The 144,179-nt window shown below is 38.2% G+C and overlaps 8 protein-coding genes, 1 long non-coding RNA gene and 1 pseudogene across 9 annotated transcripts in view; 6 read left to right on the top strand and 4 right to left on the bottom strand.

Annotated features, from left to right (window-relative positions):
- The first annotated feature begins 5,221 nt into the window (after positions 1–5,221).
- On the top strand, positions 5,222–6,696 carry LOC126592155 (zinc finger protein ZAT5-like). The gene has a single exon (XM_050257902.1). The coding sequence runs from the start codon at positions 5,560–5,562 to the stop codon at positions 6,547–6,549; it is 990 nt and encodes a 329-aa protein (XP_050113859.1). The 5' UTR covers positions 5,222–5,559; the 3' UTR covers positions 6,550–6,696.
- Positions 6,697–25,203: 18,507 nt separating this feature from the next.
- LOC126594202 (uncharacterized) lies at positions 25,204–25,934 on the bottom strand. The gene is made up of 2 exons (XR_007613166.1): positions 25,736–25,934; positions 25,204–25,630 (listed from the first exon to the last, which is right to left on the bottom strand). It is a non-coding gene; the product is annotated as an uncharacterized LOC126594202 (long non-coding RNA).
- Positions 25,935–34,045: 8,111 nt separating this feature from the next.
- Positions 34,046–40,922, top strand: LOC126593386 (uncharacterized). The gene is made up of 6 exons (XM_050259437.1): positions 34,046–34,287; positions 39,800–39,891; positions 39,975–40,053; positions 40,144–40,238; positions 40,482–40,577; positions 40,655–40,922. The coding sequence occupies exons 1-6, from the start codon at positions 34,113–34,115 to the stop codon at positions 40,733–40,735; spliced, it is 618 nt and encodes a 205-aa protein (XP_050115394.1). The 5' UTR covers positions 34,046–34,112; the 3' UTR covers positions 40,736–40,922.
- Positions 40,923–41,065: 143 nt separating this feature from the next.
- LOC126593383 (pentatricopeptide repeat-containing protein At2g13600-like) lies at positions 41,066–44,672 on the top strand. Its single transcript, XM_050259435.1, has one exon. It carries the CDS (start codon positions 41,472–41,474, stop codon positions 44,058–44,060), a length of 2,589 nt encoding a protein of 862 aa, XP_050115392.1. The 5' UTR covers positions 41,066–41,471; the 3' UTR covers positions 44,061–44,672.
- On the bottom strand, positions 44,620–46,719 carry LOC126593384 (ras-related protein RABC2a-like). The gene is made up of 6 exons (XM_050259436.1): positions 46,288–46,719; positions 45,792–45,860; positions 45,633–45,698; positions 45,435–45,556; positions 45,177–45,305; positions 44,620–44,999 (listed from the first exon to the last, which is right to left on the bottom strand). The coding sequence occupies exons 1-6, from the start codon at positions 46,424–46,426 to the stop codon at positions 44,889–44,891; spliced, it is 636 nt and encodes a 211-aa protein (XP_050115393.1). The 5' UTR covers positions 46,427–46,719; the 3' UTR covers positions 44,620–44,888.
- A 51,796-nt stretch (positions 46,720–98,515) lies between these two features.
- On the top strand, positions 98,516–101,534 carry LOC126592961 (uncharacterized). Its single transcript, XM_050258784.1, has 7 exons — positions 98,516–98,783; positions 98,863–99,032; positions 99,145–99,221; positions 99,348–99,413; positions 99,545–99,619; positions 99,715–99,786; positions 100,758–101,534. The coding sequence occupies exons 1-7, from the start codon at positions 98,632–98,634 to the stop codon at positions 101,181–101,183; spliced, it is 1,038 nt and encodes a 345-aa protein (XP_050114741.1). The 5' UTR covers positions 98,516–98,631; the 3' UTR covers positions 101,184–101,534.
- A 191-nt stretch (positions 101,535–101,725) lies between these two features.
- LOC126592960 (phosphatidylinositol 4-phosphate 5-kinase 9-like) lies at positions 101,726–108,200 on the bottom strand. Its single transcript, XM_050258782.1, has 9 exons — positions 108,035–108,200; positions 105,748–107,076; positions 105,129–105,296; positions 104,559–104,724; positions 103,798–103,908; positions 103,362–103,549; positions 102,862–103,019; positions 102,561–102,726; positions 101,726–102,375 (listed from the first exon to the last, which is right to left on the bottom strand). The coding sequence occupies exons 2-9, from the start codon at positions 106,992–106,994 to the stop codon at positions 102,096–102,098; spliced, it is 2,484 nt and encodes an 827-aa protein (XP_050114739.1). The 5' UTR covers positions 106,995–107,076; positions 108,035–108,200; the 3' UTR covers positions 101,726–102,095.
- A 1,691-nt stretch (positions 108,201–109,891) lies between these two features.
- On the top strand, positions 109,892–111,822 carry LOC126592187 (cysteine-rich receptor-like protein kinase 14; annotated as a pseudogene).
- A 20,085-nt stretch (positions 111,823–131,907) lies between these two features.
- LOC126593687 (uncharacterized) lies at positions 131,908–139,892 on the top strand. Its single transcript, XM_050259792.1, has 13 exons — positions 131,908–132,079; positions 132,342–132,583; positions 133,443–133,658; positions 133,810–134,931; positions 136,064–136,186; positions 136,884–137,065; positions 137,146–137,377; positions 137,545–137,754; positions 137,863–137,991; positions 138,462–138,530; positions 138,821–138,940; positions 139,152–139,202; positions 139,280–139,892. Exons 2-13 carry the CDS (start codon positions 132,350–132,352, stop codon positions 139,460–139,462), a joined length of 2,871 nt encoding a protein of 956 aa, XP_050115749.1. The 5' UTR covers positions 131,908–132,079; positions 132,342–132,349; the 3' UTR covers positions 139,463–139,892.
- A 1,565-nt stretch (positions 139,893–141,457) lies between these two features.
- The window catches only part of LOC126592022 (expansin-A9-like), a 2,743-nt gene continuing 21 nt past the window's right edge, over positions 141,458–144,179 (bottom strand). The window contains exons 1-3 of the mRNA XM_050257772.1: positions 143,444–144,179; positions 142,003–142,391; positions 141,458–141,767 (exon numbers count right to left, since the gene is read on the bottom strand). The exon at positions 143,444–144,179 is cut by the window's right edge and continues 21 nt beyond it. Of these exons, the coding sequence (XP_050113729.1) occupies positions 141,458–141,767; positions 142,003–142,391; positions 143,444–143,578 (834 nt within the window). The 5' untranslated portion in view covers positions 143,579–144,179. The remainder of the gene's footprint in view (positions 141,768–142,002; positions 142,392–143,443) is intronic.

The raw sequence follows: 144,179 nt of genomic DNA, 5'->3' as shown, positions 1-144,179 counted from the left end.
TGCTCCCCATTTTCTAGTAATGAAACTGCAGTTCTAAAACAAATATTCCAAAATTTCTTCATTGGTCCTTTTAGAACGTCAAAATCGTGGGAATGGAAATATACCAGAAACAAAAGGAAAGCAACACCATTTTGGTCCCCTTCTTTCTTCCAATACAAATTCAAAACAAATACGTAGCTATAAAACGTTCAATCAATGCAATTCAACTTGCACAAAAAGCCAAAAGGATTTTGTTCTCCAATGACTAATATTGCCACTGACCAAAAAAGAGAGGCTAATATTGTAATATTAGTCATTGGAGAAAATCTAAATGTATTAAAGGTATATAATTTTCATATGACGAGTGATGTAGACACAATAAGATATATTTGTTTTAAAATAGATTTTCTTACTAAGTATTGATGCTAAAAGTTGGATGAGCGATTGAGATAATTAAAATCAAATCAATCATCATCATTGTGTCGATTAATAAGGAATTTCTCAAAGGCTCGTAACGAGTGTTGTAAACATAATAAGATATGTGTTTTAAAATAGATTTTCCCCTACGTAACTAAATATTGATGCTAAAAGTTGGATGAGCGATGGATCGAGATAATTAAAATCAAATCAATCATGATCATTGTTTCGATTAACCAGGAATTTCACATCATCCTATGAAATTAGGCAAAGAAACATGACCTCTATTCTTCCTATCTCTAATCCACGGTTATGGTCTCTCTTTCTACCCACATGCTTTTGTATTAAGGTTTTCAATTAGGCATATTTGGGCTTTGAGCCTTAGTGTTTATTTATTTATTTTTGCTGGCATTGGGCACAAGTTTGGGTCCTCTATTTTGGGCTTTGGCCTTGTACCATTGAAGTTGCAGAATCTATTTAATTTTAGCTGATGATTCAGTTTAACTTATTTAATATAATGGCTAGAAAAAAAAAAGGGAATGTGTAGTCACTTAGTACTACGGTTTAGTAGTATTTTTTTTCACTTGTAAATGAGAGATCTTAGGTTCGATTCTTGCCAAAGGCGAATTTGAATCACATTGATGCTAGCCTATTGTGTGAGGCTCAATGCATTTCTCCACCTCCTTAGCGTAGATAATATTGTTTGTTTAAAAGGGTGTGAAAATCACTTTCTTAAAAATTATAGCAGCATTTGTGCGTAAGTGAAGTTGTGCTGCATTCGGAGCTAGTGGCCACTAGGCACAACTGCATTCTTAGAAAATACCCTATTGCGTAGGGGGTGAAGACCTTAATATCGAAGATATTAGGGGTTTGAGAAATCACTTCCACAATATTTCTTGGGCACTCCTCTAGACATAAGACTTTACCTATAGCTTGATAGAAAGAAGAAAAAAGAGCCTTTATTTGGCTTCATGTGACCATATAGCCCATCCTATGGCTTGGTGAAGAGGACAGACGTGAGGCATACTTCTCCGGAAGCTGGTGCCTAGCTGCATTGAAAGGAAACGATTACTTCTTAGGCTATACTCCTCCTTTTCACACCTTAATTTCGTAGCTCGAAGGGCTTTCAGATATGCATGTATAATTTCAAGCGCATGCAATACCACTCTCTAAATTTCAAGCTGCATGCAGATATTGGAATCGATAATGGAATACTTTGTCATTTTAAGTTTTTTATTGGGGAGTGATCTTTACACATTATTTTTCTTCCGGTACACCTCTATTATTTTTCGGACATTTGAATTGTAATCAAAGAAAAATTAAGAGGCAAATACACAGGATTGTGCATAAATTTTCATTAAAAATGCGTTGAATTTTTAATAATCCTAGTGCTTCCTTAAAAAAAAAAAAACTTTTAAGTGTTTCTCTAGAAAGTATTTATGTGACCCAAAAGCACTTATAGTCTTTTTTCCAACGAATACCATTAGAAACAAATTTGATTACCAGAAAGCATTTTTTGCCTTTCAGATACTATTCTAAACATTCTCTTAGCTATTAGAAGATGCTTACTATGGCTTATTGAATTAATCGACTCTACGTTATTGTGCCTATCTATAAATTTCTTAACTAAATTAATGTACACAAAAAAACAGCACTAGATTTTGGGCAAGAAGTCACCTACATGTATAGACACTAGATAATTGTTACAAGTCAAGGCATATTGAAGCTCTTAACTAATTATTTTCATTCTTTAATTAATTAATAAAAAAAAGAAAAGAAAAGACTTGTGAGGAAGAACATGACATTATATATGTAATAAGTGAAAGCAATGCCTACATATGTGAAGTGGAGTGAACATATCAATCATCCAAGTTCGAAAGCCAGTACTCTAATATTTTAGATGTATATAAAGCTTTTGAGGATAAGGAGTGGATAAGAAGTAGTAGTATATAATATATGATTGGGGTGTGGGGTGTGCTATTCACATATTGCTTTTTACTTCTTACATACCTTTTTAATTTCCGGTCGTTGGATTGAATGAATTGAAGAAGATCAAAAAACAGAATTAATAAGGGGTATGATTATATATGATCAATATGTTAAATTATCAGAGAGACGAGCCAAATGTCCACTTTCAACAACACTGGTATTGTTTCTAACCTGTTAATTACCACCTGCACAATTCGTAAAGTGTGGAGTTTTTTCACAAAAAGCTTCGGTATTAGTTAAATTGAGGTTAGGATATTTAAATCTTCTCAGAGACACGATCGATGTGGGATACTTTCAACACAATATTCATACAAGGAAGGAGTAGGGCAAAAGAGAATTAATGAAGCAAACCCCATGTTTTGTCACCAACTAAAATCCCTAAAATATAATAAAAAAGAAATGAATTTGATGCTTTACTTTGTGGCACTAACTACAGCTGATGCTGGCTTTGCCATTTACGTGCCCCTCACAACCCCTCTTCCCCCTACAATTCCTTACGCCAAGAATCTCTCCCTGTAATCCCATTCCTCCCTCTGCCCTCTGCTCCACACTACTCTACCTCTATTTTTGGTCACCGTCCAAAGTATTTCTTTAATTTATTTTTGTATATATCTTTGCTTAATCAAGTAACAAAGTTACACGTAATCGCCCATATGATGACACAAAATATATACTCTTTCTTTTCAATGTATATACATATTATAATGTACTGTATGATTTCACTTTTAATTAGTTGTTATATATAGGAAACTTGTCACATCCCGGCCCGGGTGGGACCACTTCCCGGGCTCGACTCTACCGTAGCACGATATTGTCCGCTTTGGGCCCCGACCACGCCTTCATGGTTTTGTTTCTAGGAACTCACGAGCAACTTCCCAGTGGGTCACCCATCATGGGATTTGCTTTCGCACGAACTCGCTTAACTTCGGAGTTCCGATAGAACCCGAAGTCAGTGAGCTCCCAAAATGCCTCGTGCTAGGTAGAGATGAGAATATACATATAAGACTTACAGGATCCACTCCCCTGGGCGATGTGGGATGTTACAATTCACCTCCCTTAGGGGTCCAACGTCCTTGTCGGCACACTTTCGGCCAAGGATAGGTTCTGATACCAAATTGTCACATCTCGGCCCGGACGTGACCACTTTCCAAGCTCAACTCTACCGTAGCACGATATTGTCCACTTTGGGCCCCGACCACGCTCTCACTGTTTTGTTTTTGGAAACTCACGAGCAACTTCCCAATAGGTCATCCATCATGGGATTGCTCTCACACGAACTCACTTAACTTCGGAGTTTTGATGGAACCTGAAGCCAGTGAGCTCCCAAAAAGTCTCGTGCTAGGTAGAGATGAGAATATACATATAAAGCTTACAAAATCCACTCCCCTAGGCGATGTGAAATGTTACAAAACTTCATAATAAGTACCGTATAAAAAAATTAAGACGAGATTATGTCATTTACTAACTTGATAGAGGCGTTATAGTTTGTCAAAAAAAGGAACGGATAAGTGTTAATTGTTAATTAATAGATATAATCGGAACTTAAAACTTTTCTTGCCCCCATTCCGTTTTCCAAAATATAATTAATTTCAGTATTCTCTCTAATATTTGGCTTTGGTTGTAATTGCATCTTGCTGTTATTGTTATGAAGCAATCCTTGGACATAGAATATGCATGCATCACGTTGTTTTTTGAAGTCGCATTAATCCATATTATACAAGTCATCAATATTTAGCAGCTCATCTTATAAGATAATTATCTAATTAGACAATGAACCAGATTAGCTGATAGCTATAACTTTTACATTTTTCTCCCAAATCTTAAAAATAAGTAATTTGCAGCATTAGTTAGTTGGATGTTTCTAATTTTTTTAGCTGCTTTGTAATACAATGTGTGTGTGTGTGTGTGTGTGTGTGTGTGTGTGTGTGTGTGTGTGTGTATAGCGTCTGAGACATGTCCGGCACAAGAAGGTCAGAACATGGGTGGACGGTGGTAGTAACTCTAACTGTCCTAAGGGATTGAAACCTGGGTGTAATTTATGTGATTCTGCAGCTAATTAGTTCTACTAAGAAAGTGTTAATTATTTTTTACCCTAATTATTTTTGGTGAAGCTGCCCTAATGATTGGAGGCCAGCATGAAATGTCAATTGAATAATTGGATTATAGCATAGGGACGGCGTGATTTTTGGGTTATTGTCCATCCAAAAGTGAGATTATTGTATAATATGATCAAGTGGGTGGGTCAACTGCATCATGAACTGTTTAAACTAGTTTGATTAATTAAGTCAGTAATCAATTTCCAATCTATTAATAGTTAAAAATTAAGAAAATCCCATCCTCACAAGTCACAAAGATTTCCAACCAACAAATTAATTTCAAACATTTGGGCGATAACTTATTAAATTAGTTAATTAGTTAAGAGTAAGTAATGCAGCATTGTTGATGGTTACGTCTCTCACCTCTAATGCCGTCAGCAATGTAATTGATAAATATGGTACAGAGAATCAGTGTTGTCGAATTAGTTAAACTACACTGTAAAAACCCAAAAATAGTTCAAACAGGTGATAAATTAACAGACACACACAAGCAAGGAAAGCAACAAAAAGGAGTGAAAAGGGGGTGGGAGGAGAAGCACAAATTCTGTGGCAGTCACAGGCTTGCATACCAATTTTCTTCCTCTCCAGAAAGGAATCGTTGCCAAAAAGTAACGGGTTTGCTTCAAAGCTAACCGAATCTCACTCGTTGCCTCGCTTCCTCGCACTTACATTGCATCTAGCTAATCTCTCACCCTCAATACACACCTGTACTGTTTTTGTATAAATGCTTCAAAGATAGATATATTCAGTCGCGCACACACACATATATATTTATATATTTGCCTTCCTTCTTTTATATATTTCTATATATAACTTCCAAGGTTGGAAATTAAAAACGCCAAGCTTGGCACAAAAACTCACGGTTACTATACTATTCATCACCTGGGCGGCTTTTTTTTAGACTCCTCTACTACTTAAAACTCGCTCTATCTCACCACTATAATTGCACCCTCCCCACTTTCTTAACGTTGGTTCTTCAATTCCATCCATCTTTCTCTCTCTCTCTTCTCTCTCCGGTTTCAAATTTCGAAACGTTTTTATTGGTAGGGTTGCTGGTGTTGTGCTGCTACGGATCGAGATGATGATGATGGAAGCTGCAGATCATCAAGATCAGGAGGAAGCTGTTTTAGGTTATAAGGATCAGGCCCAGATGATGATCATCAAGGGAAAACGCACAAAACGGCAACGTTTGACTTCCCCACTTTCTGCCATAGCCACAACAGCTTCAAGCTCATCAAGTGCAGGCCATGATCATGATCATCTTCAAGACCAAGGCCTTTTGGGTCCCAGACAAAGGATTAGTACTGATGTTGGTCCCACAGCCTCACCAGCCACCTCATCTGATCAATTCACAGAGATCAGTACGGAGGAAGAGGAGGACATGGCAAACTGTTTGATTCTTCTGGCGCAAGGCAATTCTACCCCAAAGCCCCAAAACCCTAATTTGGTTAACAACAATAAGGCGGCTTCAGCAGCAGCTTCGGCCGGGTTATATTTGTATCAGTGCAAGACGTGTGACCGGTGCTTCCCGTCGTTTCAAGCGCTTGGTGGACATAGAGCCAGTCACAGGAAACCGGGTAAGCAGGCTAACATTCACAGCACAATTCAAGACAATAAGAAAGCGTTGTCATTCTTGGAAGAAGTGGAGGAATTTGATCAGTTTAACAACACCAGCACCATGTTGTCATTACAAATTTCGAATAGGGCTTTCAGGGCATTGAACAGTGATACTACTAGTCCTTGTTATTACAAAAACAAAGCCAATAAGGTTCATCAGTGTTCGGTGTGTGGTGCGGAGTTCGCATCTGGTCAAGCTCTAGGGGGTCATATGAGAAGGCATAGAACATTAAGCAGCACAGCAGCAACAACAGCAGCAGCAGAAGCCATGAATAGTCATCCTCAGTCCCAATCGGGATCAAAGAGACCACGAAATGTTTTGCAGTTGGATCTTAATCTTCCTGCGCCGGAAGAAGAGCACCAGCAGGAAACCAATAAGTTTCCCTTTGGAGCCAAGAAGGAACAAGTCATCGTCTTCTCTGCCTCTCCTTTGGTGGGTTGCCAATACTAAAACACAGCTAGCTAGAAACCCACAATATCAATGCTACCCAATTAATTGTTTAACATTATTTGTTGCTCATTCAATATTCATTGTTGATTCTTTTATACATGTCTAAATTTAATCATTTAGTTGAAATTGATCCATTCTTTAAGGGAATTAACTGACTTGTGTATTAATTTTTGGTGACATTGTTCTTTTTTCTTGTGTGTGCCATGTGAGGGGATTTTCTAGTTTATATGTATTCCTACATTCCAAAGAACAATAGAATTTTCGTTATATGAGAGTGAGGGAAAGTTAAGGAGAGCATAGGGCATGGCAATTGGAATGATTTTGACACCACCAAAACCTCAACCGAAAGTATTAGGTTCGCTTGTTTGGTTTGCAAGAAAGCTAAAAGCATTTGTCTCTGTCTGTCTGTTTCACATAACTGACAAAAAGCATAAAAGTTTAAACGGATGTGTCAAGCAAAGCCAGTAGCTCTAAGCTAACTGCCCTTCTTTTATGGATCGATCCACCTTTGCATTTATATAAGAAAGTGATATACCACACGCCCATTTATTCCCTTTGTTACTTTATATCGAATTAAAACTATCTAGCATGATGGAAGTATAATTATTCCTAAACAGCATCACTTAAACGCTAACTAGTTGGTAAGCATCAACGGTTACGACGATTGAAAAACATTAATTTTTCTTTCGAATCATAATGATAAAGTATTTGTACATGCGTATTTCATTTTTTCTACAATGCAATAGAGCAGTGAATGCCACTGACAAATCAACGCTCATATTTTTTGGGTAGGTGATGCGAAAATTAACTTAACACACAAATTTAACCCTCTTTTGGGATCGTTCTGGACCGGGGATTAGGAGGGCTTGCTAATAACCTCTAAACTGACTCAAAAACATAAAACTAAACTTAAAAACACTTAACAAGACTCACCAGACTCAAAGCAAACTTAAAATAATCAAAACAGCTTAAAACAATTAAATAAACTTAAACTAAACACTAGGAATGACTTTGGACGAAAATTGACTTTTACTTAAATCAAAACACTTAAAAACACAAACTAAAACATATTTGAAACACTTTGAAACAAGAAACTAAAAGGGGGGTTTTGATTTGGATGAAGTTGAAACAAACAAACAAGTATGAAAAATTAGACAGATTGTAAAATAAATTTGAGAAATAAGATGATGGATGAGATAGCTAGAGGCTTTTTCTCCACACATGACATGTATGCAAATAACTTGATTTCCAGTTACTACTTCATTGAATTATGAACGACAATACTCCAAATTAACCGTGACATTACTAGTTAACTCTCAGATTTTCCTTGTTTTATTGGATTGGATGACATCATTCGACAACCCAAAACATTCTTCTAAAGTTCCCTACATGACATCATAATAGAGATACAATCAAAGATCATTATGTTTAATGACAATCATAAGCATTGACAAAGCACTTGCAACTATGACATCATGTTACTCATGCTAGAATTAAACTTAACGCGATCGTTTATAAGCGACATTCACTACATGTGAATATAAGTTTGTAACGATTATGTGAAACTTCCTTATATTCTAGCAACGGATTTATGCATGCCAATTAAGTGTCGACCCTTAATTAACAAATACAAATAAGTTATCAATCAAATAGTTAAGCCAATTGCATTCACGATTCAAGAGTTTATAGCTGGAATTTATCAAATCATATTACACACATAATCATGGTTTTGAAATCACCCCTAGCCAAGAGGGTTTAGCCACTCATATTTACAACAAAATGAAAGGAAATGAATTTAAACATTAGAAACAAAAGAAATAAAACACCTAAACGCTCCAACGATCCAAGTTGGACAGCAAGCACATCCAAGCACTTTCCTTCCTTTCCTTTGCTACGGCACAAGGTGTTGGTGAGTGTTTGAAGGTTTGTTTGTATGGAGGAATGTTGAATGTGTTTAGGTTGGATGGAGGTCACGGCAAGGAAAGGGAAATGAAGGTGCATGAAATTGTGTTTTTGTTGTGGGAATGTGTAGAATGGTTAAGAAGAAAAGACTCTGCCTTGCGGCAAAATGTGTCTTCCTCCCTTCTCCCTAAACTGTCTCCCTGAATGTGTCTTTGGATGGATATATTTATAGGCTAAGGAGATGATGTAGTGGGTGGTGGTAATGAGTGGATGTAGTGGTAGGTGAATGTGTTGGGTGGTTGAAATGAGTGGATGTGTTAGGTGAAATGAGTGGATGTAGTGGTAGGTGAATGTGTTGGGTGGTTGTAATGAGTGGATGTGTTGGGTGAAATGAGTGGATGTAGTGGTAGGTGAATGGATGTGTTAGGTGAAATGAGTGAATGTAGTGGTAGGTGAATGTGTTGGGTGGTTGTAATGAGTGGATGTGTTGGGTGAAATGAGTGTGCTAAAATGGTTATTTATAGGGAGAGGATGATGCACAAACTTCAAATTTCGTCCATTCCTTTTGCTCCAAGCATATGTTATCCATTCCATGCCCAAAAATGCTCCAAAATGCACTTCTTTGCCACATTAACCCTTTGGACCTACAAACACACGAAAATAGCTTAAAATACTAAAATAACTACGAACTAACAACATAAATGCCAGGAAACAAGCTAACTAAGTCGCATAAATATGCTCCTATCAAATTCCCCCACACTTAGCTTTTGCTAGTCCTCGAGCAAAACAAAAGAAGCAAAGCAAAACAAAACAAAACACAACCTAGACCTTCCAACAATTGCCTCAGGGATTTTTAATGAAACATGACGTGTTAAAAATCATCATTCCCACAGATTTTGGTCATCATTACACTTGAGCACATACTTAATCACAGTCACCACTTACTAGTTCACAATTAACCAATTAAAACGATGTTTTGAATGTAGTAACATGCCTTAGAGAATTTGCTCAATTCCTTACAAGATACTATCTATTTTCACACACATTTTCTGACTACACACCCTACACTAGTATATGTGAGAAGATTGATGTAAACACGAAAGATTAGGAATCACATATGTTATAACAAAGAAAGCAATTTTCTGGAGTTATTAAGCATGTTTAGATATGATCTCATGAATGGAATGCTATTACTTAGAGTCAAGGTTGAAGTCAAGGGTTGTAATAGGGCTTGGGGGTAATGGCTAACAAAGAAAGGATAGGGATAACAAATGTTCTTAAAGCGATAGCATGCAAAGCAATGAAATAGACACTTGGAAATCACTTTAGAATGCAAAATCAACTTTTAATTACAAAGGGAAGATTTATGCAACACTTAGGGCCGAATTCAATGTTTTGAACCCTTTCTTTAACAAACAACACTTTAGAGCTCTTTTTCATACTTTTTTTTTCAATTCTTTTTTTTTTCCTTTTCTACCCATGCCTTATTAAGGACTTTGGCATACACACACACACAAGAATCACTTCCCCCACACTTGCTTTCTGCAATACATTGATAAAAAAGGAGTTCATTTTAAGTCATGCTTTACTATGCTTCAAGAACAAGGGTATGGATGGTCCTAACACTAGGCTAGGTAAGGATAATGTGGGTTAACAAAGAACATAGGCTTAACAAGGCTCAACGGGGTTAAACTTAAACACATAATGAAATAGGGGCACGGCAATTTGGCTTTGGTGGTCACTACACAACTGCATCTTGAATATGTGTTATGCAAATCAATAACATGCTTTGAATGAAATAGGCATGAGTTCTAGCATTTGAAACTAAATGATGAAACGCCTTCTAAGTAGCAACCAAGCAAAGAATAATGAGATCATGCAACGACTTTAGAAAACAATGATGCACAGATTATTAACTCTCCAAATAAAAGTTTAGGCTCAAGTCTCACAAGGTTGTAGCGTTCATTTGAGTTCCTTCTTTCAAGCATGTTACAAAAACTGATTTTTCCTTTATGATTGCATGTGAATTCATAAATTATAACCACGACCAAGCATACACCAAAGAGTAAATCAAATTTTCATCCATGTTTATAACTCTCTTTAACAATCATGTAATTAAAAACCAAATCCTCATCATTGTGTTAGAAGGTACCCTAAGACACAAACAAACACACAAAAACAACTCTTTTTGGGTTTTTCAAAACAATTTTTCAAATTTTTATGAGATTTTCGAATTTTTATGTCAAAACACACTAACACTCCAAAACAGCATAAAAACACTTAAAAACAACAAGGAACAACACTATAAGTAATGAGTGATAAACTCCCATGAATTTCATGCAAAACAACTTGGTTACCCCCCCCCCCACACTTAAATCGAACATTGTCCTCAATGTTTCAAGCATAAACTCACACAAACACAAGCAAACAATCAAACAAACAACGAATAAACATGACAAGTATGGCAAAGTAAAAACCAGACAGAGTAGAGTTTAAGAACGCAAATCTGGTTCTGGAGATAGATGATCTTGTTGTGTTTCCACAGCTTTGATCTCGAACTGGTTCAGAATTCTGAGCGAGAGTTCCTTGGTTTCAAATCAGACTCCTTCTGTTGGGTTGATTTGATTGTGCAGTTTGCATTCTTTTCTGCTTGTTTCTTCTGCACGGCAGGCAGGCACGAGGTAGAGGTGATGGTCTGCTCCTTTCTTCAATCTTTCCAAATGCCCACCATTTGCTTTCTTTCTCCTTGTCCCTAGCTGAGGATGAATTAGCACATTGTCTCCACATGCTTCGAAGTATCATTTTCACTTCCTTTATATGTTCCCCAAGCAGATGTGGTAGACGAAGATGAAGCATAAGATGTTGAAGATGAGTACTCGAGAGCAAGGCTAGGTAAGCAATCAGGAAGGGGTTCCAGGCAGTCGGTTCCAGATCAGAAGATTAATACCAAGTGCTGGCTGATTGCTCTCTTTCTCCTTGTCCTGCAGATGAAAACAACGACAAGGAGAATGACAGGGAGAAAGCATGATATGAGATACTCTTGCTTTCAACCTTCATGATATGAAATACTTTTGCTTTGGATGAGTTGTTTGCAGAGGTACCCTAAGGAATAAGGAACACTGAGTGACTCGAGAGGCTTCGTTGGGAAGGCATTCTCAGAGATGAAGAAATGTTATGTATGTCTGCCTTGCAATGGATGGTGAAGGTTGACATTTATAGGAATTAATAACCGGTACTATTCTTTCACTTTTGTCGGCAACCGTTGGATGATTTAATAGTAAACTTCACGTGCCTTCTACTTCACAAGAAATCTTCGACAGATTGTCCGTAATTTTCGCAAGGCTGAGTGTGCATGTGACAGGCGCTGACACATCTGGAAAAGCAAGTGCCTCTTCGATATCTGGAATTGGCGTTTTGACAAACTGCCCGTGATTTCCGCAAAGCTGAGTGTGTATGTGACAGGCGCTGACACGTCTGGAAAAGCAAGTGCCTCTTTGATATCTGGAATCGGTGCTTCGACAAACTGCCCGTGATTTCTGCAAAGTTGAGTGTGCATGTGACAGATGCTGACACGTCTGGAAAAGTAGATGCCTCTTCGATTTCTGAGTTTGCCTCTTCGAGTTCTGAGCTTGCCTCTTCGAGTTCTGAGCCCCGTCGAGTGCAGAGGTTGCATGTGACAAGTGCGGACAAATCTGGAAAAGAAGATTGGCCCGTGGTTTCTAAGCAAGCCCAGCTTTTGAGGAAGCTAGCGCCTCTTCGATTTTTGAATTGGCCTTTTTGATTTCTGAGCTCGCCTCTTCGATCTCTGAAATCTAATCGAGTGCTGGTTTTTATAGAAGCGTGCAGTACGTTTCAAAGCACACTTGAATTTCTGCCTGTAGAAACTCCCTTCTTACACTTCTACGATCTTGACTTGTCCGACCTCTTCTTTCTTCAACACCTTTGAAAATGTCTGGCCCTTCCGACCATCGTTTTGACTTGAACCTTGGTGAAGAGGCAGCCATGCCTTCTCCAGACAACTTATGGCGCCCATCCTTCATATTCCCTACTGTTCCTCTTACCGTTGGGGATTCAGTGATGAAGAATGATATGACCGCTGCGGTGGTGGCCCGGAACCTTGTCACTCCCAAAGATAACAGACTGCTTTCCAAACGATCTGATGAGTTGGCTGTTAAGGATTTTCTGGCTCTCAGTGTGCAGTGTGCAGGTTTTGTGTCTAATATGACCCAACACCTATTTTCTCGAACCCGTCAAGTTGAATCATTGGCGGATGAAGTGATGATTCTCAAACAGGAGATTAGAGGGCTCAAGCATGAGAATAAACAGTTGCACAGGCTCGCACATAACTATTCTACAAACATGAAGAGGAAGATTGACCAAATGCAGGAATCTGATGGTCAGATTTTACTTGATCATTAGAGGTTTGTGGGTTTGTTCCAACATCATTTGCCTTCGTCTTCTGGGGCTATACCATGTAATCAAGCTCCAAATGATCAACCTCCGATGCCTCCTCCTTCTGGGGCTCCGCTGACCACTGAGGCTCCGTTGACTACTGAGACTTCTCTTAAGCAGTCTTTGTGAAGGCTTCCTCTTGTATTTTTTGCTTAATGTTCCTTTTTTTTATTTTATGAAAATGAATGTAAAAATACCTTGCATATCTGTCAATGTTTCAAAAATAAACTCACACAAAAAACAATTAAACAAGCAACAAATAAAAATGACAATCATGGCAAAATAAAATGCAGAAAAGGGAAGGTTTTTAGAAACGCAAAACTGATTGTGGAGCGATTCAAAAATCTTCCTCATTTTTTAATACATGGGTTGCCTCCCAAGAAGCGCTTGCTTTAACGTCTTCCAGCCGGACGAAACTTCCTTCTAAGCTTGGATAGGGCCCATAGCATGGAATTGATCCTTGAATGGAAGGTGATACTTGACATGATCTGGCAATGGTTTAAATTCTAGTGTAGGTGCCCGAATCATTAAAATCAGCAAGTTAGTATAAAATAAAATCGAAGTTGGAGAAGATGGCTTACTTGCTTGCTCCGACACAAACTCAATTACGAACACCATATCTTTGAAAGTTGCAGGGATATAGGACTTGGCCAGATTTGATGTTTTGAGAGTTATGACTTGTCCCATGTCATAAAATCCATCTTCTTTGGGATTTTTCATCTCAAGTGTATCTTCTTTGATGAATTCTAGACATTCCCCATCCACTTCTTGCTCTTGATTCTTTGGAAAGGTTTCGAATATGCCTTTCTCACCCTTTTCTTCCTTGGATTGCATGATCCTGCAATGAATAAGGACATTTGGTGAAATGGGGTCAAGACGAATTGAATTTAGGCTTATCTTGGTTGTAGTGGATGGCATATAGGGCATATGAGGTTGCGACAAAGGTGGTTCTTCCCTTGGCGTGGCCTTGTTATTCTCCTCTTCTTTGTGCATCAGCTGTTCATCCATGTTTTGGCTTGGTTTGGATGTCTTGGGTTCACCTCTAACCTCCATAGCACTTCCCAAAGTGATAGCATCATGGATTTCAAAATCTTCCTTCAAATTTTCAATAGTTGAGTTGGAGAGTTCACTTTGCTCTTGAATTTGTGCCGTGAACTCCATAATCTCTCCAAGTTGATTTTTCAATTCGCTCATCTCCTTAGCTTGATTGAGCATTGTTTCATTTTGATTTTGTTGCCCCTGCACCAAAGAGGTTAGTAATTGAAAAATTTGATCACTATCCGTGGACATACTTGAATTTGATTGGAATTGTTGTAGGGGAAGCTGTGGTGGCTGCATAGGTGTTAAATAAAACTCCTCAGATTGCGGCCAATATCCATCTTGTTAAGCCTCCTTGGTTTGATTTTGTGAGCCCTGCACCAAATAATTTATTTCATTAAAAATTCGATCATAATCTATTGGCTGCATAGGTCTTGAATGGAACTTCTCTTCTTGTTGCCAATATCCATCTTGTTGGAATTGTTGAGGTTCTATGTAATCTGAATAATCTCTCCAATCTGAATTGTAAGCGTTGGAAAACATGTTGTCCCATGATTGGCTATGGCCTTGATAACCCCAAGCATCTTCATTCGCAGCGAATTGAAAATATTGCTGAGTTGGATATCCTTGCCCATAGGACACACCACATGTAGGGACACTTTGCATTGTGGTCCTTTCGGCATATTGTGACAATTGAGAAGTAAGTTCTGCCAATTGAGCTTGAATGGTAGCAAAATCCATGTCTTACTTCTCTAGTACCTGAAATCAAGGAAACAAAACTAAATTAAATATCAAAAGTAAAAAAATAAAAATAAAAAACACAAACAGAAACAAAGTCAGTAACTAAAAACAAAAGACACGAAAATAAACAAACAGAAATAACAAGGGATTAGCAAAGTTGCTAATCCCCGGCAACGGAGCCAAAAACTTGATGCGAAAATTAACTTAACATACAAATTTAACCCTCTTTTAACAATTGTAGTATAAGTATAAGTAGGGATCGTTCTGGACCGGGGATTAGGAAGACTTGCTAATAACCTCTAGACTGACTCAAAAACATAAAACTAAACTTAAAAACACTTAACAAGACTCACCAGACTCAAAGCAAACTTAAAATAATCAAAACAGCTTAAAACAATTAAATAAACTTAAACTAGACACTAGGAATGACTTTGGACGAAAATTGACTTTTACTTGAATCAAAACACTTAAAAACACAAACTAAAACATATTTGAAACACTTTGAAACAAGAAACTAAAAGGGGGATTTGATTTGGATGAAGTTGAAACAAACAAACAAGTATGAAAAATTAGACAGATTGTAAAATAAATTTGAGAAATAAGATGATGGATGAGATAGCTAGAGGCTTTTTCTCCACACATGACATGTATGCAAATAACTCGATTTCCAGTTACTACTTCATTGAATTATGAACGACAATGCTCCAAATTAACCGTGACATCACTAGTTAACTCTCATATTTTCCTTGTTTTATTGGATTGGATGACATCATTCGACAACCCAAAACATTCTTTTAAAGTTCCCTACATGACATCATAATAGAGATACAATCAAAGATCATTACGTTTAATGAAAATCATAAGCATTGACAAAGCACTTGCAACTATGACATCATGTTACTCATGCTAGAATTAAACTTAACGCGATCGTTTATCAGCGACATTCACTACATGTGAATATAAGTTTGTAACGATTATGTGAAACTTCCTTATATTCTAGCAATGGATTTATGCATGCCAATTAAGTGTCGACCCTTAATTAACAAATACAAATAAGTTATCAATCAAATAGTTAAGCCAATTGCATTCACGATTCAAGAGTTCATAGCTGGAATTTATCAAATCATATTACACACATAATCATGGTTTTGAAATCACCCCTAGCCAAGAGGGGTTTAGCCACTCATATTTACAACAAAACGAAAGGAAATGAATTTAAACATTAGAAACAAAAGAAAGAAAACAACTAAACGCTCTAACGATCCAAGTTGGACAGCAAGCACGTCCAAGCACTTTCCTTCCCTTCCTTTGCTACGGCACAAGGTGTTGGTGAGTGTTTGAAGGTTTGTTTGTATGGAGGAATGGCTGAATGTGTTTAGGTTGGATGAAGGTCACGGCAAGGAAAGGGAAATGAAGGTGCATGGAATTGTGTTTTTGTTGTGGGAATGTGTAGAATGGTTAAGAAGAAAAGACTCTGCCTTGCGGTAGAATGTGTCTTCCTCCCTTCTCCCTAAACTGTCCCCCTGAATGTGTCTTTGGATGGATATATTTATAGGCTAGGGAGAAGATGTAGTGGGTGGTGGTAATGAGTGGATGTAATGGTAGGTGAATGTGTTGGGTGGTTGAAATGAGTGGATGTGTTGGGTGAAATGAGTGGATGTAGTGGTAGGTGAATGTGTTGGGTGGTTGTAATGAGTGGATGTGTTGGGTGAAATGAGTGGATGTGTTGGATGAAATAAGTGGATGTGTTGGGTGAAATAAGTGGATGTAGTGGTAGGTGAATGGATGTGTTGGGTGAAATGAGTGAATGTAGTGGTAGGTGAATGTGTTGGGTGGTTGTAATGAGTGGATGTGTTGGGTGAAATGAGCGTGCTAAAATGGTTATTTATAGGGAGAGGATGATGTACAAACTTCAAATTTCATTCATTCCTTTTGCTCCAAGCATATGTTATCCATTTCATGCCCAAAAATGCTCCAAAATGCAATTTTTTGCCACATTAACCCTTTGGACCTACAAACACACGAAAATAGCTTAAAATACTAAAATAACTACGAACTAACAACATAAATGCCAAGAAACAAGCTAACTAAGTCGCATAAATATGCTCCTATCAGTAGGGGAGTGTGATAAGCCTCACAATGGATTATAAATAATGTGGTTCAAATTCGCCTTTGGTGAGAATCGATCCTAAGATCTCTCACTTACAAGTGGAGGAATATCACTAAACCGTACTACTAAGAGGCTTAAACATTAATATCTAATTGCTACAAAAAAAAAACAAAAAAAAAAATCATAAAATTGAAATTTGTTTGATAACTACTTTCAGTTTTCAATTTAAAAAAAAATTTAAATTGTAAATTGAATATCAAGTTTTGAAAACTCAAGAAAGTAGTTTTTGTTGCAGTCCTATTAGAATAGGAATGCGATTGTGTAAATCCTAGTAGATATGAGAATGTATCTTATATTCCTATTAGGAGTAGATTACCTATTAAATGTTGTAATCCTAAAGGGTAAGGAATTAACCTTCATATTACTATAAATAAAGGCACAATGAGGTGGAATAACACACACCCACAATTACACATCTCTCTCTCTTCTTCTCTTGATGCCGCACCTTCCCTCTTTCTCTGGCCTCCATAATTGTTCAGTAAATTATGCCTACAACACGTTATCAGCACGCTCTTGACGCTGTGCTAAAGAGAGTTTGATTTTCAATCAGGGGAGTATTACGTTTTAATCATTCTTTTTATGATTAATTCTTATTTTATTTAATTGATCTACATGCTATTGATTCAATTTAATTTTTTCTGTGTTGAATGTGATACAACGCATTAAAGATACAATTCCGGCTTTCCGAGATAGATCTTTTACAAAATCAAAGGCTTTTGTTGTTTTCTGCCAATCAGGTACGCTTAAAATAAAGTAAGATATTTAAAATGACCTTGAAGCATAAAAACATTCCCCATGATGCATGAACCCCCCTATATTTATATTTTCCTTCCGATATATATATATATATATATATATTGTATATGTTCATATATTTGTCAATATATATATTTGTTTCATGCATTGAACAATTACATTGTTATGTGGAATTTGTGAGTCAAATTATATCAAATAAATTAGAAGCATATTTAGGGTTTCCTAAACCCTAAGGGATTTTGAAAAGAAAAAAAGGAATTGGGCATGGTGCAGGACACCCACCGCACCATCACTATGGACACAACACCTAGGCCACGATCTGGATTTCACCTCGGTATGGCCTAAAGCCCCGAGCCCATGCACGTTGACCTTGGCCCGCAATCATTTCACCAACCCAGTTGACTGAGCTTTCCTTCCCTGACCTGCATGCCGTAACCCTTATGGTTGTTGGGCATGTGCAGTAGCCACGGGCCTGCAACCCTGGCCTTCGATCCACTACCAGCAAGCCTAGCTTGCTGGGCCATATGTCACAACCCACTGCTTGCCATGCATGATGCCAGCCCAATGCGGTTGGGGTGTCCCTCGCAACTCGCAAGCTTTTGGGCTTGCTCCCGTGCCATCCCCGTGGTCCAAACTGAAACCCAGTTGCGGCTGGGGTTTCACCTTACCCCCATGACCTGCAATCACTCCCGAGGCTTTTTTTGGGCCCTGCCTTTTCTACTTAAGGCACCTAACCTGTGCCCCTTACCCACGACACCTAGCCCAAATTATTTTGGGGCTATACTTTCGATCTAATAATATTATTTTAATATTATTTTGCTTCTACAATCGACCCCTTATGGCCCGATTTATTGAATTAATTAAAAGTGACCTGCAGTCCATTAATCTAATAATGAATTCAAAATTATTGACCTGAAAATCACTTTTGGACATTAACGATTCAATAATTTATTTTTATACTTTGAACCGTTGACATACTTTCGTAGTCTCGAAGCACTCACACTTGAGTTCCTGAAGTAACCCAAATCCATTACATTTAGTTGTATATTGCATTATGTGTTCTTGCAGGAACCTCTCTTTTATGAACTAAAACATTCATAAACTAAAATTGAACCTGTAGTTTCAAATTTAGTGCCTTTGAAACTCGAAGTTTTTATAAAACATTACACCCATGAAAACCCGACGTTTTTCATGAAAACCATGTCTTAGAACTCGAATGTTCTAACTTTGATGCTTATGGATGATTCCTTCCCATAGAACCAATCATAATCTTGTTCCCTCCAATTCAGTGGATTGTCGAACCGTCAAAAGTTTGATTTTCCTGATTTGGACGTTTTCTATTAGAAACCACTTAATGTGGGGTAGAAAACGTGAATCTCCACTTGACTATCAAGAAGCTGAGAAACCATTGACGCCAACAATGGCAAAGAAGAGCTGAATAAGCCTCCACCATGATCTTCATTCGAAGACTTATGCTCAAAGCATTACAAATGGAAATACCTCCCGATCGAGGATTCCATGGTTCTTTGGCTCACTCCTACGGACTGTCTAATCATGAAAGACATTGCCTGAAGCACACTATGATTACGTCCATGAATGAGTACAATTCTGAAGTTTATAAATCCGATCAAATTTTGACTAGAAAATACTTTTCTCGTCCTTCCTTGTTTCTAACTCGCTCCTGAAGCAACAAGTGTAGAAAGCAGAAGTTTTACCAAATTCTTGGATCTGATTACTAACACAAACATATGGTAGAATCAGGGCTTGCCAAGGTGTGGCATCATGCCCGAAGCATAATCCTTTGTACCTAAAACCTAAAACTTCAAGAATAAGGGAAAATATTCCCGAACCTTAACCCTGCATAATCTATTTATGTCTCAATGGAATAGACCATTGGTTATACACCTGTTCATGCCCCTACCAATGTTGTTAAGGAGTACCATTCTAGTAGTCAATATGTGAAACTAATTTTGCTCCACCAAACACTGTTGGAAGAGCAGAATTATGACATGGATGACCTTGTTGGCAGAATCCCCTTAGTAAACCATTTACCTGGTGAACATTTTCCCATGTTCTTGGATTCAAGTTTGGTGTATGTTTTACTTATGGATAATCTTATTGATATTGTCCTCGAATATGAGTTAATTGAATCATGTTTCTTAATACATGTGACTGATTCAATTAAACACGTGATTAGGTAGGAATGTGGGAAAGTTAGTTGTCTGGATGAATGCATATTATGCACACTAACTTTACACCTAAATCACATCTTTAGCAACGACTTCAGGTCTATCCAACCTGATTAAGAGCATTGGCAAGCTCCTCGTTGTATGAATGGTACTGCATCACCATTTAAGGGACCTTAAATTCTCCTTGACGTTGAGTTTTTAAGGATATTCGAGATAACAATGATCATAAATGAAACCATTGAAGAAAATAGAGTGAAATATCTTTGCACCACCTCCAAAAATGAGCCTAAAGCTTTGATTTGGGGCCAATGGGTTGTCTCCCAATTGGGAACACACCACATGTGGCCGACTTGGAGCTGGGTGATTGAGCAGTTTACTTGTTTTGGTATGACTATTTAGGACACGTAGGTCGAACAATGATGCTACGACGCATCCCCTTAGCCGAAGTAAGGATCTTGTGCCTACAAGCACACTTTGCCAAGCCTGCTCATTAGGGAAATCGATTTTCTATATCATCCCTCGTAAAGATACGAAATCACCACTTTTTCACAGTGGATTCGAGGGAATATACGTGGACTAATCCAACCAAAAAGTGGACCATATAAATACTTATGGTTTTGGTTGATGAATCGACAAACTGGTCACATGTTTGTCCACACACATTGCTGCTAAACCTCTTGATCGATTAAGGGTTCACCACCCTACTTATCCCGTAAAGTCTGGGAGACTGGATAATGCCGAAGAGTTTACATCAACGGTTTTCAATAAAGTATTGCATGTATTTTAGGTTTATAATTGAACATTGAATTCCCATGTTCACCCCAAATAGCCTCGCCTAGCGATCATAAAGCGCAATTTGAATGATCACCCGAATTTTGGTAAACGTACCAAGTCTTCGGTTTCTGCCTAAGGCTATGCAATCTTGTACACAGTTATGTTGGTCCACCTTGAGGCCTATTGCCACCCAACCTATATGACATTGCAGTTGGTTACTGGGTACGAATCTGACGATTTTCGTATTTACGCATTTAGGTGTGCATTCTATGTGCCAAGTTGCACCGCCGCAATGTACCACCATGGGTCCTCAAAGAAGGATGTGTATCTTTTGTCAATCATGATTCTCCTTCACACTAGCTCTCTTCGAGCCTTTGCACGTGATCTCTTTACCGCTCATTTGTGGGTTGTCACTTTAATGAGACAATCTTCCCGCTGTTATGGGGAGATAAGAACGTCAACGTTCTGGAGAACGGCGCGAATGTGCTTGGACGTTGCCCATTATGTCTTATCTTGATCCCTGTACCGCACAAGTATGATAAGCAAGTGCAATGAATTCTAGATTTCAGAATGTTACCCAAGATGCATTCATCTGATCTAGCTAAAGTGACGAGATCATATACTAGCTGCAAACATGCCTGCAAGGATAAACGTACTTAACAGACGTCGAGTCAACATCCCTGGAAGGTCCAGTACAACAATGTTAGATGGTCTGGTACACCGGTGGATAACTAATCAATATGTCCTGGCCTGGAGCATGATAGATCACTCGATTCGTAGGATTCACTTCCCTAGAAGAGGAAGACACGGCACAACAATGAATCTAAACTCGATCGCTATCTCAAATCATTTCCATCTCATGAGATTAATCTGGATTTATCCCGATACTTAAAGTTCTTGGTCCAGTATACTAGTTTGGATGAGCTAAATGGAATTGAAATGAGATTATCATCGATGATGTTTTCACTTATATGGTAGCTACCGACATAAATGAAAAGCGACGATATCGAATCGTGTTCCGTTGATTAAGTGACAACGTAGAATTGATTGGACAACTGAAATTACAATCCAAGTCAAATTCATTACCAAAATGTATTTGGACCTGTCGTTTCTACACTGCCCAAGGTAACCCTGTTATGTTACAAGTGGGAAAGGAAGCGTTATGAGATGAATGAAATAGTGTGATATGATGCACACCTTACGGCGCAAGGTTTCTCTTAAACGTCCTGTGATTTATAGCAGCATTATGAAATGTGGTTAGTGTTTCTCCATGGGGATATAGATACAGAGATTTACATGTAAATTCTCGAAGAATTACATGGACTATTTCAAATAGTTCCAAAACCACGGAACACCCTTTTAACTCATTTTGAGGCGTTCACTTATGGATTGAAAAATCCGACGGATGTTGTATACTCGTCTATGTGATTATTTGATCAGTCAGGGATATGAATTATGCCCTTACATGTTAAACTATGAAGTTTTATTCCAAATTGCTAAAGTTACAGTTTATGTCGTTGACACGAATTTGACTAAGACTCCAGAAGAGCTTGAGAAAACTGCCTCGCACCTGAAGATGGAATTTGAGATGAAAGGTCTTGGGAAAACTCGTTTATGCCTTGACCTGAAGTTGAAGCATTGTTCTGACAGTATTTTGGTCTACCAGTCGAACTACACCCTGAATGTGTCACTTTTGAGTATACCCATGATCGTTCATATGTTATATACAAGTGAGACCCTTGAAGAGGTTATGGAATCCGAAATTTTATATCTAAAGTTCAACTTTGTGCTTCGTTGTACTTAGCTTATTGTATTTAGACATGACATCTCATTCGTTATTGATCTTGGTAAAGATGCAGCACCGCGCTTACACGTAACCCTTGAATTGGTATTAAAGACGTACCTTGAAGGTACCACGAGGACAAATCCCAACGCATCTCAGCGGATCCAACCCCTCTGATCCTCGAAATGATGCTTGCCTTGTTTGTTATGCTGACGCATGTTACTTATCAAACTCGCACAAGGCAAAATCCCCAAATGGTTATGTTTTTACCGTTAGGGATATCGCAATATCTTGGAGGTCCACAATATGACCTTAGTTGCGAAATCTTCGAATCGTTCCAAGACTCACCTCACTTCACTACGCCACAAGTGAGACATGGTTAGGAGTTCTTGTTGAGCATATTCGAAGTACTTGTTGTGTTTTCATCCATCGTTGAGTCCCAACGACGATCCATGAAGATTATGCCGCATGTATCCATCCGACCAAGACATGATACATCAACAAAGTCAATGCCAAGACATATTGCATCTACATTAGCAAAGCATCAGGAGATTGAAGTCATACAAGCTGATCCCAGACAACCTTGCCGACCTCTATACGATGTCACTGCATAATTCAACCTTCCAGAAGCTTGTTCGAGGAATTGGTATGCCTAACTATCATATGCAATGCTTGTAGTTCTCATTTGGAAGTTATGTCAAACTCAGGGGGAGTATCCAGAAGTATACTCACTTGATCTTAATGTACTCTTTTTCCTTACGATTAGGAGCATTTTTTCCACTGGGTTTTTGCTACCTAACTAGGTTTTAACGAGGCACCCATCCTGGGTTGATCATACCCTTGTGAGCTATTCTACTTGCGTCCAAAAGAAGTAGTTTTGACTTAATGCAACTTCTCACTTTTCTCCTTAGACTATGGGTTTTTCTCCCACCTTGGGTTTTACCATAGCGAGGTTTTGTGAGTTTTATTTTTTTATGCATTCTTCCGTTGATATGAGACTCGCATTCGCTCATTGTGTTGACGACTTCAACAACTGTACTTACTTCATCATTGAAGACCTGATGCACCATTTACTTGAGTATTTACAAACTCAAGGGGGAGTGTTGCAGTCCTTTTAGAATAGGAATGTGATTGTGTAAATCCTAAAGGGTAAGGAATTAACCTTCCTACTACTATAAATAAAGGCACAATAAGGTGGAATAACACACACTCACAATTACACATCTCTCTCTCTTCTTCTCTCTATGCCGCACCTTCCCTCTCTCTCTGGCCTCCATAATTGTTCAGTAAATTATGCCTACAACAGTTTTTAGTTTTTATTTTTTTTTTAAATTAAACTAAAAAAAATAAAAGAAGTTACCAAATAAGATTTCTGTTTTCAAAAAAATTATAACAAAAACTCTCAAAACGGCCAGGGGAGCCAAAATGTATTTCATTTATTATTGGTACATCTCATACTAGGTAATTAGGCATAACCTGTTGGGTTACGGCATGCAAAATGCATGACCTGTTTGTGGACTTGAATTGGAAGCAAAGTACTCTAGAAATTCAAAAGATTTCAATTAACTTGATGTACACGTTTGTAACTTCACGAGATGAGTTTTCATGTTAATTTAATAGTGTTTTGACTCACGTTTGAGGCCTTTGCTTGTGACGAAGATCAGTCCACGCTTGACATGGACAAAAGAGTTCATACCTAGGCTGTCTCATCCTTCTTTTGAATTTGTTGTCAATATACAGAGTCATCACATTCTGAAACCTTGGTTGAAAGATAGATGCTTGAAAGTCACAAGATTTTTCTAGCTATTTTTTCTTCGGATTTTTGCTCACCGCCCAATAGGTTGTAATTGTTGTGAATAGTATCTTATAATTAGCGTGATTATATAAATTTAGTAGTAATCCCCATATAATTTGGAGATCAATTCCTTATAGGCTTTGTATTATTTGTAAGAATAAGAAAACACATCATGATTAGTATAAATTAGCCTATTTGCACGCGCTTATGTGCGCACGAGAGACTTTTTTTTAATTATAATTACTCACGCTACTTGCGACCTTAATTTTTTTTTAAACACCAACACATAACATCTGTGGTTTTATTCATGTAAACAATTCTCAATAATGGTACACATGGTGATTTTTACAATGAGAAAAATGTATATATAAAGTTTTTCCAACTACTATTACATAGTAAGTTAATCTTATAATGCGGTTCTTTGCTGTATTGGGAGTCCTCCAATTAAGCAAAGCTCCCATGACACCATATAAAAACTTGGTGATTCATATGGAAGTCAGCTCGACGGAAACGTAATCCTCGCTGGAAAGGAGTCTATTTCATTGCAAAGATTCATTCAAATAGAAGGTTGTATAAGAAGAATTTAACCACTAAATTTGGAAGCACCATTGACAAAGATCAATTCACTCGGTACTGTTGCTCTATGACGTTATTAAGAAGTGGTTGACTTTGAAAGAACAAGTGACATGATTACCAGCTTTCCGCTCTGTCTAGCTATAGACGTTAACGAAAGTGCTAATTGGGAGGCAACCCAATTTTTCTAAACTCTTTTTATTTTTAATTTTCGTTCATTTTATTTCCTTACTTTTATTCTCTTAAAAAAATCAGAAAATTGAAAAAAATACAAAAACAGCAATTTTGTTTAATTAATCAGTTTTATTCTGAGTTTTATTCTAATTAAATTTTGAATGCGTGATCTTTGCAGGTTGCATTTGGAGGCGATTCAGCCCAAATTCTACTGCGTGGAATCAACATTCATTCAACTGAATCGTGCATTCAGTAGCATTCATTCACCCATCTTAGTACATTCATCACATTTCTCAAAGTGCAGAAATTTATAAGGGAATGCAAACTGGAGTCTTCAGACCATTCAACAAATTTCTAAGTACACGGTTCTACAATCGGGGATCCAAATTTGTAGAAGAGTCTACATATCGCAGATCAAGTTTCACGCAAATTTTTGCTCCCAGATTCATCAAATGGAGACATGCAAATTCACAGAACATCTACGTGAGTATGACTTATGCAACAGAAACAAGGTCACTCAGAGAGATAATATCAAAGAGACGAATGCATGTTCACAGACAACATTTTCAGAGACATCACACAATGCTTAATTTTAACGCAGTAAAGGGATTTGATTTACCTTCCATTTCGTAGATCTGAGCAGCCATCTTTGCTGTGTGCGCAGAAGCTCCGTGGGTGCGCCTTTGCTCCTCGCAGTAACTATCTTCCCCTTGGCCTCACTCGGATCCCGAAGTCTACATATAGAACACACACAAGCATGAAGATTTACAAGGATTTTTTTTTCGAGTAACTAATAACTCTGGACAAGAGAATGGAAAGCGGAAATCGGTGTACAGTACCTTTTGGGCTGGATCGAGACTAAGTTTGGGGGTGGTGTCTATTGAGTCTGCATGCTATTGTTCACAGACAAGAAGGCTGAGAGGTTTGGTGGAGTGGCGACAGCTTTTGGGAAGCTAGGATTCGTGTCTGGGAAAGGAAGAAGGAGCACAAAAAAAAAAAAGAGGTAGGATTTGAGAAAATGAGAGGAGGTGCGGCCGCTGGGACTAACAGAAACGAGGAAATGAGCATGTATGCTTAGTTTTTAAACGGAGCTCTTAGGCTTAGCCACACATGTGGGCTTGCCCATGTTTCTCCCATCGCATCCAGAGCCCAAGTTTGATGCCAGGTCCAATCTTTCCTTTTTCTTTGTTCTTGTTCATTTTATTTATTTATGTTACCCTTGTTTTGTTTTGTTTTTGTTATTTGGTTGTGTTTCATTTTATGTTTTTATTTTGTATTTTGTCTAGTTTATTGTGTCTTAGGTCTTTGCTCATCTATGTTTATTTATTTCTTTTATGTTTCCACACTTTGAGGACAATGTGTGATTTAAGTTTGGGGGTGGGAATTAGTATTTTAGGATTTTAATTTTTGGGTCGAGTTAAAAATTTTCGTTTTTAAGTAAATATCCATAGTTAGTTTTAAACGTTAGAACAAATGAACATAGTGAAAATTAATCCCATAGTATAGTTTTTTCTATTTATCGTTGCTTAGACACTAATTCATGAGTTATACTTTGAAAGTTTGCATATTCACACTAACATTGTTTGTGGGGAGTGAGATTGAAACACTTACTTTTAGTTTAAGTGTATTTTAATTTTTGTTCTAAGTAAAGTTATTAGGTGTTATAAAGTAATAATTGTTCCACCCGAGACTTTGCCTAGTAACCGGGCCAGTCTTGTCTGATCAAGAGTGATTCTCGCGTCAAACAGTAGAGTCTTGGCATGGGGCAGGGTGGTTAGTTAGTTTCGTAGCCTTTTCAATTCGAGTTAATAAATCCTTAGTGGTGTTCTACACCTAGTGCCTTAAAGCCTTTGTGGTTTGGGAGTCATTGACCTAAAGCTCGCTACATGGGTTGGATCGAAAGCTTAAGTGAACTAACATTGCACGACTACTACTGTTACTGAAATGAGGAAGAGAAAATTATTGAAATGAAGAAGAGAACAAAAAAGCAAAAATCGGAGAAAGAGAAAGAAAAAAAAAGTGAAGTTAGTATGTGTGAAATAAAAGGAGAAGAGGTAAGTGTTTTAGTTGAGTCTCCTTAATTATGTTGGTTCACTTTACACCAAAGGAAGTTCATAAATTCTTTTCTAATGGATTCTAAATGGTTTAGACTCTGTGGTGAGATTAGTTGGAACTTTTGAAAAGATGTTCTAACTTTTAACATTTTCTATGGATTGCAACTTGAAGGTGAAATTTTGTCTCAGTTGAATTTTAATAAAGTTTTTAAGTTTGCTATTTTTTATTTTTGTTTTTGAGTTTTGTTTTGCTTGAGGACAAGCAAAAAGCTAAGTTTGGGGGTATTTATAAATTTCGTGATAGGGATTTTACCACCTGCAAAAGTAAGGATAAAAACACTTTAAAATACTTGCAAGAGTACAAGGTTATAGTAGTATAGCAGCTCAAGCAAGGTCGATCTCCACAGGGATTGAATGAATAATTTATGTTAAAACCAAATCTTAATTAATTATTTGAAAACAAAGTTTGGAAGAGGGTGGTTTTATGACCTAAAATATTGAAAACGAATTTAATTAAAAACAATTAAATAAATTGGGAAAATAAATAAAACAAAAGAAAATAGTTTTGAAAATAAATTTGAGCCCTAGGGTTCTGCCGTCACCTTAACAATCCTTAAGGGTTATGAATTACACATGCATATTTTGAAGATTAGGTTTTCCTAAAGTATGCCCTACTTGGAACCTCCAACATAGAACGTATATCTAACATGCAACTCGTCCGTGACGTCCAGATCGAATGTGAACATGCAAGACTCATTAAGTTTTGTGAAAACCTTTTGAAAAACCATATAACCCTTAAGACGTGTTATCCATCCTAAGAGGTTACACATATTAACCACAAGAAGCCTTAGTCAATTTCAGGGACAACCCTCCGTCAAAATTGCATCAAATTACTTTTCTAAATACCCTAATGGTGGCCAATCATCAAGACAATTAGATAGTTTAAAACACAGTGATTAATAATTTAAAACTTGCATGCATACTATCATAAGTAAATTGAAAAGAAATTACATATTCTTGCTAAGGCTCGTGGCCTCACCCTAGCAAACAAAACTAGTTACGAACAATCATAAAACAAAATATTATTAAAAACATGGATAGAAAACACCTTGAAAATAAACTTGAATCCTCCAAAGTAGCGTGTGCGTTCTCCTCTTTTTTTCTCCCTTTAACCTAATGGCTAAATATCTTATTTATACTAATACAAAATAAAACCCTAAAAGGTCTTGGAATAAAACTAGGAAACCTAATAAATTGAAATAAAATAGGAAACATAATCATAAATTAACTTGGTAAATTCGCCCAAAAAACTGCACAGCCACGTTTTGGACCCAAATCAGCTCCAAAACTGGCCCAAAATAGCTGGATTAAAAGCTTGGACTATTTTGAACACTTCTCCAAAAGGCCATGAACCCATCTGAGGTCATATTGGGCTCCAAAAATGCAGTTTAAGCCCAGAAACGTCACTTTTTAGCAACATGCACTGCTCTTTCATTTAATCACCAGAAAATAATCGCTTGGTATAAATTGCTAAGATTTTGACATGAACAAGCTAAGGAACACACGAACGTCCTCCAATTTGAATCACTCCGAAATTCATTTGTTTGATCAGGTTTTTCTCCAGAGGAAGTCGAATGTCCAATACTCAAAATATAAAGCAAAGTATCAAAATCCTACCAAAATAACCAATAAATTATAACTAAGATTAGGGTAAAATATATAATTAAATATTGACTCATCAGAAATCTTTCGATAACCTAGAACCGAGAGAATAACTAAGAATCTTGTTGGAATTTCTTGGGGTCTTATCAGATTTGAGTAGTTGCCGTTGATCTCAATGGGGCCGACCTCTAGCATGACCTTTATGCCAGCCATGTGAGCCACCAAGACCTATAAGACGAATTCCAATGTCGAGCATCATCTCTATTATCGAAACCCTAGATCTCATGGCCCCAATTCATTTCACCAACGTCGAGCTTACTCCGTTGTGGGACCATGATTTTCCAAGGCCAAAGTAATACATGTCAAAACACAAATACCTTAAGGGTTTGGTCATGGACTCAACAGCTTCTCAACATAGCTGAATAAACAGAGCAACGATGCCACTATCATTCTTTTCCGGAGCAATGGATGAAGTTGTCAAACTTCGCTGAGATTAACCATGTTTATTATGCAAGATACAAAAACCTAATCTAGAGCAGTGAATCACCAGGTATCCTGTAATCTTGAAGTCCTTACAATCTAAGGATTGGTGTGCGCTACAAGATATCTTAAGGGATTCTCCCAGTTTAATAAAGATTCCCTATCTTGAAAAGTCTTTACCTTGACTGGTAAAAATACACATTTTTCTAAAGTTCATTTCTGAAAACACAATTATCGCACATTGCCTAATACTTGAGTCTTATAATAATGGGCCTGATTCTTGCACGCAGCAAGCTCAAAAGGGTTGAGGAAAACCAAACGCCATACGACATCGTTCCATGATGTAGCCCGACCAATAGCTTGGCTTGGCGCCGCTTAGAGACGACGCGACTCAACGCTTGGGTTTGGCTGCAGACCAACCAACATAGTAGCGCGACTTGGCTCAGCGGCCACTACTTCACGTCGCAACTCTGGCCCAGGTTTCCCTTTTTTTCTCGATTTTCGGGTTTTCAGAACCCTAATTCATACTTTTATTTGCTTTAGGTTTCTTTTATCACAAAATTCTACATGGCAATTTCATCAAGATATATAAATATCAATTGCGTATGCATGAACATCTTTATATATATATATATATATATCAATTGCGTATGCATGAACATCCTTATATATATTGATATATATATATATATTAATTAACAAATATATGCAAATATAATATATATAGTCCTAAAATTATGAAATAATAGATTGGGGGTTCGTGCATCATAGGAATGTTTTTATGCAAACAGGATTGATAAAATATCAAGTTTGTGTTTTAGAAGAATCTAATTGGCAGAAAACCAAAGTTGAGCTTTTGAATTTATAGAAAAACCTTCTCCATGAACCTTCAATTCCTTAGCATTAGCAAGATTGTGTTGAAAATGTGTGGTTGGTATATTTAGCTGAAGAATTATAGAGCGTAAGAGAGAGAGGTGCGCCAAAGGTGTAAAGAGAGAGAGATTTGGTGAATTTTGAAGTGTGTTATCTCAGCCCATTGTGTTTTCATTTATAGTACTACAAATGTAAATTTCTTATCGTTTAGATATTACAATTGAAACGAACACCATATGAAGAATAATAGAATCTTAATAAGATTTATATAATCACATTTCTAACCGACAACAACAAAATATAATTTTTGTATATTTTCAGTAGGCCTGGCAAACGGGTTGTGTCTATCGTGTTCGTGTAACACCCGTTATCTTAACAGGTCATGTCGTGTCGTGTCACACCCGTTAAGAAAAATATATATTTTTTCTTAAATTTGCACATACCACACATTGCACGTAAATATTACTTCAAAACATTAAAACACATTTGTTGTTTAAGTACTACATCTACACTCGAAAATAAGAGCCTAATAAACAAACATCCATACACTACTAGTCTATTACAAAATATTAAATGTGCAAGGATACGCAAAATGAAAGAGTTTTTGTTTTCAAGGTTGTGAAGCTTTTCTCAAAAGTTTAAACCTTGCCAATGGAACTCAAAGCATGCATGTTATTCATTTTACAAAATCCTCAATTTTCAGCGATCATTATGACATAAGATTTTGTGGTATCCACTAGTGTAAACACTTTAAATTGAAGATCGAATTCATTCATTGTATTCATATAGGGTCAAGGAGTGTAGTTGTAAAAAAAAATCATCAAAATCGAAGTTAAAATAACTGTCAAATCATGATTTTTCGTTGATAACCATCGAAAAGTTTTGTCCCGTTACTTGATCTCTGAATATTTGTTTTTTGCGATTTTTGGCGTATGCGATCTTGAAGCATATACAAACAAGTTTGATGGTTGGATCGTTGAAATTAGTTTCGTAGAATGCGTATCCCATCAAAACGATAGATTCACTAACACTTAGAGTTTATTTATACTTTCATTAAGTATAACATAAGATTTTGTGGTATCCACTAGTGTAAATATTTTAAATTGAAGATCGAATTCATTCATTGTATTCATATAGGGTCAAGGAGTGTAACTGTGAAAAATCATCAAAATCGGAGTTAAAATAACCGTTAAATTGTAATTTTTCGTTGAAAACCGTCGAAAAGTTTTGTCTCGTTACTTGATCTATGAATGTTTGTTTTTTTTGCAATTTTTAGTGTATGCGATTTCGAAGTATATACAAACATGTTTGATGGTTGGATCTTTGAAATTAGTTTCGTAGAATGCGTATCTCATCAAAACAATAGATTCACTAATACTTAAGAGTTTATTCATACTTTCATTAAGTATAACATAAGATTTTGTGGTATCTACTAGTGTAAGTATTTTAAATTGAAGATCAAGTTCATTCATTATATTCGTATAGCGTCAATGAATGTAGCTGTAAAAAAATCATCAAAATCAGAGTTAAAATAACTGTTAAATCACGATTTTTGTTGATAACCGTCGAAATGTTTTGTCCCGTTACTTGATATCTGAATGTTTGTTTATTTGCGATTTTTGGCATATGCGATCTTGAAGCATATACAAACAAGTTTGACAATTGGATCTTTGAAATTAGTTTCGTAGAATGCGTATCCCATCAAAACGATAGATTGACTAACACTTAAGAGTTTATTCATACTTTCATTAAGTATAACATAAGATTTTGAGGTATCCCATAGTGTCAATATTTTAAATTGAAGATTGAATTTATTCATTGTATTCATATAGGGTCAAGGAGAGTAGCGGTAAAAAATCATCAAAATCGGAGTTAAAATAACCTTTAAATCCTGATTTTTCATTTATAACTGTCGAAAAGTTTTGTCCTGTTACTTGAACTTTGAATGTTTGTTTTTTTGCAATTTTTGGCGTATGCGATCTTGAAGTATATACAAACATGTTTGACGGTTGGATCTTTGAAACTAGTTTCGTAGAATGTGTATTCCATCAAAACAATAGATTCACTAACACTTAAGAGTTTATTCATACTTTCATTAAATATAACATAAGATTTTGTGGCAGTGTTCTAAAAATCGGCCTAGGCCCTAGGCGATGGTCAGCCGCCGGGATTAACTCTTAATCAGAAGGAAAATCGGCAAAGGGATTAGGCGGGCGTCAAGGTGGCCTGAGCGCTCTTTAGGCGGCCTAGGCGGCCGAATGGTTGGCCTAGGCGGTCTGGAATCTCAATTTTTTTCTATTTTCAAGCTTGAGAAAGGATGAATGCAGTGCTTTCTAAACTTTCTGGGTTGCTGGTTATGTGTTCTTGTGAAGACGAAAGAGGAAGAAGATGAGAAAATAAGTTTCTCTCTCTTCCTTTCATTCACATGACCACTCTCAAACTTTTCTATTTAATTAATTTTTTAATTTTGTCCAATCACATTTGGACAGCTAGCATCAAGATGATTTTTCAAGAAAAAAAATATGAGATGTCAGTACCTAGCTATTGATTGTTCTCATAAAAAAATCATGGGCTGTGAGTCCCTAGGTGTACTTTTGCTATTAAGTATTGGTGTAGCTCGCCATCTCTATGTGTCCGATGTCCCACTTTGCATTCTACGCCCACATATTTGACACCTTTATCTCTTTAAAGTCTATATTACACTCTTGCATTACATTATTTTATTATTTTTCTTTTTATGATCAGAATAAGATCAGCTTATATTATTTAAATAATGTTAGATATGTATATATTTTTTAAATAATGTCTTCCTCAATATTTAATCATCTACTATAAAATAAATTTAACTAATTTATATGGTATATAATATATTTATTCCAAGATATACAAGAATAATTTTTTGTAAGTGTTAATATGCACTTATTTATAAGATATACAAGAAATTTACCTAAATCCGCCTAGGCCGCTTAGGCGCCCGCCTAGACCCAGCCTAGCCGCCTAGGCGCTAGGCGCCAATTGGCCACCCGACTAGTGCCTAACGTTTTTTAGAACCTTGTTTTGTGGTATCTACTAGTGTAAATATTTTAAATTGAAGATCGAGTTCATTCATTGTATTCATATAGGGTTAAGGAGTATAGTTGTAAAAAATCATAAAAATCGGAGTTAAAATAACCGTTAAATCGTGATTTTTTGTTGATAACCATCGAAAATTTTTGTCCCGTTACTTGATATCTGAATGTTTATTTTTTGCAATTTTTTGTTGATGCAATCTCAAAGCATATACAAACAAGTTTGACGGTTGGATCGTTGAAATTAGTTTTGTAGAATTTGTATTCCATCAAGTTAAATGGTGTATATATTTATTAAGTAGGTTTAAATTTATTTATTTTGTACGTGTAATACTTAAGAAATTGAATGATATGTATATATAAGCCGATCCAATGGTCACCAATTTTTAATATTTAATTTAATATATATATATATATATAATTATTATAGTTTTTAGGGTATAAAATTGTTAAATTAATATATACTAGCATATGGGCACACACAAAGTGTGTGAGAAATTTTTTTATTTTTGTTTTTGAAATAGAAGGAGAGAGGAAGAGAGTGATATAGAATGTGGGAATGAGAAGTTTTTTTAATTAGAGATATGTTAGGATTATATGTAGGTGAAGTTTTGAAAAAACAGCAAAATTTGATTGTGTGAAATTACATTTATGCCCCATATGTCTTATTCATGTTCTGTCTTAATTAGAGGGTTAAACTGGTAATTTTATAGGGTTTTGGTTGACAATGAGTGTTTTATTAATTAGTAGAGATAATTATTATAATATTTTTTTAGGGTTTTCTTAACAGGTGCTTATCGGGTTACCCGATAACGATCCGATTCGTTATCATGTCGACCCAAATACCTATTAATTTCATATTATGTTGTGTCGAGTTATCAACTTATTAGTGTCAGGAATTGCCAGCCCTAATTTTCAGTATACAATTTCAATTTTGCAAGAGTATGGTTTTCAAATGCCCAAAACTGTAATTTTAACAAAGGACCTATAAATGGATCAGCCGCACCCTCTCTAAACCCCTAAAATTCGAACACTCTCTGGAGAGCAGCGAAACAAAAACCCCCAAAACTTCTCAAGGCATGGCGGTTCCCGGGCGGAGGAATGGTCTGATGGAGGAGGAGGACAACGAGGACGAAAACGCTCTGTTCGAGGAAGAGGGTTTGGAGGAGCTTGACGCTCACGCGCCTCCCCACCTTCGCGCCATCGCAGACGCCTCTCAGCAGGGCGACCTCGACGCCCTTCGCCTCGCTCTTGGTATAGCCACTTCTCTTTTCCAGCTGATTTCAACTTGATTTCTTAATTGGTTGATTATGATTTGATTTAGTTATTTTGCCTAATTTTTCTATACTTATCGACCCAATTAACTTAAACAACTTCTTCTCAAAAATTAACTTAAACAACTTAATTTCCCGAGTATTTTCAGTGCAGTTTGGTTATACAAGCTTAATTTAGATTGTGTTTGACTGATTAGAGTACCTAGAAGCTTTGGTTTCGTTTGATAACTATTTCGTTATTAGCTTTTAGGTTTTAGTTTTTGTATTTGGATTGAGGAGAGTATATGGGCGAAGAAAAAAAGAAAAAGAATGAATGAACACAAATTCTTGAAAGAGGGAACAACGGGCCTGTTTGATAAGGACTTCGTTCTTAGTTCTTAGTTTGTAGCTTTAACTTATTGTGTTTGGATATGAGGAAAGTATGCGGGGAGAGGAATGAATGAAAACACATTCTTGAAAAAGGGAACAACGGGTCCTTTTGATAAGTACTTCGTTCATAGTTCTTAGTTTGTAGCTTTAACTTATTGTGTTTGGATATGAGGACAGTATGCGGGGAGAGGAATGAATGAAAACAAATTCTTGAAAGAGGGAACAACGGGTCCTTTTGATAAGGACTTTGTTCATAGTTCTTAGTTTGTAGCTTTAACTTTTTGTGTTTGGATATGAGGAAAGTATGCGGGGAGAAGAATGAATGAAAACAAATTCTTGAAAGAGGGAACAACGGGTCCTTTTGATAAGGACTTCGTTCATGGTTCTTAGTTTGTAGCTTTAACTTTTTGTGTTTGGATATGAGGAAAGTATGCGGGGAGAGGAATGAATGAAAACAAATTCTTGAAAGAGGGAACAACGGGTCCTTTTGATAAGGACCTCGTTCATAGTTCTTAGTTTGTAGCTTTAACTTTTTGTGTTTGGATATGGGACAGAGGAAGACCTAGGAAAACTTTGGAAGAGACTCTAAGAAAAGACTTAGAGTACTTGGATCTAACGGAGGACATGACACAGGACCGAGCACAATGGCGTTCAAAGATTCATATAGCCGATCCCACTCAGTGACTTGGATTTTCCAAGTCTCCAACCGAGAAGTTTTCCTCACTCGGGAAATTAAGGGAATACTACCTCAACCTACATGCTCCACTCACAAAGCTTCAACATACAAACTTCAACAAAAGAAAATTCAGAGAACTTAGCGAAGAAGGCTTTGGTGTATTTAACACAATACGTTGAAATGAAGGAAAACTATTTATTGATATCCCCGATAAGTCACAAATATGTACATATACATGAGTCAAAATAAACAAACAAGAGGGAGCATTCACAAAGGTTGCTTAGGAGAAGTCTTAGCAGTCGGTAGAGCTCCAGAAAGAGCAGGCACTGGAGGGGGATCATTTGGAGCCTCAGTACTGGACAGAACCCTAGAAGGAGGAGGCAACGGAGGTTGATCATTTGGAGTTTCATTACGAGGTACAGCTCCAGAAGACGAAGGCAATAAATGCCTTTGGAACAAACCCACAAATCTTTGATGATCAAGTAAAACCTGACCTTCAGATTCCTTCATCTGGTCAAGCTTCCTCTTCATGTTTGTAGCATAGTCATGTGCGAGCCGGTGCAACTGTTTATTCTCATGCTTGAGCCCTCTAATCTCCTGTTTGAGACTCATCACTTCAGCCGCCAACGATTCAACTTGGCGGGTTCAAGCAAATAGGCGTTGGGCCATGTTAGACACAGAACTTGCACACTGAACACTGAGAGCCAGAGAATCCTTAACAGCCAACTCATCAGACCGTTTGGAAAGTAGTCTGTTATCTTTGGGAGTGAGAAGGTTCCTGGCCACTATCGCAGCGGTCATATCATTCTTCATCACGGAATCCCCAACGGTAAGAGGACCAGTAGGGGAGACGAAGGATGGACGCCATATGTTGTCTGGAGAAGGCGTGGTTGCCTCTTCAACAAGGTTCAAGTCAAAACGACGGTCGGAGGGGCAAGACATTTTCAAAGGTGTTGAAGAGAGAAGAGGTCAGACAAATCAAGATCTTAGAAGTGCAAGAATGGAGCTTCTACTGGTGGAGATTCAAGTGTGCTTTGGAACTTAATGCCAGCCTCTATAAAAATCTGCACTCGACGGAGCTTTAGAAATCGAAGAGGCGTTTGCTTTCTCAAAAGCTGGGCTGCTCAGAGACCACGAGACGTTTGCTTTCTCAAAAGTTGGGCTGCTCAAAGACCACGAAGGCCGATCTCAGAAATTGAAGAGGCGCTTGCTTTCTCAAAAGCTGGGCTACTCAGAGACCATGAGGGCCGATCTCAGAAATCGAAGAGGCACCTACTTTTCCAGCCTTGTCAGCACCTGTTAGCTTTGCGGAAATTATGGGCATTATGTCGAAGATTTCTGGTGAAGTAGAAAGCACATGAATCTTACTGTTCAATCACCCACTTCCCACACGCAACATTAGCTCATGGGTACCACAGATAACTTTGCCAAAGTTCTCTAACAAAGTTGAGACACGTGAAGCTTGCAGCTCCCACTACACCGCTCTGACCAAGAAGGGTAAAAGAATAGCAAAGAAACAGCACTAACAAAGTTTAGACACATAAATTTTGAAGGTCTAGCTACCATATTGTTACCCACAAGGGTAAAGGAACAGTACCACTGCTGGATAATTGGAAAGTCCCTGTGTGTCAACCTCTGTGCTTCGTGGCAAGATAGACTAGCAAACATGCCTAACCTTTTCTCACATTCGAGAAAACACTCCCAACAAGATTGCTTGCTCCAAAATCGAAGAGGCACCGCCCCCCGAATCTCGAGAGCCAAACTCCCAACATGATTACTTTCTCAAAAATCGAAGAGACACCGCTCTCCGAATCTCGAGAGCCAGACCCTTAGCAGGATTGCTTTCTCAAAAATCGAAAAGGCATCGTTCTCCGAATCTCGAGAGCCAGATCTCCGACAGGATTGCTTGTTCGAAAACCGAAGAGGCACCACTTTCCCAACTTCAAGAGCCGGATCTCCTTGGATAAAGCTTGTCTGTAATCTTTACACGCAACATCAGCTTTCCAGATACCACAGACCACTTTTTCAAAGTGCTCTGACAGAGTTAAAACATGTGAAGCTTGCAGCTCCCACTACCGTGTTATGACCAAGCAGGGTAAAGGAATAGCATTACTACTTGTTGTTAGGGAGACTCCTATATATGTTGACCTCCATCCCCAACAGACAAGCAGACCTGCAAAAATGTTCAACCCTTCCTCATATCTGAGAGGGCACTCCCAAAGAAGCCTTTCGAAATATTCAGCTTTCTTTCCCCCCGATAATACCTCTGCAAACAAGCTATACTAGAGCAAGAATATCTCATATCATCAGGGTTAAAAGCAAGAGTATCCCATATCATGTTTTTTCTCTGTCTTTTCCTTTGGCCTTGTTCTTACCTGCAAGACAAGGAGAAAGAGAGCAATCAGTCAGCACTTGGAATCAAGCTTCCAGTTAGGAACTGACTGCCTGGAACCCCTTACTTGATTACTTACCTGGCATTGCTCTCGAGCACTCATCTTCAACATCTTATGCTTCCAGGGAAGATACCGCATATGCCTGAGGAACATATAGGGCAAGTGAGAAGGATACAAGGAAGCATGTGGAGACAAGCGTAACAGCACACGTGCCGGTACATCCACTACTCTGTCAAAAGCAAAAGTATCCCATATCAGCAGGGTCGAACGTACTATAGATTTGATGGACTTGTTTTGACCCTCAAATTCTTCAGTCGGCCTTATACTTTGGAGGAAACGAGAAAACCCTCCAGCCCAGTTCAAGAATAAGTCTGTGGAAAGTTACTTCTTCAAAAGCAAAAGTATCCCATATCATCTCTTCTCATTTTTCTTCTCTTTATCCTTCATGCTGCCTGCAAGATAGGGAGAATGTGAATAAATCAACCGGAACTCGAAATCAAAATTCTGATCTGGGACTGATTGCTTGGAGCTCTGATTGCTTACCTTGTCTGTCACCTCTTTCAGCAGATCCCCTAGCTTGGCGACTTGGAGGACTCCTACTACATGGTTTGTATCGCGCTTGACCAAGCCTGAAACTACAAGTAAGCTTCAAGTGAAATTGATACATTACCTTGTGCATCTCCACCAGTTAAAGATACCACCCCTGGATGGAGGAAGAGTACTTCCAGAGAAGATGCCACATCTACCTACGAGACAGATAAGGCAAGTCAAGACGATACCACACTCCGGAACTTAGAAGTTTCGTGATTACGAGATCATTCTCCCACAATATTTCCTAATGTCATTTGTACTAAATCATTCACTAGTACTCACTAAAAGAGAGCTTGAACCTATGTACTTGTGTAAACCCTTCACAATTAAAGAGAACTCCTCTATTTCATGGACGTAGCCAATATGGGTGAATCACGTACATCTGGTGTTTGCTTTCCTATCTCTATATCCATTTATATACTTATCCACACTAATGACCGGAGCAATCTAGCGACGATCACAAAAAGCGACCGTTTTCGCTACCTAGGATCTATCTTGCAAGAGAATGGAGAATTAGATGGAGATCTCAACCATAGAATACAAGCTGGATGGATGAAGTGTAAGAGTGCATCCGGCGTGTTGTGTGACCGTCGTAGGTCACTGAAGCTCAAGGGAAAATTTTATAGGATGGCAATAAGGCCAGCGATGTTGTATGGCACAGAATGTTGGGCGGTGAAGCATCAACACGTACACAAAATGGGTGTAGCGGAGATAAGGATGCTTCGTGGGATGTGTGGGCACACGAGAAAGGATAAGATTGTGAATGAGGATATCCGAGGTAAAGTAGGAGTAGCCGAAGTTGAAGGAAAGATGAGAGAAAATTGGTTACGGTGGTTTGGACATGTGCAAAGAAGGCCTACTGACGCTCCGGTTCGAAGATGTGACTACGGAACAGAGGTTCGGGGCCGAAGGGGTAGAGGAAGACCTAGGAAAACTTTGAAAGAGACCCTAAGAAAAGACTTAGAGTACTTGGATCTAACAGAGGACATGACACAAAACCGAGCGCAATGGTGTTCTAGGATTCATATAGCCGACCCCACTTAGTGGGAAAAGGCTTTGTTGTTGTTGTTGTTGTATATGAGGAAAGTATGCGGGAGAGGAATGAATGAAAACAAAACTTGAAAGTGGTAATTAATGAGCATGGTTTTTTATTTTCAATTTTAGTTTTGTGTACATTTTATTATACATTTCTTCTACATCATTCCGACCATCATTCTTCTACTCATCTATGTACTTCCCCTCTATCTTTATAACAAAAAACTAAAAGCAAAATGATTATCACAAAAGCCGTTTGATTTTATGTGTTTTAATACCTGCCCGTTTTAGTTATTTCATTGTACCGATATGCACGATTCATTAAATTTGTTTTCTTGGGGTATTTAATTTCTCAATTTTGATTTCTGGGTATTATTTAATTTATACTGATGCTTTCCCGATTCCCCTTCTTTCTGATTTGTGTACAGATAACTTAGTAGGCAGCATTGATGATGCAGTGGAAGATGGAGACACAGCTCTCCATCTGGCCTGTCTCTATGGTAATCTTTCTTGTGTCCAGGTCAGTAGTCTGCTTAATTTGTAGTTCTATTTTTATTTCGTTGGAAGTGGTACTTTGAGCTGAAAATAATTGTATCAATATAGTTACTTTTGGAGAGAGGTGCAAATTTGGAGGCTAAGGATGAAGACGGGGCAATTCCTTTGCATGATGCTTGTGCTGGGGGTAGGGCTATAAGAACATTCTAACTATTATGATGTATAAATAATCTTTCTATTTGATTTTTTTATATTTTTCCTCAAATGACTGATGCAGGATACACCGAAGTGGTTCAACTTTTAATTAACAGTGCCAACGATGCTGAGCGTGTAAAGAGAATGCTAGAAACAGTTGATGCCGAAGGTGACACTGTGAGTATATCTCAAATCACATCCTTGTAGTGTTTGACATGGGAATTCAAATAGTGGAAAAAGCTTCGTGCATTTTCCAAAAGAAACTAGTATTGGCACTCCAAAAATCTAATTGTGCACTCTTCATAAGCATCTTTCTATATATAGAAACTATGAAGTGTACAATTAGATTTTTGGAGTAGCGATAACAATTCCCTTTCTAAATGGGGACTTAGTTTTGTATATGTTCATGTTCTTCCGCAGCCTCTCCATCACGCAGCAAGAGGCGAGCATGCTGATATCGTAAGATTGTTGCTGGCTTCCGGAGCTTCACCTACCAAGGCAAACCTATACGGAAAGGTTTGTGTTTGAAATTCTATACTTATTAATCGTTTCTGCAATAGTCTGTTGTGGTGTCTCACTGAAAATTCTGGCAGATCCCAAGTGACTTACCGGAAGCCGACACAGAAGCTAGGAGAATTTTGGAGGCTGCTTCTGCTGCTACGACGTGCCAGTAGGCTTTACTATCAGAATATTTTTTTTAAGGATCGCGATGTCCTCTGCTTTTGTTGATGATCAGTCAGCAACACCAAAATGTTGAGGATTTTCACCTCTTTGTTTATTATTACAGCCTCAGATTTCAGAATATCGAATGTAGAAAAATAGCTCGGTTTCTCCGACTCCATATATGCATTTTTTTTTTTAGTTTTCTCTGCCTTTTCACCGTTTTCGTGGGTTCTTTACGCTTATCGTTAGTCACTGCTCAAATGCACTGGAGTGAGACTCATGAGAAGACAATTTCTCAATATTGTTGTTCACTCGTGCAGATTTATGCTCGAAGTCTGTTCTCGAAAGTAATAGCGTAAAGCCCCGTGTTTCGGGAGTGCTGATTAAAGTCGACCTCAGGAGCAATGGTAAATGCTCTTAACATCAAAAAACCAAACAATGAGAGATTTTTTCTACGTTATTGGATGAGAATGTCACATTGGAGATGTACTGATTTCACGTAATTCTCTCATTGTGAAGATACCAGACAATGAGAGATTTTTTCATGTACTCATTTTTTCCTGTATCGGAATACAAGATGATACATCACATATCATAATATAAGTAGAGAGATATTTTTCATTTTCTTTTTACTTGTGTTCCGGTTATATTGAAAAATCTAGCACAACGTGATAACCTTAAGAAAAACAAACATGACAAATAACGTAATCTCACAATCTCCCGCCAAATGTGAAGGGAGCTCTGCCAATGGATGTACCTGTCAACCTAAGCCTGCAAACACCACCTCCCACACCCAAACAGCTCCAAATCCAAAACCCAAAACCAGAAGACTGGAACTTGATCATAAAGCACCACGCCAGGCTAAAAAATGACAGTGCGATCCTCTCAACATATACCCAGATGGAATCTCTTGGAGTGGCACCGGATAGCGCCTCTCTGCCTCTGGTTCTCAAGGCATGTGCGAGGCTGGGCGCCGTTGAGAGAGGCAAGGGAATACATTCGAGCATTCGGAACACGGGTTTGATGAAAGATGTTAGAATTGGGACTGCCCTTGTCGATTTTTACTTCAAAGGCGGCTTTGTTGATGATGCAGTTGACGTGTTTGATGAAATGAGGGAGAGAGATTTGGTTTTGTGGAATGCTTTGATACATGGGTATGTGGGGTGTTGTTGTTACCGGGAGGCTGTGTTGTTGTTTTTGCAGATGCAGAATGAGGGATTGAGACCAAATTCACGTAGTGTGGTTGCATTGCTTTTGGCGTGTAGGGAGGTTTCGCAGTTGAGATCAGGAAAGGAGATACATGGATTTGGTTTCAGGAATGGACTCCTTGATTTGGATGCTCATGTGGGTACTGCATTGATTGGGTTTTATCTGAGATTTGACATCAAAATGTCGCGCCTAATGTTTGATTCGATGGTTGTGAGGAACATTGTTAGTTGGAATGCAATAATTACCGGTTATGTTGATGTTGGGGAGCACCTGATGGCCTTGAAGCTTTTTTTGCAGATGCTTGTGGATGGTGTTAAGTTCGACTCTACTACACTGCTGGTTGTCATTCAAGCCTGTGCAGGAATTGGATCTATTGAACTGGGCAGACAAATTCATCAAATGGTTATCAAGAATAGTTACAGTGGTGATCTGTTCACAGTAAATGCGATGCTCAATATGTATACCGAGTGTGGATGTTTTGAGTTGTCGCGTGAATTGTTTGAAGCTGTCCCCAACCGCGATGTTGCTTTGTGGAACTCCATGATATCTGCATATGTTGAATATGGCTTTTATGAGGAAGCTTTGAGCTTGTTTTCTAGAATGCGAATAGAAGGAATCAAGGAAGACGAAAGAACTATTGTTGTAATGTTGTCGGTGTGTGAAAATTTAGTTGATGGCCTGAGGAAGGGTAAAAGTTTGCATGCTCTAGCGAGGAAGAGTGGGATGAAAATGGATGTTTCTCTGGGGAATAGATTGTTGAATATGTATGCTGAGTTGAACTGCGTTGAATTTGTTCAGAAGGTTTTTGCTGAGATGAAACATTCAGACGTTATCTCATGGAATACTCTGATCCGGGCAATGGCCTGCAATGGATTACAAGACAAAGCATGGAAAATGTTTGCGGTGATGCGAGATTCTGAAACTAAGCCTAACTCGCACACAATAATTTCTATCCTTGCTACTTGTGAAGATGGAACTTGTTTAAATACAGTGCGAGCACTTCACGGTTTTGTGATAAAACATGGGATTGAAGTTGACCTCCCTTTAAACACTGCACTAACAGATATATATATGAATTGCGGTGAAGAAGCAACAGCTAGAACTTTATTTGAGGGATGTTCCAGCAGAGACGTGATCGCATGGAATTCTTTGATTACCAGTTACATCAAGAACAACGAAATTGACAAAGCTCAGTTACTATTTAGCCGTATGGTTGTAGAAGTGAAACCCAACTCGGTGACGATCATAAATATTCTATCATCATGTACCCAACTTGCCTCTCTGCCTCTAGGTCAATGCTTGCATGCTTATGCAACTAGAAAGCAACTCTCTTTTGGTTTTGATTTACCTCTTGCAAATGCTTTTATATCAATGTATGCAAGAAGTGGGAGTATGCAAAATGCTGAAAATATCTTTAGAATTTTACCGACGAGGGATATTATTTCATGGAATGCCTTGATTACTGGGTACAGCATGCACGGTCAAGGATATGATGCTATTCGTGCGTTTTCACGAGTGATACAAGATGGTATCCGTCCAAACGGGGCAACTTTTGTAGCTGTTCTATCTGCTTGCAGGCATTCTGGTTTGACAGAGATAGGATTGCAGCTTTTTCACACTATGGTACACGATTTTAAGATATCACCTGAGCTTGTTCACTATGGTTGTGTTGTTGACCTTCTTGGTCGCGCAGGCCGATTAGATGAAGCTAAAGAGTTCATCGAATCAATGCCTATTGAACCGGATGCATCAGTGTGGAGAGCCTTGCTCAATGCTTGTCGGATTCATTCTGCCACTGAGTTAGTTGGAACCATCTTTGAAAAACTTGTCGAATTAGAACCCATGAATGCAGGGAATTATGTTTTGGTATCTAATATATACGCTGCAGCAGGGCTGTGGTTAGAGGTCAGGCAGACAAGAACAATGCTCAGGGAAAAGGGTTTAAAACAGCCTCCGGGAATAAGTTGGATTGTTGTAAAAAGTCAGGTTCACTGTTTTGTTGCCTCAGACACATCACACCTTCAATCAGACGAAATTTATTCAAGCTTAAATTCACTTTCAGTCTTGATCAAAGAAAGTGGATATATTCCTGATCTTCACTGGGTTTTCCGAGATGAAGAGGGTTAGGTAGAAAGAGGGGTAATAATCTTCTTGTTCCGCATATTGCTGAGGATTGCAAGGGAAGAACTTCGTCTTCACTGGATTCTTACTTGGCCTTCAAGAATGATTCCCTCGGGTATATTCTTATTGAGATGCTGTGACATGAAAGAAAATCTTCCAGGAATATGAGTTTCTCAAAAGCACGGAAGAACCACCGAGCAATAGCAGCAATTACAAACATGGAGGAGCACTCAATTTTAACAGGTTTGGTTATTTAGTTTCCGACCAAACTGTTTATAGTTAAAAAAGGCAGAAAGCACACTTTCCTGCACCCGTTGCACGAAACGGGTGTCTCACATTGGCTATTTCATTTGAGAGGCACACAACCATAAATGTGAAACACTCGTTTCATTCAACGGGTGCAAGAAAGTTTTCTTCTAGCAATGATCTTGAAGAACTTAACATGTGGGGATGTACAGAAAACTTATGGGCATTGTCCTATCATGTCAGGAAGTGGGGTTTTGCAAGTCGCTATTGCTACAATTTTAGACATCCCAACATGTCCATGTTTATGTATTCAATGTCGTAACACCAAACGTTTCTAGTTTTATATAACATAGTCCATGTACATGTATTAAATGTTGCTCATGAAAACGTTTCTTTTTCCATAACACGGCCGAAAACAAGGAGATTACATTTACACAAGCTAATAAGTATGTTATATGTGTGCGAATTTGTGCATTATATGATTGAAACAAACATTTATGCAGTAAGACGAAAACAAATCAAAATTACATATACGTTATCTCTTCATGTTGTGAGTCAAGCTTCATATGATGTGCGCATGACGTCACTTTACGAGCAACAACTACCGCTAGGTGGTGCTTGATTTTCCCGTTTCTGCTTCAAAATATTTCTCTTTGCCACTGTTGAACCTTCTTCCAAGAGACTAGGAACGTCCATTATCTGTTGCACAATCCCAATTGATTAGAATTGGGAACAGAAAAAATGTACCGTATGTCCATAAAATCGTACGAAAACTGCTTTGAGCTATTAAGTAATTAGCATTTAGCAATATGATTAGAAAGTTATACTGTTAAAATTATATTAACAAGTTTTTAGGGACAACTTTCTCAGAACTACCTTCAATGCTAGCTCTTCGAAGCAGTGCTCCACATTTTCTCGAGTTTTAGCGCTACATTCAAGAAACAAACATCCAAGATCTTTTGCAAGTGAGATCCCCTCTTCTCTACTTACAGCCCTTTCCGATTCCTGAAATTGCAAAGAATCGATTTCGTAACTCGTTCAAGAAACTGAGATAACAAGAAAGGTTTCACCAGAGACCAGACAGCTAAAAACATGGAGTTTCTCAAAGATAGACACGGACAACACGAAACTTACTCTATCAACTTTATTCCCAACAAGCATCTTGACACGGTCATGGTTCGTCGAATACAGTTCCACCTCTTTAGCCCAGACATCCGATAAGTTGGTAAAGGTGTCTCTCCGGATCACATCATACACTAAAACAAAGCAGACGATTCTATGATAAGGAAACAGATGCTACTAAGAGAAGCGGGAGAAGTTTTGATAATGTACCGAGGATGATTCCTTGGGCATTTCTGTAGTAAGAGCTCGTTAACGTTCTGAACCTCTCCTGTCCAGCTACAATATTACATGATGTGACTTGGTATCTTATGAGACAATTTCCCAATTTCATCAAATATAATGATGTGAAAACTTGGTGTAAAGCTTTACCTGTGTCCCAAATTGTCATCTTGATTTTCTTCCCAGCTACAGTGAGAAGCTTGATTTTAAAATCTACACCTACAAACAATGCAACAAAATTCATCAAATGTACCACAATGGTTGTCCCAATCAGTTCAAATTCACTACATCCCCTAACTTTTTCGAGCCCCTTCCTCGGTATTCCCCAAAAAAAATAATTCTCTGTTATTGACGGTACACTATTCTAACTACCTTAATCTACACGAAGATAGATTCGCATTTAACTGCAAGAGTGTAGGTGCACTACCCAATTGACCTAACCCGCGTCTGCAATATTATCTTCTTAATCATAAGGATATTAGTTAGTGGCTAATTGACTTTCAAAAATCCAAACATAGATCCAACTGTAATATACTATTTGGTTGCTTAGTTATCTACATTTCATCTCATTAGACCACTAACACAAGAATTAGCAAAATGACACTTTTATCACCTCCCAAATGAAGGGTTCAAAAGTTGATAATACCAATGGTGGGGGCAAGATCGTCAACAGAGTTGGAGATGAAGCTAACAAGCAGACTACTTTTGCCGACGGCGGAGTCTCCGATCAGCAAGATCTTGAACGACAGATCGTAGTTGCTGCTGCTCTGCCCTGAAGAACCCATTTCAAACCACTCTCTCTCTCTCTCTTTCTGCGGTGATGATGGCTGTTTTTTCTCTCTGAACTGTCAATCTCTCTCTCTCTCTCTCTAAAAAGTAGAGAGAAAGAAACGTATGTAAGTGTGGAGGAGGAGAGACAGCGAAGGAGAGAATGAGGAAAGGTGGTAATGGCAATGGAGAGAATCAATGCAGCTATATCTCCTTTTTTGGAGTGGAAAGAGAAGGAAGGAAAGAGGTTTAGAAACAGAGAAGAAAAAGCTAAAGAAAAAACGGCTATTATACCTGAACTGCATCACCTCCCCTTTTTATCTTTCTTGTTACTTTGGGTTATATAATAAAGTCATACTTTTTTTTTTCAAAATAAAAAGGGTAAATTACATATTATCACACCACAACTTGAAGTCGCATAACAAACTCATACTTCATCTTTTGAATATTGCAATGTCATATATTAACTTAAGAATTCGTTGCATTGTCAGACCTCGTTTCCTTGTCCATCAATTTGTATGTTAACTGCTGACGTGTTAAACGTGAGGCTTACAGGGCCGGCCCAGACATAGTGCTGGGACCGTCCGAGGCCCAAAATAATTGGGGAAACCAAAATTATTAGGACGGTATATTTATATATGTTTTCATAAGAGTATAAATTTATAAAATTTGGTTCAATAACAAAGAAATTGAACTAGAATTGGTGGTTTTGTTGTTTGAAATTAATGAAGAGGTCTTGGGTTCAAAACACCATGTGTGCTTATTTATTTTTCAATATTTACAAATTTCTTTTCATCATAAGAGTATAAATATATAAAATTTGACTAAATGATCAAGAAGTTTAATTAAAATCAATGGTTTTCGTTGTTTAAAATTAACGAGAGGTCCTAAGTTCGAAATACTAAGTGCATGTTTATTATTTTCAACTTTTACGAATTTTTATTTGGTTGTTAATTTATTTTTAATTAGTAGCTAATAGCTATGTAGATTGTTATTTTTAAACATTTGTTCCAATTAAGCTTGGCAAACGGATCGTGTCGTGTCACATCCGTTATCTTAACGGGTCCTTAACAGGTTGGGTCACTTTACCCAATTGGAAAAGTGACCCGACCAGTTAAGAATTTTTTTTTTATTTATTAAATTTGCATATACCACACATTACTACATAAATATTACTTTAAAACATTAAAACACATTTGTCGTTTAAGTACTACATCTACACTTGAAAATAAGAGCCTAATAAACAAACATCCATACACTACTAGTCTATTACAAAATATTAAATGTGCAAGGATATGCAAAATGAAAGAGTTTTTGTTTTCAAGGTTGTGAAGCCTTTCTCAAAAGTTTAAACCTTGCCAATGGAACACAAAGCATGCATGTTATTCATTTTACAAAATCCTCAATTTTCATCGATCATCATGACATAAGATTTTGTGGTATCCACTAGTGTAAATATTTTAAATTGAAGATCGAATTCATTCATTGTATTCACATAGGGTCAAGGAGTGTACCTGTAAAAAATCATCAAAATCAGAGTTAAAATAACCGTTAAATCATGATTTTTCGTTTATAACCGTTGAAAAGTTTTATCCCGTTACTTGATCTCTAAATGTTTGTTTTTTGAAATTTTTGGAGTATGCGATCTCGAAGTATATACGAACATGTTTGACGGTTGGATCATTGAAATTAGTTTCATAGAATGCGTATCCCATCAAAACAATAGATTCACTAGCACTTAAGAGTTTATTCATACTTTCATTAATTATAACATAAGATTTTGTGGTGTCCACTCGTGTAAATATTTTTAATTGAAGATCGAGTTCATTCATCGTATTCATATAGGGTCAAGGAGTGTAGCTGTAAAAAATCATCAAAATTTGAAATAACCGTTAAATCGTAATTTTTCGTTGATAACCGTCGAAAAGTTTTGTCCCGTCACTTGATCTCTGAATGTTTGATTTTTGCAATTTTTTGCTGATGCAATCTCGAAGTATATACAAACAAGTTTGACGATTGGATCGTTGAAATTAGTTTCGTAGAATTCGTATCTCATCAAGTTCAATGGTATATATATATATATAGATATATATATATATATATATATATATATATATATATATAGATATATATAGATATTTATATATATCTATATATATATATTTATTAAGTAGATTTAAATTTATTTATTTTGTACATATAACACTTAAGAAATTGAATGGTATGTATATTTAAGCCGATCCAATGGTCACCAATTTTTAATATTTAATATAATATATTTTTAGGCGTGAAATGTCAAATATGCCCTTGAGCGTTTGTGGTGTTGTGTGGTTTAAATTTTGGATTTGGACCAATTCGTTAAGTCCCTAATATTTTGGGACCAATTAGAAATAGAGGACTTAAGGTTTTGTGCTGGTTGGCGACCCAACTACGACCACACACATACACCACACGTGCATACCACATACTCAGATATCTCTCTCTCTCCTACCTTTCGAATTTTTTGCAAATTCTGTATAGTGTACGGACAAACCTTGGATCAAGCATTTCATGCACGGATTGAAGGTTTGAAGGGTGGTTTTGAACTCCTAGCAAGCCTAGGAATCCAACCATACCTTTGGTTGAACTCAAAACTTTCGAAAACCAAAGAACCAAGAACATCCGATTCGAAGTACTGTTCATGCACACGTAAATGTGGAGTTTTTGGAAGATTCTAAGGTTATAGGAAGCTTTAGATCGTCTTCACGAAGCTCGGAGAAGAAAAATGAAGTGATTTGGACGTCGGGAAGTTGAGTTTCGTCGGTTTTAGGACTTTTGAAACGTAAGGTTTTGTTCTACTCATTGTAAGCTTCATTTTGGTACAAATTTCATGGATTTTGGTTGTGTTTGGACTGAGATATTAAGGTTTGAAAATTCCCCAGTTTTCTGGCAACTACGACGGTCACTGGAGTTCGAAGGAAGAAGACAGAGAATATTCCGTCAAACTTGACGGAATATTCTAACGGCGTCAGGTTAGTTTTAATAGAATATTCTAATTTTTAGCGGAATATTCCCTAATGGCAGTTTAGGATTTCGTCAGGGTTGGCCGCGCGTGGGACGTCGGAAAAATTTTCTAAAAATTTGGGAATGTTCCTGAGGTTAAGTAGATCATGGTGGTATATTCAAATACACCATTTGAGCAATGCATGAGAAGTTATTACCTAGTTTTGGTTATGTGCTTTAAATAACGTTTATTCAGTTATTTCGCATATAGGTGAGACTTATCCTGAGGACGAGCGCCATCAATTGAGGCTTGGGGTTACGACCATTCGACATACCAGTGAGTGGGTTTTTGGTTTTCCGTATATACCTATATACTTGAGATTTTTCCCAGAAAATGAATTTAAATGAATATATGTTTTGGAAATGCCATGCAAGTATCTATCTATTTTAATTATGCATTAGTAGTTGCATATATTCATGATTGGTGCTGCGGACACACATGTAAGTACCAGGTAAGTTCATAAATCAAAGGTACGAGATTGTTTCAGTTATGTGAGATATTTTGTAATGTATTGAGAGCTCATAAACTTGCACCCCGATGTTAGTGCTCCCGCCTAGAGTTAGGGCACAGTCCTTCACGTGATGTTCACCTCCCGCACCATATGCTCACCTTGGATCCAAGTTAGGTGCATAGGCTTGTCGTGCATACCACTTTAGGTGGTTTAAACTCGTAGGTGACTCGCGATCATTCGCACAGCCTTCACGTGATCGTAGCATTATAGCATATTTACTTTACACCTAGTCTTGTCATACAGACCATTGTAGGTGGTTCCGATTCGTGTGTAGGATTTGATTTGATATGATTGAGATTGGTTATGAGTTATATACTCAGCAGTGCAGTTTGAGTTAGAGAGATTTGGCTGATGCGATATTGATATTTATATATTTTGCCCGGTTTACCTATAGCATTGCATTAAGATACTTTGGCATGTCATACTTATGAATATCGTTTTTCTGAGCATGGTTTTGAGATATGTATATATATTCTATTTTTTGGGGGAAATTATACAGGTTTTACGGCGAGGGATTAGAACTTTTGAGAAATGAAATGATTTTGAAAAGCTTTGTTTTTGTCCACTCATACTTTCTGTTTTGCGCCCCTCCAGGTTTTAAGTAGAAGTGCTTTGGTGGATCACGAGGATTTTGACGGGGGTTCTGACAGAACATCACTATGTAGGATCACCCTCAAGTGTTGTATTCTTAGTACTTGTCTTGCTTGACTGCATCTAAGATATTATGCTCTAGTTGTGTATTTCACACTTAATCTCGCACTTGCACCTTATCATATCTAGTACTCTAGTTGATTTGGTTTTTGTTTATTCGTAATTCCTTATATCTCTATTGCTTCCGCATTGTGCACATGGCTACGTCACCTTCACATGACGGCCAACATGCCTCGATCTAGGTCGGGGTGTGTCATATAAAATTATAAAATTAATATTTTGCTTATTGTGTATCGTGTTACCCACATGTATACCCGAACCAACCCGTTATCTTAACAAGTGCTTATCAGGTTACCCGATAACGACCTAATTTGTTATTGTGTCGACCCGAGCACCTGTTAATTTCGTGTCGTGTCATGTCGTGTCGGGTTATCGGGTCGTGTTAGGAATTGCCAGGCCTAGTTCTAATTCAAATATAATCTTCAACAAAAAGTCATGTGTTGACCAAATTTTTAAACCAAATTTGCAAATGATATGACGTGTCATCAAAAAGTTTAATATAGTACCCATTTATTACTTATACATATTAATTAAAGACTCAAAAACATCATTATTTTTTTAGTCCCATATTGACAAGATTAGTAAATAAGAAAAAACACCTCATGATTTATACAAAAACACTTTAAAAGTTTATATAGAAAACAAAACTCATATCTATTTACTTGTAAACCCAAAGTTTTTTTGTTTTCTTCTCACGATACAAAATAAATAAAATTTTCCGTGTTTAAAAATTATTAAGTTTGAAGTTCTTTTCTAAGTATAATTTTATTGATGTCTTACATGTGAAAACAAATAATTTTCTTATATAAAGTAAGGGCACATTTTTTGATGTCGCCTTGGGCCTCAAAAATCTCTAGACCGGCCCTGGGCCTACTCCCTCGCCCACTACAACTCCACGCTGCTGACATGTCCACGATTGGGTGTAACTAATCATATTTACTAAATATATCCAAAGTATGCTAAATATATCCAAAATATCCTCTGTGTCCACCCATCGTCCTTTCTTCTTCTAGTTTTCTGCCACATGGGTCCTTCCCTCATTTCATCCCTAGCTATTTCCCCTTCCTCCTTTTTCTCTTCCTTAAAAAATCTGAACCCATAAAGCCCTAAATATTTTCATAGCAAACCGAAAAAAAAAAAAAGACTTGAAGCATGAATCTTTTTTAATGTTTGAGTTCTGCGAAAATGGTGAAGATTTCTAAAGTGGGATTGGAAAAGGAGGAGATTGAGCTAGATTTGGGGCTATCTATTGACGGCAACTTCCGAAAATTAGAGAAATCAAAACTGCCAATGGGTTCGATGTAACTTTGAGAAAGAACGAGCAACCGAATGCGTTGTCTTTGTCTTTATCGAGTCATCGAAGCCGGAGAGCACACTTCTTAATTTGCCGACATTGAGAAAGTACGAAGCGAATAGGAAGCTGTAGGAGAACAAAAGCCGGGGATGAAATGATTCCTAATGGATGAACAGTCGATGGTGAAGAAAGAGATGACAAAGACGAATGTGAAGTGAATTTGAGCAAAGGACAAACGGAGCTTCCTACTCGGTCCCACAATCGGGCCAGTATTCATACTCGTACTCGCCGATTCAAGAAATGAGATATATTTAGCGAATGGGATTAGCCTCACTTCATCGTGGATAAGTCAGCAACGTTGAGTTTCAGTGGGCGAGGGAGTGGACCTCGTGCCTACCACATTAGTAGTTAATAGAGAAATCGATGGACAAGGAAACATGGTCTAACATTGTAGCGAATTTGTAAATTGATGTATGACATTGCAATGTCAAAAGATGAGGTATGAGTTTGTAATGTGATCCAAAGTTGGGGTGGTAAAATGTAATTTGTGTTTTTATTATAACAAAATTGGACTAGGGAGTGGGCACCCACGCTTGCCATGTCACATTTAACGGCCAAATTGACAGAAAATTTAACGATGTCTGACAGTGCAATGAATTGTAAGTTGATATATGACATTGCAGTGTTTAAAAGGTGAGGTATGAGTTTGTCACATGACCCAAAATGAGGTGGTAAAATGTAATTTGCCCTTATTTTTATGTTCCATATTAAGGAGTAAAAAAAAAAAAATAGAAAAAGAAGAAGACAAATAAACAAAATACAAAAAGAAATAATAGGAATTAAACCAAACAAATAGGAGAGGGTAGTTTATAAAAGGGTAAATTACACAAAACTACCTCAATTATTGGTCTCACGACACTTTCATACCTCATTTTTTTTAAATGACAATGTCATACCTCATCTTACGAATTTATGCCAATGTCATACATCCGTTAGTTTCTCTGTTAATTTCTCAGTTAAGTGTTGACGTGGCTACATGCGAGGCCCACTCACTAATCCAACTGGATTAAAAAATTATTAAATATATTTTTAATAATGAAAAATTAAAAAAATAATTTTTTTATATTAAATATCTCTCTCTCTCTCTCGCCTCTCTCGCCTCTCTCTCTCTTCTCTGCATCCCTAAAACCAAAACCCAGATACCCGTGTCCCCCTTCCCCTAAAACCTAACTCCCATTCTCCCATCGATCTGTGTTCCCCCCACTGCCAACACAAAAACCATCATTCACTACCTTACCGCCACCTCTCTTCCTCCATCTTCACCATCCCACTGCTAGTTAATCTCATATCCTGACCCATCGACACACCGACCTCGAGCGAACCAGAAAGATCCTTATTGGGGCGCGAAGCCACCTTCCGGGTTCGGGTCAACGTCGTCGTTTTGGGTGTCTGGGTGCAGATTGTCGGAGGGAAGGGGGTTGTCAGAGAAGACTGACTTGAAGATTTGGGTGTAGGATTGGAGGAGAGAAGGTTGGGTGGGACGCGATGGAGAAAAGGTAAAAGGGTTCTGGTGGGGAGAATGTGATCTGGGTTTTTGGGGAGGGGGAACACGAGTCGATGGGAGAAGGTGAGCTGGGTTTTGAGGGAGGGGGGACACAGGTATCTGGGTTTTTGGGGAGGGTGGTAGAGGAAGGTTGGGGGGGGGGGGACGGGTGGGAAGGGGTTGGGGGGTCGGGTGTGAAGGGATTTTGGGGATGCACAGAAGAGAGAGAGAGGAGAGAAAGAGATTTAATATAAAAAAAAATTATTTTTAATACTTTTAATTTTTAATTATTAAAAATATATTTAATAAATTTTTAATCCAGTTGGATTAGTGAGTGGGCCTCGCATGTAACCACGTCAGCACTTAACAGAGAAATTAACAGAAAAAATGACGGAGGTATAACATTGACACAAATTCGTAAGATGAGGTATGACATTGTCATTTTAAAAAGATGAGGTATGAAAGTGTCGTGTGACCAATAGTTGAGGTAGTTTTATGTAATTTACCCTTTATAAAACCATTGCAACTAAGAATATTTTCAACAAAGAACCTAAAAAGTCCGTGTGATTATTCTTGACTTTCTCTCCCCATGAGAGCTTTTTCTCTCTCCCTGAGAGTTTTTTCTCACCATTTGTGTGAGGGTTTCCAGCTCAAGTTTTCCGTTCAGCCGCCGGCCTTAGCTATGGCTAGGGTCGGTGGCAGTCTTTTCTTTCTGCGTTTTGCTTCTCTTCCTTACCTTCTGCTATTGTTTTGCCCCTGCTATCATTTCCCTTATGTTTGTTCCACCCCACATGATGTCGATCCTATTAGCCGATGTCCTCATAACCAATCTTTCCTTTTAGGGTAAATTAAATAAAACTACCTCAACTATTGAGTCAGTCACAGTTTCATATCCTATCTTTACAACTTTTTAATGTCATACCTCATCTACGAATTTGTTACAATTTCATACCTTCCTTTAGTTTGTCTGTCAATTCTTTTGTTAAATAGTGATGTGACTTGAGATGGGGCACACTCTTTATTAAAAAAATATTAAAAACTAAAAAAATAAAAAAATTTAATTTTGTTTGCATGGGGACCCACCCTTTATCCCCCTCACCCTTTCTTCCCCCTCCTGTCTTCCCCAAACCAAGATCCCACCCCGCTCCCGTCTTCTCTATGCCGATCACTACCACCACTCTCCCTTCGATCTTCCCCACCGCTTCTCCGGCTTTGCTGACCACCTTCAGCTGTCACTCACCCACCTGGTTAATTCATACAAAAGATAGAGAGATTACGATAGAAACCAATTATCTGCCAAAAGAAAGGATGTAAATCTCCAAATATTGAAATGGGTTTGGTTCCTCCAAAACAGAGCTTGGATTTTAAGCCCACTTTTGTGCCCACAACGATCAGTGATTTCCTCAAAGAGGTTTCAATGATTGGAAATGTGTTCGAAAAGCTGTATGAGTTTGACGACTTTGTCAAGATATTGGAGGACGAGATGAGGAAGATCAATGCCTTCAAGCACGAGCTTCCTATCTGCATGTTCCTATTGAATGATGGTTCGTTTTTGTTTCCCCTGAAAAAAAAAATTCAAGCGTTGATTTCAAGTACATATTTTCCTGGCTTTTCACAGCTTTTTGAAATATTTTGGGATATGGGTTTTGGATTTCTGATGATTTTGATTGATGGGTATCCATAAATTATTTTATTTAATTCGATTTCAGAAATGGGTTTTTGGTTTCGATTGGTTTTGGATGATGGTTTTTGAGTGGCAGTAGTGATTAGTGCAGAGAAGATAGGAGCGGCAGGGGAGGTCGAAGGGAGAGTGGGGGGGGGGAGGTTGAAGAGGAGGGGAAGGTCGAAGGGAAAGTGGCGGTAGTGATCGGCGTAGAGAAGACGGGAGGGGGAAGAAAGGGTGAGGGGGATAAAGGGTGGGTTCCCCATGCAAAAAAAAAAATTTCTTATTTAATTACTTTTTAATAGAGAGTGGTCCCCGTCTCAAACCACATCACTATCTAACTGAAGAATTGACAAACAAACTGACGGAAGGTATGAAATTATAACAAATTCATAGATGAGGTATGGCATTGAATTTTTTTTAAAGATGAGGTATGAAACTATGACTGACCTAATAGTTGAGGTAGTTTTATGTAATTTACCTTTCCTTTTATCTAACCCCTGTTATCCCTCCATCTTCACTGGCCTTCTCCATCATTTGAAATTAGTTTTTTTTTCTTTCTAATTTGGTTCCATCTTTCATTAATATCTTACCTTAGCCGATTTGCAATCACTTTCAACCGCAATCTGTTGCGGTATATCGATAGGGTGTGTAGAGCTCCGGTGTTCCCACTGGCTCAGGTGTTCGCACCACCTCCTTCTCTTGGTCTGCCTTTGTTGGTAATGTCGCGAGTGGGGGATCCCAATGGCTTCTTTATTTTTCTCTACTTAGTGGCTACAATCGGAGAGGTTTTATTTGATGGATGATGGCATCTTCCTTCTTTCAACCTCTGAGGCATTGGTTGATCGAATCTATGGCACTCGTTGGGGTTTATGAAACATGATGATTGAGAGGTGCTGTAGCGGCGGGAGTTGAAGAAGACTAGGGTTTTTTTGTTTCTTTCGGTCTGTTTATGTTTTTGGGCCTAATCTCTTGGTTAGGGCTTAGCCTGTTTTGTCTGGAAGACCCACCTTTTTGTAGCATATTTGTTTGGGGCCTTGGTTGTGTAAGTTCTGGCTTGTAACTTCGTTTTATGTTGGCAATAAATTTGCCTTTCACTCAAAAAAAAAAAAAAAAAACAAATTGGAGAGATGTACTTTCCTACAAGACCAATGAGAGTCGAAACTCCAAAGGGGAAAAAGGGGAGGCCTAGGGTTAGGGTTCCAAATTGGGGCTTTCAAATTTATTTGTTCGACTCTGATTCATCTAATTAGTTTGGGATAGGGATGGCAACGGTTAGGTTTGGGGATAGAAATGCTATATCTATCCCCATAATCACAAAAATTAACTATATCCATAACTGCAAATGAACCATCGGGTATTATCCATAGCCATAGCCATACCCACCAGGTAACGGATTCCCCATTGGTTAATGGTTATATCCATCTTCGTCAATACAAAAAATATATTTGTTCAATTGATGCATTATAATTTAGTAAATATTAATTTCGTCATTAAATATTTGATGTATAAAATGATTCAATAAATGGATCTTGTGAAGTATAAAAATTATAGCTAAACATTGATGATGTTAGTTGATATTTAATATCTCTCATAAGTACTATTGAATTCTCATTGATTTTGATTCAAAACTTTTGAACTTTCCAACGAAATGCAACTCACACAATGCAACTTTTGTATTTTCAAGGTAATGGATTCGGTGAATAATAAATATACATAATATATATATATATATATATATATATATATATATAATTATATTATATATTATTTGGTTTGGATTCAGGGACGGATACGGATTAGGGATCCCTATAACCATAACCGAATACTATTCAGGGTTTTTCCTCATATCCAAAATATACAAGAATTTTCATACCGAAATCTAATCTATTTGGACGGTTATCCACGGTTATTGGGTTTAACGATTAGAATTGCCATCCCTAATTTGGTATAATGAGTTATCGCATTGAGGGGCAATTAGTTGAAGTAACTGGTTGGATGCTGTTAGATATAAATTCAATTGGTTACCTAGTTTTGTCAATTTAATCTGGTTTATATGGGTTTTAAGAATTTGAAGAGAGCTAAAGATTATTGGGATATTTCAAATGGTTCTCCGCATACAATCAAGATGTTGTATCTAAGTACTTGGATTTGGATTTAAAAAGTGCTTTTGCCATTTCGATTCCTTGTGCGGAAGTGTTAACGTGCTGGGAGGGGTAATTGATAATGATGGGGGACCCTTGAATTCTCCAAGGACGACTGCATGCGGATAATTACTCTTGGAAAGCTAGATTTTATCCACTGTTAGTGTATTTCCATAGGGAAGATAAATAGTTTCCCTGTGTTCATTTTCTTGTTTTTCGAAGCCAATTACATTTATTGCCTAACACTGGTTTTGGAGTATTTCTGCTTTTCTGGTTTGTTGCTGTGTATTTATAGATGCAGTTGGGATTCTATTTCTTCACTCCCAACCAGTCTGTACTTAGTTATCCATCTTTCTCATTTTATCAAGGCAATTATCTCTCAACTTGAAGGTTCCTCTTCTAGACAACCCCGAATCACCACTAGCCATAGACTACCATCTAGGCTAATAGATTCCCAACCCCGCAGACTGGTCAGCCCCCAATTGTTGTTGAGGGTGCTTGCAGTAATTTTACCATGGAAATATGTCTCGCTATGGTGACCACCAACCTGTACTCTAGCCTTAATGTTGAGCACATGCAAAGTAGAGTGCTTATAGGGAAGCTTGTGGTGAAACAACTAGATACTAGGGCTATCAAGTGCAAATTAGGCTTTACTTGGGGGTCTGATATCAATAACCCTTTCTATTTAGACCACTTTGAACATTGTTGGTATGTATGCTATTGAGTTCATTGATGAAGAGGAGCTTGAGTTGTCATGGACGATAGGCCATGGTATGTTAAGGGCCAAATATTTCACGTAGAGAGGTGGGGTACTCATATCATGGATATGGACCTGATCTCTAATCCGAGAGTGTTGGTTATGATTCCAAAACTTCTTGTGTAGTATATGTAAGACATATACAAACATATGTATGTCCTAATATCACCAATCATAAGTTAACCAATTGAATTATCAGAAACCAAGAACAAGATATATATGTAGACCAAACATGCTCATGAGAATTAAACATTGAAACTTACATAACAACTGACCTGCAGAACCCGAGATCGAAGACGACGCCATTGCAGCTCTTCGAATAGGTTTAACCTTCTCCTCTTTAACAAAGCACAAGTACTCACCGAACAATAGGTATTCGGAACAAATATAAAATGAGCAGATCTTTGCAAGAGCAGTGGCTAAACATATATATAGCAGTGTTCCAAGTATTCTCCTATTAGAATTCTTATGGAACTCAAACAGCTAAACCATATCACAATATGAACTAACTAGACTCTTGATACTGAGTCATATCCCATATAGAATTGGTATACCACACTCTCTCATAATTCTATAACAAATAGGATTTACCAAAAGCTTATCAACATGACTTTTCCAAACAAAGATTTATACAATCCGGCTCTAAATGTTTGTCTCATACTCATACTCTTACATTCTCCCACTTGAGTATGAAATATGACTAAAAGCCTTATAAATCATGGAAGTGATCACCAAGTCCAAGTTAACCAAAAGCTTATTATCACATACAACCTTACCTAAGCATTTTAAAGCATGGAACTGATGAGTTTCTTCTGTCCATTACAGAATTAACCCAGCAATCACAACATACCCAATCTGCAATTTGTAAAATGTGAACTAAAATTTGCAGTAATGTTAAAACACATTACTCCCACTCATATAAGCCAATCTTGACACAACAAGGCCATGATCACAGTTGATAACTAAAATTTATCAATACCAACAATATAATCAATAGTCCCGAAAGTATGCTTCAACAAAATCACAAAATCATTTTCTAGCAAACCAAACTATCTCATATATAAAATTTGTTTTCTAGCACAAATTAATCCCATATGGAAAAACTAAAAACCCTTTATTGAAAATAGCTAACAATAAACTACCTGAGAAGATTAAACTCAACCAAAATAGAACTAACTCAGCTTGCAGATCCGCAACTTCAATATCAATGCAGAGTAATGAAATATCAAACAACAACCTTTATGATTCACTCCCACTTGTCAAAAGACTCTAACACCCCCATTCGAACAACATGTCCCTTAAAAACATTATTAGGGAGTGCTTTAGTCAGGGGATCCACAATCATCAAGTTGGTTGACAAAAACTGAATTTCGATTTCCCCTTTCTTTACCATTTCTCTAACTTTTAAGAAACTTCACATCCATCAATCTTCAAGCTGAAGTTCTTTTGTTATTCTTTGAGAAAAACACTACTGCAGAATTGTCACAGAACATTCTTAAAGGCCTCTTCACAGAATCAACAATCTTCATTTCAACAACAAAATTTGTAAGCCAAACTGCTTGCTTCATTCCCTCAAAACATGCTACGAACTCAGCTTCCATTGGAGATGTTGATACGATTGTCTATTTGGCACTTTTCCATGAAACAACACCCCCTTTCATCATGAAAATATAACCTCCGGTTGACTTCCTTTCATCCAAATCTCCAACAAGATCTGAATCAGTATAGCCAATGATCTTTAGACAATCCTCTCTACCATACATCAGCATGAATTCTTTTGTTCTCTGCAAATATCTCAGAACTTTCTTTGCAGCTATCTAATGAGATTTACCTGGATTTGATTGAAATCTTCCCAGCAAACCAACTATGAATGCCAAGTCAGGCCTAGTACATATGTTTGCATACATAAGACTTCCAACTAATGAAGCATATGGCCTCATCTTCATCAATTCAATCTCATGCTCAGATTTAGGACATTGATCTCGAGAGAACTTATCACCTTTGTTTATTGGGACATTAGCCTTATTACAGCTTTCCATATTAAACTTACTAAGGACCCTTTCAATGTAACCCTTCTGAGACAAGCCAAGCAATTTCTTCTGTGTATCCCTCACTATTTCGATTCCAAGCACATAATGAGCTTCTCCCAAATCTTTCATCTCAAAATTTGTGCTCAGAATTTTCTTGGTTTCCACAAGTAACTGCAAATCTGAGCTTGCAAGAAAAATGTCATCAACATATAGAATGAGGAAGATAAAGTTCGATCTTTTAAACTTAAGATAGATGCAGTCATCCATTTTATTTTTAGTAAAGCCATGGGATGTGATTACTTGATCAAACTTAAGAAATCATTGTCTTGAAGCCTACTTAAGTCCATAGATTGACTTATTAAGCTTGCAGGCCATCTTTTCTTTCCCCCTTTCAACAAATCCAAGAGGTTGAATCATGTGAATATCTTCTTTGCAAGTCTCCATTCAAGAAAGTAGTTTTTACATCCATCTGGTGTAATTCCAGATCAAAATGTGATGTCAAAGCCATAATTACCCTTATTGAGTCTTTGGAAGAAACTGGTGAGAATGTGTCATTGTAGTCTACACCCTCCCTTTGATTGAACCCCTTTGCTACTAAACGTGCCTTATATCTTTCAACTCTGCCAGCATCATCTCTTTTTGTCTTGTATACCCATTTACACCCAATAGGCTTGATATTGGATGAGAGATTCACCAGTGTCCACACATTATTCTTGGTCATCGATTCCAACTCCTCTTCCATAACGTTTTGCCACAGGGTGACTTGAGAACTTTGAACGGCTTGTTGATAAGTCACAGGATCATCAATATCCCTAATATCAAACTCAAATTCTTGGAGATAGACAAAATCTTCAGAAATGGCCGGTTTTTTAATTCTGGTAGATTTCCTTTAGGGTTGTTGATCAACCAGTGGATCTGTGCTTTGATCTTCGGCAGCAGCTTCAACAGTTTTAGTTCTAGGCATTTCTTTATCTAAATCAATGATTGATGCAGAAGGTCTTGGTAACACAGAGACATAATTATAATCCATGGAAGATGAGCTATCAAACTATTGTTCCATTTCATCAAACTCGAAATTGTCTAGGACCAAATCTGATACATCATCTTCTAGAAAAATTGCATTGTGAGTCTCTTGTATTCTAGTATGTGATTGAGGGCAATAAAATTTAAACCCTTTTGATTTCTCAGGGTATCCAATAAGATAACATGAATTGGTTCTTGGATCGAGTTTTCTTTCATGAGGGTTGTAGAACCTTGCTTCTGCTTTACACCCCCACACATGAAAGTGATTAAAGGTTGGTGTTCTACTAGTCCACAACTCAAATGGTGTCTTTGATACTGACTTTGTAGGTACCCTATTTAAGATGTAATTGGCAGTCTTCAAAGCTTCTCCCCAGAGAAAACCAGGTAGCTTGGATCTTGAAATTAAACTTCTGACCATGCCCATTAATGTCTTGTTTCTTCTCTCTGCAACCTCATTATGTTGAGGTGTTCCTGGAGTGGTGTACTGAGCCACAATCCCTTGTTGCTCAAGATAGTAAGCAAAAGGGCCCTTCTGTTGCCCAGCTTCTGTATACCTGCCAAAATATTCCCCTCCTCTATCTGATCTAACAATTTTAATTCTAAGTTCAACTGTTTTTCCACTTCACTTTTAAAGATTTTGAAACATTCAAGGACTGCAGACTTTTCTTTTATAAGGAAGATGTAACTGTGTCTAGAAAAGTCATCAATAAAGCTCACAAAATATGAATTCCCACAAATAGTTTTAACTGAAAAAGGTCCACAAACATCTGTATGTATGAGTTCAAGTAATGCTTGGCTCCTCTTAGCATCTAATTTTCTTACATTGGTTGTTTTACCCTTCATGCAATCAATACAATCAGATGTATTTTTGAAATCAATGACTGGTATAAAATTTAATTTTGAAAGTTGCAAAACTCTTTCTTTTGAAATATGTCCTAACCTTTTATGCCATAACATGTAAGTGTCGTCAATATGCATTCTTTTGGTCGTGGTTCAAAACATGCAGACTATTATTAACTATTGAACACTGCAATTTCCACAAATTGTCATGCAAAAAATCTTTTCCAATCAAGGACCCTCTTTTGAAAAAATTTGTGCATTCAACATCCCTAATGAAAACGATGCCTTGCAGGACTAATTTTGATGTAGAAAGTAAGCTTCTCCTCATTAAAGGAACATAGAGGACATTTTCTAATTGTAACACAAAACTAGTCTCAAGCTTGAGTTTAACAATGCCAACAACTTCAACTAAAACTTTGGTTCCTTCACCAACAAAGACATTATAAGAATTTGATTGTTTTTGTTGTTTAAAACCTTGTAATGAGTTAGTTATGTGAACAGACGCACTAGTATCAAACCACCAAGAGTTTGCAGGAATTTCAATGAGGTTTGACTCTTCACATAAATAAATATCAATTCTACCTTTTGCTCTAAGCCATTCCTTGAATATTTCACAATCTTTTCTATAGTGACCTTTTGTTTTACAGTGATGGCATCTGATTTTCTCAATATTCTTAGCTTTCTTTTTAAAAATTTTAGATTTAGAGGAATTAGATATTTTAGCAGATAAAGCAGATTTATCATAGTAATTGGATTTAGAAGTTTTACCAGCATTCGAACTCCCAGAATTGGCATTGAACTCCTTCTTCCCTTTGGATGTTTGTACAAAGTTGACAATCTCCACTTCCTTTCCTTTGTCATGTTTTTGTCTATTTTCTTCTTGCACACACTGTGCAATCAATTCATCCACTGTCCAGGTTTTGTCTTGAGTGTTATAAGAAACCTTCAGTTGACTGAACTTCAAAAGCAAGGCTTGCAGAATCATGAAAACAAGTTGCTTTTCACATATATTCATGTCTAATGAATTCAACTTCTCAGCTGCATCAGTCATCTTCATGATATGGTCTCTAATTGAGCCTCATCCCTCAAACTTGTAGGTTGTGAGAAGTGTCATATACTGAGCGATTTCAGCCTTCTGAGACTCTTTAAATTTGTTCTCAATAGCAGTGAGATAGTCTTTTGCCATATCTTACTTCTTTATGCCTCCTTGCACAGTGTCCGGCATACCACTTTCCAATATGGACAGTGCAACCTTATTTGCTATTGTCCATCTTTCAAATTCCACCTTTTCAGATTTAGTACTCTTATCATTAAGAACTGCAGGTTGTGGCATGTCAAGTGCTATGTCATACTCATTTAGTGTTAGGAGCAATTCAATTTCTCTTCTCCACTTTCTATAATTGCTTCCACCAGTGAGTATAGGCACAACAGCCAAATTTATAGTTTGAGTGAAGCTGCAGAATGACAACAATGAAATCAACATTTTGAATCCAATAAGATTCTTGATTTCCATCAATCACTTCACCTTAATCCAAATATGAATCAATTTAATCATATATATATTCTTAATCTCCCAAAAGAGAACACATATAGAATAAACAATTCACAGGGAATTTCAATACATATTCATGTTCAAGAGAGTGAATTTCAAATATCACTCTTCACATGGATTTAGCAATTTCAATGTTGGTAAAGCAACTGCAGTTATTAATTTCTATAGCAACGAAAGCAATTTAAACATACTGCAATATCTACTTATGGAATTACCAACAACATGATGAGAAATTATATCATCTATATTCAAACAAATTCAATTCTTCAGTAAGAACATAGACGAGAAGGATATTAATCATTCATACCTTCCAAGATTCATATATGAATGCACGCATGAACAAAATCAAGATGGCAAAGATGAAAAAGAAAGGTAACAATACTCCTTTGTCATCGCAATCCTTTGAAAGAAAGAAAATCCGAAGACCAGAAAGGATAACCCAGAAAAGAAGATTCTGAAAACCTATGAAACATTACCGCTTTGTTAAAGGGCAATAATATATATATATTTTTTTATAACAGAAAAACGTTGTTGTTTAAGTATCCCCTTAAAAAAAATTCTAGGTTCGTAAAAAAAAAAAAAAAACTTTAAGAATATGGCAGATTAAGCTTTTGTTCTTTAACCAAGATTTCTTAATTCAATGGTACCACATGTAAGACATATATAAACATATGTATGTCCTAATACCACCAATCATAAGTTAACCAATTGAATTATCAGAAACCAAGAACAAGATATATATATATATATATATATCTAGACCAAACATGCTCTATATATATATCTAGACCAAACATGCTCATGAGAATTAAACACTGAAACTTACATAACAACTGACTTGCAGAACCTGAGATCGAAGACGACGCCATTGCAGCTCTTCGAATAGGTTTAACCTTCTGCTCTTTAACAAAGCACAAGTACTCACCGAACAATAGGTATTTGGAACAAATATAAAATGAGCAGATCTTTGCAAGAGCAGTGGCTAAACATATATATAGCAGTGTTCCAAGTATTCTCCTATTAGAATTCGTATGGAACTCAAACAACTAAACCATATCACAATATGAACTAACTAGACTCTTGATACTGAGTCATATCCCATATAGAATTGGTACACCGCACTATCTCATAATTCTATAACAAATAGGATTTACCAAAAGCTTATCAACATGACTTTTCCAAACAAAGATTTATACAATCCGACTCTAAATGTTTGTCTCATACTCATACTCTTACAGTATAAAGCTGCTGAAATCCTTGACTATATAACACAGGCAGTGATTAGTGTTGATGAGAATTCACTCTTTAGCCTTAATGGACTTTCTGTCAGGATTTTAATGGAGGTTAACTGCGATTCCCATTAAAGAGTTTTGGTGATTAAGGATGATGACAATCCAATGTTGTTGAGTTCTGAAAAACTGTTTGAGGTGTGTTTTTATTATGGGAGGATAAGGATGGCCTTGCAGATAAGGATAAGAATGGCTGCTTATTAGGCCATCTCCAACTGATTTGGCCAGAGGGGCATAGGGCAAAAAATAGCCCGAAATGACATGAAAACGGTCTCCAACTAAGGGCTAGGCCAAAGGACTTGTGAGCCTCACCGGGCCAAAACCAGCCAATCAGGCCACTGGCCATCTTTAGCCAGCTAGCCAGCTTACTTTTTTTTTTTTTGCCCAGCCTTTTTAATTTTTTTCCTACACCATTTGTCACGTACTTTTCACTATTCCATACTATTTTACCTCATTTTATTTCAATTCTTCACATTCCATACTATGGCCCTTTGGCCTCTTCGGTTGGAGATGATTTTTTGTCACAGGATTATGTTTGGCCTATGATCCTTTGGCCCCTCAGTTGGAGATGGTATGAAATATGGTCTGACACTGTTGTTGTGATTGGCTCATATTTTGAGCTGGCAACAATGAAGTGACATGTGTTTGCTTTCGGTGGAAATATCACATGGTGTGGATTGCACGAAAGTTGCAGACAAGTGCGGCAAAGTAAAAGCAAAAGTGGGTTTGCCTTTTGACTTTGGGAACATTATGCAAGAAATGTGATGATGGCTTGGCCTTTATTTAATGCAAGGAAATGCTTGCATTATGTGTGCTTGCCGAGGGAGAAGGTTTGCATCAGAAAAGCATCCAAGGTGGAGAGAGCATTCGGCTTTCCCATGGGAAAGGTTGAACATGGGTTGAGCGAAAATCAAGAGAGCTAGAGTGAAAACTATTCTAGTGAAAGAACTCTTGGGGTAGAGTGAGGCTTTTGAGAAAATTCTATGAGTGGGTGTGCAAGGGATTCGGGATTGAGTTATGTTGATTTAACTCATGTGTACTTGTACTGTTATTCATAGTGAAGAGCAATATCTCTTCGGGGACGTAGACATGTTTTTGTTGAACCTCGTAAATTTCTCAGTGTCTTTATTTCTTGTATTTTATTCTGTTTAACTGAGTATGATTTGGTGAGGTTGTAATCTGAATCTCGTTTCCGCACTGACGAACGGGCCAAGGCACAACAATTGGTATCAGAGCATCGTTGGAGGCGTTGGTTTGTTGGAGGTCCAGATTTGTTGTTCACCATGGAATTTTCAATTGAGCAGTTTAAAGGGAGAGGCGATTTTGCTCTTGGTAAAGGAGAGTGATGGAAGCCTGAAGAAATGGAAGTCGTGTTCAGGGATACTTGGATCAACTGCAAAAGTTGATGATGAGGAAGAAGACAAAGGCCTCTTTCTTCTTACCTCACTTTCAGATTCGTACGAGAACGTTGTGAAACTTTACTGCATGGAAAGATACAATAAGTTTGGAGCAGGTGCAAGCTTCTTTGGTGTGGAATGATACACAAAGGAGATCATGGATGATGGTGGGCACGAGACTGCTTAAGTTATTCAAGGTTGGAATCGTGGAAGAAAATTGGAAAGAGGATCTGAGAGAGACAACAGGTTCAGATTTGGTTTCGGAGGCAAGGGTCCACAGTGCTACGGGTGCAAGGTCGGGTTGTAGTAAGTTTGTGGCAGAAGGCTTCGAGTATGCCCTCTAGGTACTTGAAGCAACACTTCTCCTGGTGATGTTTAGTCTCAAGTGTTGCAGGGGTTTTGCAGCAGGTGGAACTATAGGATTCACGGGTGATGAGATGGTCCTGAAGGAGGAAAAGTGTGAGGAATGTTTGTCTGGCTCTACAGGTGTTGTTGGAAATGGGTGCATTGATAGGAGCATATTTATGCGACTTAGTTAGCTTGTTCTTGTGCATTTACGTTGTATTTCCTTAGTTATTTTAGTGTTCAAAGTTATTTTTGTGTGTTTTCAGACTCTAAGTACAAAGTATGCAAGAAGATGCATTTTGGAGGCCTTTGGAGCATGTTTCGGGCTTGGAATGGATAGCAAATGCATGGGCCAAGTGGATGGACGAATTTGAGAACTAAAGAGGCCAAGAATATGAAGAATTATGGTCCAAAAGATGAAGAAAACAGCCCAAAAATCTGTCACCCCAACTTGCATTCCTTGCCATGCAAACCATATAGAATTCCCTTTGGATTCCATGCCATGCTTGATCACTCTTGTCCCCTACATAATTTCTAATTTCATGCTTCAATTCATTTAATTATTACACTTAATTGCTTGATACCTCTTGTTCCCTTCACTCATTAGATTTTAGACAACATTTACATCCATTACATGCACCAATTGATGCTCCATCATTCACATTTGGAATCCAATGCCATGTGCAACACATGTTGTTGCACCTTTGACCCATTTGTTGACACATTTCACCTCCCTTTCCATCTCTATGCAATGTACACAATCATTCATGCTCCCTAGCTACAACACCACTCCATTTTACCCTTCACACTTTGCATCATTACTTCATTTTCACCCTTGGACCATTGCACACCACACACACAAATTGCCATGCATTTCATCCTTAACCTAACCTGATTTTCTAAGGTTTTTGGGGCCTATAAATACATGTTTACACCCCTTGGCCAAAGGACAATCCCCCATATTCATCATTTTATCACAAAAATTCGTCCATACACACCCTAGGAAGCAAAACACCCCAAAAACACCATTCTAGTGCCTAGAAAACATAACAGCCACTCCACCTTCTTCCACCCTCTTTGCCTAGTTCTCCACCACCCTCCAACCATCAAACACTCCTCCACACTCACCCTAAACCCTTCCATACCATTCCCCATCCATTCTACATCATAAAACTACCCAAAATCTGTCCATAACCCAATCTGCCGCAAGCAAGGGAAATGAGGAATCTTGGATGCATTTGCTACCAAGTTGGAGCATTTTAGGTGTTTTCTTTCCTTTGATTTTAATGTCTAATTTTATGTATCTTTGCTTTGTGAGTATGAGGAACTAAACCCCTCTTAGTTAGGGGGTGATTCGAAACTATGTTCATACTTGCAATATGATTTGATTACATCCAGTTGTGATTCATAAGTTGTGAATTCAATTTACTTATCCGTTCATATAAAAACTAATTTGTGTATGTTGGTTAAGAGTGCACGCTTAATTTTCATGCATGAATTTGACGCTAGAATATAAGGGAGTTTCACCTAATCGTTATAAACTTATATTCACAAGTAGTGAAGGTTGCTAGTCACAATCACGTTAAGTAAACTCTTGGCATAAGTTTCATGCAAATCATAGTAACGAGTGCCTCGTCAATGCTTATGTTTTTCATAGAACTTAATGATTCTTGCTTGTATCTCTATTATGCAATTCATGTAGGGAACTTGTAGGGAATGTTTTGGGTTGTCGTATGCAATCATCCAACCTAATAACTTGTGGAAAAAACTGAGGGTTAATTAGTGCAATTCACGGTTAATTTGGGGCGTTGAGTATTCATAGCTTATCGAAAAGCAACTGGAAATCGTTTTGTATGCAAGTGTGACATATGTGGAGAAGAACCTCCTAGCTAATCTTCCATCCATAAGTTTCATTCAAATTCACTTACAATCTGTTTTGTTTTACAAAGTTTGTTTTGTTTTCAAATTCATTAAAACCAAAATCCCCCTTTTACTTTATTGTTTCAAAGTGTTTAATTTCTGTTTTGGTTGTGTGTTAGAGTGTTTTGATTCACCCAAATTTGTCTAAGAATTTGTTTACTTTGTTCTTGTCTTAATTTAATTATTTTCGTCAAAAATCAACCCCATCTTATTTCTTTGAGTCATATTAATTAGAACTTGTCTTAGATTATGTTTTTAAGTGTTTTAGTCCATTAGAAAACCAAAATTTGTCCAAGTTTGTGTGAGAGTCCCAAAATTGCCTAGATTGTGTTTTTAAGGTAGTTTTGAGTGTTTAGGGGCTGTTTTGAGTCTTTTGGTTTGTTTTAGTGTTTTAAAGTATAGTTTTGCATTCTTTGAGTCTAGTTAGTGTTTTAAACTTTGTTTTCACGTTTTCAAGTCAGTTTCCAAGTGATTTAGCAATCCCTCCTAATCCCCGGCCTAGAACGATCCCTACTTACATACTTTACTACAATTGATAAAAAGAGGGTTTAATTTGTGTGCTTATATATTTCGCATCATGCATTGACAAGTTTCCAGGTTGCAGACAATAAAGAGGGTAAAAACCTGCTGAATGAGACGAGGATGTGTCGAGATCCTGTCTGAAGCTAAATGGTGAATTTTAACTTGCAGCCACTGCACATGAATTGGCAGTGACTGAATCGGAATAGGACCAATGAGGTTGATTCAGGGTGTGTATGCTGGTACGTAAGGCCAATGGGCTTTGGTGATGGGTGCAAGGATTTTTGCACTGTATATTCGCCAAGGTGGATATTGTTGTGATTGGCTCATATTTTGAGCTGGCAACAATGAAGTGACCTGTGTTTGCTTTCGGTGGAAATATCACATGGTGTAGGTTGCATGAAAGTTGCAGACAAGTGCTGCAAAGTAAAAGCAAAAATGGGTTTGCCTTTTGACTTTGGGAACATTATGCAAGAAATGTGATGATGGCTTGGCCTTTATTTAATGCAAGGAAATGCTTGCATTATGTGTGCTTGCCGAGGGAGAAGGTTTGCATCAGAAAAGCATCCAAGGTGGAGAGAGCATTCGGCTTTCCCATAGGAAAGGTTGAACATGGGTTGAGAGAAAATCAAGAGAGTTAGAGTGAAAACTATTCTAGTGAAAGAACTCTTGGGGTAGAGTGAGGCTCTTGGGAAAATTCTATGAGTAGGTGTGCAAGGGATTCGGGATTGAGTTATGTTGATTTAACTCATGTGTACTTGTACTGTTATTCATAGTGAAAAGCAATATCTCTCCAGGGACGTAGGCATATTTTTGCCGAACCTCGTAAATTTCTCAGTGTCTTTATTTCTTGTATTTTATTCTGTTCAACTGAGTGTGATTTGGTGAGGTTGTAATCTGAATCTTGTTTCCGCACTGACGAACGGGCCAAGGCACAACAACTGTTCATTAAATTATTAATTTATTGGAAGGTTATAGGTTAAAACGAGCCTTTTGGTCCTCATTCGATTGAAGATGACCTTAGTGGATAGGTTATTTGAGGATAACCTTTGGTTTGTCCAGCTGATATGGTGATAACTGAAGAAACCAGAAGAGAGTTACATGAGGGAGTGATGTTGTACTTCCCTCACTTTCCACACGCACCATCAGCTCATGGGTACCACAGATAACTTTGCCAAAGATCTCTGACAAAGTTTAGACACGTGAAGCTTGCAGCTCCCACTACATCGCTATGACCAAGAAGGGTAAAAGAATAGCAAAGAAACAGCACTAACAAAGTTTAGACACATAAATTTTGAAGGTCTAGCTACCATATTATTACCCACAAGGGTAAAGGAAAAGCACCACTGCTGGATAATTGGAAAGTCCTATGTGTCAACCTTTGTGCTCCGTGGCAAGGTAGACTAGCAAACATGCCCAACCTTTACTCACATTCGAGAAAACATTCCTAACAAGATTGCTTGCTCCAAAATCAAAGAGGCACCGTCCTCCGAATCTCGAGAGCCAGACTCCCAACATGATTACTTTCTCAAAAATCGAAGAGACACCGCTTTCCGAATCTCGAGAGCCAGACTCCCAGCAGGATTGCTCTCTCAAAAATCGAAGAGGCACCGTTTTCCGAATCTCAAGAGCCAGATCTCCCGACAGGATTGCTTGTTCGAAAACCGAAGAGGGACCGCTTTCTCAACTTCGAGAGCTAGATCTCCTTGGATAAAGCTTGTCTGTAATCTTCACACGCAACATCAGCTTTCCAGATACCACAGACCACTTTTTCAAAGTGCTCAGAGGAAAGGAACCCTAATATTCATATGCTAACTTTACAAATTTTCCAAGGGATGGAAAATTGGTGTCTCTAAATGCCTCAGGAGTGCCTTTTACTTGGTGTAATGGACACAAAGATAACTCAATTATTTATGAAAAACTGGATAGGGCATTAACTAACCCTTCCTAGATAAACTATTTCCCAAATAGTTTACTTCATAACAATCTCATAATTGGTTCAGGTCATTGCTCAATGCTTCTGGGTACTATCACAAGCTACCAAAATTTGGGAACTCATGTGTTTAAATTTGAAGCAATGTGGCCTAATCACCCTGATTTAAAGGCGGTAGTTAAAAAAAAGTCTAGATTGAAAATCCTGCTGGAAAACTAAATGATCAATTAAGATCTTGTATTGGAACATTCAGGTTCCTTGTTAAGAGATGGAATAAAGAAATCTTCGTTAATGTGCATTCAAAAGTTAAAAAACTTATTGAACGATCTTGATGATAGTCAAAAGAAAAGTATGAATGAACTAGAATGAAGAGATCCTCTGGGCCCAAATTGGTTGCAGTAGGTGGTAAGAAAACAAAAAAATTTCAAACAGTAGCTAATATAAAGAGGATGAGAAATGAAATAAATAGGCTAAAAGATGACAGTGGTATTTGGTTGGCTGCGAATCAGGCACAGGGTCAACATTTTCATTTACCTTGGTAACATCACAGGTAGCGGGGCTCGGTGTGGCATATGTGCATTCTTCAGCATTGGTCGGGCAAAACCTGGATAATTACAAAACAATTCAAAGTTGTTTTAAATATAACTACTGCTAATATATTGTGAGGCAAAACATAAGCGATAATTAATTTCGTTGCGTACCTTGTATTTAGTAATGGTGTTTGGGATAAAATCTGAACTTTGGGCCAGAGAGAAAGCCGGCCCAAACCCAAGGCCCAGAGGAAAACTTAGGAGGCAGGAAAGAGGCTTTCGGCTGGGCACAAGTTACAAAGGCCACCTGCTTACCTGCTCAAAGACCACAGGGGGTAGGTTATTCAGTCACTGCACAGCCCAATAAAGTACTTTATTGGTGGCATTCATGTAAAAAAGCTAGTGAGTCATCACCAAACCGCATTCGGGCAACCGCTATTGCTACAGGAACCCAAGCTGAAGTCGTCTATAAAAGGAGGAAGAGAAGACAGAATTAAGGACACTCAAACAAACAAACAAAAGCCAAAACTCTGCTCAAGCCAGATTTGCCTTCAACGAAGCTGTAGTCAGCACAAGCCTTCATCCCATTCGGGATAAACCTTCCCAAACCCCTGTAATAGCTCTGCTACCTTGTTCATGGTGGTATCGATTCATTTTGTATCCTCTTCTCCCCCGTCAACCCCTCTAAAAGCTTTCAGACCTCTGACAGAGCCACAAAGATAGATTTTGTAAGAAGTTCAGCCTTGGCCGATAAGGTTCAAACTTACCCGACTATCTTTGCTCTGTCTTTGTCTTTTCTTTCTTTTAAAAGCACAATAACATGTTATAGATTCCCAGTTATATACAAGTTATTTCTAGCAAAGTCATAATGAAAATGAGTCTTCAGCACTTGGATCCGATCTGAATCGTGTCAGAGTTCAAATCAGATCTGAGTCTTAAGCCCGGCGGGCGTGTAATTTAAAGATCAGTTTAAAAGTCCTTGGCCTCAAGGCATAAAAAAGAACTCTATGTGGACTCAACCCATCCACGACAATCTTTGATAAGCGAGAAGTCCGAAGTTACTTGGGGCGCAAGTAATCAATCTATTTCTCCGTTTTGTTGCTATTATATCTTGATTCGTAGAAAAGGCTTAAGCAGGGAGTGAATTCTGATAGAAAGCCTCAAGGCCTACACCTAAGGCCCCACGAAGGCATCTATTTAGCTTCATTTCATGTTGTGGTCTAGTTGGTCCGAGTATAAGGATTAACTCTGATGGGAAGCCTCAAGGCCTATACCTAAGGCCCTACAAAGGCACTCATTTGGGTTCGTCCTACCTCTTGGATTCAGATAATCAAAAGTATAATAGTAATAAGACTCTGGCAACCATAAAAGACCAAATATGATACATCCAAGCGCTGGTTTAGTTTGACAGGAAGCCTCAAGGCCTATACCTAAGGCCTCACAAAGGCACCTGTTATATCTAACTTGGTTTCTCGGGCGTATACATATTCAATCAAAGCTTAACACCCATTCAACATCTGCCATACTGAAGATGGCAGTGGCACGCCTGAGCACGACAAAGTTAATCTTGATTGTGAGCCTTAAGGCCTACATCTAAGGCCCCACAAAGGCACCCTTTCAAATTAACTCTGTCCTTCTCTTTCAGAACTGTCCGACGAGCCTTGCCCGAAGTGTGTCTTGCCCGACCAAGATCTGCCCGACAAAGGCTTGCCCGAGCGAGCCCGAGAAGAAAGCAGAAGTACGACAGATACCCTCAACCGACGCCATTCTCCCAGGGGAGCTGTGTGCTCGTCCGCCAGGAGATTCCTGCGACGAACAAATGGACAATTCTTCTTGGCACCGATGCGTGATATTGACTTTGCTTCTCTTGTGTGCGTGTTTTTATGCCCCTTTTCTTTTAATTTGAATTGGATCTTTAACCACCTTGGTTTGAGAGCTCCTACTTCCCTCTTCACTCTCTTTTGTTTTTCGTCCACAGTTAACAAGAAGCAAAGAGTTCAACTTTGTATTCAAAGATTTCAAAGTGCAGGATAGAAGTTCGCTACCTTCCTTCGACATCACCACTTTGTCAATTAGATCACTAGCTTTTCTTGAAAACTGAGCTATTTTTGACACGGTAGAAGTGTTGGTATCTTTGCCGACTTCTTTTCCTTCAGTGTCCCAAATAATACCGGATTTGGCAGTTTGAAGCCACTTTTTCATTATGTAATGTTAAGGCAGCAACTCTATTTGTTTCATTCTCAAATAGGCTAATATGTGTTAACAAGGAACTTCCCAAACTCTCTCTTCGCAGCTGCATTTAGCGTAATCCGAGATCGCATCAACCACCAACCTCTTCATCTTTGTCACCTATGCAGCCTTCTCAAGTACTTCCCACACTCCTCATTCCATCCCCTGACTTATCCCTCAAGAAACAAGTCACACTCTTCAATTAATCCACTTGAAACTTTTCAAACATAAACTGGGTGTACAGTTTGGTCATTTGAGCTTCCAATGGGGTGCGAAGTTGCATAGGAAGGGCACAGTTTTCATCCTTATAGTCACTAACCACCTATTTCTCAGGTTGCCGTCCAATGGCTCGATTAAATCGAATGATGGACACAATCAAAGAATGCTTCTTATGCACATATTGCTTAAAAAAGGAATGAACTTTCCACACGTTGACTGCTAGATACTCCAAAAGAAAAATCGCGCTTACAAAATGTTAGAACCCAATCTACACACAATTCATAAATGAACTCAAGCCATGATTTACCAACCAACCCATGTTCTTCTACCAAGGCCTTCCACCTTGCCTCAAATTCTTCTTTACTTTTGATATTCCATATGCACTCATGCAAATCCTTGAAAATACCTTCAACAAAACTCTTATCATTGAATTTGTTAAGAATATGCCATATGCAATACCGATGAAAGGTTGTGGGTAATTTGCTGCAAATTGTCTTTGCCATGGCTCCATCTTAATTCGTAATTATGAGTTTGGGTGGCTCACCGGGCATAGCTTTAAGGAATTTTTCAAACAACCACTCAAAGCTCTGTCTTTCATTTTTTAGGAATGCACAACATAATATTGTCATTTGACCATGGTTATTAACTCCTAACAAAAAAAGCAAACATCATCCCATACACATTTTTGTTGAACATGGTGTCAAACACTCACATCACCAAAATGGCCATAACCACGTTGTGACTTAGTATTCACCCAAGAGAAATTGTCAAGTATTCTACCTTCGTCAATCTCCAACTTGAAATAGAATGAATCATTTTTTATTTTGTTTCTCATCTTCAAAATGCTCTTTCAGCATTTCTGCATCATGCCCGATTAGATGAGCTCAATGCTGTTCAACATTATAATATCTTTAGGGTGCAATCAATATTTCCAATTCCTCCACCTTGCACCTCTAATAAACCCACTTGTTTACTTATGGAAATACTTACATTTGCACGTTGTTCAATTATTGCCTTATTTGCCTCCAAAACTCGACGGTGAGATTTAGAAAGAGAGAGGCACTTGACATATGGTGGTTGTGTCCTTCATTGAAAACTGTTATAGCAAACGTTTCACAACTAATTCCCTTATACAACACAAGTATCGCCTAGCAATCAGTTCTAGTTTCTCCCATCTCACCTTTCTGATTGGGTTTGGGATTAGCATCCACCATTTTGTTTTCTTCTTTGCAACAAACAAATTCTTCCCTTTCCAAACAATCACCATCACTGAACTTTTTACTACTATGCTCTTGAATTCAAACTAGCTGTAAGTGGATAATTGTTGTAAAAAGTATACCCTTCATCCAACGAATCAAACTACGTTTTCAATTTGGGTTTCAATCGTCTACCATTAGTACCACAAATTCAACCATCCTTGCACCAAATTGTTCTCATGCATCTACATCCTCTCTTTCCTCCATATTTTCTTCTATTTCTGACTCATCCCGTATCCAATTACAGTTCAATAATTACCTTCTACAAATATACACAACTAGAAGACAACAACACAACACAAGGTTTACACCCATATATCTAAAATCCAATTGCAGGATTTTAACCAAGTCTAGTGGTAACCACCCATTATTATGGATTTAAATCTCAGAATTTTAAATATCTTACACACGTACCTGAAGTTGGTTTGCACAACCAAAATGGAATCGAAATTGATTAACTAACGGCACAAACTTGACCTACACAAGGGTTTCTTCAAAAGTTGTAAACAAACCACCCTAGTTAACTCAAATCCAAGCAGAGTCCATATGAAATCAAGTACTCGCACCCTTCACTGAATCCATATATGCCTCTCTTTCCCTACAAATACAACACTCTGATATCCATCTCTCTTCGAAAAAAACACACCCAATGAACCAAAAAAAATAAAAGGTATAGGATTTACTAGGTCACAATCGAAGCTTCAATTCACTTGAAATCAAGCACTCCCACCCTTTACCAACTCCCTCTCTCTGCCTCTCTTTCCCAGCGAAAACCCTAAGCTCTCATTCTCTCTCCAACAAAAACACACCACTGAACGAAAAAATAATATTAAAGGTGTTGATGCACAAAATCAGTGAGGACTTTGGTACAACAGAAAGTGTTAAGTTTGTGACCTTCGCTAGATTGCTCCGGTCACTAGTATGGATAAGTATGTAAATGGATAGAGATAGGGAAGCAAACACAAGATGTACGTGGTTCACCCAGATTGGCTACGTCCACGGAGTAGAGGAGTTCTCATTAATTGTGAAGGGTTTACACAAGTACATAGGTTCAAGCTCTCCTTTAGTGAGTACAAGTGAATGATTTAATACAAATGACATTCGGAAATATTGTGAGAGAATGATCTCTATTTATAGAAGAGAGTTTCTAGTTTCATTCTGACATTGACACGTGTCGTGTTGTGATTGGCTTCTGATATTAACACGTGTTGTGCTATGATTGGCTTCTGATGTCGACACGTGTCGCGCTGTGATTGGCCTCCTGGTTGGAGGGAAACTCTTATGGGTCCTTGATGGTATAACGTTGACCGGTGCTTAGTAGTTTTGGGATTGGTCAAGTATTGTACAAACAAAAGGTATAAGATTACCAGTCCACAATTGAAACGAAGCTTCAATCCACCTGAAATCGAACTCTTCACACCAGCTCCCTCTCTTTGCCTCTCTTTCCCTTTTGAACACGTGAATAAACCCTCAACTCTCCCTTTATCTCGGACAAAAACATACCTAGGGAATTAAAAAAGTTTTGAATTACACTGGGTCACAAACAACTTGGTTCCACGTGTGAGCTCGTCAGATCACAACCATTGGATTTTGGTCCACATGCAAGGTCCACACCTTAGAAACGCTTGAGATAGGACTTTCCCAACCCCAATACCCGAGTGAAATCCCTAATTACTCTTTGTTTCTTTCGTCCAAAATTAGAGCAAAAAAAAAAAAGCATCCTAGTTTAGAGGTCGCTTCCTTTTAAAATGAGTGGTGAAGTTGTGTACTCTTGTGCTGTAGGAAATAGTAGATATCACACGGTGAATCCTAATAAGAATACCCAAGAGTTCAATGAATTTCAAAATGATGGGTGCTGGCACTACCTCTACCGCAGCATGGATTATTTTGTAGAGAATCTCCTCTTACTTGACCATCCCAATGCTATTTCACACTGGAACAGGTTGGAATAGTTTTCACTAGAATTATCAGTGTTTTATTCCTTCAAACATGTAGAGATGTGGTTATTTATGTGTATTGTTGAGTTGTGTTTGTTTTGATGATTTGGTTGATGTTATGATTTGTTTCAACAAATTTTGATTTGGCTAGTGAATCTAATATCTGGTTTACAAATTACTGCATTGTTTGCCATCTGTGTTGACTTTACAGTATTTGCAAACCACGTTATGCATTTCTCATTTTTCCTAACTTCGGAAAATTTATTTCATGACACATTTACTTCCTTAAACTTGTATAAGGGGAAAGCACCTTCACATTGTCATTTTAGTCTTCCATCTGGTGTAATCTTCAACTCAATAGACAAAATCGTGTTGGTCCTGGCTTAGCATCATCCAAGTCAATAATTGGTGTAAGACACTGGAACCTGATTCTTATCGGAGAGTTCTTTAACGTATTGGTTGCAGTAGCTAGTAGGAGAACACCACGTTTTCCAAAGTACAATTACAGCTTCCTGGAATGTCTTAGAGGATTAAGTAGGTCAAAACGAGATAGAAATTCAGAAACTGCAACAGCATAATACACAGTTCTTGTGATTCATTCTGGTTTGTGACGGAACAGGTGAAAATATGGCTAAAAAAATGGTTTACCACCCAATGTACAAGCCAAGGGACTAGTCAATGGAGTTGTACAACCCAACTCTATTGCTCATCTTCAAGAAACGATCAACCTAGTTGCAACCGCAACTTTACAAGCAAATCAAGAGCCTGGGCAAATGATTGACATCTATATGATGCAATCATTTGTCGGGACACTTATCGAGCAATTTGATAGAGCTTTGGTTGGCAACATAGTTGGCATGAAGTACAAAATTAGTTGAGTAGTCATGCAATATCAATTGAAGGAAAAATATCATGTTTTTTTTTTGTTTGTTTGTTTTTTTTTTTTGGCAGTGTGAAGGAAAAATGTAGAGATTAAAACATTAAGTGTAAAATACAAAAGAGGTCCACTACTACGTTTAACTATTTGTGCGACGAACCAAAGTTAGTCGCGCAAAGTGTATTTTCGTCACACAAACGTCTGTGCGACGAAAACTTCCTCGCTCAAAGATCGTGAAGAAAGACTTTGCACGACAAAGAATAGCATTGGTCGCAAAAACATGGTGTGACGGTTTAGCCTTTGTTGTATAAATTTTTTAGGAATGAATGTGTTCGTCGCACAAAATACCAGGATACAAACATGGGACGACTAATATTCATCTCCCGAAACTTTACATGATGATAATTTATTCTTGCGTGACGCAACCTTGTTAGTCGCAAGAATTTTGTGAGACAAAGGTATTCGTCGGTCAAAAAGAATTTTTTTTAAAAAAAAAATTTGTAATAAAATTGCAATTAAAAAGTGTAAAGAAGGGAAAAATAATTTATTTAAATAAATATAAAATATATGTACAAGGAAAATGTTTAAAAAGTAAGGGAGTTAAAAACTAAGAAAATAATGTGGCGTAATCTACGGGGTCGTCATTCGGAGGCAATTGGAAATCTTAGGGCACGAAGGTCTCGGGGTTGGGGACGGGCTTAGAGGTCAAAGGGGCATGCTCCGGTTGTAGGGGCTCGGATGTCGATGAGGGACGAAGATCCGGAAGATGAATGTCGGACTGACTGAGGACTTGTACAATCAGTGAGATCTGGCTCTTATACGAGGCGAGCTTAGTCCTAAGGTCGGCCACCTCTGCTATCAAAGCTATCACCTCACTCTTTGACCGCGACAATGAAGAGGCTTTAGGTTCCTACCACTGGGCATTCTCCATCACCCTACAATACGTCCCCGGCCTCCACCCAAGAGTTTGATCCAAGGTCTCTGTAATGATTTGAAACCCCGCATCCTCTGGGGGATCCACAGACTCGAGCGGAGTCTCAGAAGGAAGCTGGGAGGTGGATTCCTGAAAAACCAATTGCCTCTTCTCTATCATCGTCGCCTATGTAATATAACATGAAATATTAATAATAAAATTCAAATAATAACCATGATACTTGAATGCGTAAGATAGTAATTACAATTGAAGAATACTTACATGAAGGGACTCGACCAACTCATCCCCGAGTCGAACATATATGTCACGAAAGACATCGATCTCCAGGAACTTTGAACCCCCCTTGAATTGAACAAGAGAAGAAAAATATTAGTACGGAAAAAAAAAGATTATTGACATATTAAAAATTGAATATGAAAAGCTTTATTATTACCTTCTGCCGCTCCTCTATCCTATATGAGAAGGGCCTCGAACCGGAATGGTGGAGAATAGTCTTCTTCTCCCGATTGCTCTTGTTGGCTTTTGCCTTCTTCTGTTATACAAAAAATAAGCATATTAGTTCTAATTTAAATGAAATATAAAAAAATAAAATAAACATTAGTAAGAAACGTATAATACTTTTAAACTTAATATAAAAAAAACGTACCACATAGCCGGACTCCTGAAGAGTGACCTACAAATCATCAAATGTCTCAAAATATTGGTGCAGATCGCTCTTCCATTGCTTGTACTGTTCAGTGAAGAGTCTGTTGATGTACGCCAACATATCGTCGTTGATGTCATCGAAATTATAGTTTGTCTGCAATGTAACAAATTAATTACATACATTAAGTAATAGAAATATATAAAATATAAAGGAAAAACAATTAAAAGGTAGGATGCTTACCGACAATTGTGCGAGCACCTTCGTCCTCACCTCGTCTGGCATCGCCTTCCAAGACTTCCATTGCATAGGGCAATAGGTCCGAATGACATGACCAATGTCATGGGCCAATGAGCTATGCTGCTCCACTGTTGGTGCAGCCCGATGCCGGTCGTCGTATCCGATCGTGATACGTTTGTTGGTCACCCAGGTGACCTTCGTCGTCTTCAACTGGCAACAAGGTCTCCAGGTATTTTTCTTTGCTAAAAAAAAGTCAAATAAACCCAACAAATTAAACCGAAATTTCGGCAGAACCTTCCCTAAACAATCACAACAAATTAAACCCTGGACAATGTAATGAATAATATATGATATCCAACAACAATCACAACAGTTGAATGCTCCAGTAGTGGATGCCAAGTGACATATTACATAGTGTAAATCTAGTTTGTAACCTATCCATAATCAAAAGCCACCTAAATTTTTTAATCACATGAGGAACATTTAACTTCCACATTCTATTTATCAACTTAGTTTTTAAGTTATTTGTTGTTACATATTTTGAATTCAAGTCATAGGTTTGACAGTAAATTGACCATTGACATTCAGTCTCCAACAAATAGAATCATTTATATCAAACACTGATAACAGAATACAGCAAATTTTATTAACAAGATAAATATTGACAAAATTTAGCATAAGAGCTTTATTTGCGTAGTTATTGGAAATAAAATGACAAACTTTCAGGTTGCAAAACTTAATTGTTCTTCCTGTTCAGTTGTCAATGTTTATCACATGTTTACTTTGTTGGGACCCCGAGGCATCAGTAGTGGATGCCGATGTGTCGGGCGTGCGGGGGTGATGGTGACCACGCCTGGTGATAATAGGTTGTGCACTGAAGACGCTGATTACCCCGGCACCTGGGAGACCCCAGGACCAATTGGATCGACCAGATTAACCGGCATGTGGTCCATTTCTGCTGGAGCAATGGCGGGTGAAATAAGAGGTGAGGGAATCGAACGGGGTGCATTCGACACCGTCTTATGACTTCTAATTAGATGCGACATCTGCACAATAAGAAGATAATAAATTGCTCTCTAGACTGTTGGTTGTACAAGCAATCCTTCTAAAACTTCTATAGTATTTATCAGATTAATATAGAAGCTTCTCCCATTTATATTAGAAACTTTAAAAAATAATAAATAAAAAGAATAACATCGAATCAAGGACATAAGAAAAATTCTAGTTCTATTGGAAATTTGTGCAATAAAGTCTTGTGTTAAAGAAGAAAAACAATGAGTGTATCGATTATGAAAGAAAGTAGGCACATAGGATTTAAGCCACAAAAGCCTACTTGTTAGATGCATCCAAGTAAATCAACCATTTATACCTTGAGGAGGTTTTCAGGGGAAATACTTTCACAAGACTTTGAAACCTAGCATCATAGTTGTTTGAATAAAAATCAAGCAATTACAACAGTAAAAACAAGCAGACTAAACCAACAACTCATTAAATTAAAATCAGCATAGTAGTTTGAATCTTAGCATAAGAAAGATGGAATGTCAGATGGCCAACTAAAAGGACTATATTAACTGGAAAATCGCCAACAAGGACCATATTAACTGGAATATCGCCAACAAAAAGTAGCAAGGACTTCCCTTTATTCTCAGTGTAGAGAAGTATGCTTCATGTATAATAATAAGTTTAATAAAGTTGATATAAATGTGATGGATGCTCTTATTACAATTGTAGTTCTGAAGCCTCAATATGAAATTCGTATATAATCAGGAGAGTTCCACTTAAGTAGACATACCTAATAAACACAAGTGAGAAATAAGAAAGATCACTTTATACTTTTTATCTTCTTTTTTTTGTTAGGGCAAAATGTGCATAACACCATTGGGTTTGACAATATAACAATTCATGGATATAACAAATGATGAGGAATAAAGCAACATGAAACTTTATTAAAGAAAGCAACACGAATATGAACATGTATTTCATCCTTGTGTTCAATCAGTTAGTAGTATTCTTTGCACAAGTGTTCAATTAGTTAAACTGAAAATATAACAACGCACATATATGACAGCTCGTAAAACATGTATTTCATCCTTCTTGATAGGATAGCAAACCTTATTAAAGAAAGAAATTGCAATAAGAATTAGCTCGGAATCAAATCAACACAATACAAACATAACATCCTTATCTTTACCCCAATATACCTAAACACTAAAGCAGCCCTCTATAATTATAGTGCATAACGTAGTGGGACTCCACACTTGTTTGTACAATTCATACACAAATGAACAAAATGACTCAATCACTAGTGAAAGAATCATAACCATGGAAAAGCTTGGACCATGCTTAATAGTAATAGCACCTACTATATTGATTTCGCAATTAGTGACAGGCTCAAACTTTAACTCTTCTAATCAACATTTACATTCTCAACAGCCGACATCAAGAATTTTAGCATAACTTATGCTTATTTACAATTTCAAAATCCTTTAGTGAGTTAGATAATGCTTGAACCATAAAAGATCAATGAATTGTACAACAAACATCACCCAATGTCCACCTCAAAACAAACAAGTTGAACTGTAGCTCAAATATAACAATGTTACCAATGTTATCTTCACCCAATCTCTACTCTACTTGACAGACACAAAAATGATTCTATCCCAACCTACTGTCGAGAAGACAAAATTTAAAAGAAGACTGAAATAAACCCATTGAATGCACAGAATTCAAGATGAACCAAGGTGGAAAATAAAAGTGAAGTTAAAATAGATTCAACTGTTTTGCAAAAAACAACTCAACAACAGATTGCAGTCAAAGAAAAATTAGTACCCTTTTCAGACCAACTGCTAATGTTGACATGGCCAGATTGCAGTTAAATATGTTTGTTGAATTGAACTCAAACAACACAAAGGAAACCCTTCTCAAACCAACTGCTAATGTTGACATTTTTAACATGACTAGAAAAGTAATTAAGTATTTCATCATGTTGCTTTCTAGTTAATATTCACATGATAAGAGCTTTTGTCACCCTTCTATACAACCATCTCACTCTTAACTCTATACTGCACCAGATTCCAGAGATGTTCCCTAATTTTCCCTCAACTGCGTGTTCATATATATGTGGTTGGCTAGGCCTTACTAAAGCATGCCGTTGATAACTAATTAAATTGTTGCAGGTATTCAATCCATAAAATTGTCACACCCTCTTTTGATAGTAACATAGCATAACTCTTCAACAACCCCAACCCATTAATTCAAATTTCCAAACAACAGAGTGCAGCTCATCAACAAGCAGATGTTATAAATGGCACTGACTTTGTAATACTACCATCTCTCTCCTACCATGAATTTGCAGTCGATAGAGTATGTGTATAAACATCAATTATAAAAATCAAAGCAATTATCAAAGTAGATTAGCACCCATATTCAAAGCATTAGATTTCGAGCAACCATAAATCAATTAATTATAAAAATTGAAGGACATTAGAACCTTAATTCCTAAATTTACTAGAGTTAAGCAAATTGAAAATTACCTCAAAGAGATAGGGTTGTCGTTAGAGGAAGAGAGAGGGTTGTCGGATGAGGAAGAGAGAGTGCAAGGGAGAGTTGAGGGAGATGGCTGTCAAAGGGAGAGAGTTTATAGAGAGGAAGAGGTGAGGGGAAAGTGTTTACGATTTCAGTTTAATCTCGAGGTTCTTGCGCGATGAACATAATATATTTTTCGTGCAAAAAATTCAAATTTTCACGAAATTATTTTCGTGCCTACCAGAAAGTCAAAATTTTTAGCTCATTGCGTGACGAAACAAAAATGAATCGTCATGTAAATAATATTTGCGCAACGAATAGTTCTTGTTCGTCGCATAAGAAGCTAAAAATTTAATTTACCCGGTTCAAATTTGTTTGAATTTATATTTATTGAAATAAAAACAATTTATTTATAACATAAGATAAATAAATTTCAAAAAAAATTCATTTAATATGTTTTACATAACAAGTCACAAATAAATTGTATTATTCATCATTCGAACTATAATAACTTTTGCTATAGTCGCTATCATCACTTTCGGTCTCCCAATCCTCTTCCTCGATAGGTACGTCACCGTCATCGTTCGGACGCACTACACCATCATATCGCGGAAGATTACCGAGGTCAATTGTAATTGACTGAATCGGTATTTCGATTGAAGCCACTCCTTGTTTTTGAAACAGTTCTTAGATAAGATTTGTATCTCGAAGTGTTTCCGCATCATTTTTCATTGAAGATTCTAAACGTTAGTCAGCGATGTTGTCGACGTACGTCTTCAACGGTAGGGTTTTGTTCTCGTATAGCATACACGTTCCTTTGATCCAACTTCTGAACAACTTTCCAACCTCTCCCAGCTTTAGGGTTAGCTAGATACACAATCTGTTTTGCCATGTTTGCCAAAATGTAAAGGTTGTCATCGTACCAAGTTCTGTTTGTGTTCATAGATAGTAAGCCATGGTCAATTTTAACACTTCCTTGCCTATTTGGGTTTATATCAAACCATCGACACTTAAACATGATCACTTGGTATCGGTCTTTGTAAAGCAATTGCACGACAATTGTTAATTTGCCATAGAAATCAATGTCCGTACTTTTGCCCCCACCTGGGACATGGACACTGCTATTTTGCGTACACAACTTGTCATCTCATGCAGTCCAAAAAAACTTGATGCCATTAACATGGTAACTCGAGAACAATTCAACGCGAATTGGGCCGAACACTAAGTTATATAACTCTTCACTGTAAGTGGGGGAATTCAATGCTTTCAATTTATTCACCTAACAATATATAAAAACATACACTTGTTAGTTTGAGAAAATATATCACAAATACAAAACACTTCTAACTTACATATTCGAGAAACCACTATGGAAACAATTCTCGGTGTTTCTTGGCATACAAATGTGATGGATGTTCTCGCTTTATCATCTCTTCATGCTCATCTAGGTATGCCATTATCTTGTCACAATTGTTCAGTACGAACCAATGCGCTACCTCCATATCATTTTTGGAAAACAACTCGCCTTGTACATGACCTCCAAAGGGTCGTACGTATTGGGCAAAATTAGAAAGTTTCTCCTTTCTCACACCCCCGTCGTTATTACGCTGAGGATGATTGAAAGTCATCTCCACATCTTTTAAATACATTCCACAAAAAGTAAGTGACTCATATTGAACCCAAGCCTCTATAATTGATTATTCGGGCTTCGTCCTGTTGCGCACACTTTTTTTCAGTTCCCCGAGAAGCCTGCCAAAATACAACGATATGATACAAATTAGTAAGTGTGGGTTAATGATGCATAAACAAATGATGAGGATTATATACTTTTCTATTGGATACATCTAGCGATAGTTGACAGGACCATCATGCAATGCCTCTTTAGGCAAGTGAACCATCACGTGGATCATACTTGTGAAGAAAACTGGAGGGAATATCATATCAAACTTGCATAGGACTTGGACAATGTCATGGCGCAACTTATTAAAGTATGTTTTTCGCAACGTTCTTGCCTTCAGTTGGGAAAAAAATCTGGATAACAACATGATTGGCTTCACAACATCTTCCGGCAATAGGTGTCGAATATCCACAAGAAATAGGCATTGAATAAACACATGGTAGTCATGGCTCTTTAGTCCAGCAAATTTACCCTCGTCAACATTCACGCAACGCACAATATTAGAAGCAAACCCATCAAGAAACTTTACAGACGATACAAACTTTAAAAACTCTTTTTTGTCATTTGGTTTCATGGGAAAAAAATGCAAGATCCCTTATGGCTTTATCACTGTCCCTATTGATCCATAAACCCCTCATATGCCCATTCTTTCCAAATCAAGACAAGCTTTGATCGTGTCCTTTGTCTTGCCTCGATATCTAGAATGGTGCCCACCAATGTGTCAAATACATTTTTCTCAACATGCATAACGTCGAGGTTGTGTCTCAATTTTAGTTTCGACCAATACGGGAGCTCAAAAAATATAGGCTTGTGCATCCAGTTCATATGTGTAGAAGGTCTGGTCCTACTCACTGTTTTCCTGAATGGAGAAAAAACTAAACTGTTAAGCTGTTCCAAAATTTGATCATCGGACCGTTCTTTAGGCCTGAGGCGATGCTCTGTTTTTCCGTCGAACTCTTTATCCTTTTCCCGCCACTTGTGGTCCCATGGCAACCATCTCCGATGACCAAGGTAACAAACTTTTCCAGTGTGCCAACCAGATGTTACATTCGTCGTGTAAACAACTATGTTTGTCGCACAAAACGCATCATAAATGCTCAATAAATAGGAAGGTTTGAACGCAATCTGACCGTGCTTTGCACGATGATAGCTGTTGTTCATCGCGCAAAGTTGTCTTGGGCAACAAAAATAGTGTCGCACAATATATGTAGCGACGAATGGAATGATTGTAATTATAAAGTATACGTAAACTTAATAATTACAAACAAATATTCGGTTAAATATTTATTCTAAAAATAATTAATACCTTAATCCATACAATTATTTAAAAAACCAAACAGGAATTAAACCCTAATTAAGTCCAAATACATAACTTATAAAAAAAAAACTTTCAATTTAAATATTGTCCTAAAAAAACATAAATTTAAAACTACTATTTCGATGTTCCTCCATTCCACTAGACCTTATAACACCACCGATTGTAACCTACCTCCAATGCATCCTTCATCAACTTCATCAACTGTTCATTTTTATCATCATCAAGAGTATACTTACACTGTTACACATATATGTAAATAATTAATTCCAACATATAACAAAAAATTTCACAAAATTAATTATTGATCCATCAATAGTATACTTACTAATAATTCATCCATCACAGCCTTCTTCACATTCTCAGGCACATATTTCCAAGAACGCCACTCAGCAGTACGATAATTATTCCCTATGACCACAGCAATCGCATGTGCGAACTCAAATGTTGCCTCAAATGCTCTGATCCTTGTTTTTATCCTCCATCCCAGCATGAACAGAGTTGTGAAGAATAAGGAGAATAGAATTGTGAAGAATAAGGACAGTAGAAGCGCATATTCATAGGAAGGTTAGGGCCTATACGCGACGAAGGGTTTGTCGCGCAAACATTTGTAATAAATGCAGTGTTGATTCCTCTAATTCACATGCACTGAATGATCTGAGTGAAAATTGACAGCAACTTGCGCAACGAGCCCTTTGTCGTGCAAAGATCCCCTTTTCGTTGCTTAAGGTTTTCGTGCCAAAAAAAGTTACCCTGCATTTTTCTTGCTGACTTTGCATGACAACAAAAAGTATTTGTTGTGTGAAGTATTCTTGCAGTACATTTTTTTTTTCTTTCCGATATTTTTAGTGCAACGACACTGTTTATTCCGTTGCATAAGTACCTCTTGTGCGACGAAATGTTGTTCGTCGCGCAAGCTGTTTTTCCTACTAGTGGTCATTTGAATGACATGCAATTACTGTTCCATGCACTACTTCTTGCTATGAGAGTTTATTTTTTTTTGGCTCTGTATAATAAAATTAAGTATTAATTTGGGTTAAACTTTCCATATTGATATTTATTTATTTATTTTATTTATTTTATTTATTTTTTCTTTTTAGAGTTTACAATGAGGAAATGTCGTAGAAGGAAGAGGATCAAATGTTTGATGGAGTTCCCAATGAGGAAATGTCGTAGAAGGAAGAGGATCAAATGTTTGATGGAGAATGTTATCCTCATCCTTTTTCAGCATTTCCCCTAGGAACTTCATCCTCTTCCTCCTCTTGCATTTCTTCGCCATGAACTCTAATAAAAAAAAGAAATAAATCTTAATGTAGAAATTTTAACGCATAACAATACTTAATGTCAATATTACTCAGATTGAGCAAAAACACTCACACAACGAGAAATAGTGCATGCAACGGTTATTACATGTTGTCCAGATGACCTATTTTGTATTCCAAGCTTAGTGTTCTAATCTCTACATTTTTGCTTCACACTGCCAAAAAAAAAAAAACAAAAAAACAAAAGAAGAAGATATTTTCCCTTCAATTGATGTGGCATGACTACTGGTGCGAAAATTAACTTAACACACAAATTAAACCCTCTTGTTGTCAAATTGTAGTATAAATGCAAGTAGGGATCATTCTAAACCGGGGATTAGGAGGGCTTGCTAAAACCTCTAAACTGACTTAAAAACATATAAACAAAGTTAAAAACACTAAACTAGACTCAAAGAACTTAAAACAAACTCAAAGGACTCAAAACAAGCTAAAAACACTCAAATCTGCCTAAAAACACAAATTGGGCTAATTTGGACTCTAAACACACTTTTGGAAGAATTTTGGTTTCAACTTGGTTCGAAATACTTAAAAGCACAAACTAAATCAGTTTCTAACTAATATGACTCAACAAGGTAAAGGGGGTTTTGGTTTTGATGAATTTCAAAACAAAACAAGTAAATTAAAGAACTAATGAAATCTGCATGAATTTGAGTAAATTGAATGGATGGAAGGCTAGCTAGGAGGTTCTTCTCCACACATGACATACTTGCACATAAACCAATTTTCAGTTGTTCTTTCGATCAATCATGAAACTTAACACCCCAGGTTAATTAAGTCCGCTTAAATTAACCTTCAAGTTCTCCTTAAGTTATTGAATTGGATGGGAAAGCGCATATAACAATTCAAGCATTCTTCAAAAGTTCTTTACGTGAACAACACAATAAAGATACAATCAAAGATCATTAAGCATTATGAAAACTATAAGTATTGACGAGGCATTCGTTACTATGATGAGCATGAAACTCCTGCCAAGAATTTATTTAACGCGATCGTTTATAAGCGACCTCCACTACTTGTGAATATAAGTTTGTAACTATTAGGTGAAACTCCCTTATACTCTAGCATCATATTCATGCATGCAAACTAAATGTGCACTCTTAATAAACATACAAGAATAAGTTATCAATCAAGCAGTTAAACAAATTGAAATCACAACTGAAGGTAATCAAATCATATTGCAAGCATGAACATGGTTTCGAATTCCCCCCTAGCTAAGGGGGGTTTAGTTCCTCATACTCATAAAGCAAAGATAAACAAATTTAGACATTGAAAACAAAAGAATGAAAACACCTAAAAATGCTCCAACAATCCAACTTGAATGGCAAGCACGTCCAAGGGTCCTCCTTCTTCTCTGTGTTGCGGCACAAGGTGTGGTTTGATGGATGAGTGGTAAATTATGGTGGTGGATGGATATAGGTGAGTTATGGTGAAGGGTGGATGGGTGGATTATGTTCTCCCGACCAAGGAATGAAAGTGTAAGTGTATGGAGTTGTGAGATGTGAATGTAGTGTCTTTTGATGGATCTTTTCTCCTCCCCCTTGTTATGGTGAAAGGTGGATGTATTTATAGGCTAGGGAGAGGACCACCATCTAATTAAGGTGGTAGTGGTGTATGTTGTGGTAATGAGTGGATGTAATGGGTGTAGTGGATGAATGTTTGGTAATGAGTAGATGTAATGGGTGTAGTGGGTGGATGTTTGGTAATGAGTGGATGTAAATGGTGTAGTGGATGGATGTTTGGTAATGAGTGGATGTAATGGGTGTAGTGGATGGATGTTTGGAGTTGTAGGTCAACACACTTGCACACACACATGCTGATTTCTAGCCTTCAAATCTTCAAAAACGTCCATCCTCATGTCTCCATGCTTGCACTATCCAATCTTGGCCCAAAAATGCTCCAAAATGCTCCAAATAGCACTTTGTTGCTAACTTTGTTATTTGAACCTACAAACACACGAAAATAGCTTAAAATACATAATTGACTAAGAAATAACAACATAAATGCACAAGAACAAGCTAACTAAGTCGCATAAATATGCTCCTATCAACTACTCTACTAATTTCATACTTCAAGCCAACTATATTGCCAACCAAAGGTCTATCAAATTGCCCCATAAGTGTCTCGACAAACGATTGCATCGTATAGATGTCAATCATTTGCTCGGGCTCTTGATTTGCTTGTAAAGTTGCGGTTGCAACTATATTGATTGTTTCTTGAAGATGAGCAATAGAATTGGGTTGTACAAATTGTATTTTACCCTAAAAGTAAACTAAATTACAAACTTTTCAACACATAAGTCAAGCTATAAACTTAGAAGTGCGCAAATTTGCCTTGAAAACTTTGCACCATTTAGAGAGCAAATCGCAAGGTTTTTATCGATGCAAATGAAATGAAAAAAAGGATAAAAAAGATGTTGGATTTTATCCTACTTTCAATACTTTTAAGTGGTGGGCATGACCATTTGTGTAGGTGCAAATTTCATGCTTCCACAATCTGGTCATGTAGTATATTCGTTCTGTACATTTTTGGAATGAGGTATTGACTCTTGAGTACAAATCGTTGTAGGAAGGAATTAAAAATAATAAAAGTCACTCTGTTTTTTTTTTTTTTGAACAAACGATATTATCCACACTAAAGGGGTGGGGGTCGGCTTAGCCTTACAATAGGCTAGAAATAATGTGGTTCAAATCTGTCTTTGGCGAGAATCAAACCTAAGACCTCTCATTTACAAGTAAAGAGGAATACTAGATAAAACTAACTTTAGGGCTTTAATCTATTTCTCTGTGTCTTATGCTTCTCCCGTTAGGAGGAAATACATATATATAACGACACCTTGTAACACAAACAATATTAAACGAATCCTAAACAAACTAGGAAATATATTTACATTCCTATTCAACTTCCTGATCAACATGTGCTTGTGTTGACTCACGCCAACACTTATTCTCAAGTTGGTGCGTAGATATCTTCTAGGCACAACTTGTCGAGTGAGTCCTGAAATCTCCCAGTAGAGATTGCATGTGTTAGAATATCTGCTAGTTGTCCTTCTGTTCTTATAAACTGAATGTCAACTAACTTAACATCCATCTTCTCTTTTATGAAGTACCTATCAACCTCAATATGCTTGGTTCTGTCATGCTACACTAGATTGTTAGCTATTTCCCACGCTGCTTGATTATCGCAGTACAATAGCATAGTCCCTTCGAGTTTAAACTCTATCTCATTAAGCAGAATCTAAATCCATAAAAGCTCACAAATGTCATGTGCTACCTTTGTCGAAGACCTAGCCACCACATTTTGTTTCTTACTTTTCCAGGTCACAAGGTTACCTGCTACAAATGTAAAGTTACCTGACGTAAAATGCTAATCAGTAATATTATCAGCCCAATCTACATCAGTATACCATTTCACCTCCATATGTCCATGCTTTCTGAACATTAACCCTTTTCCAAGAGCTCCCTCTAAGTAACTCAAAATACGCATTATCCTCACTCAGTGCATGCATGAACTGACTCACCACGCTCAAAGCGTAAGCAATATTTAGCCTTGTGAGTGATAAATAAATTAACCTCCCCACTAATCTTTGATACATTTCTCTGTTTGTTGGAACTTTATCCTGGTAGATTTCACGATGATGATTTTCCACGATAGGTGTATGCACATGTTTACACGCTAACATACCCGTTTCGGACAATAGATCTAACACATACTTACGTTGTGAGAAGTAAATTCCGTCCTAAGATCTAGTGACTTAAATGCCTAGGAAGTATTTGAGTCCCCCTAGGTCCTTTATTTCAAATTCGGAAGACAAGTACGCCTATAATCGTTTAATTTCCATCACATCATCACATGTGACAATCATATCATCCACATATATAATGAGCAAGGTCACTTTACCTTCTTTGCGTTTGATGAACAAGGTATGATCTGAGTTACCCTATCGATATCCGTACCTTCTTTGCGTTTGATGAACAAGGTATGATCTGAGTTACCCTATCGATATCCGTACTTTTTTATGGCCTGAGTGAATTGTTGGAAATGTGCCCTAAAACCAATCATATGATAATACTTTACGGACATTTCACATGTTAAACTAATCTAGTTTAATATAAAGGGCAAAGATTGTTGTTTAAAGCCGTCTCATATAAATGTTATATGCTTAACCGATAAGTCCAAGGAATATGTAATTGGGAGAAAGTGATCTAAAGAAGTTAGATTCATGAGACCATTCTCTTTCTTATACATATCCTAAAAGTTCCTGATCATAGGATTACCAATTAGGCATTGACAGTCTATTAAGATTAGTACGTGTTATGTCTTCTCTTAGGGAGAGTGACTGGGCTTAAGTCATTGGTGTTGTTGACACCAAGACAAGCATGTAGGTGCTCAATAGAGAATGAGTTCACTGAACGCAATCAACAAAGAGTTCTCATATTCATGTCACATGAGAACTCATGGTTGGATCCTTGATCTTTGACTATGTCAAAGTCACTCCGTCAAAGGGTGTCCACGACATAATTGGGGTTAAGCCACTTAGTCTTGGAGGCAAGTGAATGCATAACAAGGGATTTCTAACCTTCAAACCATTTGAGGGAGAATATTCTATGATATGATTAAGAATCTCTAGCCAGAGTATGAATCACATTCAAGGTAATCATATAAGTAATTGAATCACATTGGATAGTAGAAATGAATAAACTATCAAACCAAACAATCCGGTCAAGAGTATTGTATTAAAGAAAGACCGTATTGCATTGTAATCTCAAACTAAATAGGTTCTCCAACCTCTTCTGATTAGCTTGGGTAGCCATGATATACTGCTAGGTGTCACTCATGGTTTGTGGAAACCCTAAAAGTGTATAATCGCTAAAGGGAGAATTGAAAGTAAGTTTCAATTCACAAAATGATTTGATGAGTTCTAATCGCCCACTGTCTCGCTAAAAGGAACCTAATGGATTGTACATCATGTAAGGTAATGATTGAAGGATATAACGAAGATGAGTAAGGACAATTAAATAGCTTAATTGTATATGGCAATGATTAATTAAAATTTAATTGATCTAGAACAAAAGGTTCGTTTTAGGCCTTAAGTTGTGACAACTTAAACAAAATGGGCAATTAACCCACTAACAATAGGGAGGCCAGCCATGCTTAGAAAGGGAGTGGGTTTTGGACTTATTACAAGTTTGCCATTCCAATGAAGATAGGTATAAATGTCACTTTATAACCTTTTCTTCATTAGGGTTTTCTTTGAGGAAAGATGAGAGAACTTTGGCTTTCTTTTTCTCTCTAAAAAGGTCGGCCACCATGGAGGAATGTACTAGCATCTAATTCTTCCATGGTCATTCATCTTCTTCCTCAACCATCCTTGGTGTCGGAACTTAGAGGTCTCCAACTTAGGGGACTTTTGGAGAAACCAATTCTTCCATCCATATCCAAGAAGACATGGTGCCAAGAAGCAAAGTTCCTCCATCCACATCCATGGAGCCAAGGAGCAAGGTGACAAAGGAAAGAATGCCCTCACATGGGTGATTAACCTTTGTTAAGCAAAGAGGTGCTTTAAAGGTATAAAGAAATCTCAACTCTTTCTCTTAGATCTTGAGTTGAGTCTTGGTTCACCATAACTACTAGGCTTTGAATGTCATGGGTAAAGTTTTATTTTTGAGTGCATACAAGCATGATTCTGCCTTTTAATTGTTAATTGCATGCATAGATATTGCTCAAATGAACTAGTTTTCCCAAATATTTCCTTCATGAATCACCCAAACCACGCTCTAAGTGACTGTTTTAGACCATACAAAGCTTTCTGAAGTCTGCACACTTTCTCTCAATGGTTGGTTGCAATGTCGTATCCTGGTGGAAAATCCATGTATATTCTTCCTCTAAGTCCCCATATAGAATCGCATTTTTTAAAATCAAACTCTTTTAGAGGCCAGTCAAAATTAGCAGCAAGAGATAATATAACTCTAATAGTATTCATTTTCGCAATGGGAGCAAATGTCTCCTGATAATCAACCCCAAAGGTTTGTGTAAATCCCTTTGCCACTAACCTTGCCTTGTACCTATCAATCGTTCCATCTACTTTATGTTTGATAGTGAACACCCATTTGCATCCCACTGGTTTCTTCCCTTCGGGTAGTGTAACTATGCTTCATGTATTATTCTTCTGTAATGCATCCATCTCAATTTGCATTGCCTATGTCAATTTCGGATCTTTCAAGGCTTATTACACTCTGGTAGGTATTTTGATGGTTTCCATTTGTTGAACAAGTGCACAGTATCTTGGTGAGAGTTGATGAGTGGAGACATAGCTTGCAATGGAGTACCACACCTTCCCTTCTGAAGAGTACCTGTCTGGTGGTTTTCCTCGATTCTATCTAGAAGGTAACACATAAAGTCGTTTAATAATTTCTGAGTGAGTACTTACCTTGAGGATATCCATAGGATCATAGACGAGTACTTGAGAAGTATAAGGGTGTTTGTTACTGTCTTCTAGCCCACTGGAACTATAACTCGAGTTATTACTTGAATTATTGCTTAAATTTGTGGCGGTCATCACCTTGAAGGCCCACTCGGGCCAACACTACAATTTCCATTTGGCCTACTTAGGCTGGCAGCTGCATGCGGGCTGACAACAGTAACACCATCATTTGGATTGCATACAACAATAGCAACATCATTCCCAACATCATCATTTGGGCTGCAGACATCATTCTTCTTGGATGCATCTTACGGCCCACTTGGGTAAGCACCGCATGGCCCTAGCAGCCCATTCATTTTGTTAAGTTAGAACGCTCATCAGGGTGTTTATGGTCAGCACATCCATCAGGTAGTCATGGTCTGCATGATCTTCATAATCTGGACATGTGTGGTTTAAAGGCCCGTTTAGGCTATTTAAACAGAAGGCATAATATTGAACAAACCATAATCTTCCCCTGAGGTTGTCTACCCTGAAGAGTATAATTGGGAAGGAAAAATAACTCGTCTTCGAAAAAGGTAACATCCATGGTAACGTATGTGCGGCAAATAAATGGATGGTAACACCGATAACCTTTTTGTTGAAGACTAAATCAAATAAAAGCACATCGAACTGCACATGGATCAAGTTTGCTACGTTGATTTTTGTGGAGGTGGACATATGCCACACACCCAAAAACTTGTGGTTTTAGATGAAGGGTGGAAGTGAGCAAAACAAAGTCAGCAAGCACATCCAAATGAGTCCTAAAAGAGAGAACACGTGATGACATTTCGGTTCATGAGATAAATGGCATAGGTTACCGCATCAGCCCAATAGGTGCACAAGCGCCAATGAGAAGAGCACGGGTAATTTCAAGTATGTGTCAATTTTTTCGCTCGGTTACTCCATTTTGCTGTGGGGTCTAAGGGTAAGTAGTCTCATGGAGAATACCTTTTTCTTTGAAGAATTGAGAAAGATCCTAATTAAGATATTTGTCACCATTGTTTAGCCTAAGTACTTTAACAGAAAGCGAATATTAAGTGTAAATCATGTGATAAAACACTTTGAAGTTTTCACCCATATCACTTTTATTAATCATGGTACAACCAAGTCATCCTTGTGCAGTCATCAATGAATGTTACAAACCAACGCACTTCATGCTGAGTAGTAACGGAAGATGGTTCCTATACATCAGAATGAATTAATTCAAAAGAAAACGTTCGTTGATTAAGACTTGGAGAATGCGAAGCTCAATGGCTTTTAGCTAATGTGCAAACAATACATTATAGAGAAGAATTTGAAATATTACTGAACAATGGCAAAAGTAATTTTCATAAATAACCATAAGAGGCATGACCATGACAACGATGCCACAATTGAACAATCTTCAGCTTTCCACTATCACGGCCTTAAACTTGATGAACACGGTTCTGTACAATATCATCAACATAGTACAACCCGCTTCTTTTAGTACCACACCCAATGATCTCTTGGGTTCGAATATCTTAAAGTAAACAGAAAGATGTAAACATTAGCACCACACAGTTTAATTGTTTGGTGACCTGTCCTATAGATAACAAATGGCTAGAGAATGTGGGAACAAGTAAGCAATTCTGTAAGAAGAAAATAGGAGTAAGTGTTATTGAACATGCCCTTATAATAGGGGCAATAACTCCATTAGTGGTGATAATACTATCCCATGGTGATAGTGTTGTAGAGTTAAAAAGAGTACGATCATAAGTCATATGATCAATGGCCCCTGAATCAATAATCCAACTTGTATCATGATTAACGGAAGCAATTAAGGCTATGCCAGTGTTACTTGGATCGTCACATTGTTCTTAGGAAGCAATAAAATTTAGGGTTTTTATCACAAATGGTTCCTGAAATTAACCCTCACAATTAAGATGATCCCTGAAATTGAAAATTAATCAATGTAGTCCCTGAATATAGGTGTCGCAAATCAATGTGGTCATCCCGTCGCAAATCAATGTGGTCGTCCCGTCACAATTCTGTTAAAAATTTCGTTAAGTGCTGATGTGGCACATAAGTGGACCCCACAAAATTTACTAGTTTTTATCACAAATGGGTCGTAAAATTGACTCACACCATCAAGATGGTCCCTGAAATTGACTCAGACCATCAAGATGGTCCCTAAAATTGAAAATTGATGAATGTAGTCCTTGAAAATAGGTGTCGCAAATCTATATGATCCTTCCACCATAATTCTATAAAAAATTTGTTATGTATTGATGTGGGTTTAATAATTAATTAAAAAGTTGTCTAGATACCTTTTTGCACAATGAAATTTTTTTCTTATAGTAAGACCTACTCCAAAGATAAATCCCTTCCATGAATTCTCAAAGGCACAAGGCTTAACCAAGACCTAAGAGGGGATTTGAAAAATATTTTTCAACCAACAATAGACGCACCTTGGTTATAACCTCATTATCTCAAGCAGACCTCGCCGTTCTTTGCGTCCCCAAACCACTAGGGAAGCGCCACACAAACTTTCCAAGATTAAGGTTGTGAGGATGTTGATCGCTTAAATGTTAACAATGAGGTCCCAGAAGTCATTGCCAATCAGCCAAGCCGTCACCAAAGGTGATCTCAATCCAGGTTCAATTCGGTGAAGGATGTCTAAGTGTGTAAAGATGGATGTATTGAGTTTTTGTTTTAGAGAATAGACAACAAGGAGGTAGATGAATGTTGATTGGGATCGGAGGTGATTGTAGGACTGAGTTTTTGGGTTCACAACCATTTATTAACTATTAAATTAATAAACCTATTTGTAATTTTTTTTTTAATTTAATTAGAATTGTGTGATCCATTTATGTGTCACATCAACACATAACAGAATTTTGACAGAATTGTGACGAAATGACTACATTGATTTGGGACACTTACTTGCGGGACTACATTTATCGATTTTCAATTTCAGGGGCCATTTTTATGTCACATGTCAATTTCAATGACCATTTGTGAGAAGAAAAAAAAGGACTTATGGGACCCATTTATATGCCACATCAACATTTAACAGAATTTTTAATAGAATTGTGACAGAATGATCACATTGATTTGCAACACCTATTTTCAGGGACTACATTTATTGATTTTCAATTTTAGGGACCATCTTGACAGTGAGGGTCAATTTCAATGACCATTTGTGATAAAACTCCTAAAATTTAATAGTGAAAGTTGATGGCCCAACTAGTCTGGGCTTGAATCACCCACACTGCCTACATTAGGTCTGCTTGCTACTGGTGGGCTCAACAAGCTCACATTCCCTTTGTTGTGGAAGTCAACATCTGGCCAATGTTAGTGCCAGAGCCTTCTGCTTGCTGCCCCTTTTGAATTTAGGCTTTATGGTCCTCCAGCCCAACATGTACTCGCTGGACATATTGTTGGCAGGGACTACTCTTCATTGGAGCCAGCCCATATTTGGTTGACACAGGAGCAGCACTAATGGAAAGGACAACTTGGTCAACCATTGGCACAACAAGGTTTAGGGTTTGGTTCTAAGCTTTTTTTTAGGAAGTTTTAACGAAACACTTCTAGTACTGTTCACTTTTAACGAAAAACCACATTTTTACCCTTTGCTGGTACTATTCACTACACCTTTATTTGTTCATTTTCATTAAAACTAAAGTTTTTTAGACTTTTCGTTAGTTTTCCTTTCTTTTTCTTTTTTTATTATGCCACGAGTCTCTTCTTTTGAGACCACAGTTCTTTCATCGGTGTTTTTTCTAGGTTGGGATTTCGTGAAAGGTTTCTTGCTTTGAAAGCTTTAAAATTGAATTTTGGTTGCTAGTTGCAGACATTAGCCAACAATAAAAGTCGGCATTGGGTGAACTTAGGATTTAGAGGAAGTGACAGGTCGAAACCCGTTGTGACGCCAAGATAAAACTAACTTTAGGGCTTCAATCTATTTCTCTGTGTATTATTCTTCTCCCGTTAGGAGGAAATACATATATAACCACACCTTGTAACACAAGCAATATTAAACGAATCCTAGACAAAGAAACATATTTACATTCCTATTCAATTTCCTAATCAAACCGTAGTACTGAGAGGCAAAAGGTCTTGACTCTTAAGTACAAATGTTGTAGAAGAAAGGAATTAAAAATAATAGAAGGTTTTTTTTTTAACAAAAGATATTATCTACACTAAAGGGAATGAGTCGACTTAGCCTCACAATGGGTTAGCAATAATGTAGTTCAAATCTACTTTTTGCGAGAATTGAACCTAAGATTTTTCAATTACAAGTGAAGAGGAATATCATCAGACCGTAGTACTAAGTAATGACATGATGTGACTATATGCCCAAGTGAGCAAAATGGGTGAAATGGGCCTGGATTGATTTCTCCATTAGCCCAACTGTACTCTTGTAGCCCAATAATATTTTAATTTCCAGATTTTCCTTCACAACAAACACAAAGAGAAAGAGGGTAGCGAGTGGGGACTACTGTGAGTCTGCGACTGTGGGGGAATTTCTCCAAAATTCAAAACATCTGAGGGGAATAGTCGGTGATTCACAACTGAGAAGATGGATAGAGAATGGGGTTCAAAGCCCGGCAGCGGCGGCGCCGCCTCTGCACAGAACGAAGCCATCGACCGCCGGGAGCGTCTCCGGCGACTCGCTCTCGAGACCATCGATCTCGCCAAAGATCCCTATTTCATGCGCAATCACCTCGGAAGGTGCGGCCCTCTTTTGATTTCTGGTCAAATTTCACTGCTTTCCATCTAATTGTTGCATTTTGTTGGTTGGTTTTTACAGCTATGAATGTAAGCTTTGCTTGACGCTGCACAACAACGAGGGCAACTACTTGGCGCATACACAAGGCAAGCGCCATCAGACCAACTTGGCGAAACGAGCTGCTCGCGAGGCAAAGGACGCTCCTGCTCAGCCCCAGCCGCACAAGCGCAAGGTCAATGTGCGAAAGACGGGTATGTATCTCGTATTTCTTTCAAACGCATTTAGTCGAACACTTGGTGTGCATGGAAAGTTGTTTTAATTTAGTTAACTGTTGTAAGTATACCATTTAATGTATGGTTGCAGTCAAAATTGGTAGGCCGGGGTATCGAGTGACAAAGCAGTTTGATGGAGAAACAAAGCAGAGGTCTCTTCTCTTCCAGGTGTGTGTGTGTGTGTGTTCACTGTGCTATATGTATTTTCCTGAAATAATAAGCTCTCATTCAAGGGTATATAGTGTGCAAATTAATGGTGTAGCTAATGTTGCGTTACATCTATGTGTTATGCAGATTGAATATCCTGAGATTGAAGATAATACAAAGCCAAGGCACCGTTTTATGTCATCTTATGAGCAGGTAGGGTTATATCTTTGTGGCCTGCAATTTATGGACGTCCTCTTCTTCTACTCGTTTTTCTTACTAGAAATGTTTCAGTGAATTCTTTTGGTTTTTTTTTTTTTGTTAATGTTGATTTTTCATGAACACAGAGGGTTCAACCTGTGGACAAAAGGTACCAGTATCTTCTATTTGCAGCCGAGCCTTACGAGATAGTTGCTTTCAAGGTATATCTTGCCGTCTATGCATTGGGTATTCATTCATTTTTTATATTGTTAGATTCAGGACATTTATTGTGCCTCCATGTTTGTTTCTGTTTCAGGTTCCTAACATTGAGATTGACAAAACTGATAAGTTTTTCTCACATTGGGATCCAGACTCAAAAATGTTCACAGTTAGTTTTCTAACCCTACTGATTCATGTCTTTTTATATGCACTTCTAGAAATAGATAAAGTGTTTCATTGGGATGTCAATTTTTGCGGTTCATTAGGTTGGTAAATCTTGTCTGTGGTTATTTTAAGATATAGGCACTTAAAACCCTAGTGCTCGTTTGATAACCATTTTGTTTTACTTTTAGTTTTCACTTTTTGTGCTTGAGATATAGGGAGAGTAATTGGGGGAAAGGAGGGAAAAACCAAAGAAGGGTAGTGGGGAGGGAAGGGAAGAAACAAAGAAGAATAAATAAAATCAAATTCTTCAAACTGAAATCAACTTAAACTAGTTTTTGGTTTTTTAGTTTTCGTTGTTTGTCTTTCAACTCTTTCCTTGTACGTTTCTTATACATCTCTTCACCACCATCTTTCCTCCACTTCTATATGTCCCTCATTTTCCCGACGTATTTGCTTTCTATTTCTAGCACAAAACTGAACAATAAAAATTTGAAAAGAAATGGTTACCAAACGACCCTAATGGAGTCTAACTTAAGAAAGCTTATTTGATTCGGCAAGCAAGTCACATGTTTGGTTTTGAGTCTCTCGACAGTTGGCACCAATTGGTGACATCTGCATAAACTGCTGCATACTCACTAGATCAGGTCAGATGTTTTACTAATAGTAAAATTAAGAAAGGAAAAAAAATCCTGGCAAACTATCGTTTCATAGAGAAAAGAACCCCTCAGCTAGCCACTTGTCGTGTTCTTACGGGTTCTTATTTGTGAAATTATTTTGGTGTCCTCCAATGAAAACTCAGCAGGATTTTCTCCCAAAGTATTGAATTCGAAGTGCTTTTTAAAGTGTAACGTTCTCAAGGGCGTTTATACGAAAGCCCTCTGGTTTCACTGTCTTTACTTAGTTGACTTTCTTTTATGCTTTTTGCTGGTTGAATTTTTCTTCTCATTTTTCTGTGTTGGATGTACCAATATGCAGTTGCAGCTATATTTCAAAACTAAGCCACCAGAGGCGAACAAACCGCAACCTCCCCCTGCAGCCAATGGCCCAGGTGCTCCCGGCGTTCCATCAAGGCCTTTGCCTCCACCACCCCAAGGTCCTCCTCCTCCTCCACCACAAGGACTGCCGCCTGGTGCACCAATGGGAAATCCTCCCAGAGCTCCTCCGCCAATTCCTGGATCTTTACTACCATCAGCTCCTATGGGAAATGGCCCTAGGCCTATGCCTCCTGGTGGTGCTCCACCTGCCCCTCCTCCGCCCTCTGTTGGTAACACAATGGTGAATTTCACTCCTGGCACTCAGATGGGAAGGCCTCCATCAATGCCACCTCCACAAGGCTTTCCGGGACAACAAATGCAGGGCCAGGGTCTTCGTCCACCCCCACCACCTCCTAATATGAGTTAAGGGAACCAATTGCCTTTGGGGTGGCCGTCCTTGTACCGGAGCATCTCAGTGAACATATTTGCAGTATCTGTGTGGAGAATGAAGTCAGCGAAAAATGACCCGGTATTTCCGTTAAACTGGAAGCTGTACCTTATTAACGATCACTCCTTTATAGCCCTACTTGTTCCTAGTTTGTTTCTGAATTCCCATTTTTCCCTTATGAAAGACAAATGTTATTGTTATAGGATTGAAATGGAGATGCTATAGCTTCTGGAATTTGGGAAAGGAAACATGCCTTGTGGCAATTTCTTTTGGAATGTACTTTTGGTTTGTGTGCATTTACTTGCAAGCAATGCATTTGATATTAGGTCATGCTCTAAGTAGATTTATGTGATTAATAATTTCCGTGTTACGCGTTTGTTTAACTTTTGGGTTAAATTTATTAAAGGAGAATTAATGACCTGAAATAAACAGAAGTGTGATTGTCGCTGATGAAAAATAACTCGACTCTTCAATGATCTCGTGCTTGTCCTGAATCTAACAGAGGAAAGGTAAAATGCGAGTGCGGAAATTATTTTCCAATTTATAATCAATCATTTACAGCCGCTCGCGTGCAAAAAAGACGGTTTGGATGTCTCTTATCGATTAAACACAATACCTTAATCGGAAAATGGATACAAGTACATGTAATGAAGCAGCAGGCGCTCCTAAAGTAGCGAAAGCAGAGGGAGTAGAGAAACAAATTCAAAATTTTCAACCAAATCATTATGATCACTCAACCCAGCTGCTGCTCAATGCTGCCATAATCAACGACGCTCCCCGAATGCACTCCCCAAACATTTCATAGACCGCTCGTGCCAACGGTCCTTGAAGGCATGCAAACTGGAGGCCTTATCAAAAGTACTCTCAGATGAGGTTTGGAACACCAGGTTTTTACCTTGTTAAGGCATTTGGAGGAAACACCTTCCGGATGAACTCCAAGAAGCGCCGCGAATAGAATGTAGGGTCGACAGCAGAGATGGACAAGGAATCAAACTGAAGAGACTTGTATGCGTGTTCAATCTTCTTTCCCATGCTGTAGTCTTGCAATATGTCAATGATTCCGAGATACAGCACAACATCGTATACTTCATGAAATGTCTGCTGGTCTCCCTGTTCGCCAGGAACCTGCTCTGCCCTTGCTGGCATGTTCACACCCAGCTGGATTTGGAATCTGCTTAAATACATCGTGACGACAAATAAGATCATTTACTCCAATTTGGCAAGTGTACATGCAAAATTATAAACTTCATTTGTATTAATAACGCCCTTAGTTGTGATTTCACTTCAGATCCTTAGCTTTTCAAAAGACGACTTAAAACGGATTCTCCGCATGGGGTCTAGATAAATGCTCCATACCTTGCTGTACCGGGTAAAAGGAGATCAACTTCCTCAAAACCGGCAGATGATGCTCTCAGCCGGCTACCTCTCACGTGAGGGCCCACAACAACACTAGCATCATCTGTTCCACGAGGGATTAAAACAAGTCCTTGTGGGTAATTAGAGATCTCATCCTCCAGAGTCTCTGTCATTAAAACACCAAAAGCAAAAACTATTATGTTAGTCTTTCGTGGTAATGAAAAAACAACTCTGTATATCATTGAAAAACTGAAGATGAGTCATGACAACTAAATTGTGCATCGTTATGAACTACAATGACCTTCCTCTGCAAGGATTCCCAAACCATCAGCTCGATTGGTATTATTGTAGGACATGACAGACCGCAGATGTTGGGGGGCCCGATAATGCACTCCCATGAGAAGGCTGTAATCCATAATGTGCTGCGCCTCCAGAAATTTGCTGTCAGTCTCAATCTGACTGCATAATAATAGGAGAGCAAAATGAGTTCAGTAGCAATAGTAAAAGGAAAAACAAATTACCATAATGGAACAAATAGGATGTTACCACTTAATAATGTTACAAGTAAACCGTACTGAATCTGGCAAGAAACCACGTTGACTACATCTTTCACAACCAAGAGAAACAAGAATAAAAAAAATTACATGTTTTTTAATGACAAATTCTTAGGTTGTGTGTTTTAGTAAACTTGAAGTAAATCTGGGGTCCCCTAGATTATAGAAGTCATTTATACACCTAAGGTATGGACTGCAAGCAAAAGAGAAAGTGAAAACGCATCTGGATTCTAGAACTCCCACTTACTTCATTAAAGCCTCTCGCCAAGAAGGTTCCAGATAAAAAGAGTAGTTTAAATCCAAGTCCTTAAGTGTTGTATTTTCATCAATTTCGATCTTATCTGCAGAACGACCAAGGGATGAACCTTTCAAATCAAATCTTCGATGTATTCTTAGCTCTGTGCAGAACATGTTTCCCATCACTACAAAGCGGAACTGCAAAGCATATTTTAATGAGCAAATGTCAGTCTTTAAAATACAAGAAGCAATTTACATTAATAGGGATAGTATCATTGCAAATAACAAGAGAATTCACTATAGAATTGCCTCTTAGACAAGGCGACACAGGTGTATAGCATCTCAACTGATACTTTTACTGGAATGTAACGGCATCATAATGCATATATTTAAACACACTTATAGCATGGCAGCTCATAAGAATCTAAAGGCACCGTTCCCATCACCTTTTGACCACTTGAAGGTTTAATCCTATGAAGACCAAAGAATTTTGTGATGAGGGTGTTCTCATACGACCTTACATGATGATGATAACTTGGAAGCATCCGCAAAAGAACCTACACATCAGAACTCTGGTTAACACACCTCCAGATGATTCAAGAAAAGAGGAGGGGGAAAAACTGCAGAACTTCAATTACAGTACATGTATCACAATACCTTATTAGCAAAGGATATAAATACAAATAAAACACTGAGCATAACGTTGATATACATGTCAGATCATAGTTGTACTAATTTGATACCATTGGTCCTCAAGAATAGACATAAGATTTATCAAGAACCTTGTTCAGGGGAAAGAAGCACCAAATTACTTGAAAATAAAAGTCAGAAAACAGCAGGCTCATTGCGTACCAAGCAACTTCTGAGACGGTGGCAATTAAGTAATGACATGTCCAGTAATTCCATAACAATTTAATCTCAATCAAATGTCCAGTTCTCTATAGTTTTTGTTTGCATCTAACTTCGAAAAAATCATGAAACTGCACAAAGGAGTATCTAAAGGCTCTTTGGAAGGGCTAAAGAAAATAAAGCTCTTTGCTTGGGTAGGTGAGAATCGAAGGAATAAGTTTACTGGTTCTAGTACAAAACTACAAATTCATACAGAAATTTTCTACAGGGAGAAATAGATAACTTCACAAGCCTTTAGTAATTTATGTACATCATCAACAAAAAATGAAGATGCAAAAGCTTCAGCAGTGATACAAACCTGAACTTCAGATTTCCTCAGTGTCTTAATCATGAAACGATCATCTTGAGATAGGAAAAACACACTACCACTTTTTCCAGGAGAAGAAAGTTCCCTGAGAGCATCATTTCCGCAAATAGACATCATGTAGTCAGCAGCATCGATCTTGAACATCTCCCTTAAATTCCTGCAATGAGTTGAAAACATTATAGAAGTATACAGTACATCCACACACACATGATTGTGCATATGAGTAAACAACCCAATTTTTCAGGGTAAGGTCTTAGTCAAGTTGTGTATGTGTGTGTGTCCATGCGTATAGGCGTGATTTGGTGCGGACGCCTGCACTTGAATGATCCTGTATATACATATATTACAGTAAAACGTAAAAGCACAATTCTTTCTTTTTCACCTTTCGGAAGAAAAATGGTTCATGATTATAATCCCAACAAACACAGGATATAAGTGTGAGAACATATGACAAAGTTAGAGTTGGTCCACCATTATACAAAAGAAAAGAATATCCCTATTACTGTAAATGCATCAAACAAACAAATAGGCCACAAGAAAATTCAAGATATGGCAACTAACCTAAAGACCATAGGGCAATAGTCTTTCCACCTAAAATCTACTGACCGATGAGGTGGTGTCAATTGGGAGCCTTCTTTAGGAAAGTTCATCCAAAAACTTGCCCGAGGGCCAAAATCTGATGCTCGGACTTCTCTCCTTTGTATTGGTGTTATCTTCCCAACAGTATACCTGCCACATTTTAATCCACATTTAAATTAAGTTTCAGGAAACAAAGTATGCAATGCACATGAACTAAGTGATGAACATCAGCAATTGCAGTTGGACTTCAAACTTTTTCACTCCTAAAAGAGAAACCTGTTAAAATAATTAAACCTTTTCACGGAGTCGTACAACTAATATAACTAATTAAACCCTGTTAAAAGAAAAACCTGTTAAAATAATTAAACCCTCTCATGGAGTTATACATTGTCCCGAATCCAATAGGGGAAATGTAAACACAAATCGCATTGCTTAATAAATCTTAGCCGAAACCAGAAGGGAGGAACCAATTAAGCAATATAATCTAATTAAAAACCATGCATTTGATACAAAAGATAAGTGAAGACAAAATAATACAAGCATAAAAGTCAAAGATGAAGAAGTCTAACGAATTTACGGAAGGTAATAAAAGTGAAAGTACCTGATACCCAACTGCAAACTGAGCATTAGATCATAGCTCCTATGACCTTTAATGATTGCTTCACCAGGTCTCTTGACCACTTTAGCTAGTTTCTTTTGTCGCCGTTTTGCCCTTCTAGATGATGAAGAAAAGCTGTTATTTATTACTAGCTCACTGATTAAGACACCTTGCATATATTCTCGCTCTAAGATTGGAATTTCTGTCTCAGAATCTTTTTCTCTACCCTCCAATAATGATGGATCATGTCCAATAACTTTTTCAAAAGATACCTCAAGACTCCAACGCCTTTCCAAGGAAACATTTCTATGTGACTGCTCCAAATTTAACAAATTTCTATTAGAGATTTTGTCGGCTGAAGCACGATGAGATCCCTGCAGCCTCTCTCCAATCTTCGCATTTCCCATATCCCCTGAACCAGCATGATGGATATGTGCGTTGTTCTGTTTTCTTAAATCTGGCAAGAGCCCTCGTTTCCTCAAAGCATTCAGGTAAAGTTCTTCTACTGCTGGAAGTCTGCTGCCTTTTGGATAAAATGACCCTTTCCCATCCTTTAAACCGTGGGTCCAAGTTCCAACATAGAAGCCTCCATCACTCCACGTGTATACTCCAAATCCATGCATCATGCCATTCAACCAGCTTCCTTCAAATGAATCCCCATTGGTCCATGTGAGAGTTCCTTTCCCTGACATTTTCCCTCCTTTCATATTTCCTAGATAAACATTTCCATTTACCCATGTATACTTGCCAGGCCCTTCTGGCAACCCCTGCATCCAAGAGCCTTCAAAGGCATCTCCATTAGGATAGACTTGATATCCCAAACCATGTTTGAGATTTAACCGCCATCGCCCCTTATAAGTCAACTTATCCGATCGACTGTAGGTCCCTGTGCCATGCATATATCCACCTGAAAACTCGCCCTCATAAATGGCACCTGAAGACCAAATAATTTTTCCATTCCCATGTCTCATCCCCCGTCTCCATTCACCATCATATATGCAGTCATCTGACCAGACATATTTTCCCTTTCCTTCAGGGATGTTGCCAAGCACAGGTCCAGAATAGGACTCCCTATTCGGAAGTAATAGCTCCCTGACTCTAAAGGCTGCAATTTCAGAAGTATCAGCAACTTCACCATTAGTTATTATGGATTCTCTGTCTTCTCTGGAAATGACATCAAGAGACTTTGTTCTCTCTGCAAAAGTTTGTGCTTCTTCCACTTTATCGCCAATGGCCACAGGGCCAGACATGCATAATGTCCCAAAATTTTCGGTTTCTTACACAATTATAGGCACTCCAGAATTCTCATAGGCCATATGACGATATAGGAATCTGTAAAAGTCATACAAATGAGTGCAAATATACCAGGAAACTCCTTGTCCTCTTATTTATAAACAGCAGAAAGATTAAATTCTTTCTACAAAGGGCAGTTCGCAAGTGCTTAAGATGGATTTTCAGAGCAAAGATCTAACTTGAACTATAATGACATGAAGAAGAAAAAAAATATAGAAAAAAAAAAGGGAATCCTATTGATTCCGTTAAACTAATATAACTACAATATCACCACCAAAAACTTAATAATTGGCGAAAATAAAGAGCATCGAGCCAATACACATATGCTCTACAATCACACCGGAAAACTATAACTAGAAGAGATCAAATTTGAACTAGCGGGCGCACAATGCTTATCCAGAAACGAATTTTAAAATACACAAGTTATAAAAAGAAGCAGAGAAATGTTCTTTCACAATATCTCATAACACAATAAGGCAGAAAATGCTCAAATGATCTTTCAGAATTCAGTCAACCAAAGCCTATAAAATCATCAAGTGGATAACTTTGATATTGTATCTAAAATTTCTGAATGCCCAACTCATTCAAATCATCAAATAAGTTTGCCTTATGTTGCAGCTAAAATTTCTGAATGCCCAACTCATTCAAATCTTCAAATAAGTTTGCCTTATGTTAGAGCTAAAATTTCTGGGTGCCTAACACATTCAAATAGTGCCTCTAAAAATAAATCAAAATCCAAGAGATAACTGAAAGAGCATACATTTACCTCCTCCATTCATTTTTTCTACGAAAAAAAAAAAGCATCCACCTTTTCACTTAACTTTCTACCCTCTGATTGCCCAAAAGCAGAAAACTTGAGCTGATTTCAGCTCCAAAATCCAAAACCCAAAAAGCCAAAAGTCTCAAAACAAAAGGCAATTCCACTAACAAGTCAAAACTCAACCCACAAAAGCAAATCAAAGGCTCAAAACTTTGTGCAGAAAAAAAAGAAATATACCTGAGAAAATGAAACGAGGAGTGAGATTGAAGCAGCTGAACATGGGCAAGCGCGGTGGGTTTTGGATTCTGAAGCTCTCTCTGTGTTGTGTATTTTTTTGGGTTTTGGACGGTGACCAAATGTTTGCGAATCCCAAAGCCAACTGTGTAGCCTGAGACGCACTCGACAATAATATAAAGAATACTGTTTGTAAAATTAGACCACAATTATAAATATTCTAATAAACAATAAGTAGGTTAATTAATATTATAAGAAATAATCTATTTATCATGGTTTTTGTTATACAATTTATAAAATACAGTTTAAATGGATGATCTCTTTCTCGTAAATATTGGCCGACTTTTGCATAAGATTGTTGCTTGAAGTGACAATACTGCCCTCGTTCGTCATTGGTTTTATTTATGCTCTCTCACATTACACGTCCAAATTTCTTGGCAGGTTTCTCCTTCACTATTCAGCTGAGTTAATATGATTTGTTTTTTCTTTTGTAACTTTTAGTTTTAGATATACATAGTAAATAATAATTCTAAAGACATTTTTCTCTCATGTTGTTTTGTTTTTAGCTAAGATTATCAACGAAGTAACATCGTTATTTGAAACATGTAAACATGATGAGAACTATACGAAAAAAGTTGAAGTTCATCATAAAATCAATTGATAATATGAAGAATAGTTTAATCTCTTATAAGTTTATGTATGGTCCCTTCTCTCATCAATATAGGATTTATTCTCAACATGCCCTCTTACGTGTGACTAATTTTCAAAGCCTAATACGTAGACAACACAAAGGGGTGACGTGAAGCGTGTGTGACTATCTGGCTTCACACGTGGGGACAACATACTTTAATACTATGAAGAAAGTTGAGATGTCACCATAATACCAATTGACAATATAGGGAGCCCAACCTCTTATAAGCATCATGCAAGATCCCTCCTTTCATCAATGTGAGATTCATTCTCAACACTATATTTTTTACTCTTCAAGTTTATGATTGTTTTCGAAATGGACCAACAAAATTTGACTTCTCATATTGCACCATCAAATTTTGTAATCATATCAATTTATGTACTCAAGCTGTTTGACCTTCTGATCATTTGTCAAATTGATAACTTGAGAACAATGACACTCATTTATCGTTTGATGTAGTCACGCTTGCATCACATAGATCAGATATAGTCTTCATGGAGCTTCGTCAAATTAAAAATATAAATTGATATGATTTCAAAATTAGACATGCAATGCTAGAAGTTGTTTACCAATTCACTTCTGAATCGGAATCAAAACCATTTGATTACTAAATTGCCCTTGGTCTAAATGAAATATTTTATGTAATAATTAGTAAAATTTAATTTTCATACAATTTTAACCCATAAATGATTGAATTTTCTCTCTTTATAAACTAATTTTTTAACCTTTTTTTTTTTTGACCTTTTCAAACCTAATTTTTTTATACCCACCCCATAAACTTCCCAAGCCAGCAGCCCAAGTTTTCTACCTTTTGAAACCTAATTTTTCACGTCTTTTCTCTTCTCCCCAATATCCTTCGTCAGTCCTCACCAGCCGCTACCGCCACCATTCTCTCCCTCCCTTTCCTCCATTTTATTTTCTGTGGATCCTTCATCATCATTTCCTGCGCATCCATTGATATCTCTCGCACGTCGCACCTCAATCCCCACACGACCACAATGCCATAACCAAAGAACAACCAGCTCACTAAGATATCTTAAGACGTCCTAGGATTCTTGAGATTGGTTCACTAGGGCACGTAGAGGTGGAAGGGAGGTAGGAAGAGAGGTCCCAGGGCTTGTTGATTTGAGTGGCAGATTTGGAGTTTTTAGGAATTAGATGGGGTTATAATGGGTAGAAAATTGTATTTCGGATTCCTCCTTCGTCCCGGAATTCAAATGACACCTACTACTTAGGAGTTCAATTCCTCCAAAATCAGGAAGTCAATTGCTATTTTTTTCGTGGACCTCACCCATTTTGATTCCTCCAAATTTTAGTAAACACAAGAAGAACCGGTAATCGAAATCACACTCCGATTTTTAATTTCGATTACGAATACGTAAACACACCCTAAGTGAGAGAATGTTGCATCTTAAACCAACCTTTTTGTAATTTCAACTAATCGAAAGCTAGCCCCCCATTTTTGGGTCGGGATTCACCAAAAAAAAAAAAAAAAGGTGATGCCATCTACACACATATTTTATCTTGCATATATAATAAGAAATATGTGAGAAGTAAAAATAAGTGTGTAGATATCACCACGCAAAGAAATAGACAAAATAATCCTAAAAAAAAATAAAAATAAAAATAAAAAAAACTACCACTAACAAGAAACCAAGAATTTTAAGTTGTTTGGGTATTATTGTAAAACAAATAAATAATAAAACGAGCAAAGTAAGAAAAGAAAAAAGAAAAGAAATATAGTTACGGGTAGAGATGAAGTTCAAATTTCTTCGTCCTTTTATTCAATTATCCATAGAGTAAATTCTCTTTGAGCTAGTGGAAAGCGAGCAAAGATTTGAAATTCTCATTCCAAGTTTGAACTCTTACATGAGTATCTTTTAGGGTCAAAGACTCTACTTTGGCATACCATTTGACTTGAAGACCAAAGGTGTGTTGTCACTTCATGTGTTACCCTAGCTACATTGAGAAGAAGATTATTAGCTTTTTTTTTTTAGGGTAAATTATATAAAACTACATCAACTATTGGGTCAGTTATAGTTTCATACCCCATCTTTAAAAAATTTCAATGTCATACCTCATCTATGAATTTTTTACAATTTCATACCTTTAGTCAGTTTTCTGTCAATTCTTCCATTAAATAGTGACTTGGATTGAGACGGGGCCAACTCTCTATTAAAAAACTAAAAAAATCATTTAATATTTTTTTTCCATAGGGGACCCACCCCAAACCCAACCATTTTCTTCCCCCTCCTGTCTTCCTCAAACCCAAACCCAGATCCCACCCACCCCTTCTTCCCTGCTGTCATTCTTCGCCACATCAACAATCCCATCCACCACCTCCTCCTTCGTCCCCTCCCTCAAATCCTTCAAAGCCTCACTCCCTGAAAACCTCCAAATCTATGACTTCTCCGAGATCAACTCCACCACCTCTAACTTCCTCCCTCACCGCCGCCTCTCCTCCTCCTCAACCTCCCCTTCTTGGCACTGCTCCCTTCGATCCAAAGACGCCGTCATCTTCCAACGCAAATCTTGCCTTCCCATCTCCCTCCCCAACCTCCAGCGCCGCATTTGCCACATCTCCAAATCCCACCACTCCACCCTCATCAAGCTTCTTGATGCCTCCCTCTCTGGGAGTTACGTCTACCTCATTTACGAATTCGTCGTTGGCGCTAGCCTCGCCAGCTATGTTCGTAACCTGAAGAACCCGAGCTATATCGTTCTATCGTCATGGTTTTCTTAGATGCAGATCGTCACTAACCTCGCCCACGCCCTTGATTACATGCACCACGACTCTGGCCTTGACTCAACCTTCGTCCATAACCACATCAAAAGCTCCAGCTTCATCATCTCCAAGGAGGACCACCTCGTGCTCGACGCCAAAGTCTGCCATTTCGGCAAAGCAGAACTCTACGACTGGACCCAGGCTCGGTTGACGAAACTAGAGGGCACGCGCAGTTACATGGCGCTGGAGTTTGAGGAGCAAGGAGAACACTGTGGGTTTGGGGAAGACAGGAAGGGGAAGAAAATGGTGGGTTTAGGGAAGACGGGATCTAGGTTTGGGTTTAGGGTGGGTCCCCCATGCAAAAATTGGGTATGAAATTGTGACTGACCCAATAGTTGGGTAGTTTTATGTAATTTACCTTTTTTTTTTAACTAAACTAAACAACTCCAAGAAGGGAACTACTAGTCGACTCATTTTGGTAGAGGGTTAGGACACTCTGGCTACAACTATCTGTAATGTCACCGCTCAAGTTAGATATGCAATATGAGTCAAGCAAGGGTTAGGATCCTAACACACTGGTTGCCAATTTTGAAACGCATTGACAGAGCTAAAATATCTGATAGCGCAAATGGAGTGACCATCAAATTCATTCAAAGATTAGTTTATCATCAATGTATAAGATACCTCCCCATTAAATAATACTAGGTTGAACTTTGGTGCGTCAATTATGTACATTTTGAATATTAACTTTGTGCCTATATACACACATATAATTTTTTTTTTACTTGTACCATGAATCCTGAATTAAAAATGTATGTGTCACTTAGTACCACAATCTAGTGGTAATCATTTTCGCTTGTAAGTGAGAGGTTTTAGGTTCGATCTCGCCAAAGGCGAATTTGAAACACATTATTACTAGCCCATTGTGAGACTAAGCACACCCCCTCGCCCTTAGTGTAGTTAATATCGCTTGTTCAACAAAAATTTATGTACAAAACATATAATTCAAAAGGGTAATGCTAGGGAGACCAATTTTTTTAAACCAAATGATGTGGCTGTAGATGATTGAGTTGTTAACTAAGTGTCAATTAACGTACTTGTTTCTTACGAGTGACACATAATTTGGTTTACAAATTTGGTTTAAAATTTTGCTCTTCCTAGCTTTATCCACTTCAAAAGGAAGTGTGGAGCAAAACGTCTGAATCTATAGTAATAAAATTTATTTCTTGTTGTACCCTATTTAGAAATGGAAAATATTTGTGCTTCACGTACTTTTACGGTATTTTTATTATCATTGAAAGATTATTTCGGTAAAAATTTATTCAATTTGAATATTGATTAGTCATTAATATGTATTAAATAAATGAATAGTTTATCATGAAGACGCCAACCGTCGGTCTATTCAACACACATATGGATGGATGAACCCTAAATTGAAATTTTCCTTTTTATAGAGATGATATTTGGATGATAAAAAAAAACATGAATCGTACTAATTATAAAAATTGTGCACTAAAAATAGTTTAATAACAAGTGAGTGAACTTTAGAAATAATCAGTTAATGTAGAGTGGTCTTCAACAAATCCAATGGGTGCTCAAGTTACATAATAAATAACATGAATACTGACTTACCATGTTTAGAACAGTTTAATATACTTAATAATTATAAAAACATTGCTTGCATAAACCTGTGGCTCACGTAGCAACCCCCATTTTTTGAGGATTAGGATTTTCTCCCTTCTTCTTTCCATCCCCTTTTCTCACATTTTTTATTTTGTCTTTCTTTTTCTAACGTAGGTTTTGAGTATGACCTCGTGGAGCTGTTATAGCGATGCCTGACCCACTAGCTCATCTTTTAGGTGACATTGCAGTGTGATTAGGTTCCTCACGATAACCGTGGTACCGCATGTTGGTTCCAAAAATGTCGATAGCTTCTCTTATAATCAAATTTTTAATATGTTGATAGGGAGAAATTCTCTCCTATGCGCGTGGGTGGGTTGTGCATAACTTGGATTGTTAACAATATAATAACGATATAATATCTCTATACTACGTAAAAATATGTTGTTAGTACATTATTGTTACGAGTCATGCGTAACTCATTCACACAAGTCACATGCGCAGGAGAGAAAATTTGAAATGTTAGGTAATGATAAAAGTAGAGCTTTTGTTTATAGTTAGTGAAGGAGTTATTTATAATCCATTGGTTTATACGTGTTGTATTGTATATCTTGTCCATGAATAATATAGACTAGATTCTGGAGTTGTATTAAAATATTAAAGGATATGATAAAGATAATATTGTTAATGACATTGAATAATATTTCAAATGGGCTTGGAGGGCATGATTATGCAACGATAAGCTAGATTAATTCTAAACAATTATTTTTGTCCTATGGTTTAAAGAAAATCTAGGAAGGCTTGGCAGATTAAAATAAATTAAACTTTGGTGCATACGGAATGGTCAATGGGTTGAAGAACCGATAGTGGCAAAAGAGAACATAAGAAACTTCATTAATTTATGAGAGCTTATGCTGAACATTAATTAGCAAGGGGATATGAACAAGGAAGAGACGAGCAAAAAGAATTGGATATGGAAGTTAATTAGGAGAAGTAATCAATTTGATTTTTGTAGGTTATGTTTTCAATTTTTGGACGTAACCCATATGGATAGCTGACCCACGGTACAAGGATTACAATGAGTCCGTTAATGGTATATCAAGAACCAAATTAGCAAAATTCACTAGATAAACTCCATCGGTACTAGTCCAAGAAATACTTTGATAAAAATGAACTATTAAGATAAAATTTCTCCTGATGTTGAAAAGAACTGACTCCTAATCATGAACCTACTCTAATCATAACTTTTATCGTAATTTTAATTCATTACCACTCTCTATTATCGATTGACTATAACCTCAAGGGCTTCTAATGGAGTACATATTTTTTCCGACTTGAAATTAAAATATCCCCCTTCACCACTGTGCTTATCATTAGCACCTACCTTGGCCGACCTCAACTCGTTTTGATATGTTTTTAAAATGACTAAAAACGTTTTTTGTGAAAATGTTTTTAGAATCAATCTTTAGTAAAAATGCAAGTGAATTCTGAAAAAGCACTTAAAGTGCTTCTTGGAAGAATCATATAACTGACGCTTCTTGTAGAAAGCACTTCAAGTGCTTTTGGAACATAAAACAATTTTCTCTAAAAGCATTTTCAGTCATTTTAAAAGCAAATCTAAACGAGGTGACAAAGATGATCCCTTATGATTTGTCCAAACCAAAAAAATTTACTAATATATTTATCTAAATAGAAAGAGATAGATACACATTAGCTAAATTAATATGGGTCGGTAATTAAATTTAAATCAGTAAGTTGGTATGCAGCAAAACAATTGTCACTTTCCAACTCCCGTTTCCATTTTCAACTTCGTCGATCATCAATCATGATCTCATTGTTAATTTGATGCCGGCAACCGACCATTTCCACCATTGATTTTAGGCTTGTTATTAATTCCAACTCTAATATTTATATTTGTGGTTTTGTTTCTGTGTGTATGTTTCTTTCTCTCACACTGCATGGGGCATATAATTTCATGGAAAATATCTCTCTGTCCTTTTTTTTTCTTTTTGAAAACAAATATCTCTTTGTCTTGGACTCTTGGCCCTTAGTTTGGTTTTATAAATTGAGATAAACAAGCCTAAACTTACAACAAGTCATCACACGATAAACACCTCGATCAAATTTTAGTAAGGATATATGATCTTATAGTACAGATCATATGTTCAAGTAAGGTCGTACAATTTATTTAACTGCAAAGTTATATTTTTTTAATACAAATGATATTTTACACTAATATATGCTAAGAAGTAAAAAGAGAGGGAAATAAGTTGAAGAGAAATACGTAATCGCTGGAATATTCCACCACCTACCAATAATGATCAAATTTTTTTTTTTTAACTTTTTAAACAAGCTATTATGGAACAATGTGACAACTATTCCTCCGTCATACAATGTTCATAGTTGTAATTTTATAAAAAATATTCATGGAGTCTTATTATTTAACCATCAAATCTCTATCCTATTCAACCAAACATGTATATATATAGCAACGCTCCTTTTTGCATGTAACTTTCACTAGTTGGTTTTGTTGACGATCTCATTTCATAACTTATGTTTAACTGACAAATCACATTCATCACAAGTGCGTAATTTTGGTGAAGGATTATAATTATATATGACTTGTCATGTTTTCTTCATTTGTTTTCATTTGGATTACCGAACGATTACATAGAGGAGCTCAAATCCAAAACTGAAACTTTCGGGATTGGTTCGGTTTCGGGAATTTCGGTTTGGGCATTTTTTGGTCCAATTCGAGACGGGATTGGGATTTTCTAGCATTTTTTTCCACCCATAGGTGGAGTGGTGCTGATTTTTAGTTGTGTGAACTAAAAATCAAGAGTGTATTTTTGCTCACTGTCTAAAATGAGAGTGAGGCTCACCCCGTATTGATTACCATTAGAATAGTTTAAATTTCAAGATTTGTGTCTTAGATTAATAAAACCCAACTAATCTTAGTCAATGAGAGGTGAACATCACCCCACTTCAAGGGGAAGCAAAACACTCAAAAATCAGTTACCCTAAGTTTTGTGAGCCCACCGTAGCCTAAGGGTGGCTCCTCGGCTGGCTTTTACATGGAAAGATACATCCATTTGCCAAAAGGTATGGCTCTGAAGAAAAATATCTTCCAATTCACTTATCTTTCCGTGCGATCTGTAATCTAACAACATATCTTTCCACCATAACAAAATATCATATTTTCATTAACAAACACCTGATTATAAGCAGCTCAAATAAAATATTGGTAGAGCGAGTACAGCAAAATCTTGATTACATGTGTAGGTGCAAGGAGAACTCGATCGTTTACAACTTTTTCCGTTCAATTTTAAAGTTATGCATAAGCAAAGTTGTTTTTAGGTTAATTAAGACATTTGGATTAATCTAACTTTTCTTATCCACCAATTTTGCCATCCTCCTATGTTAAAATTTCAGATAAACGGGGTCAAAGGGTCCACCATTAATATTGTCCTCAATTTAATTAACCACATGCAGACTGTAGTCCAAGAGGTGCGAGATTTTATCCTAAAAAACTTTAGTCTAATTAAAAATGGAAGAATTTGTATATATATAAATGATAATTTGTTTTTGTCAAATTTCCGGTGTGAGATTTCTAACATCCTGAATCATGATCTTGCATGTATGCATGCATGAAAACAATTAATAAGTATATAACATGTACCATTTTAAGATTAACAACTAATGTACGAACAGTGTGAATGTAAGCAACCTATCATTACAGTCGCCGGATCAAATGAATTGAAGAGAATCAAAGAATATAAAATAACAGAAGAAGTAGGAGAGGTAAAAAAAGGTGTGTGAATAACATCACCCTAGATTTTTACATGACAAGACCCTCAAATATGAGGATATTCCAGTGGATTATGAAAATCTGTGGTACATATATTGTAGATACTATTTATATCACTCACAGAAGCTAGTGGAGATTTATTTAGTGACACCATCTAATGTGATAATATTATTTAGAAACAGAATGGAAATGGCAGCTAGATTCAGCAAAGACTCACAAAATCCTTAATTAATTGATTAATTAATATAATAAAATGATGTTTGTGGAACCTAAAATAATTCCAAAAATTCTAGAGACGACACGTGCACTTTTGCTCAAGAAAGACAAGATTGCCCTCAATAAATGGGCGTGCTCCTCATATACTCTCATGCACAGTTCACACCCCTGAAGGTCCCAACAGTTAAATACGACCGCCCACAGCTCATCTGCCCTTGGCAAGGAAAAGTCAAAGTATTAAAGATAAGAACTAATTACCCAAATCCTATCTTTAATACATTCCCAATTGAACATTGACTCCATTCAAGTAAGTAATCCCAATTTATATCAATTAGGGATAATTACTCCATTATCTCAAGATATTATTTCCTATTTAATATCTTGAAAATATTTCTCATAAACCTTGGCAAATAGGATGCCGCCATGTGTAGGGTAAAACCCTAACACTATGGCCGGCCTTTTCCTCCTATATATACCCCACATTCTACCAAATTTAAGGAGCTTTTGCTACCCTAAAAAAGCCCTAAACACTTTATTGTCCTCAGAGAAACTGACTTAGACATCGAAGATTCATTGGCCTAACCCCCACCTCGTGGGCACGTAAGGTTTAGGTCTTTGATCAAAGGTGTTGATTGTTTTGCAGGTGCATTTTCGTCAAGACTGAAGACGGTGGAAATTTGCATCGACAAAGTGGTGCTTTCATTGAGAGCTAATTCAAATACTTGAAGAAGCCTCTTGCATTTGTTTCTTGAATTTTTTGTTACGTTGAATTTCTCACACATCGTATCAATTAATTTTTCCAAGAAAAGTTTCTTAATCAATCCCTGGAGAAATGATACAATGGTAGGAAATTCAAAAACCACGACGAACGGAACCCCGTATATACAAGGATTTGGATCGGAGAGTGGAGACGAGGACATAGCCCCACGACGACGATCCTTAAGGCTCAACGCGGTAGTAGGAGGAGCCCCACCGCCACGAAGCCACACCACCACAGTTGCCGCGACCCAGCAACCACGGCAAAGCCACCAGGCCACGGCCCAAGCTCTTGAAATGCTACCTTTGCAGCAGCCCAATCCTCAAAACTCTGGGCAAGAGGCCCATGTCCATTTCTTGGCCCACAGACAGGAGGCTAGAGCCTGGCAGCTATGACAGCAGGCACAACAGCAACAAGCCAAGCTGCACCGCAGGTCCAGGCCCACATGAACCCAGCAGGAGCAACCCATGGGTAGGTGACCCAAGCCCAGCTCACTGCCAGCCGAACCTAGCCAATTGCATGCACAGCCAAGCTTATGAAAAGCAAGACGTGACTCAATATCAGCCAACCCACGCATAGCCCTAACGTGCCCCCATACACTCACCTAGTCGGGTTGGCCCGCCCCGCGACTCACTCTAGTGACCTGGCCTAGGGACCAATCCAATCCAAGGCCAACTCAAGGTTATTTTCACCCTATTTTTTTGCAGGAATGCCCGCTCTGGGCTCAAGCTTTGTACCTGTAGTCCATTACACTTCCACCACACATGGAGACGCCCACTATCCAGACTCTTCCAATCCAAATGATGAGCACCACTTGCCCAACAGGTCACCAATTTGACAAGCGCCCTAGTGCAACAGACAACCTTGGTGAACCAGCTCTTAAAACATATTAAGACGCAGCGCGCCCTCAACGAAGTGTCCTAAAGCATGACGAGGGTAGAAGAACGTGACTCATTCCAGCGACGTCCCGGCAAAGAGCCACTCAGCCTGCCACGAACAGTGTGTTCGGGTAGTGTGCACTCTCGTTTAGGCCCTCGAGAAAATGTCTTTTCCCGCCTAGATGCGTAGAGAAACATTCATTCCCGACTTGGCTCATGAGTCAGTGTGCATTCGAGGTTGGGTCCACACTCTGACGAGCACTCAGGACATTCCAGGCGAAACGTCCACTTGAAGATAGGCCCACAAGGAGATCCTCCTGCAAGGTACTAGAGTAAGCAGCCACATGGCAGATCAAGGAGAGCACGATAGTAGTCTAGTTTAAGTTCCACTGGTAGCCCCCGCCAAGCATGACGGCGAGTAGCACATAATGAACCACTCTTACCGTGACCGTAGCACAAACAAGTAAGACATGCCAAAAAGTAACATGGACGAATAGGTCAATACCGGGGGCAATTAGAAGCTTCGCTGCCCCTACCAAGCGTAAATCCATGAGGAAGTACAAATGCTTATAGCAGAGCAGCTGCGCAGATTCCAGCGCATTGATATTACCTACGATGCCTTTCGTAGGGACATGGCCAACATGAGCAGGTCGCCGTTTAGAGACGAGATCGAGTAGACGGAGCCACCATGGAAGCTCAGTTCGCCACATTTCACCTTGTTCAAAATAGATGAGGATCCGGATAGACACTTGATGCACTACCGAAGCGCGCATGACCCCTCTATTGCAGTAATGACTATCTCATGTGAAAAATCTTTTCCATGATGCTCCAAGGTTAAGCGCAAGACAGGTTCCATACCTTGTCGCCACAATCAATCTGGAACTTCAGCGAACTTTCCTTAGTTTTCACTAAGGAATATTTATCCTACCGCTCGATCAAGAAGAAGTCTAACCACCTCTTCAACATGAAGAAAGACCCATCAGATATGATGATAGCATTCCATGCTTAGCCTTTTGGAATGGGCTCCCAGTAGATCACCCATTTTTCAGAGATTTGATCATGGGTGAGAACTTAACCCTGGCAGACTCTTATGCTTTGGCAAAAAAACACTCATTCTAGGATGAGGCCAAGCGCTCCCAAAAGCCACCTGAGTAGCTACGCTAATATGTAAAGCCAACTCAGAAGAAGACAAGTGATAAACCGCTCAATAACAAGGGCAAGCCAAGAAGCAGACGCAAGGACCGATCCTCGGCAAAGGGAGGTTTAGCGCCCAAGATGTACACCAAGTTCTCGATCCTGATGAACTAGATCTTTCACGACCTCATAGACAAGCCGTGGTTCAAGATGACGCCACCTATAAAAGGGGACACCTCCAAGATGGACCAGAAAAAAACATTGTGCATTCCACAGAGGTCCAAGGTACGCAACCAATGGTTGCACCATATGGATGAAGTACCTTAAGAAGCTCATGAAGGAAGGCAAGTGCGAATAGTATGTCGACAGGCCAGTTGCCTAGCCAAGGCGAGAAACAGATGCCAATGCTGAACCCCTAGCCAAGACGATCCGAATCAACGACATCTTTTCTGAATCCGAGCATTTGGGGGCCACTAACAGGTCCAAGAAAGGGAAAATCCAACATGTGAGATCTATCTTTCAGGTTCAAGCCATATATGTTATACCTGGACCAATTGTCGGCTTCACCAAGTAGGACGTTGAAGGAGTAGACTTTCCCCACGATGATGCCTTGGTGATTTCTATTCAACTGGCCCACACCATCGTTGACAGAATTATGGTGGACAATGGCAGCCCAGTCAACATCATACAAATGTCAGTCATCTAGAAGATGAGCCTGAAAAGCATAATCAATCGCAAAGCAGAAGTCTTGACCAGATTTAACAAACTTACCTCAACAGCCATTGACATTATCACGCTCGACGTAACCAGCTTTCCAATTATCTCATCGTAAACCTTCATGATCGTCAGCGACCCATCTCCTCATAATGGGATATTGGGCCGACTTTGGCTAGTGAAGATTGGAGTTGTGACCTCGATCGAGTATCAGAAGATCTGATTTTGCATCCCGGGAGGAGCAGTCGGAGAGGTCAAAAGTAACCAAGCCATGTCTCGGCGATGTACAGTACGAGTTCTCAAAGAGTTAAAGAAGAAGTATTTCGCCCCAGTAGTAGCAGCTGAAGTGTAGAAAAACAATTTTACCTCCACCAAATAGTAATTACAATAGGTAGGTTAAGAAGATGGTGTCAAGGTCGACAATGCCCTCGTGAAAGAATCAGGATGGAAACCCGAAGAGAACGCCGATAACATCATTATTGACCCTCACCAGCCGGAAAAGACTGCTAGGATTGGCTCACATCTGAGCTCGACAAAGGATGAGGAACTCACGGCTTTCTTTAACGTATTCATATGGTTACCCTCTGATATGCTCGGTATCGATCCAGCGATAACTTGTCACAAGCTACACGTTAATCCCGCAGCCAAACTTGTGATCTAGAAAATATGAGATTTCGCACCCGAGCGAGTAGCAATTATTGAGGTAGAGATCGACAAGTTATTGGAGGCTGGATTCATTGAGGTAGTGGCGCACTCAGCATGGCTGCCCAATGTCATGCTAGTGATGAAAAAAGACAAGGGCAAATGGAGAGTATGCGTGGATTACATCGACCTCAACAAGGCATGCCCTAAAGATAACTACCCAGTTCCCTGGATCGACCTGCTCCTTGACTCTACATCTGGGAACTAGCTACTCAACTTCTTGGATGCATACTCAGGCTACAATCAAATTTCCATGCACAAGCCTGACAAGGAGAAAACCACATTTGTGATTGAATGAGGCACATACTGCTACAAGATCATGCTCTTTGGCTTCAAAAACGCAAAAGCAACCTACCAATGACTCGTAAACATGATGTTCAAGAAGCAAATTGGAGTAACCATGGAAGTCTATGTCAACGACATTATGGTGAAAGGCAAGCAGCGGTCAGACCACATCGGTAACTTGGCGGAAACTTTTGACATCCTCCGAGAGTACAAAATGAAGCTCAACCCAGCCAAGTGCACTTTTGGCATTTCTTCAGGCCGATTCTTAGGGTACCTTGTAACCCAGTTAGGAGGCTCATCCCAAGCAGATCAAAGCAATCCTGGACATGAAATCCCTTACAACTCTAAAAGAAATCCAAAGTCTGATTGGACAAGCAGTTGCACTCAATCATTTCTTCTCGCGATCCACCGACCGATGCAAGCCCTTCTTCAAGGCAATAAAGAGGGCGTAGAAGGACAAATAGGACAACGAGTGCGAGAAAACATTTCAGGACCTGAAGCAGTACCTGACGTCACCTCCACTACTATCTAAGCTGGAAGTAGCGGATAACCTGTACATTTATCTGGCAATATCAGAAGTAGCAGTGAGCTCTGCCCTCATACAAGAAGAGTTGGGGGCCCAACTGCTTGTATTTTATACATCTAAAGCTCTTATCGGTTTCGAAACTAGATACCCGAAGATTGAAAAGCTAATTTTGGTGCTAGTTGTTACAGCTTGGAAGCTTAGACCTTACTTTCAAGGGCATTCGGTCATCGTCATGACCCAATACTCACTGCGATCAGTTTTGCATAGTCCAGATGCTTCTCAACGAGTGATGAAGTGGGCATTGAAACTTGGCCAATATGGCTTAGCATACCAACCCCGCACAACAATAAAGGCATAGGTATTTGAGGACTTCGTAGCAGAATTCACCCCAAGCTTGAAAGACGCATCAACTCAGCCCAAAAAATGTTGCATAGACAGCCGCACCAGCCCCAACTGCAGGAGATTTCTGGAGTTTGCATGTTGACGGATCATCAAACTACCAGAGATCTGAAGCAGGCCTAATTCTCACTACTCATGACAGTTTGATGCTCGAGCAGGATATCACTCTAAGCTTCAAGGCGTCAAACAATGAAGTAGAGTAGGAAGCCCTACTAGTAGGTCTTCGATTGGCAAATGATCTGGTGGTGAAGAAGCTCGTAATCTATACCGATTCCCAGCTGATCACCAACCAAACCTCAGAGGAGTACGCAACAAAGCATCCAAGGATGGCTCGATACTTCGAGAAGGTACAAGAGCAGCTAGTGACGTTCTAGGCGTACACACTCACTTAGGTTCCATGAGCAAAAAATGCCCACGTAGATGCACTAGCAGGCTTAAGATCTACCTTAAACCATTAGCTCAAGAGCTTCATCCCAATTGAGTACTTGGAGAAGCCAAGTATAGATGAGGAACCAGTAGTCGAGGTGGCGCAGATTAATTTCGTCCTCGAAATTTCCAATGCCAATCATTTCAACCATTCATACTATTAGTCACCAACAAGTTCAACAATTTCGAGTACTATTTCCCAAGTACAATCGCCGTAACCAAGGCGGCTCAATACTAATATGCTTACAAGCACAACATCATCATCCCAACTCGACAACATCACTAATCTTTGTACAAGCAGAATGTTACTTCCAATAATAATTCAATCATATGAACATAACCATTTCACAATCATCTATATCCATGATTTAAATGAAAGCGTTCTTGCTCCAATAGAAAGTAATAATGATACTTATGAATTTCATAGCACAACTTTCAAAACTCTAAAAAGAGGTTAACTGAACAACTTAATCAAAACATTATTAACAATCACACACTGCACTTCCAGCTTCAAATAATTTACATAGTTAATGGAACGCTCCATGCAGATAGACTAGAGTCTAGGAAGCTCCATATGAAGGCAACACATTATTACATGTGGAACGACATGCTCATTCGTGGATCCTTCTCAGGACCACATCTCCGCTTCCTATCGTCTCCCGATGACCTGAAGATTTTTAGCTCAATTCACAAAGACATATATGGAAACCACTATATGGGCCGCTTCTTGGCGTAAGAATATGATGATCGTAACGACTAACTACTTCACAAAATGGGTCGAAGCCGAACCTATAACTACAACTACCCAGACGGACATAGATTGCTTCATATGAAAGAACATCATCTGCCACTTCAGCATCCCTTACTCCATCATCACAGACGATGGTCCGTAGTTCTTGGGCAAAAACTTAGTAAGGTTCTTCGAAAAATATGGCATTAAGCAGCACATGTCCACGCCCTAGTATCCGCAGGGCAATGGGCAGGCCAAGGCTTCCAACAAGACCATTCTCGATTGCCTCAAGAAGTCCATCTCAGACAAGAAGGGCAAGTGGCCAGACGAGCTCCTCGGTGTTCCGTGGGCGTATCACACCACCAAGAGAGGAGCAATCGGTAAAACTCCATCGAATTTCAAGCATCAGTACTGCACTATCGAATTTCAAGCAGAACGAGAAGGAGATGGCCACAAACTTAGACTTGGTAGAGAAAGAGCGCAAGAATGTTATCACCTGCATTGCGGCCTATCAGCAGCAACTCTTATCCAATTACAATAAGAGGGCGAAGATCCAGCAGTTCCAGCTAGGAGACTTAGTCATCAGAAAAGCCTTCATAACTACCCGTCGAGAAGGCTCCAAAAAGATGGCTCCCTTGGGAAGGTTCATACAAAATCAGCCGAGTAGGCGGAAATAGCAGCTACACCCTCACCATTATGAGTGACAAAGAGATCGAAAAGTAATGGAATGCCTACAACCTGAGAAAGTACTATATTTGACCTCTCACCATTCATTGGACCTTGTTCAAGACAAATAAAGTTCGAAAACTCAAGCAGTTCGACGAATAAGACTTCACATGCCGAGGATTATCAGTTGTTATACTATTACTGCCTACAAGCAAAGTTAATACATTTCTCTATTTTCAATGAAGATTGAAGGAATTATTCACAATCATGGGCCGAATGCATAAACAAACTGACTACCCTTATGACAGCAGAAGATGCCCCTACCCTTGCAAATATGGCAAGTGCTCTCCCATCAGGAAAGAGTAAATTGATCTGGGATATCCAGACGTGGATAGGTTTTACAACTGTTCAGTTTCTCCTGAATGCATCAACTACCTGCACTGAATAACTCCTAGAATTGGCCACAATAGCTTTCTCCTAGAAAGACTTAGCCGACTAAAGGATTCAATTCCACCGGAGCCCAATTCTCTAATCGGAAGAGACGCTAAGTGCATGATTACTGCCCATGAAAGAATTCGCGCGACTAAATGGTTCGTCATCGATGTGTAAGTCTTCATGAACGTAGCTTGGCTTTAAAGTGTTGCAATACTAGTTAAGCGACATGTGGAATCAAGCTATAACTCAGAAGGATGTGGTATCTGAGACTCGATTCTGCCAACACCTTAAGCCTAAAATGCCTTCGAGAACTAGAGACAATGCCTAAAGTGGTCATGCGGGTCGTCTACTTCTGTAAGTGAGACGCCGGGTCGACAAATCAACAACTGGCAGTCCAAGGGGATCTATAAGCCGAGACTTACACCTGCTATGACTACGCAGACCCATTTGCTTATTTAAAAACAGCGCTTCTAGCCAACGGTCTACGGTTTAAGTTTTGCAAGAGCTAAAGGTGAAATGTACGACTATAGCAGCTATGCAGATTTCCTCTGCTTTCTACGAGAACCACGTGTCCAGCCGCCGGCTCTATAAGTTAAAACTTTTGCAATTTATACCTCGGGAGGGCTAAAGCTCGTGAAGCCTCTAAAGTCGAGATTCAAGACTATAACAGCTACGCGGATTTCCTTTACTTTCTACGAGAAGCACGTGTCTGGCCGTTGACTCTATAAGGTAAAAGTTTTGCAACATGCCCCGGGAGGGCCAAGGCTCATGTAGCCACTAAAGCCAACATGTACGACTATAGCAACTACGCGGATTTCCTCTGCTTTCTGTAAGAAGCACATGTCCGGCCGTCGGCTCTATAAGTTAAAAATTTCGCAATTTATGCCCTGGGAAGGCTAAGGCTCATAAAGCCTCAAAAGCCAAGATTCACAATTATAGCAGCTACATGGATTTCCTCTGCTTTCTACGAGAAGCACATGTCCAGCCACCGGCTCTATAAGTTAAAAGTTTTGCAACATGCCCCGTGAGGGCCAAGGCTCGTGCAACTGCTAAAGCCAAAATGTACGACTGTAGCAACTATATGAATTTCCTTTGCTTTCTACTAGAAGCACGTGTTTGGCTTTATAAGTTAAAATTTCCGTAATTTATGCCTCGGGATGACCAAGGCTCGTGAAGCTTCTAAAATCGAGATTCACGACTATAGCAGCTACGTGAACTTGCCTGCTTCCTTCGGAGGCTATAGGTCAGTTGCCAGCTCTATAAGTTAGAAATCTTACATTTTTCCTCTTGCAGGTAAAGCTCATTAAGTGTCAAAGCCGAGACTAAAACCTAAGTGACGATGTGGGATTGACTGCTCCATTAAGGCAGCTCACCTAGCCACTCATCCTAAGGTAAAGTTTTGCTAAAAACATGGCGAAATAAAAGGATAAAGCAAAGAAATGAAAACTATTTATTAAATTTCTAGCAAATTGATAAACCAGCTTGAAGGCCAACAAAGTTCAAATAAAGCCGAACGAAAAGGAAAAGAAGAAAATTCCTAAGTCTAAGTAAAAAGACTACTCATCGGCAGCCTGTGCAACCACTGGTCCCTTGACTACCATGCCTTCAGTAGCCGCACCGTTCTTAGCAGCCAAAGCTTCCATCAGCTCATCCTCAGCCACCCGTGCCTGGACTGCCTGATCCTCAGCTGCTCCACTAAAGGCAGCCTCGAACGAGAAATCAAGTAGATTAACCGGAGAAATGGAGAAAGTCTCGAAGTCATTCTTGGAAAACTCATAATCCGATGGCCTTACCCTGAAGATGATCTACATAGTTAAGCTTGTAGAAATCGGCCTGACAAGAAGCAAGCGTCATTTCGTGACCGACCTTCTTATTCTTCATTTGCACATTCTTTTCAACAAGCCAAGTGTGAGCGTTCTACAGCTTACGCATTTCCTTTTTTAGGTTCTCGCTAGTAGACAACGCACCTTGCATATCCATTTCCTTAAACTCAAACTTACTGGCAACATCCTTGAAATGAAACATTTCAGCATGCATGAAGACAAGTTCATTTTCCTTGGCAAAACAAGCAGATCATAGCTCAGAATTGACACACTCAAGGTCTTTGACCACTAGTGCAACACGACTAACTTCCTTCTTTGTAGCTTCCAACATCACCTAAGTCGTACTAAGCTTAGCCTTCAAATGGGCAACCTCCTGATAAGCGGTCTCCAGCTGCATAGAAGTGGGGGCAGTGACATTAGACCTCTTCAAAATGGCGAGTTCATATTCGAGATTCACGATCTTTTCAGCAGTCGAGCGAAGTTGAGCTGTTAACGCCACTTCAGCCTCTTTAACACACTTGACAACGTCCTGATCAATGCGCATAGACTTAGCTGCTAAGATCAAAGTCTTATGCATTGTAACAAGCAAGGAAAACCTCCTTGAGTAGGCAAGATGTTTCACAAAAGAGTCTGAGCGGACGATAACTTTCCTAACATTGTCAACAAATTTAGCGCACGCATCAATGTCCTCAAGCAGGTCAACCTTCAGCAGTGCACAAACCTTTAGAAACTCCCCAACCTTAGACCCAGTGGATCTTTCACAATTGCCCGTGCGGGCAGACTTCCCTTTCTCATCAAACGAATTAGTCGCAACAGAATGAGGAACAAGCCCAGACACCACCTTAGCAGCAGGATCCACTTTCATGCTTTTCGTAGTGGCGAGCCTATTAGAAGCCGAATCAGACTTAGCTCTCGACGCGCACTTTGACACGAACCCAGACACCAGGGGTACCACCAAACCTTTTCGCCGAGCAATCCTTTCAACAATGGTCGTGGCCACTTTCGGAGTAGCAGGTTTTACAGGCTCAGACTCAACGGTCTTTTTCATCCATTTGGGAGAAGTAAGATCGATGACAAGCTTCTTAACAGCAGACGAGCCCCCGCGAGCAGCAGAAGAAATCCTTGGCTTCTTCTTAGCTGAAGGCTCATAAACAGGTGAGGAAGATCTCTTCTTCCCACCCTCATTGGCAGCAGGCTCTACAGCAGCGATCGGAAGAACAAGCGCCTCATCTTTTATCCGCTTTATCTCTTCCTTCGGAGGCAACCTGCCTTTATCCTGACGAATAAGATTAAGCAGCCAGCGCCACTCATGGTACTCAGTAGGAATGCCCAAAGTGATATGCACTTTCTTCATATCCACCGAAATTCTTGGAGTTGAGTTAAATTCCAAATCTACACAAAGTAAGAAGGACAATCAGTAAACTAAAGTCGCGGAGCAGCTCAACAAAAATTCAAGTAGGCCAGGAATGAAGCAGTTCACTTACCACTGATAAAGACAGTCAGAACACGTAGCTAAGGAGATGAGTCAGAGTCCTACTCTCCACTAACCTCCAAGGTGTCCCTCGCCCACTCATGATCACCTTTGCAGGAAGCATTAAGCAGTCTATGGTAAGACCTCAGCTGTCCCACTCATTCCTTGTGGCCAATTTTAAAGAAGTACCATAACTCAATTATGGTCAAGCCAAGATCAAAGAACCTGCTCAAGTATGAGAACCCCACCATCGCACGAACTGCATTTGGGGAGCATTTAACAGGCGCGCATTTCATTTCATGGAGCAGATCACCTCCTGGAAAAGATGTAGCATGGGAAAAGTAAATCCTAACACGAAGTAATACAGATGGAATTTGATAGCCATCTTCTTAGCAATGGCACCCTTGTCGCACGGTTTATAGCCGCTATCATCCTTCACCAGCTTAACACGAACCCCTGATGGAATCACATGCTTGCACATCTCAAGAAAATCCTGAAACAGTTATCGGAATTGATCTTGACATATGTAACATTAAGTAGCCCACCTTGCCGGAAGAACCACCTTGACAGTATAAAGGTAGAAGATACTCATCATTTTTGAGATTGGAAGAAGACATCTCAAAGTCCTTACAAAAAGTGCAAAGAAAAAAAATATTTAAAAGGCAACTTGCAATAATAATAATAATAATAATAATAAAGGACCGTAGAGCCCAGTGCCCCTATGCCAGGCCCTACGGCCCAGCCTTCACTCTCTCTGTGCAGTATGGGCCTAAATTGCAGGAGCCCAGCAGCCAACCAAGCCCCACGACCTAGACTTGACTCCCTCTCCTTCACGCACCCAGCGCACCACAAAGGGCCTAAGGTCTTTTAGCCCAACATACCAGCAAAAGAGACCCGACCCATGCAAGTCTCTTTCTCATTTCTGCCCACTATATCAGGCCCGTGCAAGCTCAACCTAGATGGGCTAAAGCCTCAAGGCTTGCCCAGCCCAGCGCCCAGTGCATCGGTCACCTTAGCCCAAGCTGAGCCGATAACCTGGCCTATGCCAATCGATCCTTATGCCGCTCCACCAGCAATTTCATGACATCCTTGCCACGTGTTTCTCACGCCTCCTCAACCCTCGTCGAGCCAATTTTTCAAGTCCCAAAACTCCAAAAAAAATCAAGAATAAGAAAATTCAAGTCTTTTCTTACCTTGGTGCGGCACGTAGAAGAACAACAACAACGAGAGACAACTTTTTGCATGGGCAAGAGAAGAAGAAAGTTAGGGGAGGGGGAAAAAATTTTCCTCTGGCTTCTCTCTTCCTTGTTGGAATGATGATTGTTCTCCAAATTTATTTAATCCTCTGCTTAAGGCAGAATTAAATAGGTATTGGGGGCAATTTTTCCTAGAAAAAGTCTATCTCCAAATCAAGAAAGGATATCAAGTTCAAATAGGGAAACAACTCTACAAGTCCATGTAGCTTGGGATTTCTAAACCTACTGCCATTTTCCTACATGCAGCCCAGCAGGTGTGGGGGCATTTGTGGAGCCTAAAATAATCCTAAAAATTCTAGAGGCGACATGTGAACTTTTGCTCAAGAAAGATAAGATTGCCCTTAATAAATGGGCAGGCTCCTCAAATACTCCCATGCGCAGTTCTCACACCCTTGAAGGTCCTAACAACTGAATACGACTGCCCACATCATATCTTGTGAAAGCATTAAAGATAAGAATTAATTACCCAAATCATATCTTTAATACATTCCCAATTGAAGATTGACTCAATTCCAGTAAGTAATCCTAATTTAAATCAATTAGGGATAATTACTCCATTATCTCAAGATATTATCTCCTATTTAATATCTTGAGAATATTTCTCCATAAACCTTGGCCAATAGAATGACGCCATATGTAGGTAAAACCCTAACACTATGGCCGGTCCTCTCCTCTTATATATACTTCATATTCTACCAAATTTAAGAAGCTTTTGCTACCCTAAAAAAGCCCTAAACACTTTACTCTTCTCAGATAAACTGACTTAGCCATCGGAGATCCATTGGCCCACCACACCTCGTGGGCGCGTGGGGCTTAGGTCTTTTATCAAATGTGTTGATTGTTTTGCAGGTGCATTTTCTTTAAGACTGAAGACGGTGGAAATTTATATCGACAAAACCTGATTATTCTGTCAATTGCTGGAGTATATGCGCCCGCGGCAGCTTCAGGAGATTGGTTCATGCCCATTTGAGTGGAGAAGCCTTTCAGAACTTCATCAATATGATAAGGATGATTAAGACGTTCTATCTTCCATAAATCAATTACTTAGAAGAATAATCAATTAATTCAACTACTTAATATTTATCGATTGCTACTTTTATATAGATGCACAAGCATGCATGCAAATTATACTATTAAATTCATAGAAGATGGGTTTAAGTACGTCTTTCTTTTGAATCGTTCTAATGATCTGTAAACTATATGAACTTTTTTTTCCCAAGCTTAAGGTATCCCACATCCCAAAAGGTAGGACTAATCTTCAGTGAAGCCCGAAGCTTTCAACCAGAGCATTACCCATGTTTTTGTCAGTTTCATACGTCGAACAAAAGACCAAGGAGTACACTTGACTAGAAACTCTATCACAATTTCACTAGACCACTTGCCGCGGTTAATTATATAACCATTGAGAAGTCTACATGCTGCATTAGAGGCACTTTAGGGCAAGGGCAACATTTGTTGTGGAGTATCCAAATGGATTCACCAAATTATAATTAACGTGTTTTCATTATATAAATATTATAGTCGGAATTGTTTGTTCTTTCATTTGTGGTGGAGTGTCCAAATGGCTAAATCAGAGGTTACAAACTTATAATTAATGTACTTTTATTATGTAAATGTTATAGTCGGAACCGTTAGCTTTCCAATCATAGTCATGGATTCATAAGATATTGGTAGATGGGATGTGGCACAGTGGCGTATGGACCAACCTACCATCTTTGATGGGCTTTAAGTTTCAGATTCATACTTTGATCTTTGGGCTTTCTTTCTGGCTTTGTCCAATTCTGTTTTGAGCAAAAATAATTTTTGGGTTAAGTGCATTTTATATCACAAGTTTGGGGTTATTTGCAAAATAAACCATGACGTTTAAATTTTTGCATTTTACACCATGTGATTTCTGAATTGTATCAATTAACGTCTCCGTCAATTTCATCATTTAGTTAGATGTTAAGTGGTGATGTGGCATAGACTTAGCCCACATTTTAAGCACTCATTGATTGTCAATTTCTTAAAAGGTTTAAAAGAGTAAAGTACTAAACATTGAAATTGACAGTCAACGAGTAGCTTAAAATGTGACAAAGTCTATGCCACATCACCACTTAACGTCTAATTAGACGATGAAATTAATGCAAACATTAAATTAGTGCAAATCAAAACCATGCGGTGTAAAATGCAAAAGTTAAAATCTCGTGACTCATTTTACAAATGACTTCAAACCTTATGGTGTAAAATGTAGCAACCCAATAAATTTCTATAGGGAGAGAAAATTCCTTTTTTTTTTTTTTTTTTTTTTCTGTTTTTGGTAACTTTCTATCCATTTGTTGGTATGATTTGCAAACGTTTTATATATAGATTTCATTATTAGAAAACATTGTTTGGGGGCCGTGGGGGGGTGGGAAGGAGAAGAGGCGCTATAGAAGCTTAAGAGAGGGTAGGGGAGACGTGAGATAATGAGTTAAGCCTCACATCGGGTTAGCAATAATGTGGTTCAAATTCATTTTTGACAAGAATCAAACCTAAAACCTCTCATCGTAGTACTAAGTGGCATCAAAACCCATTTTAACTCTTAGCAATTTTAATAAATTAAAAAGGATAGGGTATTATGGTAATTGTAAACATAAAACCCTAAACCCTAAACCCTTCTTCCTCCCGCTCACCTTCCTTCCTAATTCCTGTCTGTAATCCTCAACAACAGAAAACACTCCTCTCAGTAGTCCCTCCCTTTCTCCGTCTCTCTCCGCCGGCGCCCAGTGGCCATAGTTTCAGTCCGGACCTTCGGAGAACCAGAGGTATTTAGCTTTTAACCCAAATTGCCCACGATTTCTTTTCGACTTTTCCAAAATCGATAAAAGTTTCAGGCTTTCAGTGGCTCAAATTGTTTATTTTTCTGGAATTGTGTTTAATCAAATTATAGAATTGATGGCGGTGAAATCTTAAAGCTGATATTTATTCAATTTTTGGCTTTTGGGTTTTGATGTTTGTATCCAATGTCTTAGAAATTACTTTTCAGTAAGCCCTTATCTGCTGCTTCAATTACTCTTCGTTATGCAGAATTAGCCATGGTGAAGTCGTACCTGCGGTATGAGCAGGCGGTGGCTTTCGGTGTCATTGTCTCCGTCGATTCCAACATCACATACGGCAGCTCCGGGAAGCACCTTCTTGCTCCGGCCTTGGAGAAGGTAGGTGTGTGGCATGTACGGCAAGGCGTTTGTACCAGAACACTAATCCCTGCTGCTGCATCGCGGGGACACTCTCTATCTGTCACCTCCATCGCATCCTCGCATACTTCTATGGTAAGCTTTCGAACTGAGTTGCTATGTGTAAGTTGGCTCAAGTAAGCAGAGGATGTAGTTTTAGTTGAATTTAGTCCACTTGATGATAAATTAGTATATAGAGATTAAATCCTACATTCCGCCCCCTTCTTACTTCATAACAGAAACAGCAGGGCATGGTTCAAAGTACCCTTCTCTTTGATCCCTCAGTCTCATCACTTTCAATAATAAAATCCAAGAAAAAGCACGAAAGCACATATAGACTATAGAGCGTGTCTAATATCAAGATGCCAACTATGTCTGTTTCTGTTATGATCTCATATAAAGTCTGCAAAGCCATCTCAACTATCAAGCTGTGAGTAGAAACTTTGTCTCCATGCTTAGCCCCCGTTGTCTTTTCAAGATGCCAACTACAATCTTTCTTTTTTGTGGGTCTCAATTTAAAGTTTTGGAGGGACCTTGTAATATTTGTATCACTTGTACCTTGTCTTTGGGTTTTTTGAAATAAAATAAACTTGGATCAATAAGCAACAACATTGTCACGATGTTAATTTTCTGACTAATTATTTTGGTTTAATCAACAAATTAATTATTTTGGTTTAATCAACAAATGTTTGTCTATTAGATTTGAAACGCACAACCTCCTCCAACAAAATTGAAACTGAGTACCTCAAATTATTTATTTATTTATTTACCAATTGCGTAACTGTGTTGGGTTAATGTCAAATTGTCAATCCCAGTAAACGTTTGATAGGAAACTACAATTAAATGAAGAGAAAAGTCCCAATGGAATTTGAATGTATTAACAAAAGATATATGATTAGAGTTCTAAAAAGTTAGTTATGGTGGATATAAAAGGTGTAACTAGTTCTGATTGCAGGTAGCTAGTGGGTATGCTGATGGTAGTATAAGAATTTGGGATTCCGACAAAGGAACCTGCGAGACCACATTGAATGGACATAAAGGAGCTGTCACCGCTTTACGCTACAACAAGCTTGGATCTATGCTTGCATCTGGAGGAAAAGATAATGACATTATATTATGGGATGTGGTTGGTGAGACCGGCCTATATCGCCTCCGTGGCCATCGAGATCAGGTTTGTATTACAGTTTTCCAAATTAAACCTATAAATTTTGGATTTACTGGAACGAGTGATGGGCTTTGCTTGTTGATCTTACTTACATCATTTCCGAGTTTGACACTACAGCACTATAATTTATTTAGTCTGTTTCATTCATGTAATGTAGGTGACTGACCTCCTTTTCCTGGATTCTGGTAAAAAACTCGTCAGTTCCTCAAAAGATAAATTTTTGAGGGTGTGGGATCTTGATACCCAGCATTGCATGCAGACAATTAGTGGCCACCATAGCGAAATTTGGTCCATAGACAGTGATGCAGAAGAAAGATATTTGGTCACTGGGTCTTCGGATCCAGAACTTAGGTTTTACACAATGAAGCATGAAGTGATACATGAGGAATCCATTTCTAATATAGGCGAAAATGAAATTGTGAATGATGGAGAGTCATCGACCAAAAATAAATGGGAAGTTTTGAAACTGTTTGGTGAAGTTCAGCGACAAAGCAAGGATAGAGTTGCAACTGTGAGATTCAACAAGTCTGGTAATTTGTTGGCTTGTCAAGTGGCAGGTAAGACAGTAGATGTATTCCAGGTACTAGATGAGGCTGAATCAAAGCGTAAGGCAAAACGTAGGCTTCACCGGAAGAAAGAAAAAAAATCTGCAAAAGGGGCAACTGAGGTGATGGAAAATGGCGACACAAATCACGGAGCTGGAGAAGAAGGAAATAGTCCTGTGGTTATGGTTCCTGATGTCTTCAAGCTTCTTCAAACTATTCGAGCTAGCAAAAAGATATGCTCCATCTCTTTCTGTCCTAACACTCCAAAGAGTTTGCTAGCTACAATAGCTTTGTCTTTGAACAATAATTCATTGGAATTTTATTCGATTGAAAGCAAAGCAACAACAAAAACACATACTATAGAGCTCCAAGGGCACCGGTCTGATGTCAGAAGTGTTACACTTAGCTCAGACAACACACTCTTGATGTCAACTAGTCACAATGCGGTAAAGATTTGGAATCCAAGCACTGGTTCCTGCCTTCGAACTATTGATTCTGGATATGGCATGTGTGGTTTTATCGTTCCTAATAGCAAGTATGCACTTGTCGGAACTAAAGGCGGAACAGTGGAAATTATTGACATTGGAAGTGGCACTTGCATTGAAGTAGTGGAAGCTCATGGTGGCACTGTTGGCTCCATTGCAGCCATTCCCAATGAAAATGGTTTTGTCACAGGAAGTGCAGATCACGATGTGAAGTTTTGGGAATACCAAGTTAAACAAAAGTCTCCCCAAGTATGTAATATATACCTTCTTTCTACTTGCAGTTCTAATCTTGTAGTATTATCAGTATGCTTTTTTCTCTTGGGATACACTACGTAGTTCTGAAGCATGATACAGTTCTCAACCTGCTCAACACGTTCACAACACTTTTTGATATGAACAATTCTTTTGTATTTATTTATTTATTTTTATATCTTATAATTCTCCTTTTTAATTTCCTTTTATTCATAAGAGTTCTTTACAGATGGAAATTTGTTTATGTTTGTGGTTTTTATGTTATAGTTGGAGTTTAAGATATTGTAGGATCTGTTCTACACTGTAGCTTAGAAAGAAAATATTTGGATTATATTTACTTTTGGCTAGTTAAACTTACTGCACATTTGTGGAATAATTTACAGAGATTTGCCTTCTTGACTGCCACGATTTCTTGATTGATATTGGGGTATTATGTCTTTGTTGTTTCTTATTATAGACTCGGTTTGTGTTGTTTGTTTAATTGGTCCTACCAATTGTGGTGTTACATTCTTGGGAATGTCATGAATGGATAGTCTCCTGGGTCAGGCTATACCTGATCCACCGAGAAAAAGAAACATGGAAGATAGTAAAATATGGGATAAACTATAAACATGCTTATGTACTCAAACAAGTGTTCAACGACCTGACAAATAACTCTAATGAAATGTCATACTTCTTGTCTGCCAGGTAGGGCAATGGATGGGGTCCTGCAATTCAGAGACCGCATAACATAACTATAATTTCATGAAAGATTAAATTACTATCTGAACTTAGTAACCTGCTATATGTTTGAAAATGGCGCTGTTTTAATTTATTTATTTATCTTAGAAAAGTGACAATATAACCTGTTTGGACTGTTCTCTAAAATCCATAAACTGCTTTGGTGATATATAAACTGAAATATGTTCTGCTATAACTCCTGGATGCTTTAAATCATTTGCTAGTATAATTGTAAATTTGGATGAGCCACCATTTAAGGTTTTGAGTGGGCATATATATCTAGTGAGTGGTGAGGGAATGTGATCATTTATAATGGCTGTATCTTCTATTTCATTCTAGATGTTGTTTATCTCTGTTTTTTTTTTCTCATTAAAAATCTTAATATCCGGATTCACTATGTTTGAAACAGGACTCTAAGCACCTAACGGTGTCAAATGTAAGGACTATGAAGATGAATGATGATGTCCTTGTGGTTGCTGTCAGCCCTGATGCAAAATATGTTTTGGTTGCTCTGTTGGACTGCACAGTGAAGGTCAAATTGACTATTCTTACCCACTCAATTTTCATTATGTCTTCATTTGGTTTCAGTTGTTTCTTATGTTAGATTCTTCGTAGATTGTTATCCAACAGAATATGTAGTTTTGAAATTCAACTCTAAGAAATGTTGTACATGTGAATAGGTATCATTATTTAGTTTGACTTTTGTTTAGCATCTATATTCTGTATCTACATTTTCAGAAGTAGTACCTCTCTTTTCATGCATGAAATGCTCGATTAATTATGTAAAGATCAGTACCATAGCATCTGAAACTAAAATAGTGAGGATACGGATATTAGATTGATTAAATCGATCATGATGTCTATAAGCTATCTTTGATGAAAATTTCTGGTAAGATTGATTAAATCGATCATGATGTCTATAAGCTATCTTTGATGAAAACTTCTGGTAAGAAATGCTCAGGATTAGTTTTGATCAAATTATAGGGTTTGGAGAAAACATTTTGTATCCTGAAGATTAATTGTTGTTCCCCTTAATATTAAAGGAAAACTAATGAAAAGGGTTTGAAAACTTTGAGTTTTAACGATAAGGACAAAATAAAGGGTAAAGTGAATAGTACGAAGATTGACTTTTTAGTGTAAAAATGTGGTTATGTTGAAGCCTTTCCTTTCTTAGGTTTACTATATGGATACGTTGAAACCCTAAATGCATTTATGCTTCCTATTCTTAGGTTTACTATATGGATACGTTGAAACCTTTCCTTTCCTTATATGGTCACAAGCTGCCTGTTCTATGCATGGATTTATCATCTGATGGCGATCTATTAGTGACTGGATCTGCTGACAAAAATTTGAAGATTTGGGGTTTAGATTTTGGTGATTGTCATAAATCCATATTCGCTCATGCTGACAGGTATAGTTTTTGTATGAACAAACATAAATTTTGATGTCTGAAGTTCATTGGCAATTTTAGTGAATTGTTCGATGATGCAGTGTCATGGCGGTGCAATTTGTACGAAATACACATTACATGTTTAGTGTCGGGAAAGATCGCCTAGTCAAATACTGGGACGCTGATAAATTTGAGTTGCTTTTAACTCTTGAGGGACACCATGCGGATGTTTGGTGCCTTGGAATTAGTAACCGTGGTGATTTCATTGTTACGGGATCTCATGACCGATCAATACGTCGTTGGGATCGTACTGAAGAGCCCTTTTTTATCGAGGTAATTGCTTCTTGTGAAGGATGAAAGAGACTTTACACTTTAACTTTTGTTTTTACTTTTTTATATTCTGTAGTTTGTCTATCTCTTCTGGTGATGCTTTAGGATAAAAATGGGGCTTCTGTATGACATGCCTGTTGCTTTACTAAAATTTTCATTTGAAATTGCAGGAAGAGAAAGAGAAAAGGTTGGAAGAGATGTTCGAGTCTGACCTCGATAATGCATTTGAGAACAAGTATGCACCCACGGAAGAAATTCCTGAAGAGGGAGCTGTGGCCTTAGCAGGGAAGAAATCAAAAGAAACAATTACAGCTACTGATTCAATTATTGACGCACTAGATATAGCAGAGGTAGAATTGAAGCGAATCGCCGAACATGAGGTCTGTTTGGTTTTTTGCTGTATAATCTCTACCAGTTTGATCTCTAGTTTAACACTGCAACATAATCTCCGTGGTATCTCAATTCAATTCTCTCACCATGCCTTTCAGGAGGAGAAAAGCAAGGGGAAAGTTGCTGAGTTACAACCAAATGTTGTTTTGCTTGGGCTCTCTCCATCTGATTATGTTCTTCGTGCCCTTTCAAATGTTCAGACAAATGATCTGGAACAGACGCTACTGGTATGCTTGTGGTTTTCCTTACATGGCTACTCATTGAAACAAGTGAAAGTCCCTTACTGCTAGCTCACCATTTTAGTAGTTTGACTTTTTTCTTTAGCTGGTATTTCTTCAAATGCATATTTGGTTTAGTTTTGTTGAATCAGTAAATGGAATGTGGTGTTACTAAAATGAATCGGGTCCTTGTGTTTAGTTTCCTTTTGGATTTTGTTTTTGTGCCATCCACTTTGCCTGAAGAAGCTCGTACAACTGTACTTGTATATATTCAAATTCTCAATTAAAGCTGCTGGCAATCTACTCCAATGAAATCAACTGATTCAAAAATCAGAGTGCACTGTGCATCTTTTGTTTTCTGAAGCCATTTTAACTTCTCTCCCTGGGATTTTACTATATATCTTTATATGGTCAAGTGTAGTTGTAACTTCACCGTTTCAGTTCCAATGTAAGGCTAATTTGAACTGCATTATTTGCAGGCTCTATCATTCTCAGACGCTTTGAAGCTCTTGTCTTTCTTGAAGGACTGGACTTCGAATCCTGATAAGGTTGGCGTCTCTACACTTGTTCAAAACATTGGCATCCATTGATATTTATTTGTTGCACATGCCTTTATCTATCTTTTTAACCCAGTTTTTTTCCCAAGTGGTTATTATTTATCACATATTCGTTAGAACTTGTAATTACTGTAAGCATTCAGCACTCATGCTTGTATTTATTTATTTTACACAATTTGTAGGCGGTTATTGCCTTAGGGCTGACATGAAATGTTATAAAGGAATGAAAAAATCTTAAGTTTTAGTGTTTAAAGCGTTTTCAACTTTTATTTTTTTTGCAGATTGAACTTGTTTGCAGGGTTTGTACATTCCTGGTGCAGATACATTATAATCAGTTACTTAGTACGCTGGCAGCCAGACTTGTGTTGTCAGAGTTGGAAGAGATTTATCCAAGAGTTAAGGTAATCGTAATGTTGCACATTTGTACAGAGAAATTTTATTATGTTAATATAACACTTGTTACTACTGCTGCCTTGATCCAAAAGTAACATGAAGTTAATTGTGTATAAAAGAAAAGGATGCTACGGAAGTTCCCCTTTATGTAGTTTCTGCGTAAAAACTTTTACAATTTAAAGATTGGCTTTTACATGATGAGGATTTAATCTCTCTCAGGAATGCAAAGATACTATTGGTTACAACATTGCAGCAATGGAGCATATTAAGGTGCGGCCATTAAATTTCTGGCTATATGTTTTATCGTCCAAGGAAAATACTTTTACTCATTAGGTTTCATGTTTCAGCAACTGAGGGCTTCGAAATCAGGTGGATTGTTTCAAGATGCAAAATCAAAGTTACAGGAAATTCGTGCGCAGCATTCTAAGAGTCTAGAAGCAAGGACAAATACGAGAGAAGAAAATGGAAGAAAGAGGAGGAGAAAGAGCAAGAATCCAAGTGACGTACATGTTAGATTGTTCGACAAATGAGTTAAGTCTACAATAACTGGCTGTTTTGAGAAATTTGCGTTGTGGGATTAATGCACGCTAAGCCTATTAGTGTTGAAGTATTCTTCACTGACTGGAAGGGCCTCGTGGATGCCCAATGCTACTGTCAGTTTCATCAAGACAAGTGCAGAAGTTTTCCTCAAATTGTTTACGTTTCGTTGTTTGCATACTGCACTGGTGGTGGTCCATCCCAGAGTTTTCAAGGCACTGAAAATCGCCCGGTGTTCTGCTGGGAATCTTGTAGTGGAAAGGATAGGGGAGACTCCAATTTGGTTGCCAGTTTAAATCAGACTTCTTGTTGTAGTTTATTAACGGTAGCCGAGGAAATCTTACTAAACATTTTATCTGGTTGATGCCAACACTGTTCCAATTACTTAAATTTACCATAAATCTAAAGGAATTTTAACGAAAAGTTTTCAGTACTGTTTAATTTAACGAAAAATCATATTTTTACACTAGAAAGTCAATTTTGATACTATTCACTTTATCCTTTATTTTGTCTTTATCGATAAAACTCAAAGTTTTCAAGTCATTTTTATTAGTTTTCTTTAAATCTAATGGTTTAGAACATCTGAAATCAAAAGTAAAGCACTCGCCCCCTTAACCCTGGTGCAGCGATACCTCCCTTCACGTGTCTGAAAAATCATCTATGGTTAAAGCGACGAATTTTAGTTATATTTTATGAAAAAGAGAAGTAATTTGATCACCTATATTTTAAGTTTCATTTCCTCACTAGTGACTTCCTTCAGGGTGCTGCTTTAAGTCAGGGCGGTCAGGTGGAGTTTCGATCAAGCGCTTCGTTGCCTGTTCGACGGCTCGATCCCTGATTCCTCGAGCACTCTCCTTTGCTCGGAGCCTTTTGTTGATGACCTCGCGGGCATCCTCACCTCCGCTCCCGACGTCGCTTGGGGGACTGGGAGGATTAGGAGTAGCCCCCACTCGGGACGTGCTGCCGATCTTCTCGGTCGTCTGGTTGATCTATTCCAGGAGGTCGTCATGCTTCTCCTTGAGTAGGCTGTTTTGGGCGTGGAGGAGATTCCTTACCTCATTCACCTCTCCAACACCGGCAAGTATGTTATTCATCTTCTCCTCTATTCCGGAGAGCCTGGCCCTCTCTTCTCGTCGTCCTCTTCGGAGGGTCGTCTCGGGTCTGCCCGAAAAGACCCCATCTCTCATTCTTCTACTGGTCATCCCGCGCGGTTGACCTCGATCACAGAAAGTTCCTAAGATGTTGGGTGAAAAAAGCAACCAAATTGCATAAGTTTCTCATAGATAGCGCCAAACTTTTAACACTCAAAATTTGTAGATTAACAAATTAAAATACTAAACCCTTTGGTGGGCTTGGGATATGGACTAGAATGAAGGGGACTAAAATCTTCAAGTGGTTCATCTCTCAAAATTGAGCTACATTCACTGTGGTTCTTATGTGGGTAGGCAAATGGTATTTTGTGGTAGTGTAATGGCCATGGTTCTGGTGCATCACAAGGAACAATTGTGAGGAATCAGGATGGATTGATGTAGTTCCTCAACGCCTAGGACACTAAAATATGAACCATGAACGAAGAAAGGCATGCGAGAAAACCAAATTGAGAAATAATAATTTTCAACTGATCTAACAACGACATGTCCGATTGGAAAAATAAAAAGATAAAAAAGTGATGTAATTCCAACTGCCAATCTTATTTTACAATCAACACCTACTAGTGAAAATGTTCGTGACAAATGAATATACGGTGGGTCAAGAGATATGAGAGGCGGGTGAGTGTAGAACCACTCAAGAAAAATATTGAAGGTGGACAATTTATGAAAAAGTGGTATGGTGTATACGAGTGCCTTGCTTCTATTATTACATGGTCGGGCAAGAATTCCATGGTCAGTATATATACATTTGTAATGACAAGCCAAACTAGTTCACATAATATGGTGTGGAGGAGTTCAACATGCACGAAGCATCCAAGCTTATAACGTGCTTTTGATCTATCGGAAGTTCTTCCCTTCAAAAGTCTGGCCAAACTGCCAAGTCTTTGGGGCAACATGCCATGAAGTTGAGTGTCTTCTATCACTTGCTTCAACTCGGAAGGTCAGTGACTCACCGACCATCTTGGCGCCGGTAACCCACCGCTGACCCCACATCCGACTCATTGCTGTCCATTTGAGCTTGTCGGAGCCCTTCACCTGCACGCTGATGATGTCCCCAGCTCCTCCCACGTTCCATACCAACACTTCATTGAAATAAGGGTTCCCAGTTATTGTGAATCGCATGCCTCCTTTCTTCTGACATGGAACCCTACAAAACAATTTCTAGCAATCGTTAAAATCTTTTTTACAACGGGAAATATTCTCGCTATGCGATTAATATGTATGTACATGTTATGTTATCATGCTTTTCAATATTGACCATCAAAATCCTTATGTTAGTAATGTGAGGTTTAGATTGCGAGTCTCACAATATTAATATTCGTAATAAAACCGTTTATACGTATCAAAAATTCAATCTATTTAATGCATGCATATTTAATCACCTGCGGTACGTGACTGGAATAATGCCCGCCTTGTACTCAGCAATGTTGAAGAACACAGGCTTGGCTATATCGAAATGCTCGCGTGGCGGATTGCACCATCCTCCATTGTCACTAGCCTGATTCCAATTTGGTGGGCAATTGTTGGTTGCAGTAACAGAGAGAATAGGGTTCCCTGGCTTGCACCATTGGGGCTCATCCACACACTTGATTTCATAGCATGCACCACATGACAGCCCATTGTTGAACAAAGCATTGCTCAGAGCCACTGTCTCGAGGCCATAGCCTTCTTGAACCACGTCGTGGTAACCACAAGCTCCGCCAAACGTTCCCGAGCCGCCTTCGTAGAATGTGGCATGAGCTTGCTTCCAAGGGCCAGCAGTGAACCTTGGCTTATGGTGCTTTATGGGGTGGTGAACTCCAAACCGGCCGCGGTTGGCAGCAACCACATGAAGATGGTCGGCTAGCACAAAAAGAAAGACGGCCAAGGAACCCAAAAGAGCTCGCAGATTAGGCAATGTCATGGTGATTAATGTCTTTGTTTTTAATTTGAAGATTCTTGTGCTGCTTGGTATATGTTATGTAGTACAAGATTGTTGTTATTTTTTCAGTTGCAATTGTTTCTAGTTTACTCTCTACCTCTCATTCAAATGCCATTGCCAGCAATACACAACCTGTATATATTGTATATGGTTGTAACTCCTCCCTCTCTTTGTTGCTTGTATTAACTACATTGTAAAAGATGAAGAATTGGTACAAAGAAAGATGAAGATGATAGAGAGAAAAACCAGAAAGATTGTATTGATTAAAATGGAGAAAATGTATACAAAAGAACTTAAAGAAATGATAGCTAAACAATCCCTTATATAGCCATATAACCTAATTACAATAATACCCCTTTCTGTTATATTAGTTATTACTCCCCCCTCAAACTGAACTCTGGAGTATCCAAGTGAAGTTTGAACTAGCCAAGTGAGATTGATCTGGGAAAGATGCAGCGGCGCCCAATCAAAGTAACGTAATGACAGTTTCCTCTCCTTCAAAATAGGACGCCCAGTGATGCCCTGTTCTTCCGTGAGCATCTCTGAAATTTGCAAAAATATGAACTGATTTTGTATTGAAGAAGCCACTTAAAATGCTGATCCAGTGCCTCATACCACTCATCAGTGCCATGTTCAACACCACAACGATCTTCAATTACAGTATCAGATATGCCACAAACAGTAGGAAGTGCAGGAAGAATGAAGTCCCAAACTGTCATATTAATCTGGTCTTGGTCTGAACATATCTAACAAGTTTTCGACGGTGAACTGAGAATCCATAGTTGACACTGCCAAGAAACTAAATCTACCAAGGAGAATGACACTCCCAAGAAACTAAACTACCACGGAGAACGACACTCCAAGAAACTAAATCTACTAAGGAGAATGACACTCCAAGAAACCAAATCAGCCAAGGAGAATGACACTCCAAAGCACAACACAAATCTCACACTTCTACTAAAAATACCAAATAAGGAGACTGACACTCCATGAACACAAATCATACTGCAACTTAGGAGAATGAAACTCCAAATCATACTGCAACTTAGGAGAATGAAACTCCAAGACTCGTAGAAAGAATGACACTTTCTTCTTTAAATTGACAAGAAAACTAATACTTGCAGAGATCAACACATCAAGACCACAGCTTCACTTCAATTAAACCTTGAAAGTACATCAAAGACCACAACTTCAAGAAATAAGCGTTTCAGATCACCAAACACCCAATGTCTTCACCAGATAATCAGAATCGCAGAAACTCCCACACATTGTTGATGCAGAAAGAATAACACTGTCTTGAAAGATTGACACTTTCTTGACTACAAAACTTCGTATTTCTTCACATCAACATATCCAATACAATATATGCAGATGAACACAAACACCCAAATCAACACATATATCCCAGATCAATCAGAAATATCCCACTTCAATATCTTGAGAATTTAGTAACCCAGATATCAAAAATTGACTATAATCTTCGAATTAAAGAAATAACAACACCTGAAACAATCACGGAGACAATGAGCAACCCAGAAGAATCCAACACTCTGATTGACACTCTGAAATCTGCCCTTGCCCTCTTCGAAGGCCGGTAGCTGTCATCGTCAGTATCTTGGTCATGGAGAAGATGGGGGA

This window comes from Malus sylvestris, chromosome 12 (genome assembly GCF_916048215.2).
Source record: "Malus sylvestris chromosome 12, drMalSylv7.2, whole genome shotgun sequence".
NCBI lineage: Eukaryota > Viridiplantae > Streptophyta > Magnoliopsida > Rosales > Rosaceae > Malus > Malus sylvestris.
This window is presented reverse-complemented; position numbering and strand designations above follow the sequence as displayed.

What these genes read in the sequence shown, in the direction of transcription:
- LOC126593386 (XM_050259437.1), top strand. Translation starts at nt 34,113, where the DNA reads ATGGCGGTTCCCGGGCGGAGGAATGGTCTGATGGAGGAGGAGGACAAC. An exon ending in GCATGATGCTTGTGCTGGGG is followed by an intron (nt 40,054 to 40,143) that starts GTAGGGCTATAA and finishes TGACTGATGCAG; the next exon opens with GATACACCGAAGTGGTTCAA. An exon ending in AGGCAAACCTATACGGAAAG is followed by an intron (nt 40,578 to 40,654) that starts GTTTGTGTTTGA and finishes AAATTCTGGCAG; the next exon opens with ATCCCAAGTGACTTACCGGA.
- LOC126592961 (XM_050258784.1), top strand. Translation starts at nt 98,632, where the DNA reads ATGGATAGAGAATGGGGTTCAAAGCCCGGCAGCGGCGGCGCCGCCTCT. An exon ending in GGTCAATGTGCGAAAGACGG is followed by an intron (nt 99,033 to 99,144) that starts GTATGTATCTCG and finishes GTATGGTTGCAG; the next exon opens with TCAAAATTGGTAGGCCGGGG. An exon ending in TTATGTCATCTTATGAGCAG is followed by an intron (nt 99,414 to 99,544) that starts GTAGGGTTATAT and finishes TCATGAACACAG; the next exon opens with AGGGTTCAACCTGTGGACAA.
- LOC126593687 (XM_050259792.1), top strand. Translation starts at nt 132,350, where the DNA reads ATGGTGAAGTCGTACCTGCGGTATGAGCAGGCGGTGGCTTTCGGTGTC. An exon ending in TGTTGGACTGCACAGTGAAG is followed by an intron (nt 136,187 to 136,883) that starts GTCAAATTGACT and finishes TCCTATTCTTAG; the next exon opens with GTTTACTATATGGATACGTT. An exon ending in ATCTGGAACAGACGCTACTG is followed by an intron (nt 137,992 to 138,461) that starts GTATGCTTGTGG and finishes CATTATTTGCAG; the next exon opens with GCTCTATCATTCTCAGACGC.
- LOC126592155 (XM_050257902.1), top strand. Translation starts at nt 5,560, where the DNA reads ATGATGATGATGGAAGCTGCAGATCATCAAGATCAGGAGGAAGCTGTT.
- LOC126593384 (XM_050259436.1), bottom strand. Translation starts at nt 46,426, where the DNA reads ATGGGTTCTTCAGGGCAGAGCAGCAGCAACTACGATCTGTCGTTCAAG. An exon ending in CGATCTTGCCCCCACCATTG is followed by an intron (nt 45,861 to 46,287) that starts GTATTATCAACT and finishes CATTGTTTGTAG; the next exon opens with GTGTAGATTTTAAAATCAAG. An exon ending in TTGGGAATAAAGTTGATAGA is followed by an intron (nt 45,306 to 45,434) that starts GTAAGTTTCGTG and finishes TTGCAATTTCAG; the next exon opens with GAATCGGAAAGGGCTGTAAG.
- LOC126593383 (XM_050259435.1), top strand. Translation starts at nt 41,472, where the DNA reads ATGGATGTACCTGTCAACCTAAGCCTGCAAACACCACCTCCCACACCC.
- LOC126592960 (XM_050258782.1), bottom strand. Translation starts at nt 106,994, where the DNA reads ATGTCTGGCCCTGTGGCCATTGGCGATAAAGTGGAAGAAGCACAAACT. An exon ending in TGAGGAAATCTGAAGTTCAG is followed by an intron (nt 103,909 to 104,558) that starts GTTTGTATCACT and finishes TCTGATGTGTAG; the next exon opens with GTTCTTTTGCGGATGCTTCC. An exon ending in CTTTTACCCGGTACAGCAAG is followed by an intron (nt 102,376 to 102,560) that starts GTATGGAGCATT and finishes GTATTTAAGCAG; the next exon opens with ATTCCAAATCCAGCTGGGTG.